General features: G+C 43.5%; 1 long non-coding RNA gene across 1 annotated transcript; it reads left to right on the forward strand.

Moving 5' to 3' along the window:
• Positions 1-140,392: 140,392 nt before the first annotated feature.
• Positions 140,393-143,510, forward strand: LOC143773691 (uncharacterized). Its single transcript, XR_013215308.1, has 3 exons — positions 140,393-140,830; positions 141,156-141,344; positions 143,039-143,510. It is a non-coding gene; the product is annotated as an uncharacterized LOC143773691 (long non-coding RNA).
• Positions 143,511-144,179: the final 669 nt, after the last annotated feature.

A 144,179-nucleotide genomic window follows, 5' to 3' on the forward strand; every position in this document is an offset into this window, starting at 1 on the left:
TCAATATCTGAACCATAGGAGAGTGAAACTCAGAACCCCATCAAATTGCTGTTCCCAGCCACGGTAGCAGCCTGATGTACAGTACAGCTTTATCAACTGTATGGTGTCCACTGCTGGGTAATGCAGATCCTCTCTCTATTCAAATCAATAGGGGGCAAATTCCCAGCCATGGACAGAAGGCAGTTGTTGGAGCTGTGCAGCTTCACAACTGAGCACTTCCAGCCGTCACCGGCACAACAAACAGCTGATCGCCGGGTAGTGGTGCCAGGTCTCACATCCCCACTGATAAAATGTTGGTGACATATCCTAGAGATAAACCATCAATGTAAGAGCCCCAGACAACCCATTTAATCAATGCAAAAATAAAAGTAATTCCCAGGTAATTCTTAATTTTCCTATGCTTCCTTCCATCAGAAATAGCTAGTTTATTTTGACTAAAATTAAACAAATGGAAAAGGTTATTATCAGTAAATAAAATACATCATTTTGAAATTCAACAATGTTTTCAAGGCAGATACATTCATTGTATCTAAAACCCCATCTAGACTGTCTACATGGTGCGTATTAGCTCATAAATGTGACATACTGTATTTATGTCTGTTACCATACCATAGACCAAATGCCCTTGACATTTTCATGCCTGGTTGTTGGGTAATCAGCACAATAGCAGAACTGGTAAAGGGTCTTCTGATCTTTAGGGGCTGCATGGTACAAACATTGCTTTGAAGTTTAAATGGTGTTATAGTAGTTGCAGTAATTATGTACCTACTCCTCTTCTTCTTTTGGTCATATTTGAACTCTAATGGTTGCCTACCCCAGTAATATACAGTGTAAATATAGCAAGCATTTCTTTTTGTTACAGTCAGTTCATTATTATTAAAAGTGTTTATGCTGTGGGATAAAACTACATCCAGGGATTGCTTGACATTTTATATTTAGACCATAGCTTCAAAAAGAGAAAATCTTTGTACTTTGCTGTGCACGCTCAGGCTGTTTCCTCTACAAAGTCTGTTATTTCAGATAAGACTTTCATTCTGTGCTTATTTCACAGATAGAAGACAGGGCAACAATGAAAGACAGGATAAGGAGAACATGGCAGCTATAGAACATTCCATCACACTTTAACCCATACAGTATTTCTCTGAACACAACAATACAGTGCCTTAAACCCAAATGTACAATTATTTGTGTGCGTTCTAATACAGAGATGCAGAAATAGTATACTTGATACTTTTTTCTACTGGAAATTGAAAGTTCTGTAGAAAAAAACAAGCATAGAGGAAACCGATGTATGATTCCAGTACGGTATTTATAACAGCAGATATATTTTTAAATTTGTCAAATATAGGATTTTGATAGTGACAGAAATATTTGCTATTAATCATTAATGAGACCTGTAAGTAGAGATGAGCCCATTTATTCAAGTGGAGCTGACTTTTCCTTGAATTATAACAGTTAGTTTTCTCCAGAATCAGGATATTTTTGTAATTCCCTCTGCCCAAATTTAGCGAAATTGTGGGCAGCTGCAGCAACCATTGTGCTAAACCATAGAGAGCAGATTAACATAGGAAAATCCCTTTACAAATATTTAATAGGGAAATATAAAATAGTCTACATATAGAAAAAACCCACTAACAAAATGCTTGTGCAAAATTATGATTTTGCACAAGCACTTTATTGTGTTTTTTTTTTATATATATGGACTATTTTAAATTTATCTTATGCAAATCATTTTTCATGGCCTAGCCATGAGTCAGGATAGTCAAGAAGTCCAAAGTCACAAGCCAGGAGGGTACGTCATAAACAGAATGAAGAGATAAAAGCGTAGTCAGGTAAAGTTCATAGGTTAAAATACCAGGAGGATAGTAGATCAGAGCTGAAGGGGTTAAACAGATGAATGGTCAGAACGAGGTCCAAGATCAGGCAACGAAAGATCAGCATAAAGAACTTGAAGCACAGAGGAAACACTAGCTGAATGTACGTCTGGCAGAGGTATGGAAGAAACAGTTCAGTTAAGTAGCATGACAATCACCTGGAATAATGAACACTTGGAGACCACCGGTGCCTCCCAGTCTCAGATTGGATAGTCAAGCTGTCAATCAACACACTGACAGCTCAGTACGCTCCTGTACAAGATTGGATGGCTGAGCAGTCAATCAAAGTACTGACAGCTTCAGCCTGCACCAGATTGAATGGTCGAGCTGACAGTAACTGCATCCCAGACACACTGAGGGGTGGAACCGTGACAGTACGCCCTTTTCTAGGGGGCCACCTGACCCCACAGACTTCCCTGAAAATTTTAGATGGAAGGCCCTGACTAACCGATCGGCCTTCACATCTCGAACAGGGACCCAGTTCTCTCCTCTGTGAATGAGATATTGGAGGGAAATACAGACAAGAAGCCACAACCCTCTGAACCTCATACTCCAGGCCACTATCTACTGAAAGAGGAGGAGGCGGGATGAGGGAGACAATGCAGAAAGGAAAAACCCTTTCAAATGGCAATTTATCATTAGGAAAACAGAAAACAACTGTAAGAAATACATATAAATAAAATGTTTTGGTAGAATGAGATAAAATAATTATAATCTTATGTTCTCCAGGAATTTGGTTAATAACCAAGTGATCATGTTATGTTACGTGTAAAAAAAAGTAGTTAAATTAAAACTGTTTTGTTAATCACCATGCAAGCAAAATAATATAAAATTAGCAACAATACAATTTAAAAAGCAAATTTGCCTAGTTGCTCCACATTTTTAGAATAATGTCTGCCTAGAATAGCTGCTGTTTTCCTAAAAGCATTATTCTCTTGATATAATTGGAAGAAGTTACTCATATAAGTGATCACAATGGTTCACTGATTACTATCAATTCTGGTTCTACTTTAAATAGAAGATGATATTTCTAATATATATTCAATGCCATTCCATTATCTGTGATATTTGGCTCTAAAAGGACCTTAGGATGAGTTGAATTGTATGCATTTCCAAAGATTTCTTTCCAGGAAAATTAGAATACAATTTTCCAAATCTTAGGACATTTAGAAATTATTGTATATCATAATTTCTTAGTTTTATAAGAGAACCAAAATGCAACCAAATCAGAAATGTAAAGTGTTCTTTTTGACAGAAATATAAATTCCACATTGATGTCACTGTTAATAGGGACTTTGTCAGCACAAAATAAGCGTCCTAACAAAGCACAATACCTTCTACATGACATACTATAGCCCTTTCTTTAGTGTTTAACCTATTTGCTCAAAATCCTTCTTTATTCAAGCATGTTAATTAGATGCCCTATGCCCTATGCTATACCCTATTAGATCAGTGCACTGTCCCATTGACTTATTATACATGTAACCCAACGCCCGCCCCTTTTTTGATCAATAGCCATGGCTGTTGTAAGGTATATGGCATAGCAAGTTAGTAGGAATTTACACTGAACTATTTGGCAGGATAAGGGTGCACTGAGCACCTAATTTCCATATTTAAAGAAAGAAAGATATTGGTCAAGTGAAGGAGAAGGATTAGAATAGTAAAGGTGACATTTCTATTAGGGCTATGACTCCTATATGTAGCCATGCTTGGTTTTGTGCTAACAGGCTCCCTTCATATCTATCAGTTCTCACTACTTGTATTACGTAAAGGTTTAATAGTTTCGTAAACTAAAGCGCCTCTATTTTTACAATTATGAGTATTCGTTCATTTAAAGAATGGTCATTTGAAGCATGCAGCGTGGCATGTATACAGAATGTAACAGTTCAATACTAAGCCTAAACCTATATTGCATTCCATGGGGCCCACATTGCCTCTTCCACCCTCCCCGTGTATTATTATTATTATTATTTATTTATATAGCACCATTAATTCCATGGTGCTGTACATGAGAAAGGGGTTACGTACAGGGTTATAGATATCGTTTACAGTAAACAGGTTTACAGTGATGGACTGGTACAAAGGGGAGAGGACCCTGTCCTTGCGGACTTACATTCTATGGATCTATGTGTCACAGTATTCACCCCTAAAAGTAACTCTTGTAAAGGACAATGTCCTAACATGCCCTGACTCCTGACACATCATTTTCTACTTTACTTTTAACCTAGCTTACATAATTTTCATTTTTTTACCTCACTTAAAGGAGATATAAAAAGCATAGATTCTATCAAACCTGATATTGTTATCAAGCTGGTCAAAAATAGACTGAAGTTTAATCTATCTCTCCACAGTAAACTTTGTAACTTGATAGATGATTTAAGCAATAATTAACCCTCAATGGTGTATGTATATGTACAAGCTGTACGACCTTACATGAGAAGAGGAATCTGTGAAAGTTTTAATAAGTCCTAAAAAGAGTTGAATAATTTTGCTTGTACTAAAAAAAGGTCAGAAAATCAAATGTGTCACGTGATGACTATTTATCTTTGAATGTACATGAAAAAAAAACACTTTACAGTGATATCATCTGGCAAGTAGAACTGTATACAGCTGTATACTATGACCACATTTTACCATTTACCGTAACTATTTCATTTTGCTTGTAAATATGAATATTATCTCTTTCTTGTCTTTTCTTTATCCTGTTGTACATGTACATCATGCTAAGGCATTACTTACCACGCCATAGCCTACATGGACAGCACCTAGAGCAGGTTCACAGCAATGTGCATCCCGGCCGTTTAACTCTTTGCATGCTGCAGTCTCTGCTGACCATGTATGTAAGGAATTTGACAAAGGGAAAGTGCTCCCTCTGTTAGCCCATCAGCACCTTGGCAGAGCTGGCCTCCAAGTTTACCATATACCTCAACCTATCAAATCTTGCCAGAAGCTGGAGCCGATAGGCTGCCTGTCAGTCAAACATAAACAGGTTAAATAACTAAATAATCCAATAATTTTTTCACCATAAACAAAGCCATAAAATAGCCCTTTCTACAGAAAACTAAAATGTTTTGGATCTTAAAATATTGTGACTAACAAGAAAAAAATTGATTTGTTTTTCTGTGCAAAAGACTTAAAACATAATATCATTATACACCTCTGGTATCATCATAATTGTTTTGACCTACATACAGAATAAAGATTACGTGTCAATTTTTCGAAATGGTAAATGGTGTTTAAAAAATGTATATATGTAAATCCAAGCTTGATGTTTGTTTGTTCATCTGCCATTTTTAACAATGTTGCTGAAGCCACTGAGAGGATCATTTCACAAACAGACATTTGACTCCTTGAACACATGAGTATGTGTGAACTGGTTTTAATATATTCCATCAACTGACATCTTGCATTGAACTGGGGGTTGGACCAGATGACCCTGGAGGTCCCTTTCAACTCTACCATGCTGTGATTCTATGACACACACATTGGTCACTGGATTTGGTTGGCTACGCTTGTTAATCTGTAAAAAAATATTAATTATATTAAATACATTACTAAATGGTATGGTATTATTTTTTTATTTTTTTATTGAATGTTATATGTTTATGGAATTCAGTGTCTGTTTGTAAAATGATCAATGAATCCTTCCCATTGTCAGGTCTCTTAGCAGCTTCAGGACCATTGTTCAAATGGTGTATATTTGTGCATATTTCTTATGTTTGTCTTTTGATCTGAAGAAGTTTTTTTCCCCAAAGTGCGCTATATTTTAGACTTAATAAACCTTAAACCTTAAATTAACCTCAAGCCAGAGTTGCGAACCGCCATTTTTTGCCCTTTTTGTAGAAAAAAATGTAAGGTGCACTTGATTTTTTTGGAAGATGAAGAAATTATACAGATTATTTTGACTGTAATTATTATCATTTTATAGTTTACAGTTAATGAAGCTCATGTCTTCATATCAAAATTATAGGCAATAAACATGTATCACCTACAGTCATAATAATTTATTATAGTTTTCCAGAATGTCTGTAAATAATATAACTTATCCATGATTTTTTTAAAAGCTGTCCATAAAAGATAAAAAGTCAAGTTAGCAGCCTTGCCCTAAGAGCAGACATGGAAGGTTGTTTTTTGGTAATTTCCATTAACTTTCTTTACATATCAATTGAACAAAGAAAAAATGCAAAAATATATTAAAAGCATTGAATGTTCCTAAAGATACAATTGCAAGAATAGTTAACAACGCCACAATTAAAGGAACACTGGCTAGTGGCTACACTATCTGGATGGACCAAAAAGAGGAAGGTATCACTATCTGCCACCAGATTCACCAAGAGGCATGTGTTCTGAAACCTTACGAGTTAGTGCAAAACACCTTGCAGCTATAAGGTGCATACTAAATGCTAAAAGTCTCCATGCCCAAACTCCAAATATGCATATTTACAGATCCAAAAGCACAAGAAATATACTCAGAACCATACAAATAAACCACAAAAGTTTAGTGATTCTATTCTGTGCATTAATGAAGCAGAACTAGAACTTTTGGGGCCTACAGATCAGCAGTATGCCTAAAAAAAGGAACAATAAAGCATACACTGAATATAACAAATTACCCACAGTAAAGCATGGTGATGACTTGATAATGATCTTGTTCTGCATTGCTGTGGCAGGTTTGGAACTGGAAATCTACAGAATGTGGAGGGCAAGATGGATTCCATCAAGTGTCAGGAAATCATGGAAGAAAACAACATGATTTCTGTGAGAATTGTGATGCATGAATGTCATTGGACTTTACAACAAAGCAATGATCACAAGTAGTTATGGGCAAACCCGAACAGTAAAGTTCAAGGTCCATACCTTACATTTTTAGTGTCTGTGCATGGACTCCGAACACAGATTTCTCACAGAAGTCTGTGTTACTGTTTGGGTTTGGCAGCACAAACAAAGTTTGTTGAAAAGCTGCAGCACAGCCAATCAACAAACTTTTCCGGTGCAGGCAATTGATATAACTGTGATTGGTTGATGCAGCATGTAAGAAATATAAATAAAAAGAGAAGTGGGGTATTTAAATAAATAATTTTGAAAAATGGTGTGTGGTCACCCAATTTTTGATAACCAGCCATGGCAAAGCAGACATCTGGGGGTTGATATTCTCAGGCTGGGAAGTTCTATGGATATTTAGCATGCCCCAGCCTTAAAATAGTGACTCCCCCACACTAGTCCTCGTTCACCCATTTGATAAGTCACCACAGTACTAAGCATCTGGACAAATACAGGCTAAGTATGACATCAATCAGCAATGGGCATGATTACAGCCAGAACAGCTGCTTTTGCTCAATGTTGAACCTTTGTCATATGCCTAGAATGGAGTGACATGGTGGGGATATTGCATTATTTTATTCCTTCTACTCTTTCTGGAAAGCCTGGTATGTTATGCTTATATCCTAGTGCTACAGGTCCTGGTTAAGTGCACCTTTATAGCTATGACTGTAACCAGGCCATGTGTACACTCATCAGTCAGCTGGGGAAGCTGAGCAGAGTAGGTTGTGTTGAAGTTGGAGAGAGACAAGCCAGAATCTCTTTGAGAAGAGACTGCACAGGCCATGTGCACCAAACAGCAAGTATCAATGGTTGCTATGAATGATAGCTGTTTTGTGTGACCTGAGACTAGCTCAGCTGTGCCTGAGTAGCTAGGTTCTGTATTGTTTAGTTAGAGCCTGGACAGGGCTAGTGATTTTATATTTATGGCTTTATGTTTAGTACTGTGCAACCAGTGGAAATAAACATTATTCTTTTTTTGAGGTAAAAATCCTTTTGCTCCCTTTTCTAGTTGGCTACCCGATAGGGTGAATCCCTACAATCGGTAGCATCACACACTGTACTGCCTGAGAATGAGTGTAAAATCTGCATTGACAGGTTCCCTTTGAAGTTGAATTAATTTATCCAATTAAAATATGCTGACTGTATCTAACTGACATACACTACCATTCAAAAGTTTAGGGTCACCCAGACAATTTTGTGTTTTCCATGAAAACCCATACTTTTATTAATCAAATGAGTTGCCAAATTAATAGAAAATCAAATCCAGACATTGACAAGGTTCGAAAAAAAGATCCCCTTGGACAGGGGCTGACTGCCCAGGTGGCAAAGAGGCAAATGCCCCCCGGGCCGCTCCCCCAGCAGCTGTTCAGGGCCGGCTGCCTGGTGGTGGCTACAGCCACACAGCAAATTGTGCGCAGCCATGTCTGCTGTACTGTGACGCAGCTGGCAGCAGACACAGCCGCATCACAGTTAGCACACACTTCTGCGCTGGGGCCAGGAGCTATGCTTGGCTGTCACCTTGATGGCTGCGCAGCTACTGCTCCCTTCATGTTCTCTATACTTCCAGGTTAGGTGTTGGGCATGCGCGATGGCGTCCTCACGCACACGCCGACATGACCCGGATGCTAGAAGCAGAGAGGCACTGCAGGGGAGCGACTGGTGAGGTAAGTATGAAGAACTTTTTTGTTTTCTTTATAAAATAAATTTTATGGTGGGTAACTGCAAGTTATGAAGTGGGGGGTGTAAGGAGGCTGCACATGATGGAATTTGGGGGTTAAAGGAGACTGCACATGATGGAGTGAGGGGGTAAGTGGGGCTGCACATGATGAAGGTTGAGTGGGGCTGTACATGATGGAGTGGGGCTGCACATGATGAAGGGGGAGTGGGGCTGCACATGATAGTTTAGTGGATAAAGGAGACTGCACATGATGAAGTGTGGAGAGTGGGGCTGTACATGATGGAATGGGGCAGCACATGATGATGTGGGGGTAAGGGGGATTGCGCATGATGAAGGGGCAGTGGGGCTACACATGAAGTGGGGGTAAGGGGGACTGCACATGATGAAGGGGGGGTAAGGGGGACTGCACATGATGAATTGGGGTTAAAGGGGACTGCACATGATGAAGTGGGGGTAAGGTGATTTGCACATGAAGTGGGGGGTAATGGGGACTGCACATGATAAAGTGGAGTGTAAGATGGACTGCACATGAAGTGGGGGGTAACGGTGTCTGCACATGATGAAGTGGGGGGTAAGGGGACTGCACATGATGAAGTGGGGGGTAAGGGGACTGCACATGATGAAGTGGGAGAAGGGGACTGCAGGACTGCACATGATGAAGTGTGTCTGATGTGGGACTGCTCATAATGAAATGGAAGGGAGATAGGGGGCTGCAAATGATGAAGGGGCACTGCAGATGAAGTGAGGGGGTGATAGGGGACTGCAATGAATGAAGTAAGGGGACTTCAAATTAAAGTGGGGGGACTGCAAAATGATAAATTCAGTGTGAGGGACAGGGGACAGCAATTTAATTGAAGGTGGGGGTGGGGAGAGCAAATGATCAATTGAAGAGGGGGTGGGGAGAGCAAATGATGATCTAGGGGAAGAACAAATAATGAATTTGAAGGGTGGAGGAGTAAATGATGTATTGAATGTGGGGTAGAGCAGTTGATAATGAATAGGGCATGTAACTATAATGAATCGGGGTTAGGGTTAGAGTGGTAGGTACATAGTGGGAGGTGTTGAGGATGAAGTGACTAGTAATGAATTGGGGGAAAGAGTACAGGTGCTAATTAATTTATATATTAAATGGGGAAAGTGGCTATTTATAGTTAGTGGGTGCACAGTGGTGGATTATAATTTATATTTGGAATGGTCGGTTAATAATAATAATTATGATAAATTTATTTCTATAGTGCCAACACTTTACATTTTAGAGGGGACTTGTACAGACAATGGACATTAAGCATAACAATAAACACATAGATCAACAGATACCAAAAGGAATGAGGGTCCTGCTCGCAAGCTTACAATCTATGAGGTTGCATAATAACCAATTATATATTGTTTGTGGGTGCACCTCTGTATTCAGATGTCTAGTGTACACCATGTTCCAAATTATTAAGCAAATTGGATTTAAGTGTCATAAAGATTTAATTGTTTTGTTTTTCAAATAAACTCGTGGATGGTATTGTGTCTCAGGGCTCAATGGATCACTGAAATCAATCTTAAACACATGTGATCATTAGTTTTCCAGGTGATTCTAATTAAATAAAAATTACTTAAAAAATGATGTTCCACATTATAAAGCAGACCACAGGTTTCAAGCAATATGGAAAATAAAAAGGATCTCTCTGCTGCTGAAAAGCTTTAAATAGTGCAATGCCTTGGTCAAAGTATGAAAACATTAGATATTTCATGAAAACTTAAGAGTGATCATCATACTGTGAAGAGATTTGTGACTGAAACAGAGCACAGACAGAGTTCATGCAGATAAAGGCATAATGAGGAAGGTTTCTGCCAGACAAATTCATTGGATAAAGAGAGCAGCTGCCAAAATACCATTACAAAGCAGCAAACAGTTATTTGAAGCTGCTGGTGCCTCTGGAGTCCTTCGAAGGTGTAGGATCCTTCAAAGGCTTGCTGTGGTGCATAAACCTACTATTCGGCCACCCCTAAACAGTGCTCACAAGCAGAAACGGTTGTAGTGGGCCCAGACACACATGAAGATTGATTTCCAAACAGTCTTGTTTACTGATGAGTGTAGAGCAACCCTGGGTGGTCCAGATGGATGGAGTAGTGGATGGTTGGTGGATGGCCACCATGTCCCAACAAGGCTGCAACGTCAGCAAGGAGATGGAGGAGTAATGTTTTGGGCTGGAATCATGGGGAAACAGCTGGAAGGGCCCTTTAAGGTACCTGAAGGTGTGAAAATGACCTTGGCAAAGTATATAGAGTTTCTGACTGACAACTTTCTTCCATGGTATAAAAATCAGAATTGTGCCTTCAGGAGCAAAATCATCTTCATGCTGACAATGCCCCATCTCATGCTGCAAAGAATACCTCTGAGTCATTGGCAGCTATGGGGATAAAAGGAGATAAGCTCATGGTGTGGCCACCATCTTCCCCTGACCTCAACCCTATAGAGAACCTTTGGAGTATCATCAAGCAAAAGATCTATGAGGGTGGGAGGCAGTTCACATCAAACCAGCAGCTCTGGGAGGCTATTCTGACTTCATGCAAAGAAATACAAGCAGAAACTCTCCAAATACTCACAAGTTCAATGGAGGCGAGAATTGTGAAGGTGATAACAAAGAAGGGTTCCTATGGTAAAATGTGACTTGGCCTGTTAGGATGTTTTGGAGTTAAAGAAGTTGTCCACTACTATAAAGTTGTTTTTTTTTTTCATAAATCTTGCTATTATGTGCCAATGAAAACATCTACTGTGTTTATTTTAACAATATTACCTGTTATCATGCTGTAGCAGCACATCTTCAGTGCTGGATTCAGCTCTCATGGGGTTAATCGACTACTTCCTTATTGTGCCCTAATACTACAAGTTCCATGATGCTTTGCACTGTCCTCTAAGCCCGAACTTAGCACACCCACTCCAAAACACACCCAAACCCCTCCCTCCTCTCCCTCCTCTCTCTTCAGGCTGATGAGGAGAGGTCACATCTTGGTCACAAGCTGTAAAGCAGCACCAAGAACTGCACAACCATGGTGATCAAGCTTTTAGCTTTTTTTCTTTCTCATCTATTTCATAGTATATATAGTTTAGTATACATATGATATACTGTAAAGAGATCCTACTGCGTATATGTCTTAGAACATGTGTGGTTATATGTGTCCATCTACATACGCTTGTGTGCATGTATATATTATGTGTGTTCTTATTTTACACTATTTGTGCTCATATACAGGAGAGGCCCCAGTTTCAGAAACAATATATGGGCCATTTGCAGAAATAACAGCTCATCCTAAGTCATAATTCCACCTGCTTTCGAGGTAGAAATGGCCCCCATTGCATTTTAGCTGCACAGATTGCACCAATATGCGATCACACCTTTTATATACACACCAATATATACTTCTATGTGTATGTATGGAATAAATTATTTATTCATATACATACACTTTAATATTTTGTTGCAGTGATATATACATACATATAGAACTTTGAAGGGTTTGTCCACTATTCTAACAACCCCCTCTCAGTCTGTATGTTTACTAGATTCCAGTGCCTGCACGTTCCAATAGTGTCGGCGCGGTGTCTCGCAGCGATTGTACCTGTGGTCAATCAGTGGCCGCATCACTCTCACCACCTTCTAAGCAAACTCATATCTGTAGGAAGTGAGTGTTGCTGCATTTTTTTTAAGAATTACCAAATGTAAGCCACTTCTTCCTAAGGCGAAGACAGTGAAGCAGCCACTGATTGTCCACAGGGTTCACATAATGACACTGACACAAATTCTCCGTGAGAGAAACCGTGGTGACAACATTGGGAGTATTCAAATCACATCCTTGTATTCACTCTCTGAGTGTAATATGAGTAACCAAAAATCTGCATTCACACTGAGAAATTACAGATTTGTAGACTGTAGTCTACACTGTGCATTTTATAGATTCAAAACAGTTTTAGTATCATATATTAAAGGGATTGTTCAGTACTTGTTCATTACTTTATATTTATGGTCTTTACTTTGGTTATGTCATCACTGGGATTGCGATAACCATATCTTCCACCCTCACCGATGATGCGTTTTTATAGAAAAAAAACTGAAAAAACACCCACCACCATCACGGTGATAAAGGGATCCAAACCCTACCCCTAACCTCACCCCTAACCGTTTAATGAACATTTTCTGACATAGTGCCACGATATTTCAGTGCCACGTATTTCAGTGCCACGTATTTCAGTGCCACGTATATAAGTGCCACGTATGTAAGTGCCACGTGCCACGTATGTAAGTGCCACGTATGTAAGTGCCACGTATGTAAGTGCCACGGATTTAAGTGCCACGTATGTAAGTGCCACGTATGTAAGTGCCACGTGCCACGTATGTAAGTGCCACGTATGTAAGTGCCACGGATTTAAGCGCCACGTATGTAAGTGCCACGTATGTAAGTGCCACGTATGTAAGTGCCACGTATGTAAGTGCCACGTATGTAAGTGCCACGGATTTAAGTGCCACGGATTTAAGTGCCACGGATTTAAGTGCCACGTGCCACGTATGTAAGTGCCACGTATGTAAGTGCCACGTATGTAAGTGCCACGTATGTAAGTGCCACGTATGTAAGTGCCACGTATGTAAGTGCCACGTATGTAAGTGCCACGTATGTAAGTGCCACGTATGTGCCACGTGACACGTATTTCAGTGCCACGGATTTAAGTGCCACCTATTTCAGTGCCACGTATATAAGTGCCACGTGCCACGTATATAAGTGCCACGTATGTAAGTGCCACGTGCCACGTATTTAAGTGCCATGTATGCAAGTGCGATGTATGTAAGTGCCACGGATTTAAGTGCCACGGATTTAAATGCCACCTATGTAAGTGCCACGTATTTCAGTGCCACGTGCCACATATTTCAGTGCCACGTATTAAAGTGCCATGTATTTCAGTCCCACTCCTGTGTAGCGGTGGGATATGGGGTAATAAGGGGTTAATGTCACCTTGCTATTGTAAGGTGACATTAAGCCGGGTTAATAACGGAGAGGCGTCAATAAGACGCCTATCCATTATTAATCCAATACTAAAAAAGGGTTAATGAAACACACACACATTAGGAAAAAGTATTTTAATATTCTTCATTTAACCATACTTACCATACTCCAGCACCTGCAAAAAAGTAAAATAATAAACCGTATACTACCTGTCCGCTGTAGTCCAATTAATAACGAGTGTCCCACGACGATCTCCCCTATAGAACAGTGACATTGGGTGGTGTCACTGCTCTATAGGACCCTCAGTGACACACTGACAGAAGACAATGGCTCCTGTAGTGCATCACTGAGGTTACTAAAGTTCACTGGTCTCACTTTATGGCAAAAAGCTGCGTGGGAACTTTCTCATACAGCATGCCATAAAGTGAGACTAGGGACTATTTTCTCACAGGGGTGTAGGAATACATTGTGGGGAATACATTGTGGAAGGATACCTTCCTCCCCTCATTGTGTTCCTGGAGCCCCTGGAGAGTGGTTGCATCAGCAGAGGCTCCTGCTCTCCACGGGAGATCGTCGAGGGACACTTGTTTTAATTGGATTTCTGCGGATCAGGGAGTATATTGGTTGTTTATTATTTTAATATTTTTTACAGATGACAATGGCTTCGGGGATCAAAGTGACAAGTGATGGTGAGTATGTAATCTATGTTATATGTACTGTATGTCTGTTGTATGTACGTACTGTATGTGGCATGTTTCATGTCGCATGTCACATGTTGCATGTTGTCGCATGGTGCATGTCGCATGTTGTCGCATGGTGCATGTTGACGCATGGTGCATGTCGACGCATGGTGCATGTCGACGCATGGTGCATGTCGTCGCATGGTGCGTGTTGCATGTCGTCGCATGGTGCATGTCTCATGTTGACGCATGGTGCATGTTGACGCATGGCGCATGTCGACGCATGGTGCATGTCGCATGTTGACGCATGTGCATGTCGTCGCATGGTGCATGTCGTCGCATGGTGCATGTCGTCGCATGGTGCATGTTGTTGCATGTCGTCGCATGGTGCATGTTGTCGCATGGTGCATGTTGTCGCATGGTGCATGTCGTCGCATGGCGCATGTCATCACATGGTGCAGGTCGCCGCATGGTGCATGTCGCATGTCGTCGCATGGTGCATGTCGTCGCATGGTGCATGTCGTTGCATGCCGCATGTCATTGCATGGTGCATGTCGTCACATGGTCATGTCGCATGTCGTCGCATGGTGCATGTCACATGGTGCATGTCGTCGCATGGTGCATGTCGTCGCATGGTGCATGTGGTCGCATGGTGCATGTGGTCGCATGGTGCATGTCGTCGAATGGTGCATGTCGCCGCATGGTGCATGTGTTGCATGGTGCATGTGGTCGCATGGTGCATGTGGTCGCATGGTGCATGTGGTCGCATGGTGCATGTCGTCGAATGGTGCATGTCGCCGCATGGTGCATGTGTCGCATGTCGTCGCATGGTGCATGTGTCGCATGGTGTCGCATGGTGCATGTGTCGCATGGTGCATGTCGTCGCATGGTGCATGTTGTCGCATGTCGTCGCATGGTGCATGTCGTCGCATGGTGTTGTATGTATGTATGTACTGTGTTTTTTTTTTTTTTTTACATTCAACACATTAGCCGGATGATGGGACTACTACTGTCCCATCATTGGCTAATGTGTCACTCACTGTCAGTGTAGCAGGCAGAGCCCGATGGGACTTGTAGTCCCATCGGACGATGCCTGCACACACACGCACAGCGCCGGCACACACACACACACGCACAGCGTCGGCACACGCACACACAGCGCCGGCACACACACACACACAGCGCCGGCGGGCAGAAGCACCGGCGGTCACAAGCACCGGCGCCGGCGGGCACATGCACCGGCGGGCAGAAACACCGGCAGACCCCCGGCGACCGAAGCACAGCCCAGCCACACATCATGATCCCAGCACTGAGCAGTGAGCACACACAGCCCCGCCCGCCCCCAGCACAGCCCTGCAGCACCGCCCACAGCCCAGTCACTCTTGCTGAGTGACTGCTGACTGTGGGGGCTGGTCACGCCTGCTGCTGACGTCACGTCAATTTTCAGAGCCTGGAAATTGACGTGACGTCGGCGGAAATGAGCGGCGGCTGCAGTCTGGGGGTCATGTGACCCGGACTCAGCAGGAGGAATAGCGCCGCTCACAGGCGAAAACGTCAACAGAAGGTAATGGCACAATTCATTAGGGGCCCCGGGGGGATACATTGGGGGGTTAATTGAAAGTAGTGGACAACCCCTTTAAATAGCTTTTTTGTTCAATGAATGTGACCTCCTAATGCTGCAAATTCCACAAATGAGCATTTTCAGTTCTTTAAAACAGATCAAATATTTAGAAATTCAATATACAATGGCACTTAGTGTTGTGCTTTTTTAAAATTAATGATTAGTATTGTAGTATACTAGTAGTAAAAGTTGTACACTCCCTGACAGAAGAAATGTCGCTTATCCATGTTATGTAAATAAAAGCTTATAACCTGATGTTAAATTCATCCATTGGTTGTATAAATTATTCTTTTGAAAGCTGAAACCTTCCAAAATGTGGTTTAGGTTAAGAAAATAAATTGACATTAATGCAGAAATATTGATCAGTTAATGGACACAGAATGGTCAGATCTTAGCAAGACAAAAGTTTTGTCGCCTGGTCATATAATGCACCCAATCCTAGTTTACATCCTCACCTGTGCTCAGTAGATGATCAGTTATTTAGTGTGTGTGTATAAAAAGAAACCCAGCACCCCAGACCTTCACTTGAACTGCAACTTGAGCTCTTGACAACATGCCAAAAATCCACCCTGCGACCAAAGCCTGGATTATCAAGAGGCTGAAGACCAGATCCACTGCAGAGGTGGCGGGCACCTTTAATGTGTCTCAGCGTCAAGTACAAAGAATTAAAACAAAGATTTGAAGAGACTGGAGATGTGTTTGACTAGCCCAGGTCCGGCAGACCCCGCAAGACAACTGCTCAGGAGGAATGTTTGTTGGTTAGAAAATCCAAAGCAAGCCCCTCTTCCACAGCAGCAGAGCTCCAACAGATCTGGTCACCTCATGTCCCTGTGTCAACTAGTAAAAGTTAAATTTACCGCATGTGACACGCCGATCGTTAGCAAGGCGCGGGAGCGCCGCTTGTCATAACAGACACTGTAGGTCCACACAACTGGACAGGATCTTCCTTAGGCGGACATTTAGATTACAATAGAGCTTACATTGCACCGCTGAGACTTTCCGCCTTCTCTGTATATCACTATCTTAGCTGGAACAAGCGATTACGTGACAAAGGCTCTGGTTGAGCCGAAACGTTGTATATAAAAAATCACAGTTGCTGTAATATTCTGTTACGCTCCCAGCTTATGTATAATAAATTTATACCAAACTTTGCATAAGAAACCTAGAGAGAGTGCAGTGAGTTTAACTTTTACTGTTATTCTGGGCCATTGGTCCGTTACACCAGCACCTCGCCATATTAAGTGTTGTGAATTAGACTTCTTGGCTCCCTCTGGTGGTTATTAGTGATATGACTCTGGGATTTTCTTTCCTCAGTTTGCACCCACCTGGGTCGTTAGTCCAGGGGTGTTGCTATATAAACCTCCTGGATCCTTAGTCCAGTGCCTGGCATCGTTGTAATCAGATCCTTTTTGTTTGCTCCTATCTGCTGGTCCTGGTTCGTGCAAAATTAAGCTAAGTCCTGCTTCTTTGTTTTTTGGGTTATTTGCTTGCTCTCATTTTTGTCCAGCTTGTACTAAATGTGATTCCTTACCTTGCTGGAAGCTCTAGGGGGCTGGTGTTCTCCCCCCGGGCCGTTAGACGGTTCGGGGGTTCTTGAATATCCAGCGTGGATATTTTTGATAGGGTTTTTGCTGACCATATAAGTTATCTTACTATATTCTGCTATTAGCTAGTGGGCCTTTCTTTGCTAAATACCTAGCTCATCCTTACTTTTGTCTTTTCCTCTTACCTCACCGTTATTATTTGTTGGGGGCTTGTATCCAACTTTTGGGGTCTTTTCTCTGTAGGCAAGAAAGGTCTTTCTTTTCCCTTCTAGGGTTAGTTAGTTCTCCGGCTGGCGCGAGACGTCTAGAATCAATGTAGGCACGTTCCCCGGCTGCTGTTATTTGTGGTGCTAGGATTAGATATATGGTCAGATCAGTTACCACTGCCCTATGAGCTGGTTTTTGTGTTTGCAGACTTAGAAACTATTTCTGAGACCCTCTGCCATTGGTGTCATAACAGTATGCCAGGACAACATTGAATGTTTATTGCATTGCAGAAGTGGGATAATAAGAAAGGAAATTCTGAGTTTTTTTTTTTTTTTTCCTCTCTTCCTCCCCTTTACCTTTGAGTGGTTTGTGCTTGCTACAGACATGAATGTCCAGACCTTGATTACAAGTGTAGACCAGCTTGCTGCTCGTGTGCAGGGCATACAAGATTTTGTTACCAGTAGTCCAATGTCTGAACCTAAAATACCTATTCCTGAACTGTTTTCTGGAGACCGATTTAGGTTTAGGAATTTCAGGAACAATTGTAAATTGTTTCTTTCTCTGAGACCCCGTTCATCTGGAGATCCAGCTCAGCAAGTGAAAATTGTTATCTCTTTTTTACGGGGCGACCCTCAGGATTGGGCTTTTTCGCTAGCGCCAGGAGATCCGGCATTGGCAAATATTGATGCGTTTTTTCTGGCACTCGGATTGCTTTACGAGGAACCCAATCTTGAAGTTCAGGCAGAAAAAGCCTTGCTGGCTATTTCTCAGGGCCAGGATGAAGCTGAAGTGTATTGCCAAAAATTTCGGAAATGGTCCGTGCTTACTCAGTGGAATGAGTGTGCTCTGGCCGCAAATTTCAGAAATGGCCTTTCTGAAGCCATTAAGAATGTGATGGTGGGTTTCCCCATTCCTACAAGTCTGAATGATTCTATGGCGCTGGCTATTCAAATTGACCGGCGTTTGCGGGAGCGCAAAACCGCTAATCCTCTGGTGGTGTTGTCTGAACAAACATCTGATTTAATGCAATGTGATAGAATTCAGACTAGAAATGAGCGGAAAAATCATAGACGTCAGAATGGGTTATGTTTTTACTGTGGTGATTCTACACATGTTATATCAGCATGCTCTAAACGCCTAACAAGGGTTGTCAGTCCTGTCGCCATTGGTAATTTGCAACCTAAATTTATTTTGTCTGTGACTTTAATTTGCTCATTGTCTTCTTACCCTGTTATGGCGTTTGTGGATTCAGGTGCTGCCCTGAGTCTTATGGATCTGTCATTTGCCAAGCGCTGTGGTTTTGTTCTTGAACCGTTGGTAAATCCTACTCCTCTTAGAGGTATTGATGCTACGCCATTGGCGGAAAATAAACCGCAGTTTTGGACGCAGGTAACCATGTGCATGACTCCTGAACATCGGGAGGTGATTCGTTTTCTTGTTCTGCATAAAATGCATGATTTGGTCGTTTTGGGTCTGCCATGGTTACAGACCCACAATCCAGTCTTGGATTGGAAGGCAATGTCTGTGTCAAGTTGGGGCTGTCAGGGAATTCATGCTGATTCCCCGCCGGTGTCTATTGCTTCCTCTACTCCTTCGGAAGTTCCTGAGTATTTGTCTGATTATCAGGATGTATTCAGTGAGTCCAGATCCAGTGCTCTGCCTCCTCATAGGGACTGTGACTGCGCCATAGATTTGATTCCAGGTAGTAAATTTCCTAAGGGAAGATTATTTAATCTGTCTGTACCTGAGCATGCCGCAATGCGTTCGTATATCAAGGAGTCTCTGGAGAAGGGGCATATCCATCCATCCTCTTCCCCTCTTGGTGCGGGATTCTTTTTTGTGGCCAAGAAGGACGGATCTTTGTGACCTTGTATTGACTATCGGCTACTGAATAAAATCACTGTTAAATTTCAGTATCCTTTGCCTCTGTTGTCGGACTTGTTTGCCCGGATTAAAGGTGCCAAGTGGTTCACCAAGATAGATCTTCGTGGTGCGTACAACCTTGTGCGCATTAAGCAAGGAGATGAATGGAAGACTGCATTTAATACGCCCGAAGGTCATTTTGAGTACTTGGTGATGCCTTTTGGGCTCTCTAATGCGCCCTCAGTGTTTCAGTCCTTTATGCATGATATTTTCTGGAAGTATCTGGATAAATTTATGATTGTTTAACTGGATGATATTCTGGTTTTCTCTGAAGATTGGGACTCACATGTGGAGCAGGTCAGGATGGTGTTTCAGGTTTTGCGTGAGAATGCTTTGTTTTTAAGGGCTCAAAGTGTCTCTTTGGAGTACAGAAGGTTCCCTTTTTGGGGTTTATTTTTTCCCCTTCTGCTGTGGAGATGGACCCAGTCAAGGTCCGAGCTATTCATGATTGGACTCAACCCATGTCAGTTAAGAGACTTCAGAAGTTCTTGGGTTTTGCTAACTTCTACCGTCGTTTTATCGCTAATTTTTCTAGCGTTGTTAAACCTTTGACGGGTATGACCAAGAAAGGTTCTGATGTTGCTAACTGGGCTCCTGCAGCCGTGGAGGCGTTCCAAGAGTTGAAGCGCCGGTTTACTTCAGCGCCTGTTTTGTGCCAGCCTGATGTCTCACTTCCCTTTCAGGTCGAAGTGGATGCTTCTGAGATTGGGGCAGGGGCCGTTTTGTCACAGAGAGGCCCTGGTTGCTCGGTAATGAGACCATGTGCTTTCTTCTCTAGGAAGTTTTCGCCTGCTGAGCGGAATTATGATGTCGGCAATCGGGAGTTGCTGGCCATGAAGTGGGCATTTGAGGAGTGGCGTCATTGGCTCAAGGGTGCTAAGCATCGTGTGGTGGTCTTGACTGATCACAAAAAATCTGATGTATCTCGAGTCTGCTAAACGCCTGAATCCTAGACAGGCCCGCTGGTCATTGTTTTTCTCCCGTTTTGACTTTGTGGTCTCGTATTTACCAGGTTCAAAGAATGTGAAGGCTGATGCTCTTTCAAGGAGCTTTGTGCCTGACTCTCCTGGAGTCGCAGTACCAGTTGGTATTCTTAAAGAGGGAGTTATCTTGTCAGCCATTTCTCCTGATTTGAGTTGCGTGTTGCAGAGATTTCAGGCTGGTAGACCTGACTCTTGTCCACCTGACAGACTGTTTGTTCCTGATAGGTGGACCAGCAGAGTCATTTCCGAGGTTCATTCCTCGGTGTTGGCAGGTCATCCAGGAATTTTTGGCACCAGAGATCTGGTGGCTAGCTCCTTTTGGTGGCCTTCCTTGTCACGAGATGTGCGGTCATTTGTGCAGTCCTGTGGGACTTGTGCTCGAGCTAAGCCTTGCTGTTCTCGTGCCAGCGGGTTGCTCTTGCCCTTGCCTGTCCCGAAGAGGCCTTGGACACACATTTCCATGGATTTCATTTCTGATCTCCCGGTGTCTCAGGGCATGTCTGTCATCTGCGTGGTATGTGATCGCTTTTCAAAAATGGTCCATTTGGTGCCTTTGCCTAAGCTGCCCTCCTCTTCCGATCTGGTTCCTGTGTTCTTTCAGAATGTGGTTCGTTTACACGGCATTCCTGAGAATATTGTGTCTGACAGAGGATCCCAGTTTGTTTCCAGGTTCTGGCGATCCTTTTGTGCTAGGATGGGCATTGAGTTGTCGTTTTCGTCTGCCTTTCATCATCAGACTAATGGACAAACGGAGCGAACTAATCAGACTCTGGAGGCTTATTTGAGGTGTTTTGTTTCGGCAGATCAGGATGATTGGGTGACCTTCTTGCCGTTGGCTGAGTTTGCCCTTAATAACCGGGCTAGTTCCGCTACTTTGGTTTCGCCATTTTTCTGCAACTCTGGTTTCCATCCTCGTTTTTCCTCGGGACATGTGGAGCCTTCTGACTGTCCTGGGGTAGATTCTGTGGTGGATAGGTTGCAGCAGATCTGGAATCATGTGGTGGACAACTTAAAGTTGTCACAGGAGAAGGCTCAGCGTTTTGCCAACCGCCGCCGCGGTGTGGGTCCCCGACTTCGTGTTGGGGATTTGGTGTGGCTGTCTTCTCGATTTGTTCCTATGAAGGTCTCCTCTCCTAAATTTAAGCCTCGCTTCATCGGTCCTTACAAGATTTTGGAAATCCTTAATCCTGTGTCCTTTCTCTTGGATCTTCCGGTGTCGTTTGCCATTCACAACGTGTTCCATAGGTCCTTGTTGCGGCGGTACGTTGTACCTGTGGTTCCTTCTGTTGAGCCTCCTGCTCCGGTGTTGGTTGGGGGCGAGTTGGAGTACGTGGTGGAGAAGATCTTGGATTCTCGTCTCTCCAGACGGAGGCTTCAGTATCTGGTCAAGTGGAAGGGTGTTATGACCCCAATGGCAGAGGGTCTCAGGAATAATGCTAAGTCAGTAAATACAGAAAACCAGCTCCTAGGGCAGTGGTAACTGGGCTGACCATATAACTAATCCTAGCACCACAAATACCAGCAGCCGGGGAACGTTCCTACGTTGATCCTAGACGTCTCGCGCCAGCCAGAGAGCTAACTACCCCTAGAAGGGAAAAGAAAGACCTTTCTTGCCTCCAGAGGAAATACCCCAAAAAGTTGGAAAGAAGCCCCCCACAAATAATAACGGTGAGGTAAGAGCAAAAGACAAACATAAGAATGAGCTAGGAATTTAGCAAAGAGAGGCCCACTAGCTAATAGCAGAATATAGAAAGATAACTTATATGGTCAGCAAAAAATCCTATCAAAAATATCCACACTGGAAATTCAAGAACCCCCAAACCGTCTAACGGCCCGGGGGGAGAACACCAGCCCCCTAGAGCTTCCAGCAAGGTCAGGAATCACATATAGTACAAGCTGGACAAAAATGATAGCAAACAAATAACCCAAAAAACAAAGAAGCAAGACTTAGCTTAATTTAGCACGAACCAGGACCAGCAAACAGGAGCAAACAGAATGTGTCTGATAACACCGATGCCAGGCACTGGACTAAGGTTCCAGGAGGATTATATAGCAACACCCCTGAAGTAACGACCCAGCTGGGAGCAAACAGAGGGAAGGAAATCCCAGAGTCATATCACTAGTAACCACTAGAGGGAGCCAAAAAGGTCTAATTCACAACAGTACCCCCCCCTTAAGGAGGGGTCACCGAACCCTCACCAAGACCACCAGGGCGATCAGGATGAGCAGCGTGAAAGGCACGAACCAAATCGGCCGCATGCACATCAGAGGCAACCACCCAGGAATTATCCTCCTGACCATAACCCTTCCACTTGACCAAATACTGAAGCCTCCGCCTGGAGAGATGAGAATCCAAGATCTTCTCCACCACGTACTCCAACTCGCCCTCAACCAACACCGGAGCAGGAGGCTCAGCAGAAGGAACCACAGGCACAACGTAGCGTCGTAACAAAGACCTATGGAACACGTTGTGAATGGCAAACGAAACCGGAAGATCCAAGCGAAAGGACACAGGATTAAGGATTTCCAATATCTTGTAAGGACCGATGAAGCGAGGCTTAAATTTAGGAGAGGAGACCTTCATAGGAACAAATCGAGAAGACAGCCACACCAAATCCCCAACACGAAGTCGGGGACCCACACCGCGGCGGCGGTTGGCAAAACGCTGAGCCTTCTCCTGTGACAACTTCAAGTTGTCCACCACATGATTCCAGATCTGCTGCAACCTATCCACCACAGAATCCACTCCAGGACAGTCAGAAGGCTCCACATGTCCCGAGGAAAAACGAGGATGGAAACCAGAGTTGCAGAAAAATGGCGAAACCAAAGTAGCGGAACTAGCCCGATTATTTAGGGCAAACTCAGCCAATGGCAAGAAGGTCACCCAATCATCCTGATCTGCCGAAACAAAACACCTCAAGTAAGCTTCCAGAGTCTGATTAGTTCGCTCAGTTTGTCCATTAGTCTGAGGATGAAAGGCAGACGAGAACGATAAATCAATGCCCATCCTAGCACAAAAGGATCGCCAGAACCTGGAAACAAACTGGGATCCTCTGTCAGACACAATATTCTCAGGAATGCCGTGTAAACGAACCACATTCTGAAGGAACACAGGAACCAGATCGGAAGAGGAAGGCAGCTTAGGCAAAGGCACCAAATGGACCATTTTTGAAAAGCGATCACATACCACCCAGATGACAGACATACCCTGAGACACCGGGAGATCAGAAATGAAATCAATGGAAATATGTGTCCAAGGCCTCTTCGGGACAGGCAAGGGCAAGAGCAACCCGCTGGCACGGGAACAGTAAGGCTTAGCTCGAGCACAAGTCCCACAGGACTGCACAAATGACCGTACATCCCATGACAAGGAAGGCCACCAAAATGACCTAGCCACCAGATCTCTGGTGCCAAAAATTCCCGGATGACCTGCCAACACCGAGGAATGAACCTCGGAAATGACTGCTGGTCCACTTATCAGGAACAAACAGTCTGTCAGGTGGACAAGAGTCAGGTCTACCAGCTTGAAATCTCTGCAACACACGTCGCAAATCAGGAGAAATGGCTGACCAAATAACTCCTTCTTTAAGAATACCAACAGGTTCTGTGACTCCAGGAGAGTCAGGCACAAAGCTCCTTGAAAGAGCACCAGCTTTCACATTCTTTGAACCTGGTAAATACGAGACCACAAAGTCAAAACGGGAGAAAAACAATGACCAGCGGACCTGTCTAGGATTCAAGCGTTTAGCAGACTCGAGATACATTCAATTTTTGTGATCAGTCAAGACCACCACACGATGCTTAGCACCCTCGAGCCAATGACGCCACTCCTCAAATGCCCACTTCATGGCCAGTAATTCCCGATTGCCCACATCATAATTCCACTCAGCAGGCGAAAACTTCCTAGAGAAGAAAGCACATGGTCTCATTACCGAGCAACCAGGGCCTCTCTGTGACAAAACGGCCCCTGCCCCAATCTCAGAAGCATCCACCTCGACCTGAAAGGGAAGTGAGACATCAGGCTGGCACAAAACAGGCGCCGAAGTAAACCGGCGCTTCAACTCCAGGAATGCCTCCACGGCTGCAGGAGCCCAGTTAGCAACATCAGAACCTTTCATGGTCATATCCGTCAAAGGTTTAACAACGCTAGAAAAATTAGCGATAAAACGACGGTAGAAGTTAGCAAAACCCAAGAACTTCTGAAGACTCTTAACTGACGTGGGTTGAGTCCACTCATGAATAGCTCGGACCTTGACTGGGTCCATCTCCACAGCAGAAGGGGAAAAAATAAACCCCAAAAAGGGAACTTTCTGTACTCCAAAGAGACACTTTGAGCCTTTAACAAACAAGGCATTCTCACGCAAAACCTGAAACACCATCCTGACCTGCTCCACATGTGAGTCCCAATCTTCAGAGAAAACCAGAATATCGTCCAGATAAACAATCATAAATTTATCCAGATACTTCCGGAAAATATCATGCATAAAGGACTGAAATACTGAGGGAGCATTAGAAAGCCCAAAAGGCATCACCAAGTACTCAAAATGACCTTCGGGCGTATTAAATGCAATCTTCCATTCATCACCTTGCTTAATGCGCACAAGGTTGTATGCACCACGAAGATCTATCTTGGTGAACCACTTGGCACCCTTAATCCGGGCAAACAAGTCCGACAAGAGAGGCAAAGGATACTGAAATTTTACAGTGATTTTATTCAGTAGCCGATAGTCAATACAAGGTCTCAAAGATCCGTCCTTCTTAGCCACAAAAAAGAATCCCGCACTAAGAGGGGAAGAGGATGGACGGATATGCCCCTTCTCCAGAGACTCCTTGATATATGAACGCATTGCGGCATGCTCAGGTACTGACAGATTAAATAATCTTCCCTTAGGAAATTTACTACCTGGAATCAAATCTATGGCGCAGTCACAGTCCCTATGAGGAGGCAGAGCACTGGATCTGGACTCACTGAATACATCCTGATAATCAGACAAATACTCAGGAACTTCCGAAGGAGTAGAGGAAGCAATAGACACCGGCGGGGAATCAGCATGAATTCCCTGACAGCCCCAACTTGACACAGACATTGCCTTCCAATGCAGGACTGGATTGTGGGTCTGTAACCATGGCAGACCCAAAACGACCAAATCATGCATTTTATGCAGAACAAGAAAACAAATCACCTCCCGATGTTCAGGAGTCATGCACATGGTCACCTGCGTCCAAAACTGCGGTTTATTTTCCGCCAATGGCGTAGCATCAATACCTCTAAGGCCGGCGTCACACTCGGCGTAAGACAATACGGTCCGTATTTTACGGCCGTAATATGGCCGAAATACGGTGAAATGTTCCCAAAATAGTGATCCGTAGTCAGGGTGTGTCAGCGTATTTTGCGCATGGCATCCTCCGTATGTAATCCGTATGGCATCCGTACTGCGAGATTTTCGCGCAGGCTTGCAAAACCGACATCTAATGGATTTATGTGCTCAAATGTTCGGGAAAACATATATACAGTATATATATATATATATGTCATTGAGACACATATATATATATTCTGTATTTAGATTTCATTCAGCGCGATATGTGTTAAAAGCCGGTAATTCAATTGCCGGCTTCTCATTTCTCCTGCACAAACCCGACAGGATATGAGACATGGTTTACATACAGTAAACCATCTCATATCCCCATTTTTTTTGCATATTCCACACTACTAATGTTAGTAGTGTGTATGTGCAAAATTTCAGCGCTGTAGCTGCTGAAATAAAGGGTTAAATGGCGGAAAAAATTGGCGTGGGCTCCCGCGCAATTTTCTCCGCCAGAATGGTAAAGCCAGTGACTGAGGGCAGATATTAATAGCCAGGAGAGGGTCCATGGTTATTGGCCCCCCCCGTGGCTAAAAACATCTGCCCCCAGCCACCCCAGAAAAGGCACATCTGGAAGATGCGCCAATTCTGGCACTTGGCCACTCTCTTCCCACTCCCTGTAGCGGTGGGATATGGGGTAATGAAGGGTTAATGCCACCTTGCTATTGGAAGGTGACATTAAGCCAGATTAATAATGGAGAGGCGTCAATTATGACACCTATCCATTATTAATCCAATTGTAGGAAAGGGTTAAAAAACACACACACACATGATTTAAAAGTATTTTAATGAAAAAAACACAGCGGTTGTTGTAATAATTTATTGTACTCTCAGTCCATCAGGAACACCCTCGCTTGGAAAAATAATAAACGCACAAGATACATACCTTCTGCTGTCAGATCAGGTCCCACGAAGTAATCCATCTGAAGGGGTTAACTAATATTACAGGCAGAGCTGCGATAAACCGCTCGCTCGTACCTGTAATCCCCGGGTGCTGAAAGGAAAGCAGTGATCTATACTTACATTCAGTTGCGGTGATGCGCCCCTGCTGGATGTTCTCATGAACTGCAGCCTGGGAACTTTTTCCCACTCTACAGGTCATATGAGGACATCCACCAGGGGGCGCATCACCGCGACTGAAGGAAATGTAGGTCATTGACCTACATTTCATTCATTCGCGGTGATGCGCCCCCTGGTGGATGTCCTCATATGACCTGTAGCGTGGGAAAAAGTTCCCAGGCTGCAGTTCATGAGAACATCCAGCAGGGGCGCCTCACCGCAACTGAATGTAAGTATAGATCACTGCTTTCCTTTCAGCACCCGGGGATTACAGGCAGAGCGAGTGGATTATCGCAGCTCTGCCTGTAATATTAGTTAACCCCTTCAGATGGATTACTTCGTGGGACCTGATCTGACAGCAGAAGGTATGTATCTTGTGCGTTTATTATTTTTCCAAGCGAGGGTGTTCCTGATGGACTGAGAGTACAATAAATTATTACAACAACCGCTGTGTTTTTTTCATTAAAATACTTTTAAATCATGTGTGTGTGTGTTTTTTAACCCTTTCCTACAATTGGATTAATAATGGATAGGTGTCATAATTGACGCCTCTCCATTATTAATCTGGCTTAATGTCACCTTCCAATAGCAAGGTGGCATTAACCCTTCATTACCCCATATCCCACCGCTACAGGGAGTGGGAAGAGAGTGGCCAAGTGCCAGAATTGGCGCATCTTCCAGATGTGCCTTTTCTGGGGTGGCTGGGGGCAGATGTTTTTAGCCACGGGGGGGGCCAATAACCATGGACCCTCTCCTGGCTATTAATATCTGCCCTCAGTCACTGGCTTTACCATTCTGGCGGAGAAAATTGCGCGGGAGCCCACGCCAATTTTTTCCGCCATTTAACCCTTTATTTCAGCAGCTACAGCGCTGAAATTTTGCACATACACACTACTAACATTAGTAATGTGGAATATGCAAAAAAAAAGGGGATATGAGATGGTTTACTGTATGTAAACCATGTCTCATATCCTGTCGGGTTTGTGCAGGAGAAATTAAAAGCCGGCAATTGAATTACCGACTTTTCACTAACACCGCTGCGTATTTCTCGCAAGTCACACTGCTGGTCAGTGTGGAATCCGTATTTTTCACGCCCCCATAGACTTTCATTGGCGATTTTTTTGCGCAGTACGCTGACAAACGCAGCATGCTGCGATTTTGTACGGCCGTAGAAAGCCGTATAATACTGAACCGTAATATACGGCTAATAGGAGCAGCCCCATTGAGAATAATTGTGCCGTATGTTATGCGAGTTTTACGGACGTAGTTTCTGCGCTCTTACGTCCGTAAAACTCGCCAGTGTGACGCCGGCCTTAGAGGAATAGGATTTACTAATGGTTCAAGAACAAAACCACAGCGCTTGGCAAATGACAGATCCATAAGACTCAGGGCGGCACCTGAATCCACAAACGCCATAACAGGGTAAGAAGACAATGAGCAAATTAAAGTCACAGACAAAATAAATTTAGGTTGCAAATTACCAATGGCGACAGGACTAACAACCCTTGTTAGGCGTTTAGAGCATGCTGATATAACATGTGTAGAATCACCACAGTAAAAACACAACCCATTCTGACGTCTATGATTTTTCCGTTCATTTCTAGTCTGAATTCTATCACATTGCATTAAATCAGGTGTTTGTTCAGACAACACCACCAGAGGATTAGCGGTTTTGCGCTCCCGCAAACGCCGGTCAATTTGAATAGCAAGCACCATAGAATCATTCAGACTTGTAGGAATGGGGAAACCCACCATCACATTCTTAATGGCTTCAGAAAGGCCATTTCTGAAATTTGCGGCCAGAGCACACTCATTCCACTGAGTAAGCACGGACCATTTCCGAAATTTTTGGCAATACACTTCAGCTTCATCCTGACCCTGAGAAATAGCCAGCAAGGCTTTTTCTGCCTGAATTTCAAGATTGGGTTCCTCGTAAAGAAATCCGAGCGCCAGAAAAAACGCATCAATATTCGCCAATGCCGGATCTCCTGGCGCTAGCGAGAAAGCCCAATCCTCAGGGTTGCCCCGCAAAAAAGAAATAACAATTTTAACTTGCTGAGCAGAATCTCCAGATGAACGGGGTCTCAGAGAAAGAAACAATTTACAATTATTCTTGAAATTCCTAAACCTAAATCGATCTCCAGAAAACAATTCCGGAATAGGTATTTTAGGTTCAGACATAGGACTACTGGTAACAAAATCTTGTATACCCTGCACACGAGCTGCCAGCTGGTCAACACTTGTAATCAAGGTCTGCACATTCATGTCTGCAGCAAGCACACACCACTCAAAGGTAAAGGGGAGGAAGAGAAGGAAGGAAAAAAAAAACAAACTCAGAATTTCCTTTCTTATTATCCCACTTCTGCAATGCTTTAAACATTCAATATTGGCCTGGCATACTGTTATGACCCCAATGGCAGAGGGTCTCAGGAATAATGCTAAGTCAGTAAATACAGAAAACCAGCTCATAGGGCAGTGGTAACTGGGCTGACCATATAACTAATCCTAGCACCACAAATACCAGCAGCCGGGGAACGTTCCTATGTTGATCCTAGACGTCTCGCGCCAGCCGGAGAGCTAACTACCCCTAGAAGGGAAAAGAAAGACCTTTCTTGCCTCCAGAGGAAATACCCCAAAAAGTTGGAAAGAAGCCCCCCACAAATAATAACGGTGAGGTAAGAGGAAAAGACAAACATAAGAATGAGCTAGGAATTTAGCAAAGAGAGGCCCACTAGCTAATAGCAGAATATAGAAAGATAACTTATATGGTCAGCAAAAAATCCTATCAAAAATATCCACACTGGAAATTCAAGAACCCCCGAACCGTCTAACGGCCCGGGGGGAGAACACCAGCCCCCTAGAGCTTCCAGCAAGGTCAGGAATCACATATAGTACAAGCTGGACAAAAATGATAGCAAACAAATAACCCAAAAAACAAAGAAGCAAGACTTAGCTTAATTTAGCACGAACCAGGACCAGCAAACAGGAGCAAACAGAATGTGTCTGATAACACCGATGCCAGGCACTAGACTAAGGTTCCAGGAGGTTTATATAGCAACACCCCTGAAGTAACGACCCAGCTGGGTGCAAACAGAGGGAAGGAAATCCCAGAGTCATATCACTAGTAACCACTAGAGGGAGCCAAAAAGGTCTAATTCACAACAGAAGGGCTATGGTCAGGAGGATAGTTCCTGGGTGGTTGCCTCTGATGTGCATGCGGCCGATTTAGTTCGTGCCTTTCACGCTGCTCATCCTGATCGCCCTGGTGGTCTTGGTGAGGGTTCGGTGACCCCTCCTTAAGGGGGGGTACTGTTGTGAATTAGACTTCTTGGCTCCCTCTGGTGGTTATTAGTGATATGACTCTGGGATTTTCTTTCCTCAGTTTGCACCCACCTGGGTCGTTAGTCCAGGGGTCTTGCTATATAAACCTCCTGGATCCTTAGTCCAGTGCCTGGCATCATTGTATTCAGATCCTTTTTGTTTGCTCCTATCTGCTGGTCCTGGTTCGTGCTTCTTTGTTTTTTGGGTTATTTGCTTGCTCTCATTTTTGTCCAGCTTGTACTAAATGTGATTCCTTACCTTGCTGGAAGCTCTAGGGGGCTGGTGTTCTCCCCCCGGGCCGTTAGACGGTTCGGGGGTTCTTGAATATCCAGCGTGGATATTTTTTATAGGGTTTTTGCTGACCATATAAGTTATCTTACTATATTCTGCTATTAGCTAGTGGGCCTTTCTTTGCTAAATACCTAGCTCATCCTTACGTTTGTCTTTTCCTCTTACCTCACCGTTATTATTTGTTGGGGGCTTGTATCCAACTTTTGGGGTCTTTTCTCTGGAGGCAAGAAAGGTCTTTCTTTTCCCCTCTAGGGTTAGTTAGTTCTCCGGCTGGCGCGAGACGTCTAGAATCAACGTAGGCACGTTCCCCGGCTGCTGTTATTTGTGGTGGTAGGATTAGATATATGGTCAGATCAGTTACCACTGCCCTATGAGCTGGTTTTTGTGTTTGCAGACTTAGAAACTATTTCTGAGACCCTCTGCCATTGGGGTCATAACAATTAAGGCTGAGTGCACACCTAAACCTTTACCTGTGTCAACTAGAACAGTTTGTAGGATTCTGTCTCAAAATGGCCTCCATGGTCGAATCAGTGCCCAGAAGCCAGCACTAAACAAAAGGCAAATAAAAAACCATGTGTCATTTGCAAACTCCCACAGCCTGCTAAATAGATGGACACGTGAAAAGTGGCAGAAGATGGATTTCTCTTCAGTAGAATTACACCACAGCTGCCACAAACACTGCAGGAGACTTACTGGAGCCAGTATGGATCCAAAATACACGCAGAAGACAGTTACATTTGGTAGTTGAAAGATCATGGTCTGGGGTTACATTCAGTATGGGGGTGTGCGAAACATTTGCAAGGTGGAAGGCAATATCAGTAGCCTAAAATATCAAGAAGTATTAGCTACCGCTTATATTCCAAATCATAAAAGAGGTCAAATTCTGCAGCAGGATGGTGCTCCATCTCATACATCCATCTCTACAACAAAGTTCCTCCAGGCAAAAAAAGATCAAGGTGCTCAAGGACTGGCCAGCCCAGTCACCAGACATGAACATCATTGAGCATGTTTGGGGAAGCTTGGAAGACAAAACCAAAGAATCTAGATGAGCACCACAACTTCATTCACCAATGTTATTCAACATATATTTGTATTTTAAGTTAATTATTTGTCTGTGGGCAACAAAAATTTTGTCTTGCCAAAATCTGACCATTCTGTGTCCATTAACTGATCAATATTTCTGCTTTGATAACAATTTATTTTCTTAACCTAAATCACATTTTGGAGGGTTCCAGCTTTCAAAAGAATAACTTATGCAACCAATGGATGAATTTAGCATCAGGTTATAAGCTTTTATTTACATAACATGGATAAGCGACATAACTTCTGTCAGGGAGTGTATGGTGACATCATTGGTCTTTGTATAGAATGTAGTTTCATGTAGAGGTAATGGTGATATTATAATATTATGTATTCTCTGTGTTGTGGTGATAGTACTAGGCACTGTGTAGCTGTATTGTTGTGTGTATGTTTGTAAGTAAGCTCCGTTATGACACCATATCTAAGCAGTAAGCTTGGTTCTGGTACTCTATCAATGTAGTAATCTAGATTATGGTACTGTATGTATGTCATAATCTCAGTTCTGCTCCAGTTTCTATGTAGCAGACTTGGTTCCATGTAGTAGACTTATTAAGCTCGGTTCTGCTCCCTTATCTCTGTAGTAAGCTCGGTTCTGCTCCCATATCTCTGCAGTAAGCTCGGTTCTGCTCCCATATCTCTGTAGTAAGCTCGGTTCTGCTCCCTTATCTCTCTAGTAAGCTCAGTTCTGCTCCCTTATCTCTGTAGTATGCTAGGTTCTGCTCCCATATCTCTGTAGTAAGTTTGGTTCTGCTCCCATATCTCTGTAGTAAGGTCGATTCTGTTCCCATATCTCTGCAGTAAGCTCGGTTCTGCTCCCATTTCTCTGCACTAAGCTCGGTTCTGCTCCCATATCTCTGTAGTAAGCTTGGTTCTGCTCCCATATCTCTGCAGTAAGCTCGGTTCTGCTCCCATTTCTCTGCACTAAGCTCGGTTCTGCTCCCATATCTCTGCAGTAAGCTCGGTTCTGCTCCCATATCTCTGTAGTAAGCTCGGTTCTGCTCCCTTATCTCTCTAGTAAGCTCAGTTCTGCTCCCTTATCTCTGTAGTATGCTAGGTTCTGCTCCCATATCTCTGTAGTAAGTTTGGTTCTGCTCCCATATCTCTGTAGTAAGGTCGATTCTGTTCCCATATCTCTGCAGTAAGCTCGGTTCTGCTCCCATTTCTCTGCACTAAGCTCGGTTCTGCTCCCATATCTCTGTAGTAAGCTCGGTTCTGCTCCCTTATCTCTCTAGTAAGCTCAGTTCTGCTCCCTTATCTCTGTAGTATGCTAGGTTCTGCTCCCATATCTCTGTAGTAAGTTTGGTTCTGCTCCCATATCTCTGTAGTAAGGTCGATTCTGTTCCCATATCTCTGCAGTAAGCTCGGTTCTGCTCCCATTTCTCTGCACTAAGCTCGGTTCTGCTCCCGTATCTCTGTAGTAAGCTCGGTTCTGCTCCCATATCTCTGTAGTAAGCTCGGTTCTGCGTCCATATCTCTGTAGTAAGCTCGATTCTGTTCCCATATCTCTGTAGTAAGCTCATTTCTGCTTCCTTATCTCTGTAGTAAGCTCGTTTCTGCTCCCATATCTCTGTAGTAAGCTCGGTTCTGTTCCCCTATCTCTGTAGTAAGCTTGGTTCTGCTCCCTTATCTCTGTAGTAAGCTCATTTCTGCTGCCATATCTCTGTAGTAAGCCCCGTTCTGCTCCCATATCTCTGCAGTAAGCTTGGTTCTGCTCCCATATCCTTGCTGTTAGCTCGGTTCTGCTCCCATATCTCTGTAGTAAGCTCGGTTCTGCTCCCATATCTTTGCAGTAAGCTCGGTTCGGCTCCCATATCTCTGAATCTAGTAAGTTCGGTTCTGCTCCCATATCTCTATAATAAGCTCTGTTTTGCTCCCATATCTCTGTAGTAAGCTCTGTTCTGCTCCCATATCTCTGTAGTAAGCTCTGTTCTGCTCCCATATCTCTGTAGTAAGCTGTGTTCTGCTCACATATCTCTGTAGTAAGCTCCATTCTGTTCCCATATCTCTGGAGTAAGCTTGATTCTGCTCCTATATCTAGGCAGCAAGCTCCGTTCAGTTCCCATATCTGTGTACCAGCCTGTTTTTAAAGCCTGTTATCTCTGCTACTTTAATGCAGTGGCCAGATATAAGCAGGGAAAAGGAGGGCCACTGCAACTCGAGGGCCACTGCCTTGTGATTGCCCCCCAGGCTGAAAATTGCCAGCCAGCCCCTGCCCTTGGAGCAATTACAGCATTACAGACCTTTGGCATTCTAGCAGTTAATTTGCTGCAGTAATCTGGAGAAATTTCACCCCATGCTTCCAGAAGCCCCTCCCACAAAGTTGATTTGGCTTGATGGGCACTTTTTGCATACCATATGGTCAAGCGGCTCCCACAACAGCTCAATGGGGTTGAGATCTGGTGACTGTGCTGGCCACTGCATTCCAGATAGAATACCAGCTGCCCACTTCTTCACTAAATAGTTCTTGCATAATTTGGAGGTGTGCTTTGGTTCATTGTCCTGTTGTAGGATGAAATTGGCTCCAATCAAGCGCTGTCCACAGGGTATGGCATGGCATTGCAAAATGGAGTAATAGCCTTCCTTATTCAAAATCCCTTTTACCTTGTACAAATCTCACACTTTACCAGCACCAAAGCAACCCAAGACCATCACATTACCTCCACCATGCTTGACAGATGGCGTCAGGCACTCTTCCAGCATCTTTTCAGTTGTTCTGAATCTCACAAATGTTCTTCTGTGTGATCCAAACACCTCAAACTTGGATTCATCTGTCCGTAACACTTTTTTTTCAATCTTCCTCTGTCCAATGTCTGTGTTCTTTTGCCCATATTAATCTTTTCCTTTAATTAGCCAGTCTCAGTTATGGTTTTTTCTTTGCCACTCTGCCCTGAAGGCCAGCATCCCGGAGTCACCTCTTCACTGTAGATGTTGACACTGGTGTTTTGCATGTACCATTTAATGAAGCTGCCAGTTGAGGACCTGTGAGGCATCAATTTCTCAAACTACAGACTCTAATGTACTTGTCTTGTTGCTCAGTTGTGCAGCAGGGCCTCCCACTTCTCTTTCTACTCTGGTTAGAGCCTGGTTGTTCTCTCCTCTGAAGGAAGTAGTACACACAGATGTAGGAAATCTTCAGTTTCTTGGCAATTTCTCTCATGGACTAGCCTTCATTTCTAAGAACAAGAATAGACTGCCGAGTTTCACATGAAAGCTCTTTTTTTCTGGCCATTTTGAGAGTTTAATGGAACCAACAAATGTAATGCTCCAGATTCTCAACTAGCTCAACTGAAGGTCAGGTTTATAGGTTCTCTAATCAGCCAAACTGTTTTCAGCTGTGCTAACATACTTGCACAAGTGTTTTCAAGGGTATTCTAACCATCCATTAGCCTTCTTACACAATTAGCAAACACAAAGTACCATAAGAACACTGGAGTGATGGTTGTTGGAAATGAGCCTCTATACACCTATGAAGATATTGCATTACAAACTAGACGTTTGCAGCTAGAATAGTCATTTACCACATTAACAATGTATAGAGTGTATTTCTAAATCATTTAATGTTAGCTTCATTGGATAAAACTGTGCTTTTCTTTCAAAAATAAGGAAATTTCTAAGTGACCCTAAACTTTTGAACGGTAGTGTAGGTCCTAAAAACTAGCATGAATACAATAATTTTTGGCCTTAGACATACACATATTAACTGTATTGCAGTATTTTTTAGACATTGCATAGCTTTGTTATTGAAATATTTATGAGGCTGTTATTTGACTATCGTATGCTTGTGTTGTTACAGTATTTACTTATGCACAGTGTGGCACTGTTATTTGGATGGGATATCGATAAATATGTGATATTGCATAGCATATCATTTGCTGATGATAGTGACATTGTATAACCATATAGAGAGAATATCAACAGGAGGTCCTTCAATCATGATGACATGCACCTCAGTTGAACAACATCATGACAACTTTGTAGCCACTGGACAAAAACAAAAATAATTTTTTAGTGATTTAAGATTTTGAAAATGGGGAGGACCTGAAACAATGTAGTTTAGAAGATGTTACAATGATTATTTATTTTTATAAGACTAGAACAATTTATTGTCATCACAATTAATCTCTTCTTATAGTATCATTACTCTTGTAATTAGAGATGAGCGATTAGGCCAATATTTGAATTCACCTGTTCACACAGATTTTCCCGTGAAAATTTTTCTCCTCTAGTTTAATGTCACTTATGATGCTATGGCGTTGCTCTAGACCTCAGAGCATAATAAACATGAGATGTATAATATAAAATGTGTAGAACCATCTCAGGCCTCATCAGAGCCATAAAACCAGTCTTAGACATGGAAAATTCAGCACTTACGCAGTGATAAGAAGATGTGACAATGACCTTTCAGGTGACAGCGAAAAGTAGAGGGCCAGGAGAGGTGAGAAGTCAGGTGAGTGTAAACTATTTTTGTTTTTTTACCTGTTGATAATGCTTATGGTTCAGCAAAATGCCAAGCGAAAGCAAATTGTCAAAAATCTGCATTTAGTGAATGCAGATTTTTGTAAAATTTTCAATTCCACTCGAAAATATTCTATCATCTCTACAAATAATATCTACAATATCTATGTCTTTACTAACACAAGATTATTTTCATCACACTCCCTTCTTGCTACAGTAAAAAAGGAGAAAAAAACAGTGAACAAGTTGTGTCAACTAGAACATGATGACTGCTAACAGACACTGTTTAACCGCTTCGTGACCAGCAGCGGTAGATAAATGTTGACGCTAGCAGGGCTTTGTGCAGCACCGATGTTTCTCTACAGTTGGTGGTCACGCAGCGCTCAGGACCCCCAGGGTCCTGCAAGCGCTGCGATTCCTGCATAGAGCCATGGCTCTGACAGGTGACATCATCGGGACCTGATTATATCAGGTCCCATTAATATTAACTCTTTGCTATCTTCTAGATGCCACAATTGCATCATTTAGAAGATAGCAGAGGGAGACTCCTGCTATACACACCTCTCCAACGCCCCCCGTGATGAGATCTGATCACATCACGGGGAATCCACGTTGTCCCGGCAGCAGGATGTGATGACTTCCAGCAACGGTGGCTTGTTAGGCTCAGCCTGCAGCTGAGTCTAATAAGCGATCTGGCTGTGTTACACTGACAGGTCTCTTTCAATGCAATACAATTGTAAGAGACCTGTGATCAGATAAATAAAAATTGATGTCTCATATAAGGACTAAGTAAAAAAGTTAAAAAAAGAAAAAAAAAAGTTTTAAAACTATTTAAAAAAATCACAAAATAAATTAAAAAAAAAGAAAAAATATTAACCCCTTAACGACCGCCGATACGCCTTTTAACGGCGGCCGCTAAGGGTACTTAAACCACAGCGCCGTTAATTAACAGTGCTGTGGAAAAAGTGAATAGCGCCCCCCAGAGTCGGATTTTCTCTGGGGTCTCGGTTGCCGAGGGTAGCCGAGACCCCAGAGAACATGATTCGGGGGGGTTTTACCGACCCCCGAGTTGCGATCGCCGGTAATTAACCGTTTACCGGCGGTCGCAACAAAAAAAAACAAAACGCAATTTGCCATTTAATTTCTCTGTCCTCCGATGTGATCGCACATCGGAGGACAGAGAAATAGTGTCCCCGATGGCCCCCAATAGCCCCCCAATACTCACCTATCTTCCCCGGTGCTCCTCGTGGCTCCCGATGGGCGCTGCCATCTTTTTTCCGGGAAAAAATGGCGGGCGCATGCGCAGTGCGCCCGCCGCCCGGCACCCAGAAGATCTTTGGGGTCTCGGCTGCCGGGGGTAGCCGAGACCCCAAAGAACATGATCGGGGTCGGTTTTTACCGACCCCCTGTTTTGCGATCGCCGGTAATTAACTGTTTACCGGCGACCGCAAAAAAAAAAAAGAAAAAAAAAAAAAAAAGCGATCTGTAATTCTCTGTCCCCTGATGTGATCGCACATCAGAGGACAGAGAAATAGGGGGATTTGGGGACCCTATCATACTCACCCGGTGTCCCCGGGTCCTCCTGCGTCTCCTCTTGCCAGCCGGCTTCTTCCTCTGCAAAGAAAATGGCGGGCGCATGCGCAGTACACCCGCCATCTGCTGCCATCTGCCGGCCGGCAGGAGAGATGAGTTGGGGCTAAAATTAGGGTTAGGGTTAGGGCTAGGGTTAGGGTTAGGGTTAGGGCTAAGGTCAGGGCTAGGGTTAGGGTTAGGGCTAGGGTTAGGGTTAGGGTTAGAGCTAGGGTTAGGGTTAGGGCTAGGGTTAGGGTTAGGGCTAGGGTTAGGGCTAGGGTTGGGGCTAAATTTAAGGTTAGGGCTAGGGTTAGGGTTAGGCTACTTTCACACTAGCGTTTTTTTGCTTCCGTCGCAATGCGTCGTTGGAGAAAAAACTCATCCTGCAAAAGTGCTTGCAGGATGCATTTTTTTCTCCATTGACTTGCATTAGCGACACAATGCGACGGATTGCCACACGTCGCATCCGTCGTGTGACGGATGCGTTGTGCTTTGTCGGACCGTCGGCACAAAAAAACGCTACATGTAACTTTTTTTGTGCGACGTGTCCGACATTTCCGACCGCGCATGCGCGGCCGGAACTCCGCCCCAGCCTCCCCGCACCTCACAATGGGGCAGCGGATGCGTTGAAAAAACAGCATCCTCTGCACCTGTTGTGCGGCGCTTACAACGCTAGCGTCGGTACGTCGGCCCGACACACTGCGATGGGCTGAGTACGACGCTAGTGTGAAAGTAGCCTTAGGCTTCTTTCACACTTGCGTCGGTACGGGGCGGTCGCAATGCGTCAGCCCGACGTACCGACGCACGTTGTGAAAATTGTGCACAACGTGGGCAGTGGATGCAGTTTTTCAACGCATCCGCTGCCCAGTCTATGTCTTGGGGAGGAGGGGGCAGAGTTACGGCCACGCATGCGTGGAAATGGCGGACGCGACGTACAAAAAAAAGGTTACATTGAACTTTTTTTGTGACAACGGCCTGCCAAAACACAACGGATCCAGTGCACAATGGACGCGACGTGTGGCCATCCGTCGGTAATACAAGTCTATGGGCAAAAAAGGCATCCTGTGGGCACATTTGCGGAATCCGTTTTTTGTCCAAAACGACGGATTGTGACGGATGCCACACGACGCAAGTTTGAAAGTAGCCTTAGGGTTAGGGTTGGGGCTAAAGTTAGGGCTAGGGTTAGGGTTAAATTTAGGGTTAGGATTGGGGCTAAAGTTAGGGTTAGGGCTAGGGTTGGGGCTAAAATTAGGGTTAGAGTTAGGGTTGGGGCTAAAGTTAGGGATAGAGTTGGGATTAGGGTTAGGGTTTGGATTAGGGTTGGTATTGGGGTTACGGTTGGGATTAGGGTTACGTTTGGGATTTGGGTTGGGATTAGGGTTAGGGTTGGGATTAGGGTTAAGGTTAGTGTTGGGATTAGGGTTAGGGGTGTAATGGGATTAGGGTTAGGTTTGAGGTTAGGGTTGAGATTAGGGTTAGGGGTGTGTTGGATTTAGGGTTTTGATTAGGGTTATGGTTAGAGTTGAGATTAGGGCTGTTTTGGGGTTAGGGTTGTGATTATCGTTAGGGTTGTGATTAGGATTATGGATCGGGTTGAGATTAGGGTTAGGGGTGTGTTGGAGTTAGGGTTGGAGTTAGAATTGGGGGGTTTCCACTGTTTAGGTACATCAGGGGGTCTCCAAACACGACAGACACTTTTGCGCTAAAAAAGTCAAATGGTGCTCCCTCCCTTCTGAGCTCTGCCGTGCGCCCAAACAGTGGTTTACCCCCACATATGGGGCATCAGCGTACTCGGGATAAATTGGACAACAATGTTTGGGGTCCAATTTCTCCTGTTACCCTTGTGAAAATAAAAACTTGGGGGCTAAAAATCTTTTTTGTGGGAAAAAAAATATTTTTTTATTTTCACTACTCTGCATTATAAACTTCTGTGAAGCACTTGAGCATTCAAAGTTCTCACCACATATCTAGATAAGTTCTTTAGGGGGTCTAGTTTCCAAAATTTGGTCACTTGTGGGGGATTTCTACTGTTTAGGTACATCAGGGGCTCTGCAAACGCAACATAACACCCACAGACAATTCTATCAAAGTCTGAATTCCAAAATGGCGCTCATTCTCTTCCGAGCTCTGCCGTGTGCCCAAACAGTGGTTTACCCCCACATATGGGGTACCAGCATACTCATGACAAATTGGAGAACAAATATTGGTGTCCAATTTCTCTTGTTACCCTTGTGAAAATAAAAACTTGGGGGCTAAAAAATCTTTTTTGTGGAAAAAAAATATTTTCTATTTTCACTACTCTGCATTATAAACTTCTGTGAAGCACTTGGGCACTCAAAGTTCTCACCACATATCTAGATAAGTTCCTTGGGGGGTCTAGTTTCCAAAGTGGGGTCACTTGTGGGGGGTTTCTACTGTTTAGGTACATCAGTGACTCTGCAAACGCAACATAACGCCCGCAGACCATTCTATCAAAGCCTGCATTCCAAAATGGCACTCCTTCCCTTCCGAGCTCTGCCGTGCGCCCAAACAGTGGTTTACCCCCACATATTGGGTACCAGCATACTCAGGATAAATTGGACAACAACTTTTGTGGTCCAATTTCTCTTGTTACCCTTGTGAAAAAAAAATGTGGGGGCTAAAAAATCTTTTTTGTGGGAAAAAAATATATTTTTTATTTTCACTACTCTGCATTATAAACTTCTGTGAAGCACTTGGGCATTCAAAGTTCTCACCACATATCTAGATAAGTTCCTTGGGGGGTCTATTTTCCAAAATGGGGTCACTTGTTGGGGATTTCTACTGTTTAGGTACATTAGGGGTCTGCAAATGCAACATAATGCCAGCAGACAATTCTATCAAAGTCTGCATTCCAAAATGGGGCTCCTTCCCTTCCGAGCTCAGCCATGCGCCCAAACAGTGGTTTACCCCCACATATGGGGTACCAGCATACTCAGGACAAATTGGACAACAACATTTGGGGTCCAGTTTCTCTTGATACCCTTGTGAAAATAAAAACTTGGGGGCTAAAATATCTTTTTTGTTAAAAAAAAAATATTTTTTATTTTCACGACTCTGCATTATAAACTTCTGTGATGCACTTGGGCATTCAAAGTTCTCACTACACATCTAGATAAGTTCCATGGGGGGTCTAGTTTCCAAAATGGGGTCACTTTTATGGGGTTTCTACTGTTTAGGCACATCAGGGGCTCTCCAAACGCGACATGGCGTCCGATCTCAATTCCAGTAAATTTTGCATTGAAAAGTCAAATGGCGCTCCTTTGCTTCCGAGCTCAGCCATGCGCCCAAACAGTGGTTTACCCCCACATATGGGGTGTTGGCGTACTGAGGACAAATTGTACAACAACTTCTGGGGTCCATTTTCTCCTGTTACCCTTGGTAAAATAAAACTTTTGGGGCAAAAAGATCATTTTTGTAGAAAAAATGCGATTTTTTATTTTCGCGGCTCTACGTTATAAACTTCTGTGAAGCACTTGGGGGTTCAAAGTGCTCACCACACATCTAGATAAGTTCCTTAAGGGGTCTAGTTTCCAAAATGGTATCACTTGTGGGGGGTTTCTACTGTTTAGGCACATCAGGGGCTCTCCAAACGCGACATGGCATCCGATCTCAATTCCAGCCAATTCTGCATTGAAAAAGTCAAACGGTGCTCCTTCACTTCCAAGCTCTGCGGTGCGCCCAAACAGTGGTTTACCCCCACATATGGGGTATCGACATACTCAGGAGAAATTGCACAACAACTTTTGTGGTCTAATTTCTCCTGTTACCCTTGTGAAAATAAGAATTTGTGGGCGAAAAAATCATTTTTGTGAAAACAAATGCGATTTTTTATTTTCACGGCTCTACGTTATAAACTTCTGTGAATCACTTGGGGGTTCAAAGTGCTCACCACACATCTATATAAGTTCCTTAAGGGGTCTAGTTTCCAAAATGGTGTCACTTGTGGGGGGTTTCCACTGTTTAGGCACATTAGGGGCTCTCCAAACGCAACATGGCGTCCGATCTCAATTCCACCCAATTCTGCATTGAAACAGTCAAACGGCGCTCCTTCACTTCCAAGCTCTGCGGTGCACCCAAACAGTGATTTACCTCCACATATGGGGTATCGGCGTACTCAGGAGAAATTGCTCAACAAAATTTGTGGTTAAATTTCTGTTTTTACATTTGTGAAAATTAAAAAAAATGGTTCTGAAGTAAAATGTTTGCAAAAAAAAGTTAAATGTTCATTTTTTTCTTCCACATTGTTTCAGTTCCTGTGAAGTACGTAAAGGGTTAATAAACTTCTTGAGCAGCTTGAGGGGTGCAGTTTTTAGAATGGTGTCACACTTGGTTATTTTCTATCATATAGACCCCTCAAAATGACTTCAAAGGTGATGTGGTCCCTAAAAAAAACATGGTGTTGTAAAAATGAGAAATTGCTGGTCAAATTTTAACCCTTATAACTCCCTAGCAAAAAAAATTTTGTTTCCAAAATTGTGCTGATGTAAAGTGGAAATGTGGGAAATGTTATTTATTAACTATTTTTTGTGACATATCTCTCTGATTTAAGGGCATAAAAATACAAAGTTTGAAAATTGCAAAATTTAAAATTTTTTTGCCATATTTCCATTTTTTTCATAAATAATCGCAAGTAATATCGAAGAAATGTTACCACTAACTTGAAGTACAATATGTCACGAAAAAACAGTCTCAGAATCAGCGGGATCCGATAAAGCGTTCCAGAGTTATAACCTCATAAAGTGACAGTGGTCAGAATTGTAAAAATTGGCTCGGTCATTAAGTACCAAATTGGCTCTGTCACTAAGGGGTTAAACCAATAAATAAATAAATATATATATATATATATATATATATATATATATGTATGTATATATATATATATATATATATATATATATATATATATATATATATATATATATATATATAGAAACAAAAAAAAGTAAACATATTTGGTATCGCTGCATCCAGAATGAGCCAACCTATAAAATGGTCACACTTGTTCACTCCTTCAGTGCACATCGTACAAAGAGGAGCAAAAACGTTTGCTTTTTCATCATACCGCCAAATAAAAAGTAGAATAAAATGCGATCCAAAAGTCATATCAAAATAAAAATGGTACCGCTGAAAATGTCATTTTGTCTCACAAAAACTAGCCGCCATACAGCTCCAAGAGCGCAAATATAAAAAAGTTATAGCTTTTCGAATAAAGTGATGCAAAAACAATTATTTTTTCTATAAAATAGTTTTTATTGTGAAAAAGTGGCAAAACGTAAAAAATATATAAATGTGGTGTCGCTGCAATCGTACTGACCCAAAGAATAAAGCTACCTTATTAATTTTACTACACACAGAACGTCATTAAAAAAAAAAATAATTCCTGAATTTCTGGTGTTTGATCATTCTGTCTCCCAAAAATCAGAATAGAAAGCTATCAAAAAATGTCATATGACCAAAAATAGTACCAATAAAAACGTCAGCTCATCCTGCAAAAAACAAGCCATCACATGACTCTGTTGGCAGAAATATGAAAAATGTATAACTCTCAAAATATGGTGATGCAAAAACTTGTTTTTGCAATAAGAAGCGTCTTTAGTGTGTGACAGCTGCAAAACATAAAAAACCTGATATACAGTTGGTATCGCTGTAATCGCACCGACCCAAAGAAAGAAGTCGCCTAATCACTTATACCGCACGGCAAATGTCGTAAAAAATAAATAAAACCAATTCTTCACATGCTGTTGATTTTTTCAATCTTTCTCCCAAAGATCGCAGTAAGGCTCAGTGCATATTTATCCCGCGCACTGCGCTGAGCGCTTGCACCGGAGTTTCCGTGTAAATAGGTAATTCAGACGGAACCCTCGTGGAAGATTCTCCATAATGAGGCAGATGGAGGCACTGAGGACACCATAAGACCTGTGATCCGGTGGTGTCCGTCTTTTTAGTCATACATAAAAGCGCAGTCAGCCTATTTTGTGCATCTGTGAAAAGAACGACACCGCAGAACAGAGGCCAGACGGAGTCCAGAGTAACTCTGCTGCCTCATCATAGTGAATGGATTGGGGTTTCATCTGTCATGTCACTCAGAGATTTAGATAGAAACTCCAAAGTAAGTGGTCAGCATAGAGCGTCAGATAAATGTGATCCCAAACGTTATGTAAAATGTTCCCAATAAAAGCTTCCACTCAATCCATAAAAAGCAGGTCCATCATCTGTTAACAGAAATATAGGTGGCTTCCATGTTACTGCTAGTACAAAGGCTCTGGAAAAGTGTTATGGCTGCTCACCCCCCTAAAATAAATTCTGCACTCCCAAATTTAAATGCCCCCCCTCTCTTTTGAGCCCCACAGTGTACCTAAATCACATATATCCTCCACGTTTGGTATTTCTGTAGTGTTGAGAGCCCACCTAAATTATGGGTGCATGTATCCAGAAGTACAGGCTGGGCATAACGTACTGATCACTACAGTGTACTGGTCACTACAACGTACTGGTCACTACAACGGCAGTGTGCATTTTTCACTCAGCAACATCCACTGCTGCCTGTTTCTGGAAAACACTTATGGAGTTAAAATCATCACTACGCTTATAGATAAATTCCTAAAGGGGTGTAATTTCCAAACTGGGGTCACTTGAGGGGGATTCTGCTTTTATGGCTTTTAGGGGCTCTTTAGGTAGAGTCTGGAAACTATTCTATAATAATTTGTTTTCCAAGAGTCAAATATGCTCCGTCCCTCCAGCATCTTGCTGTGTGGCTAAGCAGTACTGTATGGCCACATATGGGATATTGCCATGTTCAGAAGAAATTGTGTAACACATTTTTTCACCATTTTTACCCATTTCCCAGTGTTAAAATGTAAAATCTGGGTCTAAAACTATTTTTTTGCTGTAAAAATGTAATTATTTACTGCACAATGGTATCAAATTCTATGTGTGACACTTGTGGTGTCAATATGATCACTGCAACACTAGATTAACTCATTGAGAGGTGTAGTTTGTAAAATGGGGTCACTTACCGGGGTTTCTGCTATTCTGGCACCTCAGGGGCTCTGCCAATGTGACATGGCCCCCTCAAACCAATGCAGCAAAACCTGCACTGTAATATGGCACTCCTTCCCTTTCATGCCCTGTCGTGCTCCCAGACAGTAGATTTCCCCCACATATGGGGTATTGGCATACTCAGGAGAAATGGCACAACAAACTTTGGGGTCCATTTTTTCTTGCTACCCTTGTGAAAATAAAAAAGTGGGGGCAGGGCCGGTTTTAGACAAAATGGGGCCCTGGGCAAAATTCAAAGTGGGGCCCTCATGTCCTTATAAAACACGTATGTGTTACACCGATACACCGATATCGGTGTCACCAGTGTTTTCAATCAGTGTGTCGTCCATGTGCCATCTGTGTTTTTCATTATGGATACTAGAAATGAAATTACAAAGCCTCTCACATACTTTCCATGTTAAACACGGATGGCACATATACGGCACATGGACAGAACACGAACGGCATGTTTACATGGACCCATAGAATTGTATTGGCCCTTGTCATCTGTGCTGCTGGGAAAACACGGACATGAGTGCAGCACCGTAGGTTAAATAGGCATCCATGAAAAACATGATACACAGTTCTGTGACGGGGGCTGTACAGTCACATAATAGAAAACTGCAAAATTGCTGTCTTTTTCTACATCCTACCTCACAAACAACAGAATAAAAAGCAATGAAAAAATGTCACCCCAACCTACTCTGCTAAATCCCCTCTGGCTCTGAGGCTAATGACTCGGGGTCCCTGATGGTTACTATTCACTTTGCCGCTATAATATAAGGTGCAGCTACAGGACCCCTGCAGCCCAGTGCTCTGACTGGCAGAGACCCTCGGAGCCACAAGACCACTGCAGCCAAGTGCTGAGACTGGTGGAGACCCCCGAAGCCACAAGACCACTGCAACCCAGTGCTGAGACTGGCGGAGACCCCCGAGTCACAAGACCACTGCAGCCCAGTGCTGAGACTGGGGGACACCCCCATATCCACAAGACCACTACAGCCATGTGCTCAGACTAGCGGAGACCCCCAGAGCCACAAGACCCCTGCAGCCCAGTGGTGAGACTGGCAGAGACTTCCTTAGCCACAAGACCACTGCAGCCCAGTGATAAGACTGGCGGAGACCCCCGGAACATCAGTGCTGGAGCCGCAGGGCATTTATCATTTCATGCTAATTATTTTTACATTCTCAGAAACCCCCTGCAGTGTCTGTTCACAACCACTATTTTTGCTGCGGATTGACCTACAGTGTTGGCAGGAAATATTCTGCATTTTCGCAGCCTTTTCACTTGCATTTTTGTGTCCTGTTTATTTTAATAGGGAAAAAACGCTTCAGAAATGCTGAAAGATGACAGCAACAGATTTCTAAAAAAAGCATCTCCTGGCCGCTGTCTGTGTCTGGCCAGCGTCCGTGTCTGGCTGGCATCCATGCCTGACTGCTGTCCGTGTCTGGCCATTGTCCGTGTCTGGCCAGCATGTGTGTCTGGCCGCTGTCCGTGTCTGGCCGCTGTCCGTGTCTGGCTGGCGTCTGTGTCTGGCCGGCATCCGTGTCTGGCCACTGTACTGGGACAGCGCGGAATAGTATAGTAGACTGCACTATTCCACACAATAGGATATTAAGCCCTGCTCACATTGAGCTTCTGCAGTGCGTCCGGGGGCTCTGCCTGAATCCCCCTAAAATAGCATTCACATAAATCTCCTATGGGGCCACAGACTGCACCAACACAAGCAGAGGTCAAATTAATTTGTTTGCTTTTCTGAAATTGACTGATTTATTTTCTTCAGGTATTTGCACACGGTCAGGAATTGGCAGTGCTTTGGATGCAGCACATGTCTGCTGCCGGCTATTGAACGCAGGTGACCACATGTGACCACTGAGCTGTGAGGATTCACTGCGTCACATACATTTTACGGGTGACATTTATCGCGTCTCTGCAAGAGAAATAGACATGCTGATGTCTGGAAAGACGCGCCTCATGTCCGTCTCTGCAGGTGAGCCACGGGCATCTATGGATGCATAGTGGACATGGGATTTATTGCGATCCCATCCACTATGCTGTGACATTTGGACGCTGCACAAGTACGCAGCTTCCAACCAGCAGCGATTACTGATCATATGCACCTATCCTCAGAGTCTGTTTCTGTTTTTTCGTCTAAAAGTGTCCACTTTTCTGTGGCTGTTGGAACACACGGACACGTTCAGAAAAAAAACCATCACATGTGGAATTCATATGAACTCCATTCCTGTCATTGCAATCTTTGGTTCTATAGGGAATTCAGGCAGAACCCCCCCCCCCTCCACCCCGGGTGAAGTAAAGACAGTGTGAACTGGTCCTAATGTGAGACACAGGCATTAGATATAAACTGCTGATCCCTATTATGGCGACAATAGAATTACAGAACTATATATGTAGCACATATACACAGATACAAACTATACATGTACATACATTATATATACAGTAGTTCATACATATAGAGACACAAGGACAAATATAAAGCACTAGCTGTACTACCCGGCTTCGCCTGGGTTAATAACTGCTGTTAACAAAATAGAATGTGTTAACAAAAATTTATTCTGCACACAAAAACCACAAAACAAATAGACAGAAATTTAATTATTAAAAGGCAAAAACTAAGCTAATAGAAGCATTTCACAACATATATTTCAACACCAGAGATATTCCACACATATTTAACTAAATTGGCCAAGTAATGTGAAGTAATCTTCTACTACTTATTTGAGAGCCTTTTGATTAACGACATTCTTAGTTTTTCCTTCAGGTGCAAAGACGAACAGATTTTTGTCTGTTCCAACTCTTGAACAGGCCACATAAAGTAGAGCATGAGAAAAGCATGGAGATTGTAAATCGATTCCAACTACTTTCAAGGACTGTCCCTGAGCCTTGTTGATGGACATAGCAAATGCCAGTCGAACAGGAAACTGGAGGCGTTTAAAATCAAAAGGCAAATCAGATGGAATGAGAGGAATTGTTGGAATGAAAACATCTTCTCCTGTGGCACATCCTGTCAAAATGGTTGCCTCAATTACATGTGGAAACAGGTTCTTAATCAAGAGTCTTGTTCCATTACACAGCTTTGGTGGATCCAAATTTCTCAATAGCAGAATAGGTGCTCCAGGTTTTAGAAAGAGGTTGTGAGGAGGAAGTCCTTGTGGCTCCAAGGAGTTGAGGAACTCAGTTGGATACGGCACTTGAGGAAGCAGCTGCTGTTCTCATGTGTGTCAGCCTTGTTTCTCGGTCTTCACATATTTCATTGGCCCGTAATGCAGCTTTTCTTTTCGCATCAGCTGACATTTGTGCCATGGAATTCCTTTTCTTATGAGGGATTATTGTGGTAAAAATAGTCTGTAACTGGCAGTTTCTATATCCTCTCACATAGAGGTAATGTGACTGACATCAGCCTTTCCACCAACACACCCTGACATGCTGTTACCTCACACAAGCTTTGTTATACTGAGAATGTCCTTTGTTTTCTATATTAACCAATCAGAGCTCAGATTAATTAACTGTAGCAAAATAGAAGCTGAGCTGTGATTGGTTGCTATTGGCAGCCTGATAAATTTCCAGCCAACAGGAAGCCCTCCCCCCTGGCAGTATATATTTGCTCAAACATACACATAATAGACAGGTCATGTGACTGACAGCTGCCGTATTTCCTATATGGTACATTTGTTGCTCTTGTAGTTTGTCTGCTTATTAATCAGATTTTTTATTTTTGAAGGATAATACCAGACTTGTGTGTGTTTTAGGGCGAGTTTCATGCGTCAAGTTGTGTGTCTTGAGTTGCGTGTGGCAACATGCATGTAGCGACGTTTGTGAGATGAGTTTTGTGTGGTGACATGCGTGTAGCAACTTTTTGTGTGTCGAGTTGCATGTGACAGGTTAGTGTAGCAAGTTGTGTGTAGCAAATTGTGTGCAGCAAGTTTTGCACATGGCGAGTTTTGCGAGTGGCGAGTTTTATGTGTGGTATATTTTGAGTATGTGCAAGTTTTGTGTGAGGCAACTTTTGCATGAGTTGCAACTTTTGTGCATGTGGCAATTTTTCCGCGTGTTTAATTTTGCATGTGGCGAGTTTTCCATGAGGTGAGTTTTGCACGTGTGGCGAGTTTTGCGCCTGCCTAGTTTTGCATGTGGCGAGTTTTGCATGTGGCGAATTTTGCGCTTATCAAGTTTTGAGTGTCGACTTTTGGCGAGGTTGGTGTATGTGTGGTGAAATGTGTGCTGAGGGTGATATATGTGTTCAAGCACGTGGTAGTGTGTGGCGCATTTTGTGCGTGTGTTCATATCCCCATGTGTGGTGAGTATCCCATGTCGGGGCCCCACCTTAGCAACTGTACGGTATATACTTTTTGGCGCCATCACTCTCATTCTTTAAGTCCCCCTTGTTCACATCTGGCAGCTGTCAATTTGCCTCCAACACTTTTCCTTTCACTTTTTCCCCATTATGTAGATAGGGGCAAAATTGTTTTGCGAATTGGAACGCGCGGGGTTAAAAATGTCGTCTCACAACATAGCCTAAGACGCTCTCGGGGTCCAGACGTGTGACTGTGCAAAATTTTGTGGCTGTAGCTGCGACGGTGCAGACACCAATCCCGGACATACACACACACATTCAGCTTTATATATTAGATATACACACAGAAACAGTTTACATATAGTACAGTATATACAGCATGCTCACATACATATACACATATCTTTACACAATATAATGCACACATGCAGTATACATATATAATATACACAGACACACATACTGTATACTGTATGTACATGCATAAACAGTATACAGTTAGGTCCATATATATTTGGACAGAGACAACATTTTTCCAGTTTTGGTTATAGACATTACCACAATGAATTTTAAACAAAACAATTCAGATGTAGTTGAAGCTCAGACTTTCAGCTTTCATTTGAGGGTATCCACATTAAAATTGGATGAAGGGTTTAGGAATTCCAGCTCCTTAACATGTGCCACCCTGTTTTTAAAGGGACCATAAGTAATTGGACAATTGACTCCAAGGCTATTTCATGGACAGGTGTGGGCAATCCCTTCATTATGCCATTCTAAATTAAGCAGATTAAAGGCCTGGAGTTGATTTGAGGTGTGGTGCTTGCATTTGGAAGGTTTTGTTATGAAGTAAACATGCGGTCACAGGAGCTCTCCGTGCAGGTGAAACAAGTCATCCTTAAGCTGCGAAAACAGAAAAAACCCATCCGAGAAATTGCTACAATATTAGGAGTGGCAAAATCTACAGTTTGGTACATCCTGAGAAAGAAAGAAAGCACTGGTGAACTCATCAATGCAAAAAGACCTGGGCGCCCACAGAAGACAACAGTGGTGGATAGGGTTGAGCGAAACGGGTCGTTCATTTTCAAAAGTCGCCGACTTTTGGCTAAGTCGGCGTCTCATGAAACCCGATCCGACCCCTGTGCTTGTCGGCCATGCGGTACGCGACTTTCGCGCCAAAGTCGCGTTTCAATGACGCGAAAAGCGCCATTTCTCAGCCAATGAAGGTGAACGCAGAGTGTGGGCAGCGTGATGACATAGGTCCTGGTCCCCACCATCTTAGAGAAGGGCATTGCAGTGATTGGCTTGCTGTCTGCGGCGTCACAGGGGCTATAAAAGGGCGTTCCCGCCGACCGCCATCTCACTGCTGCTGATCTGAGCTTAGGGAGAACTTGCTGCCGCTTCGTCAGAAGCAGGGATAGCGTTAGGCAGGGTCCACTAACCACCAAACCGCTTGTGCTGTAGCGATTTCCACTGTCCAACACCACCTTCGGTGTGCAGGGACAGTGGAAGCTACATTTTTTTTTTTTCTCTCTCAGCGCTGTAGCTCATTGGGCTGCCCTAGAAGGCTCCGTGATAGCTGTATTGCTGTGTGTACGCCACTGTGGAAACCAACTGCTTTTTTCAAAGCACATATCCTCTTGTTCCTTCCTTTCTGCACAGCTATCTTTTTTGTTTGTCCACACTTTTTATTTAATTTGTGCATCAGTCCACTCATGTTGCTGCCTGCCATACCTGGCTGAGATTACTGAGGAACAACGGGCACCTCATACCTCCGCAACAACGACCGATGGAACACATTATGAACAGCAAACGATGCTGGGAGATCCAAACGAAAAGATACAGGGCTAAGAATCTCCGAGATCCTATAAGGACCGATGAACCGAGGCTTGAACTTAGGAGAAGAGACCTTCATAGGGACAAAACGAGAAGACAACCACACCAAATCCCCAACAAGAAGTCGGGGACCCACGCGGCGACGGCGATTAGCAAACTGCTGAGTCTTCTCCTGAGATAACTTCAAATTGTCCACCACCTGGTTCCAAATCTGATGCAGCCTGTCCACCACCACGTCCACTCCAGGACAATCCGAAGACTCCACCTGACCAGAGGAAAAACGAGGATGAAACCCCGAATTACAAAAAAAAGGAGAGACCAACGTGGCCGAACTAGCCCGATTATTAAGAGCAAATTCGGCCAGTGGCAAAAAAGCAACCCAGTCATCTTGATCAGCAGAAACAAAACACCTCAAATAAGTTTCCAAGGTCTGATTAGTTCGCTCCGTCTGGCCATTCGTCTGAGGATGGAATGCAGACGAGAAAGACAAATCAATGCCCATCTTGGCACAAAACGTCCGCCAAAATCTAGACACAAACTGGGATCCCCTGTCAGAAACGATATTCTCCGGAATCCCATGCAAACGAACCACGTTCTGAAAAAATAAAGGGACCAACTCAGAGGAGGAAGGCAACTTAGGCAAGGGCACCAAATGAACCATCTTAGAAAAGCGGTCACACACAACCCAGATAACGGACATTTTCTGTGAAACCGGGAGATCAGAAATAAAATCCATGGAAATGTGCGTCCAAGGCCTCTTCGGGATGGGCAAGGATAACAACAACCCACTGGCCCGAGAACAGCAAGGCTTAGCTCGAGCACACACTTCACAAGACTGCACAAAGGTACGCACATCCCTAGACAAGGAAGGCCACCAAAAAGACCTGGCCACCAAGTCTCTAGTACCAAATATTCCAGGATGACCAGCCAACACAGAAGAATGGACCTCGGAGATGACTCTACTGGTCCAATCATCCGGAACAAACAGTCTTTCTGGTGGACAACGATCCGGTTTATCCACCTGAAACTCCTGCAATGCACGTCGCAAGTCTGGGGATACGGCGGACAATATTACCCCATCCCTAAGGATACCAGTAGGCCCAGAGTCTCCAGGAGAGTCAGGCACAAAACTCCTGGAAAGAACATCTGCCTTCACATTCTTTGAACCTGGCAGGTATGAAACCACGAAATTGAAACGAGAAAAAAACAACGACCAACGAGCCTGTCTAGGATTCAAACGCCTGGCAGACTCAAGGTAAATGAGATTCTTGTGATCAGTCAAGACCACCACACGATGTTTAGCACCCTCAAGCCAATGACGCCACTCCTCAAATGCCCACTTCATGGCCAAAAGCTCCCGATTACCCACATCATAATTGCGCTCGGCGGGCGAGAATTTTCTAGAGAAGAATGCACATGGCTTCATCACCGAGCCATTAGAACTTCTCTGTGACAAAACCGCCCCCGCTCCAATCTCGGAAGCATCAACCTCAACCTGAAAAGGAAGTGAAACATCTGGTTGACACAACACAGGAGCAGAAGAAAACCGGCGCTTAAGTTCCTGAAAGGCCTCCATGGCCGCAGGAGACCAATCAGCAACATCAGCACCCTTTTTAGTCAAATCAGTCAAAGGTTTAACAATACTGGAAAAATTAGCAATGAACCGACGATAAAAATTAGCAAACCCCAAGAACTTCTGAAGGCTCTTAACAGATGTAGGTTGTGTCCAGTCACAAATCGCCTGAACCTTGACGGGATCCATCTCAATAGTAGAAGGAGAAAAAATGTACCCCAAAAAAGAAATCTTCTGGACTCCGAAGAGACACTTTGAGCCCTTCACAAACAGAGAATTGGCCCGCAGAGCCTGAAACATCTTCCTGACCTGTAGAACATGAGACTCCCAGTCATCAGAAAACACCAAAATATCATCCAAATACACAATCATAAACTTATCCAGATATTCACGGAAAATATTGTGCATAAAGGACTGAAAGACTGACGGAGCATTGGAGAGTCCAAAAGGCATTACCAAATACTCAAAATGGCCCTCAGGCGTATTAAAAGCGGTTTTCCACTCATCACCCTGTTTTATCCACACCAGATTATACGCACCGCGAAGATCTATCTTAGGGAACCACCTAGCCCCCTTAATGCGAGCAAACAAATCAGTCAATAATGGCAATGGATACTGATATTTGACTGTAATCTTATTCAGAAGGCGATAATCTATACAAGGCCTCAGGGAACCATCTTTTTTTGCCACGAAAAAAAAACCTGCTCCCAGAGGGGACGAAGATGGACGAATATGTCCCTTTTCCAAGGACTCCTTAATATAATTCCGCATAGCAGTATGCTCTGGCAGTGACAGATTAAATAAACGACCCTTAGGGAACTTACTGCCAGGAATCAATTCTATAGCACAGTCACAATCTCTATGCGGAGGGAGCGAATTGAGCTTAGGCTCCTCAAAAACATCCCTATAGTCAGACAAAAACGCAGGGATCTCAGAAGGAGTAGATGAAGCGATTGAAATCGGAGGTGCATAATCATGAACCCCCTGACATCCCCAGCTTAACACAGACATTGTTTTCCAGTCCAGGACAGGATTATGAGTTTGTAACCATGGCAGACCAAGCACTAGAACATCATGTAAATTATACAGTACAAGGAAGCGAATCACCTCCTCATGAACGGGAGTCATGTGCATGGTCACTTGTGTCCAATACTGCGGTTTATTCATAGCCAATGGTGTAGAGTCAATTCCCTTCAGAGGAATAGGAACTTCCAGAGGTTCCAGACTAAAACCGCAGCGTTTAGCAAATGACCAATCCATAAGACTCAGGGCAGCGCCCGAATCCACATAGGCATCGACGGAAATGGAAGACAGTGAAAAAATCAGAGTCACAGACAAAATGAACTTAGGCTGCAGAGTACCAATGGCAAAAGATTTATCAACCCTTTTTGTGCGTTTAGAGCATGCTGATATAACATGAGCTGAATCACCACAATAAAAACACAATCCATTTTTCCGCCTATAATTTTGCCGTTCACTTCTGGACTGAATTCTATCACATTGCATAGTCTCAGGTGCCTGTTCAAAAGACACCGCCAACTGGTGCACGGGTTTGCGCTCCCGTAAACGCCGATCAATCTGAATGGCCATAGCCATCGACTCATTCAGACCTGTAGGCGTAGGGAACCCCACCATAATATCCTTAATGGCCTCGGAAAGACCATTTCTGAAGTTTGCAGCCAGGGCGCACTCATTCCACTGAGTAAGCACCGACCATTTCCGAAATTTTTGACAATATATTTCCGCTTCATCATACCCCTGAGAGAGGGCTAATAAAGCCTTTTCAGCCTGAATCTCCAGGTTGGGTTCCTCATAGAGCAATCCCAATGCCAGAAAAAACGCATCCACATTGAGCAATGCAGGATCCCCTGGTGCCAATGCAAATGCCCAATTCTGAGGGTCGCCTCGCAGGAAAGATATTACAATCTTGACCTGTTGAGCAGGGTCTCCAGAGGAGCGAGATTTTAAAGAAAGAAACAATTTACAATTGTTCCTGAAATTCAGGAAGGTAGATCTATCTCCAGAAAAGAACTCTGGAATAGGAATTCTAGGTTCAGACATGGGAGTGTGAACAACAAAATCCTGTATGTTTTGAACTTTTGCCGCGAGATTACTCAGGCTGGAAGCCAAACTCTGGACATCCATGTTAAACAGCTAATATCAGAGCCATTCAAGGGTTAAGAGGAGGTAAGAAGCAGCTAGACAGCAATTAAGGGCTAGGCAGCAAAACTCTAAAGGAAAAAAAAAAAAAAATTTCCCTTAAACACTTCTTTTTCTCCTGCTTCAGCCAAAACAATTAACACTTTGTGGGCCGGCTATACTGTCATGAATCCCAATGGCTAGGGATAGCAAGGGACAAGCAAAGTAATACAAAATATCGGACGAGCTCTAGGGTGATGGAACCTGGGCTGACTGCTGCCCTACGCCTGACAAACGCAACTAGAGATAGCCAGGGAGCGTGCCTACGTTGGTTCTAGACGCCACGCACCAGCCTAAGAGCTAACTAGTACTGCAGAGAAAATAAAGACCTCACTTGCCTCCAGAGGAATGAACCCCAAAAGGTATAGTTGCCCCCCACATGTATTGACGGTGAAATGAGAGGAAGGCACACACATAGAGATGATATATATAGGTTCAGCAAATTGAGGCCCGCTGTAAACTAGAAAGCAGAACGATACAAAAGGGGTCTGAGCGGTCAGGAAAAAACCCTAATCAAAAAACCATCCTGAGATTACAAGAACCCATGTGCCAACTCATGGCACATGGGGAGAACCTCAGTCCACTAGAGCTACCAGCTAGCATAGAGACATAATAAGCAAGCTGGACAAAAAAACAAACAACTGAAAATCAGCACTTAGCTTATCCTGAAAGATCTGGGAGCAGGTAGGCAGGAACCAAACAGAGCACATCTGAATACATTGATAGCCGGCAAGGGAATGACAGAAAGGCCAGGTAAAATAGGAAACACCCAGCCTCTGATGGACAGGTGGAAACCAAAGGCCGCAAACCACCAAAGTCACCCAGTACCAGCAGTAACCACCAGAGGGAGCCCACAAACAGAATCCACAACAGTGGGCCATAGAAAGCCTATTTATTTTTTTCCTTGATTTGGGTTCGAAAATCTACCTTAAAAAAAAACACTACATCAATCAGTGGGAGAAAAATATTGGCCTCAGTCAGGGCTTGTGTGCCACTCCTGTGTGTGCCATCTCTCACTTAGTGGGCCATAGAAAGCCTATTTATTTTTTTCCTTGATTTGGGTTCGAAAATCTACCTTAAAAAAAAAACACTACATCAATCAGTGGGAGAAAAATATTGGCCTCAGTCAGGGCTTGTGTGCCACTCCTGTGTGTGCCATCTCTCATTCAGTGGGCCATAGAAAGCCTTTTTTTTTTATTATTATTTGGTTTCTAAAGTCTCCCTTAAAAAAAAAAATAAATAAAAAAACAGTGGGAGAGTAATATTGCCCTTTCAGCTTGTGTGCCAGTCTTGACTCCTGGGTGTGCCACCTCTCTCTCTCAAATTGTGGGCCATAGAAAGCCTATTTATTTTTTTGCTTGATTTGGGTTCTAAAATCTACCTCAACAAAAAAACACTACATCAATCAGTGGGAGAAAAATATTGGCCTCAGTCAGGGCTTGTGTGCCACTCCTGTGTGTGCCATCTCTCATTCAGTGGGCCATAGAAAGCCTTTTTTTTTATTATTATTTGGTTTCTAAAGTCTCCCTTAAAAAAAAAAATAAATAAAAAAACAGTGGGAGAGTAATATTGCCCTTTCAGCTTGTGTGCCAGTCTTGACTCCTGGGTGTGCCACCTCTCTCTCTCAAATTGTGGGCCATAGAAAGCCTATTTATTTTTTTGCTTGATTTGGGTTCTAAAATCTACCTCAACAAAAAAACACTACATCAATCAGTGGGAGAAAAATATTGGCCTCAGTCAGGGCTTGTGTGCCACTCCTGTGTGTGCCATCTCTCATTCAGTGGGCCATAGAAAGCCTTTTTTTTTTATTATTATTTGGTTTCTAAAGTCTCCCTTAAAAAAAAAAAATAAATAAAAAAACAGTGGGAGAGTAATATTGCCCTTTCAGCTTGTGTGCCAGTCTTGACTCCTGGGTGTGCCACCTCTCTCTCTCAAATTGTGGGCCATAGAAAGCCTATTTATTTTTTTGCTTGATTTGGGTTCTAAAATCTACCTCAACAAAAAAACACTACATCAATCAGTGGGAGAAAAATATTGGCCTCAGTCAGGGCTTGTGTGCCACTCCTGTGTGTGCCATCTCTCATTCAGTGGGCCATAGAAAGCCTTTTTTTTTTATTATTATTTGGTTTCTAAAGTCTCCCTTTAAAAAAAAAAAAATTAAATAAAAAAACAGTGGGAGATTAATATTGCCCTTTCAGCTTGTGTGCCAGTCTTGACTCCTGGGTGTGCCACCTCTCTCTCTCAAATTGTGGGCCATAGAAAGCCTATTTATTTTTTTCCTTGATTTGGGTTCGAAAATCTACCTTAAAAAAAAACACTACATCAATCAGTGGGAGAAAAATATTGGCCTCAGTCAGGGCTTGTGTGCCACTCCTGTGTGTGCCATCTCTCACTTAGTGGGCCATAGAAAGCCTATTTATTTTTTTCCTTGATTTGGGTTCGAAAATCTACCTTAAAAAAAACACTACATCAATCAGTGTGAGAAAAATATTGGCCTCAGTCAGGGCTTGTGTGCCACTCCTGTGTGTGCCATCTCTCACTCAGTGGGCAATAGAAAGCCTATTTATTTTTTTCCTTGATTTGGGTTCGAAAATCTACCTTAAAAAAAACACTACATCAATCAGTGGGAGAAAAATATTGGCCTCAGTCAGGGCTTGTGTGCCACTCCTGTGTGTGCCATCTCTCATTCAGTGGGCCATAGAAAGCCTTTTTTTTTTTTTATTATTATTTGGTTTCTAAAGTCTCCCTTTAAAAAAAAAAAAATTAAATAAAAAAACAGTGGGAGATTAATATTGCCCTTTCAGCTTGTGTGCCAGTCTTGACTCCTGGGTGTGCCACCTCTCTCTCTCAAATTGTGGGCCATAGAAATCCTATTTATTTTTTTCCTTGATTTGGGTTCGAAAATCTACCTTAAAAAAAACACTACATCAATCAGTGGGAGAAAAATATTGGCCTCAGTCAGGGCTTGTGTGCCACTCCTGTGTGTGCCATCTCTCATTCAGTGGGCCATAGAAAGCCTTTTTTTTTTTTTTTTTTTTTTTAATTATTTGGTTTCTAAAGTCTCCCTTTAAAAAAAAAAAATTAAATAAAAAAACAGTGGGAGATTAATATTGCCCTTTCAGCTTGTGTGCCAGTCTTGACTCCTGGGTGTGCCACCTCTCTCTCTCAAATTGTGGGCCATAGAAAGCCTATTTATTTTTTTCCTTGATTTGGGTTCGAAAATCTACCTTAAAAAAAAACACTACATCAATCAGTGGGAGAAAAATATTGGCCTCAGTCAGGGCTTGTGTGCCACTCCTGTGTGTGCCATCTCTCACTTAGTGGGCCATAGAAAGCCTATTTATTTTTTTCCTTGATTTGGGTTCGAAAATCTACCTTAAAAAAAAACACTACATCAATCAGTGGGAGAAAAATATTGGCCTCAGTCAGGGCTTGTGTGCCACTCCTGTGTGTGCCATCTCTCACTTAGTGGGCCATAGAAAGCCTATTTATTTTTTTCCTTGATTTGGGTTCTAAAATCTACCTCAACAAAAAAACACTACATCAATCAGTGGGAGAAAAATATTGGCCTCAGTCAGGGCTTGTGTGCCACTCCTGTGTGTGCCATCTCTCACTTAGTGGGCCATAGAAAGCCTATTTATTTTTTTCCTTGATTTGGGTTCGAAAATCTACCTTAAAAAAAAACACTACATCAATCAGTGGGAGAAAAATATTGGGCTCAGTCAGGGCTTGTGTGCCACTCCTGTGTGTGCCATCTCTCACTCAGTGGGCCATAGAAAGCCTATTTATTGTTTTCCTTGATTTGGGATCTAAAATCTACCTCACCAAAAAAACACTACATCAATCAGTGGGAGAAAAATATTGGCCTCAGTCAGGGCTTGTGTGCCACTCCTGTGTGTGCCATCTCTCATTCAGTGGGCCATAGAAAGCCTTTTTTTTTTCTTTTTTTTTATTATTTGGTTTCTAAAGTCTCCCTTAAAAAAAAAAAAAAAAAAAAAACAGTGGGAGAGTAATATTGCCCTTTCAGCTTGTGTGCCAGTCTTGACTCCTGAGGGTGTGCCACCTCTCTCTCTCAAATTGTGGGCCATAGAAAGCCTATTTATTTTTTTGCTTGATTTGGGTTCTAAAATCTACCTCAACAAAAAAACACTGCATCAATCAGTGGGAGAAAAATATTGGCCTCAGTCAGGGCTTGTGTGCCACTCCTGTGTGTGCCATCTCTCATTCAGTGGGCCATAGAAAGCCTTTTTTTTTTTTTTTTTAAATTATTTGGTTTCTAAAGTCTCCCTTAAAAAAAAAAATTAAATAAAAAAACAGTGGGAGATTAATATTGCCCTTTCAGCTTGTGTGCCAGTCTTGACTCCTGGGTGTGCCACCTCTCTCTCTCAAATTGTGGGCCATAGAAAGCCTATTTATTTTTTTTATTTTTTTTATTATTTGGTTTCTAAATTGTCCCTGAAAAAAACATTTTATCTTATTTGGTTTCTAAAGTCTCCCTGAGAAAACAAAAAAAAAAAAAAATAGGTGGGAGATTAATATTGACATTTGTGCTTGAGTGACAGTCCTGCGTGTGTGTCATCTCTGTGATTTGGTGCCACAGAAAACAGAGTGTTTAACATTGTGCCTGATTTTCCTTGTGGTCTCACCAACCTGTTAAGGGATATAGAAATCATACTGAAGTTATAGCTCACCGTGTAAGTTGTTTGACAGCAACAAATAAAGTTACTTTGGTTAAGTTTTTAAAACAATGAGGAAGTCTGGTGCAAGAGGTCGTGGCCGTGGGCGTTCATTGTCAGCTGGTAATGATGGTAGTGGTAGTGGAGCATCAGGTGGTCATGGGGATCAAAATATTCCACCTAAGTCTGGAGCTGTGGAGCCAGTTTCGTCGTCTGGCTACACAAGGCCTCGAAAGCTTTCTTTTCTGGGAGTAGGAAAACCGCTTTTAAAGCCGGAGCAGCAACAGCAAGTTTTGGCTTACATTGCAGACTCAGCCTCTAGCTCTTTTGCCTCCTCTTCTGAAACTGGTAAATGTAAAAGCAGCGCGTCGCTTGTGGATGTTCACGGTCAGGGACAAGTCGCTTCCTTGTCCTTTTCAGCAAAAACTACAACAAGAGAGAAGGATGCAGCAGGCGACACAACGGGTTACTCCATGGAGCTCTTTACACATACCATCCCTGGCTTAGAGAGTGAAACACTTAACAGGCCATGCCCATTACAAGTAGATTCTGACATGGAGTGCACTGATGCACAGCCACAGCCAGAGTACTATGCTGCTCCTTTGACTCAGACCACCACATTGCCCTCTCAGGGTACTGATCCACAATCAGACCCTGATGAGACTATGTTGCCCCGCCACGAACGCTATACCACCGACCGACACAGTGACACAGACGAAGTTGCACACGAGCTCGAAGAGGAGGTAATAGATGACCCGGTTGTTGACCCCGATTGGCAGCCATTGGGGGAACAGGGTGCAGGCGGCAGTAGTTCAGAAGCGGAGGTGGAGGAGGGGCCGCAGCAGGCATCAACATCGCAACAGGTTCCATCTGCCGGGCCCCTATCTGGTACAAAACGCGTGTCAAAGCCAAAACCTGTTGGAGGACAGCGTGGCCATCCGGTTAAAGCTCAGTCTGCAATCCCTGAAAAGGGATCCGATGCTAGGAAGAGTGCAGTCTGGCATTTTTTTAAACAACATCCAATTGATCAGCGCAAAGTCATCTGTCAAAAATGTTCAACTAGCTTAAGCAGAGGTCAGAATCTGAAAAGTCTCAATACTAGTTGCATGCATAGACACTTAACCACCATGCATTATCAAGCCTGGACTAACTACCAAACGTCCCTTAAGGTTGTAGCACCCTCGGCCAATGAAGCTAGTCAGCAACGCAACATCCCTTCCGTCACTGTAAGGCCACCATTTTCCGCACCACCGGCAGTATCTGTGCAGGTTTCTTTGACAGCCAAAAGCAGTCAGGGTCAGGGAATCACCAGTTTTGTAGGAGGAAATATTGCATCTAGGGCACCGGCGGAAACAATTCCGTCTCAAACCGTCTCTCAGTCTGCCATGTCCACCGGCACACCCGCAAGTTCCACGATCTCCATCTCTCCAGTTCAGCTCACACTACATGAGACTCTGGTTAGAAAAAGGAAGTACTTATCCTCGCATCCGCGTACACAGGGTTTTAACGCCCACATAGCTAGACTAATCTCGTTAGAGATGATGCCCTACCGGTTAGTTGAAAGCGAAGCTTTCAAAGCCCTGATGGAGTACGCTGAACCACGATACGAGCTACCCAGTCGACACTTTTTTTCAAGAAGAGCCATCCCAGCCCTGCACCAGCATGTTAAACAGCGCATCGTCCATGCACTCAGGCAATCTGTGAGTACAAAGGTGCACCTGACTACAGATGCATGGACCAGTAGGCATGGCCAGGGACGTTATGTGTCCATCACGGCACACTGGGTGAATGTGGTGGATGCAGGGTCCACAGGGGACATCAATTTCGGGACAGTTTTGCCTAGCCCACGGTCTAGGAAACAGTTGGCTGTAGGCGTTCGCACCCCCTCCTCCTCCTCGTCCTCCTGCAGAAGCTACAGCTCTTCCACAGACCGCAGTCGGCCAACCACTCCATCGGCAGATGACACTGTTGCACACCAGTTGTCCCATTATGGGCCAGCTACTGCCAAGCGTCAGCAGGCTGTATTGGCTATGAAGTGTTTGGGCGACAACAGACACACCGCGGAAGTTCTGTCCGAGTTCTTGCAACAAGAAACGCAGTCGTGGCTGGGCACAGTAGATCTTGAGGCAGGCAAGGTAGTGAGTGATAACGGAAGGAATTTCATGGCTGCCATCTCCCTTTCCCAACTGAAACACATTCCTTGCCTGGCTCACACCTTAAACCTGGTGGTGCAGTGCTTATTGAAAACTTATCCTGGGTTCTCCGACCTGCTCCTCAAAGTGCGTGGACTTTGCTCACATATCCGACGTTCGCCTGTACACGCCAGCCGTATGCAGACCTATCAGCGGTCTTTGAACCTTCCCCAGCATCGCCTAATCATAGACGTTGCAACAAGGTGGAACTCAACACTGCACATGCTTCAGAGACTGTGCCAACAGAGGCGGGCTGTTATGTTTTTGTGGGAGGATACACATACACGGGCAGGCAGTAGGATGGCAGACATGGAGTTGTCAGGTGTGCAGTGGTCCAAGATACAAGACATATGTCAAGTCCTTCAGTGTTTTGAGGAATGCACACAGCTGGTTAGTGCAGACAACGCCGTAATAAGCATGAGCATCCCCCTAATGCGTCTGCTGATGCAAAGTTTGACGCACATAAAGGAGCAGGCGTCTGCACCAGAGGAAGAGGAAAGCCTTGATGACAGTCAGCCATTGTCTGGTCAGGGCAGTGTACAGGACGAGGTAGCGGGCGAAGAGGAGGTGGAGGACGAGGAGGATGATGGGGATGAGTATATTTTTAATGCGGAAGCTTTCCCGGGGGCACTGGAAATTGTTTGCGTGGCAAGGCCGGGTTCTGGTTTTTTGAGGGACACAAGTGACGTAGATTTGCCTGAAACTGCCCCTCAACCAATCACAACCGGAGATTTGACAACTGGAACTTTGGCCCACATGGCGGATTATGCCTTACGTATCCTAAAAAGGGACACACGCATTACGAAAATGATGAACGATGATGATTACTGGTTGGCCTGCCTCCTTGATCCACGCTATAAAGGCAAATTGCAAAATATTATGCCACATGAGAACTTGGAACTAATATTAGCAACCAAACAATCAAGTCTTGTTGACCGTTTGCTTCAGGCATTCCCAGCACACAGCGCACGTGATCGTTCTCACACGAGCTCCAGGGGGCAGCAGACTAGGAGTGTTAGGGGTGCACACATCAGAAGTGGCGTTGGACAGAGGGGTTTTCTGACCAGGTTGTGGAGTGATTTTGCTATGACCGCAGACAGGACAGGTACTGCTGCATCAATTGAAAGTGACAGGAGACAACATTTGTCCAGTATGGTTACTAACTATTTTTCATCCCTTATCGATTTTCTCCCTCAACCGTCATTCCCATTTGATTACTGGGCATCAAAATTAGACACCTGGCCAGAATTGGCAGAATATGCATTGCAGGAGCTTGCTTGCCCGGCAGCAAGTGTCCTATCAGAAAGAGTATTCAGTGCTGCAGGTTCAATATTAACCGAAAAAAGGACTTGTCTGGCTACCCAAAATGTTGACGATCTAACATTCATTAAAATGAACCACAACTGGATTTCGAAATCTTTTGCCCCACCTTGCCCGGCCGACAACTAGCTTTCCTATGAAAAGCTGTTACCTGTGGACTACTGTGAATTACTTTTCTAATGTCTAATTTTCTGCAGCTGATTGTCCAGCCTACGACATGTTTACACCTCACTAAATGGCCAAACTCCCCACACGGGGCCTTGGTATCGCGACTTGGCGCAAGCACCCGTGAGACTGCTGTTTGACTGAAGAGGTGGGTGTGCTCGCTTTTGTTCGACGGCATTGCTACTGGGTCCCTCATAGTACAATAAAGTGTCTCTGGCGGTGGTGGTGCGCACCCAACGTCAGACACACTGTTGTAACATGAGGGGCCCTGGGCCTGTACCGCCAGCCACAAGAGAGTTCACCCACCCCCAGGTCAAACATTGCTCTACCACTTCCACAGTTATCTCTCACACTTCCACCAATGTTTAGTCTATGCTCTGACATCCTTCCATACCTGCCACTGACAATACCATTGTGTTAACATGTATGATGGTACTTAACATAGTCAGGGGCAGTGTCCTCTATTTACCACAGTAAATACTTTGCGCTAAATTATTAGGTCTGAAACAACGCAGAGGATCTCACCCCTGAACCTAATGATTGCACCCTTTAGTGTTTTTGTTTTGTTTTAATGCGAGACATTCACATTTATTTGTTGTTTTGGACTACTAACTGGCAGACACTCATTACAATCGGCCTCCACTAACCAGACCATTGCTGCCCGTGTACCCCTGGAACCAATTATAAAGTGCCTACAGCCAGCCCATTTTATTATGTTAGGCCTTCGAAGCCTGTCTGTGGTCCCTCCTTCCACTAGGCCTCCACTGACCAGACCACTGCTGCCCGTGTACCCCTGGAACCAATTATAAAGTGCCTACAGCCAGCCCATTTTATTATGTTAGGCCTTCGAAGCCTGTCTGCGGTCCCTCCTTCCACTAGGCCTCCACTGACCAGACCACTGCTGCCCGTGTACCCCTGGAACCAATTATAAAGTGCCTACAGCCAGCCCATTTTATTATGTTAGGCCTTCGAAGCCTGTCTGCGGTCCCTCCTTCCACTAGGCCTCCACTGACCAGACCACTGCTGCCCGTGTACCCCTGGAACCAATTATAAAGTGCCTACAGCCAGCCCATTTTATTATGTTAGGCCTTCGAAGCCTGTCTGCGGTCCCTCCTTCCACTAGGCCTCCACTGACCAGACCACTGCTGCCCGTGTACCCCTGGAACCAATTATAAAGTGCCTACAGCCAGCCCATTTTATTATGTTAGGCCTTCGAAGCCTGTCTGCGGTCCCTCCTTCCACTAGGCCTCCACTGACCAGACCACTGCTGCCCGTGTACCCCTGGAACCAATTATAAAGTGCCTACAGCCAGCCCATTTTATTATGTTAGGCCTTCGAAGCCTGTCTGCGGTCCCTCCTTCCACTAGGCCTCCACTGACCAGACCACTGCTGCCCGTGTACCCCTGGAACCAATTATAAAGTGCCTACAGCCAGCCCATTTTATTATGTTAGGCCTTCGAAGCCTGTCTGCGGTCCCTCCTTCCACTAGGCCTCCACTGACCAGACCACTGCTGCCCGTGTACCCCTGGAACCAATTATAAAGTGCCTACAGCCAGCCCATTTTATTATGTTAGGCCTTCGAAGCCTGTCTGCGGTCCCTCCTTCCACTAGGCCTCCACTGACCAGACCACTGCTGCCCGTGTACCCCTGGAACCAATTATAAAGTGCCTACAGCCAGCCCATTTTATTATGTTCGGCCTTCGAAGCCTGTCTGCGGTCCCTCCTTCCACTAGGCCTCCACTGACCAGACCACTGCTGCCCGTGTACCCCTGGAACCAATTATAAAGTGCCTACAGCCAGCCCATTTTATTATGTTAGGCCTTCGAAGCCTGTCTGCGGTCCCTCCTTCCACTAGGCCTCCACTGACCAGACCACTGCTGCCCGTGTACCCCTGGAACCAATTATAAAGTGCCTACAGCCAGCCCATTTTATTATGTTAGGCCTTCGAAGCCTGTCTGCGGTCCCTCCTTCCACTAGGCCTCCACTGACCAGACCACTGCTGCCCGTGTACCCCTGGAACCAATTATAAAGTGCCTACAGCCAGCCCATTTTATTATGTTAGGCCTTCGAAGCCTGTCTGCGGTCCCTCCTTCCACTAGGCCTCCACTGACCAGACCACTGCTGCCCGTGTACCCCTGGAACCAATTATAAAGTGCCTACAGCCAGCCCATTTTATTATGTTAGGCCTTCGAAGCCTGTCTGCGGTCCCTCCTTCCACTAGGCCTCCACTGACCAGACCACTGCTGCCCGTGTACCCCTGGAACCAATTATAAAGTGCCTACAGCCAGCCCATTTTATTATGTTAGGCCTTCGAAGCCTGTCTGCGGTCCCTCCTTCCACTAGGCCTCCACTGACCAGACCACTGCTGCCCGTGTACCCCTGGAACCAATTATAAAGTGCCTACAGCCAGCCCATTTTATTATGTTAGGCCTTCGAAGCCTGTCTGCGGTCCCTCCTTCCACTAGGCCTCCACTGACCAGACCACTGCTGCCCGTGTACCCCTGGAACCAATTATAAAGTGCCTACAGCCAGCCCATTTTATTATGTTAGGCCTTCGAAGCCTGTCTGCGGTCCCTCCTTCCACTAGGCCTCCACTGACCAGACCACTGCTGCCCGTGTACCCCTGGAACCAATTATAAAGTGCCTACAGCCAGCCCATTTTATTATGTTAGGCCTTCGAAGCCTGTCTGCGGTCCCTCCTTCCACTAGGCCTCCACTGACCAGACCACTGCTGCCCGTGTACCCCTGGAACCAATTATAAAGTGCCTACAGCCAGCCCATTTTATTATGTTCGGCCTTCGAAGCCTGTCTGCGGTCCCTCCTTCCACTAGGCCTCCACTGACCAGACCACTGCTGCCCGTGTACCCCTGGAACCAATTATAAAGTGCCTACAGCCAGCCCATTTTATTATGTTAAGCCTTCGAAGCCTGTCTGCGGTCCCTCCTTCCACTAGGCCTCCACTGACCAGACCACTGCTGCCCGTGTACCCCTGGAACCAATTATAAAGTGCCTACAGCCAGCCCATTTTATTATGTTAGGCCTTCGAAGCCTGTCTGCGGTCCCTCCTTCCACTAGGCCTCCACTGACCAGACTACTGCTGCCCGTGTACCCCTGGAAGCTATTTTACAGTGCATAGAGCCTATTTTTTTTTTTTTATATTAATGAAGCCAGGATGGACTACGATGTACCACGCTATGAGTTACCCAGTTGACAATTCTTTTGCGAGAAAAGCCATCCCACCCCTCCACCAGCATGTTAAAGACCGCATTGTCCTTGCATTCTGTCAATCTGTGAGTCCAAAGGTACACCTGACAACAGACACATGGACCTGTAGGCATGGCCACGGAAGGTTACGTGTCCTTTGTGGCTCAATGGGTTAATGTATTGGATGCATGGTCCACACAGGGGACAGCCTGCTAAGTCTGTCTGCAGTCCCTAATTCATGTTGTCCTCAACTGAATAAAGCTGAGCTTCTACCTTCTGCCTCTTATTAACTGCTTTTTTAAAAAAAAAATTGGCCACCAGCTACAAAAACTTTCTCCTGCAAGTAGTTAACTGAAAGGTTTTTTCCATTGAAAACACAGATATGGCATCCACCGAGTGTTGTCCTGTCGCGTCTTCTTTATATTATTGCCAAGAAGCTGCAACTGAATAAAGCTGAGCTTCTACCTTCTGCCTCTTATTAACTGCTTTTTTTAAAAAAAATTGGCTGTTCCAGCCTACTAAAGGTGTCTGCCCCTGCCTGGTGTTGTCCTCAACTGAATAAAGCTGAGCTTCTACCTTCTGCCTCTTATTAACTGCTTTTTTTAAAAAAAATTGGCCACCAGCTACAAAAACTTTCTCCTGCAAGTAGTTAACTGAAAGGTTTTTTTCCATTGAAAACACAGATATGGCATCCACCGAGTGTTGTCCTGTCGCGTCTTCTTTATATTATTGCCAAGAAGCTGCAACTGAATAAAGCTGAGCTTCTATCTTCTACCTCTTATTAACTGCTTTTTTTAAAAAAAATTGGCTGTTCCGGCCTACTAAAGGTGTCTGCCCCTGCCTGGTGTTGTCCTCAACTGAATAAAGCTGAGCTTCTACCTTCTGCCTCTTATTAACTGCTGTTTTTTTAAAAAATTGGCTGTTCCGGCCTACTAAAGGTGTCTGCCCCTGCCTGGTGTTGTCCTCAACTGAATAAAGCTGAGCTTCTACCTTCTGCCTCTTATTGACTGCTGTTTTTTTTTTAAATTGGCTGTTCCGGCCTACTAAAGGTGTCTGCCCCTGCCTGGTGTTGTCCTCAACTGAATAAAGCTGTGCTTCAACCTTCTGTTCCAAATTACGATTTTTAAAAATGAAATTGGCTGTTCCGGCCTACTAAAGGTGTCTGCCCCTGCCTGGTGTTGTCCTCAACTGAATAAAGCTGTGCTTCAACCTTCTGTTCCAAATTACGATTTTTAAAAATGAAATTGGCTGTTCCGGCCTACTAAAGGTGTCTGCCCCTGCCTGGTGTTGTCCTCAACTGAATAAAGCTGTGCTTCAACCTTCTGTTCCAAATTACGATTTTTAAAAATGAAATTGGCTGTTCCGGCCTACTAAAGGTGTCTGCCCCTGCCTGGTGTTGTCCTCAACTGAATAAAGCTGTGCTTCAACCTTCTGTTCCAAATTACGATTTTTAAAAATGAAATTGGCTGTTCCGGCCTACTAAAGGTGTCTGCCCCTGCCTGGTGTTGTCCTCAACTGAATAAAGCTGTGCTTCAACCTTCTGTTCCAAATTACGATTTTTAAAAATGAAATTGGCTGTTCCGGCCTACTAAAGGTGTCTGCCCCTGCCTGGTGTTGTCCTCAACTGAATAAAGCTGTGCTTCAACCTTCTGTTCCAAATTACGATATTTAAAAATGAAATTGGCTGTTCCGGCCTACTAAAGGTGTCTGCCCCTGCCTGGTGTTGTCCTCAACTGAATAAAGCTGTGCTTCAACCTTCTGTTCCAAATTACGATTTTTAAAAATGAAATTGGCTGTTCCGGCCTACTAAAGGTGTCTGCCCCTGCCTGGTGTTGTCCTCAACTGAATAAAGCTGTGCTTCAACCTTCTGTTCCAAACATACAACCAAAAAATGGTACAGTACAAAAATTGGCCACCAGCTACAAAAACTTTCTCCTGCAAGTAGTTAACTGAAAGGTTTTTTTCCATTGAAAACACAGATATGGCATCCACCGAGTGTTGTCCTGTCGCGTCTTCTTTATATTATTGCCAAGAAGCTGCAACTGAATAAAGCTGTGCTTCAACCTTCTGTTCCAAATTACGATTTTTAAAAATGAAATTGGCTGTTCCGGCCTACTAAAGGTGTCTGCCCCTGCCTGGTGTTGTCCTCAACTGAATAAAGCTGAGCTTCTACCTTCTGGCTCTTATTAACTGCTGTTTTTTAAAAAATTGTCTGTTCCGGCCTACTAACGGTGTCTGCCCCTCCCTGGTGTTGTCCTCAACTGAACAAAGCTGAGCTTCCACATTCTGGCTTTCGGCCTATACTATCAGATATTAAACTGCATTTGGCCTACTAGTGTGGTTAGGCCCTTGAAACAGTGTCTGCTGCTCTTGGGTTTGCTACTCCACTGAACAAAGCAATGCCGCCTGTTTAGTCCTGTTACCAATTTTGAACTGCATTTAGCCTACTTTATTCTTTGGCCCTATATCTGTTTCCTCCTCATCCTGCCCATTGCCCAGCCACTGCTAGATGAGTCTGCTGGTACATTGACCTAGACCACTACATTCCCCTTGTACTCTACACAGCCAGAATCTGACCCTGCTGAAAGTAAGGTTCCCCTTCCCGCATGTTATACCACCTTACACAGGGACAAAGAGGAAGGTGCAGATGAAAGTGCAGGTTCTTTCATCAGGTGGGGGGGCATACTCGTTGGCGACGTCACTGGCACAGGGCCCCTCAGAGTACGCAAAAGTGTCGCTGCTGGTGGGAGGCGCCCCCGCCATGCAAACACACCGCCGTACTTTGAGGGGCCCTGTGCCAGTGCCAATGCGAACGAGTGGGCCCCCCCTGCTTGCTCAGGATCACAGCACTTGCAACGTTGAAATACTTACCTCTCCCTGCAACACCGCCGTGACGTAGTCCGCATTTCCTGGGCCAACGAAAAACTAAAGCCAGCCCTACTCCCCCCCACAACTTTTGCCAAATGACCCCCAATTTCCTATGCCCAACTATTATTATAAAGTTAATTAAGATTGACAAGCTTCAGAAACAAGAATGGATGTTTTTGGCATTAAAATGGGCACTGTAGGTGTTTTCCTGGCCTCCACTCACTGCCGACTATGCTTCCCCATTGACTTGCATTGGGTTTCGTGTTTCGTTCGATCCCCGACTTTTAGCGATAATCGGCCGACTGCACTCGACTCGACTCTGGACAAAGTCGGGTTTCACAAAACCCAACTCGATCTTAAAAAAATGAAAGTCGCTCAACCCTAGTGGTGGATGATCGCAGAATAATCTGCATGGTGAAGAGAAACCCCTTCACATCAGCCAACCAAGTGAACAACTCTCTCCAGGAGGTAGGTGTATCAATATCCAAATCTACCATAAAGAGAAGACTGCATGAAAGTAAATACAGAGGGTTCACTGCAGGGTGCAAGCCACTCATAAGCATCAAGAATAAAAAGGCTAGACTGGACTTAGCTAAAAAAAACATCTAAAAAAGCCAGCACAGTTCTGGAAGAACATTCTTTGGACAGATGAAACCAAGATCAACCTCTACCAGAATGATGGAAAGAGAAAAGTATGGCGAAGGCGTGGTGCAGCTCAAGATCAAAAGCATGCCACATCATCTGTAAAACACGGCGGAGGCAGTGTGATGGCTTGGCCATGCATGGCTGCCAGTGGCACTGGGTCACTAGTGTTTATTGATGATGTGACACAGGACAGAAGCAGCCGAATGAATTCTGAGGTATTCAGAGACATACTGTGTGCTCAGATCCAGCCAAATGCAGCCAAACTGATTGGTCGTCGTTTCATACTACAGATGGACAATGACTAGTGTTGAGCATTCCGATACTGCAAGTATCGGGTATCGGCTGATACTTGCTGTATCGGAATTCCGATACCGAGGTCCGATATTTTTGTGATATCGGGTATCGGTATCGAAACAACATTAATGTAAAAATGTGTAAAAGAGAGAATTAAAATAAAAAATATTGCTATACTCACCTCTCCGACGCAGCCTGCACCTTACCGAGGGAAGCGGCAGCGTTCTTTGTTTAAAATTTGCGCTTTTCTTTCCTTTACATGAGTCCCGGCTTGTGATTGGTTGCGTGCCGCCCATGTGACCGGGACGCAACCAATCACAGCAAGCCGTGACGTAATTTCAGGTCCTTCAGGATTTTAAAATTACGTTCCGGCGTTGTGATTGGTTGCGTCGCAGTCACATGGGAGACGCAACCAATCACAGCAAGCCGTGACGTAATTTCAGGTCCTTAAGGATTTTAAAATTACGTCCCGGCTTTGTGATTGGTTGCGTCGCAGTCACATGGGAGACGCAACCAATCACAAGCCGGGACGTCACGGGAGGCTGGACACGCGCGCATTTTAAAATGGGCGCGTGTCCAGCCTCCCGTGACGTCCCGGCTTGTGATTGGTTGCGCCGCGATCAACCAATCACAAGCCGGGAGGCTGGACACGCGCCCATTTTAAAATTTTAAAATGCGCGCGTGTCCAGCCTCCCGGCTTGTGATTGGTTGACCGCGGCACAACCAATCACAAGCCGGGACGTCACGGGAGGCTGGACACGCGCCCATTTTAAAAAGCGCGCGTGTCCAGCCTCCCGTGATGTCCCGGCTTGTGATTGGTTAATGGCGGCCATGTTGCCGGGACGCGGACCAATCACAGCAAGCCGTGACGTAATTTCGTCACGGCTTGCTGTGATTGGTCCGCGTCCCGGCAACATGGCGCTGTGACCAATCATAAGCCGGGACGTCACTGGAGGCTGGACACGCGCGCTATTTAAAATGGGCGCGTGTCCAGCCTCCCGTGACGTCCCGGCTTGTGATTGGTTAATGGCGGCCATGTTGCCGGGACACGGACCAATCACAGCAAGCCGTGACGTAATTTCGTCACGGCTTGCTGTGATTGGTCCGCGTCCCGGCAACATGGCCGCCCTGACCAATCACAAGCCGGGACTTCACGTAACCAAGTAAAAGCGCGAATTTTAAACAAACAACGCTGCCGGTTCCCTCGCTGAGGTCCAGGCTGCGTCGGACAGGTGAGTATAGCGATATTTTTTATTTTAATTCTTTCTTTTACACATTTATATGGATCCCAGGGCCTGAAGGAGAGTTTCCTCTCCTTCAGACCCTGGGAACCATCAGGAATACCGTCCGATACTTGAGTCCCATTGACTTGTATTGGTATCGGGTATCGGTATCGGATTGGATCCGATACTTTGCCGGTATCGGCCGATACTTTCCGATACCGATACTTTCAAGTATCGGACGGTATCGCTCAACACTAACAATGACCCAAAACATAAAGCCAAAGCAGCCCAGGAGTTTATTAAAGCAAAGAAGTGGAATATTCTGGAATAGCCAAGTCAGTCACCTGATCTCAACCCAATTGAGCATGCATTTCACTTGTTAAAGACTAAACTTCAGACAGAAAGGCCCACAAACAAACAGCAACTGAAAACCACCACAGTGAAGGCCTGGCAGAGCATCAAAAAGGAGGAGACACAGCGTCTGGTGATGTCCATGAGTTCAAGACTTCAGGCAGTCATTGCCAACAAAGGGTTTTCAACCAAGTACTAAAAATGAGCATTTTATGTAAAATTATTGAATCTGTCCAATAACTTTTGGTCCCTTTAAAAACAGGGTGGCACATGTTAAGGAGCTGAAACTCCTAAACCCTTCATCCAATTTTAATGTGGGTACCCTCAAATGAAAGCTAAAAGTCTGAACTTCAACTGCATCTGAATTGTTTTGTCTAAAATTCATTGTGGTAATGTCTATAACCAAAATTGGAAAAATTTTGTCTCTGTCCAAATATATATGGACCTAACTGTATATATATATATATATATATATATATATATATATATACACACAAATGTACCACAGATATGCACAATCATGTTATATACTATATACATTTACACACATACTATATACACATATAGACACACACACTGTATACTACCCATGTACACACAGATACACATATATATTTATACTTACCAGGTCCTGAGGACAGTGATGTTGGAGCAGTCATGATGAGGAAGAGATGACACACACACAGGGCTGCAGACATTGTCCTGCCCCTGGTCTGACCTCTGCTGCACTGTGATCACGCCCTCTCTCACTCTCAACTTCTAACCTGACACTGAGGGTGAGAGGGAGCGGGGATTGGAGGGGGTTTGGGATCAAGGACTACTGAGGATGCACAGCGTTATTCATTGTAAGTAATGCTGTAAACCCTCTGGGCACTTCATAAAGGGGCTTCAGACACAGGGGGCCCCCTTTGTGGGTGGGGGCCCCAGGCGGCTGCCTTGTCTGCCTGCCCCAAACGCCGGCCCTGAGTGGGGGCTAAAATAGCATTTTTGTGGTAAAAATGTTTAGTTTTTTTTTGACAGCCCAATATTATAAATTTCTGTGAAGCCCCTGGAGGTTCAGGGTGCTCACCAGACATCTAGACAAATTCTTTGAGGGGTCTAGTTTCCAAAATGGGGTCACTTGTCGGGGGTTTCCACTGTTTAGATACGTCAGGGGCTCTCCAAATGCAACATGGCGTCTGCTATCGATTCCAGTCAATTTTGCATTCCAAAAGTCAATGGCATTCCTTCCCTTCTGAGCCCTGCCGTATGCCCAAACAGTAGTATTCCCCCACATATCGGGTATCAGCATTCTCAGGAGAAATTGCACAACAAACTGTATGGCACAATTTCTCCTGTTACCGTCATGAAAATGCAAGATATGGAGCTAAAAAGATTTATTTGGGAAAAATGTTATTTTTTTATTTCCATGGCTCTACCTTATAAACTTTTGTGAAGCACCTGTGGGTTCAAGGTGCTCAATACACATCAAGATAAGTTCCCTAAGGGGTCTAGTTTCCAAAATGGTGTCCCTTGTTGGGGGTTTCCACTGTTTAGACACATCAGGGACTCTCCAGGAGTAATTGCAAAACAAAATGTATTTCTCCATTTTCTCGAAAATGAAATGTTTATTTTTTCCTTCCACATTCTATTCATTCCTGTGAAGCACCTGAATGGTTAATAAACTTCTTGAATGTAGTTTTGCGCACCGTGAGGGGTGGAGTTTTTAGAATGGTGTTATTTGGGGGTATTTTCTTTCATATAGACCCCTCAAAGTGACTTCAAATGTGAGGTGCTCCCTAAAAAAATAGTTTTGTAAAATTTGTTGAAAAAATGAAAAATCGCTGGTCAACTTTTAACCTTTATAGTGTCCTAACAAAAAAAAGTTGTTCCAAAATTGTGCTAATGTAAAGTAGACATGTGATTAATGTTATTTATTAAATATTTTGCGCCATATGACTCTCTGATTTAAGGGCATAAAAATGAAAATTTGAAAATTGTGAAATTTTCAAGATTTTCACTAAATTTCCATATTTTTCACCTATAAACGCAAGTCATATCAAAGAAATTTTACCGCTGTCATAAAGTACAATATGTCACAAGAAAAACGTCTCAGAATCACCAGGTTCCGTTGAAGCGTTCCAGAGTTATGACCTTATAAAGTGACAGTGTTCAGAATTGTAAAAATTGGCTCAGTCACGAAGTCAAAAACAGGCCCGGGCACAAAAGGGTTAACCTATTATAATACAGAAGCATTGGCCAGAAATGCCCAATATCTATAGTTCCATTTCAACTATTTACTATTCATTGCATCTTCAGGTCACAGAGGTGGGTAATGGAGGAAGACTCACATGATCAGGGTAATGTATCTCATGATTTACAACCAGTCCATTAACAGGTAACATTTCCATCAACAATTCCAAGAATGCATGCATTATCTTTTCGTTTAAATGATTTATAAAGCGTTGTATTTGGAAGAACTGATTCTAAGGCATGTAGATAAGTATACCGTTTGCAATTATCACAAAGGATATCTGACATTGTAGTTAGGTAATCACAAACACATAAGGTCAAAACACAAATATATTACCAGCAGAGCACTTAGCCTTTGGGTGAACAAAAATTATGTCCACTATTAACGGAATAACAAAAGCAACCGTTAGCACTAATGTAGTAGGCGTAATGCAGGAGCAAATTGAGCAATCATAATAAATAACCAGTAGATTGCTTTTACCTTGACGGACATAATTCATATTTTCTCTAAAGTTCATACTCATTTCCTGGTCTTTGACGATAATGGGAGCATTTTCCCATTGATTAATACATTGATACACTTTATTTTTCAGATTCTGGGTTTGAACATGAATGTAATAATATTTGTAAAGGCAATTGTCAGATAACATATCATGTTATCTGGCTGAACCAATAGATAATGCAACTTTTTATTGTTTAAATTAAATATTTTATTGCAAATATAGTGCATAAATAACCACTGAGGATGTAATATGCTTTACAAGGATATTATTTTAAAAATGTGACATGGGCACTCCTCAAATTGTACCATGAGATATTACAGGTATTCTCCACTATTCAACAAAGCCCTTCTGCATTTGTTAATTGTCCTATGTAAAATATTAACATTTCTTAAATGGCCTCACACTGGAAAGTGACTATATATCTTTTATGTTATATGAGGCACTTAAGAAATTAAGAAAGGATTGTCCACTAGAAGAGCGTGTCCAGTAGTGAAGAACCATTTTAATGGAATACTTTGAAGACCCACTCCATCTGTTTTAATTTTATTTCAGTGCTGAAGTGGTATGAGTAATGTAAGTTCCCTGCCCCTAGTGTTATAGCCACGGACACTGTCTTCAACTCTTCCCAGTACCACTCTGGTCCCATGCCACCGTCTTATGACCATAACTTCTGACTGACCAGAAGTGAGAGGTAACGGTCACAAGTAGAGATGATCGAATATTTCAATGTTTGGTTCGAATTACAATCGCCGAATTTGAAATATTCGCTGAACATAACCGAACGCCATTCAATGGGAGGCAAAAACAAAAGGCATGCACAATACCTTCAAATGGCCCCAAAAGCTGCCAAAACAAATCAAATTAGGTGCAGATATCAGGAAAGTGGCCTTAATTCACCCACAGTACAAATTGTAGCATGGCACGGCACCAATCAGCCATGCATGAGGTGTCGGGTCTGGGCCAACATTTACAGCTTTCATTTAAACATCAAAGTAAGATGAGGTGGGTGATGTATCAGTGTAGGCCTGCTGTGCTGGGAGCTCTGATAACTCATGCAACAGCTCAACCTTCTTTCATGCCCAGCCACACTCAGGTGGCACAAATATCAGTTTCGTAGACTATTATTGTCAGAAAAATATAAGGATAGTAGAAACAGGTAATTGACTCAAAGGTAATGGAGGCCTGACAGTCTCAGAGGCCTACTGCTACAGTTAGCATGCATGAAGGAGACCCAACCAGGAGTCTACACATTTACCAAAATTAATGGCAGACACAAGTGAAGTGGCATAAATTTCATCAGAGTACAAATAATATAATGGAGGACGATATCTCTTTCACTACAGCCAACCCAGCAGATAGAGATACACAATCAGGACTCTCCATATTTCTAAAAATTATTTGCAGAAACTATCCAAAGTGGCATCAATTTCAACACAGTATAAATAATAAAATAGGGACTGACAGGTCTTCCACTACACCCAACCCAGCAGATGGACACCCAATCAGGAGCATTCACATTTAGAATAATTAGTGGCATATTCCACCAAAGTGGCATCAATTTCACCACAGTAGAAATAGTGTAATAGGGACCAACAGGTCTTCCACTTCAGCCAACCCATCACATGGAGGCGCAACCAGGAGTGTTCACATTTACCAAAATTAATGGCAGACAACACTGAAGTGGCATAAATTTCACCAGAGTACAAATAGTATAATGGAGAACAATATCTCTTTTACTACAGGCATCCTAGCAGATGGAGATACACAATCTGGACTCTCCACATTTCTAAAAATGATTGGCAGAAACCACCAAAGTGGCATCAATTTCAACACAGTATACATGATATAATAGGGACCGACAAGTCTTCCACTACACCCAACCCAGCAGATGGACACCCAACCAGGAGAGTTCACATTTAGAAAAATTAGTGGCATATTCCACCACAGTGGCATCAATTTCACCACAGTAGAAATAGTACAATAGGGACCAACTGGTCTTTCACTACAGTCAACCCATCACATGGTCACCTAACCAGGAGTGTTCACACTTCAAAAAATTAGAGCAGGACATCACTGAAGTGGCATTAATTTAACCAGAGTACAAATAGTATAATGGAGAAAATATCTCTTTCACTAGATCCAACCCAGCAGAGAGAGATATAATCAGTACTCTCCACATTTCCAAAGATTATTGGCAGTCACCACCAAAGTGGCATCAATTTTATCACAGCAAAAATAGTATAATAGGGACAGCAGCAACAACAGCAGGCACAGAAGACACACTGAAGATATCACAGTGTGCAGTCACACCAGATTAATGCAGCACACTAAAAAATGCAATATCGTCTAGTCTGTAGAGTCTGCAATTGGGGTGCAAAAGTCCTTGGAGATCCATGACTTGTTCATCTTGAAGAAAGTTAGGTGGTCTACACTTTCAGGGGAAAACCAGCTGGCTTATCCATCAGGACACCACCAGGAGCGCTGAAGACATGTTCTGAGAGAAAGCTGGCTGCGAGGCATGATAAAACCTACAACGTGTGAGAGGCGAGCTCGGGCCACTCATCCATTTTTAAAGACCAAAATGTGAAAGGGTCCAAACCCTCCCTGATGGTACTGGTATTCAGTTCTAGATATTCCTGCACCTACTCTCCATTCGTTCACCACATGTAAGACTTGGTGTCATGATAGGACTGGTGAGTAAACTGGGACCAGGGGCACCTTTCTTGGCCTAAGCACTAGGGGGCACCCTAACTCGCCCTGTTCCCCGGGATATCTCAGATGGTGAGGATGCCTAGGCCTCCGCCCTTGCCCTGTCTCCTAACTGCAGCCCTGAATCTGTCCCCTTCCCCACCCAGGGAAGAGAGGCACTACCATTTACCGCAGTACACCAACCTGACAGGGGAACAAAGACAAGGGTAAAAGAAAATTCCACTCACACAAAATATACTCTCACAAATAACAGAGGTATTCACCAGACTGTGAAGGACGGACGAAAATAAGGCAGGTAAGGATGAGGAATTTCCAAGCATACAAACCAAGCAACAGTCGCACAATAAACTCCTCCAGCTCTCCAGAGAGCTGCTCTTCACTCTCCAGGTCTATTTAGCAAGTGCTATCTCAGACAAGGATCTGTCCTGAAGGCCTAGCTTTTATAGGAGAGAGGAGTGGCTAACCAAGCATAGCTGAATTCAGGGATTACCAGATGACGGACTAACCCCTGTCCTGCTGAAAGAAAACAAACACATTTAATACACCAGAGAAGTGCTTCTTCTCAGCGGCGACGCAGGAGCCATCAGACGCTGCGGTCTTCTTGTACTGCTCTGTCACAGTAACTCCGTGACACTTGAACTCTGTTGTGCTGGTTTCAAAAGACTCACAGAAATTGCTTCTTCCACTTACACTGCTGCAGCTGCTGCTGCTAATGTTTTGGCATTGATGAATTGATGTGCCAGAGGTTGGAAATCTAGAGCTGCGATGACAACCCACTAGTCAGCACTATTTAGAATTATAAATATATGGGGATCATGTTGCAGGCACTCATATGTCGGGCTCTTCCATGAGGTCCCAGCCCATGCTGTGTTGGTGGCTAGGTAACATGGATGCTTGTTTCTTCCGTCCGCTCCCACCAATCATGAACAACAGAAATAGGATGATTATTCTCTTCCTCTCTTGACAGTTGCTCACCTATCACCTCTTCCTCCTCCATTTGTTCCTTGGCTCTTGCACCTTTACTAACAGTTTGTTATCACCAGCCCCACCAGGTCACAGTAATCCACCATCCCTTGACACTCGCCTGTGCAATGAAAGTCTGGAACTTTGAGATAATGTTAAACCTTACGCATCTTCCTCTGCTTCCTCCTCTGCTTCTGGGACCACCACCTTCTCCAGCAGAGTATACAAAGTCTGAGCCGGCATACAGATGACTGGAATTGTGATGGTGATGACTGTGTATTCAGCGCTAACCATCTTAGTAGCCATTTCAAAACTGTGCAGAAGGGTACAGAGTTCCTTAATCTGTGCCCACTCCGTAAATCTGATATGCGCCATTTCCGTACTGCGTTGATCCAGGCTATACAACATGACATACTGAGTCAGGGCCCGTTGCTGCTGCCACAGTCGCTGCAACATGTGCAGAGTGGAATTCCACCGTGTCAGCACATCGCATATCAACCTGTTAATTGGCATGAACAAAGACCTCTGTATAGATGCAACTCAATGACCTGAGGGGTGAAAACCACGGAAATGAGGCCAGGCCAGGATAAGGGTGGAGAAAATGCTGTACCACCGGGTTTAGGACATGAATCATGCAAGGCACGTGTGTGAGCTTGCCTCGGTGTAGAGCCGCCACCAGGTTTGCACCGTTATTGGACACGGCCTTCCCTGGATGCAGGCTCAGTGGAGACAGCCATTGCTCAAACTCAGCCTGGAGAGCTGTCCACAACTCTTCAGCTCTATGACTGCGAACTCATAGGTATATCAATTTTAACACTGCCTGATTGAGTTGAGCCCTAGCTGTGCAGTACAGAGGTGTTGGAGATTTGCTCTGCAGTGTTGGAACGTGTGTCTCATTAAGTCAGAGGTTGAGGGCACAGATGGAGGCCCTAGAGGAGATAGAAGAGCAGGCAGAAGCAGTGAAGGAAGTGGGAAATTTAGAGGTTTATCCTGCAATCATTGGGGATTCCTAGAGAGCCACCATAGTCACCTAGTGCCCAGTCAGTGAGATGTAACACCCTTGGCCATGCTTACTCGTCCAAGTGTCTGTGGTGAAATGCACCCTGGCAGACATCAAATTAGTCAAGGAAAGGGTGGTGTCTATGACATGATGGTGTAGTCCAGGCACAGCTTTCTTAGAAAAGTAATGATGACTGGGCAACTGGTACTGGGGGACTGAGACGGCCGTCAGCTTTCGGAAACCGTCTGTATCTACCAGGCTTTTTCATGCATAGGAGGAAAGAATCTTTTACGTGACCACAACTGCGGAACTGTGGGCTGGCTGCAGTGCTGAGAGAGGGTGGAGTACGGTGAACCAGACAAACTGTTGGACCGTGATGGAGGTACAGGTGGAGATGTTACGGTGGATTGAGAAAGTTGTGGTGTGCTTGGCTTGTTCTCTGAGATAGGTCAAAAACAGCAGGCATGTCCACTTCTATTACAACTGACAGCAGGCTCTCAGTCAGCATGACTTTAAAAGGTAAAGAACCCAAGGTTCTGCAGTCGGAGACCGGCGTCACAATATTTGGCACAGTAACAAAAAAGGAGGAAGAAGCAGCAGATGCATTTGGTGGGGAGGTTCATGGTTGTTGAAGTTTGCTGGTCCGCATTTTGGCGTAGCGGGACTCCCAGAGTAACGCATGTTAATTGCGCATGTGAAGGTACATACATGTAGTAGTCAAATTATTGTACTTTTTCCCTCTACTTAGTTTTTTTTTGCAAAGTTGGCAGATTACATGAGTTTGCTCATCCTTTGTGGTGTCCAAAAAGGCCCAGGCTAGGCAACCCTTGCCACCCCTGTGAGACATCCAGTCCTCCAGACGCAGCTGGTCACAGCCGCAATGTAACCTCCTTGTCTTCCTCCTCAGATGACCTACTCAGCTATGTGCCTCTGTGTTCATGCCAACTGGGATCTATCACCTCGTCATCATCATCATCCTTTGCGTTATCACATTTCTCACCATTTGAGTCGCCCTCCTCCTCTTCCTGCCCTGACAGCACAGCACAATCTGTGCGAGCCTCAGATATCTGAGTCTCATCAGGATCACCCCCCCAGGGGGGGGTAATGTCTGGTCACGGGGGTCAGAATGATGCTCAGACCCTACTACGTACTGCCTCAATTCCAAGTTAAAAATATTTCGGACATCGGTGCAGATTTCCTCCTCTTGACTCTGTGAAGCTTTTGAGTATACTTCTGATGCTCTTGGCATAGAATGTGTGAACAGCTCTTCAGACTCACCCATCTGTGGTTCCCTACAGTCAGTTATATGGTTGGAGAGTTGTGATGTGTTGGGAAGCAAAGGTAATTTGGGTGCCACCTCTGTGGATTGTACTGAGTGTGATGTTGAAGTGGAGGAAGAGGAGGAGAAGCCACTTGAAGCTGAACTTGCCATCCACTCGAGCACATGCTCTTTCTGTGCCTCATCAACAAGGCGTACCACTGTGCGTCTGCCAAAGAAAGGTAGTGGAGTAGCCTGTCCAGTAACAGAAGTTGTCAGTTGTCTATGTTGGATCACTAGTGCTTTCAGAAATATTACCACTAACCCCACGTATATCTTGAACTCGAGGCCTAATCCCCCTTCCACCACAACCTCGCTTTTTACCAATCATGTTTGGTAGGAGCACAGTATTAGCAACAAAAAAAATAGATTTTAAACTCTGCACCAGCTCTGAAACAGCTCTGAACAGCTGAATTTGAGCAGCACTAAGTGACAAGATGAAATATAGCGTGCTGAATCGCATTAGTCACAGAATAAAGAATTGTTTGAGTGTGAATGAGGCCTGTATGACAAACAAGATATGTTCAAAGCAATTTTAAAATTAGCCTCCCCTACTGTAAGATATGCTAGTAACACAAGATTTTTTGAGGGGGGCTGTGGATGAGGCCTCTATAACATAGAGTAGATGCTACAAACAATTTGAAAGTGAGATGTCCCGTACTGTATGACATTAGTAACAGAAGAATTTCTTTTGGGCCTGTGGATGAGTCCTCGATAACATAGAGTAGATGCTACAAACAATTTGAAAGTGAGATGTCCCCTACTGTATGACGTTAGTAGCAGAGGAATGTTTTTGTTACTGTGGGTGATGCCTGTATAAACTAGAAGATATGCTCCAAACAATTTCAAAATTGTATTTACACTGTTGTGTCATGTTTGTATACCCCCCAAAAGTATTTTTATGTGTATCAGTAGGGTTGAGCGACTTTTATTTTTATAGGATTGGGTCGGGTTTCACGAAACCCGACTTTCTCAAAAGTCGGGTCGAGTGAAATCGGCTGATCCTATAAAAAAGTCGGGGTTGGGGTCGGCCGCAACGCGAAACCCAATGCAGTGCAATGGGATACTATGGTTCCCAGGGTCTGAAGGAGAGGAAACTCTCCTTCAGGCCCTGGGATCCATATTTAAGTGTAAAATAAAGAATTAAAATAAAAAATATTGATATACTCACCTCTCCGACGCAGCCTGGACATCGCCGCTGGTAACCGGCATCTTCCGTTCCTAAGAATGGCGCTTGAAAGACCTTTCGATGACGTCACGGCTTGTGATTGGTCGCGGCGGCCCACGTGACCGCTCAGCGACCAATCACAAGCCGTGACGTAATTCTCTCAGTTCCTAAATTCCTCATTCTAGGAATTTAGTACATGAGAATTACATCACGGCTTGTGATTGGTCGCTGAGCGGTCACGTGGGCCGCCGCGACCAATCACAAGCCGTGACGTTATCGAAAGGTCCTTCACGCGCTAATTCTTAAGAAGGAAGGCTGCCGGAAAGAAGTAGGGCGCTTCCGAGGGTGAGTATATACCTAATAGGAATATACTCACCCTCGGCTTCTTTCCGGCAGCCTTCCTTCTTAAGAATGAGCGCGTGAAGGACCTTTCGATAACGTCACGGCTTGTGATTGGTCGCGGCGGCCCACGTGACCGCTCAGTGACCAATCACAAGCCGTGATGTAATTCTCATGTACTAAATTCCTAGAATGAGGAATTTAGGAACTGAGAGAATTACGTCACGGCTTGTGATTGGTCGCTGAGCGGTCACGTGGGCCGCCGCGACCAATCACAAGCCGTAACGTCATCAAAAGGTCTTTCAAGCGCCATTCTTAGGAACGGAAGATGCCGGTTACCAGCGGCGATGTCCAGGCTGCGTCGGAGAGGTGAGTATATCAATATTTTTTATTTTACTTCTTTATTTTACACTTAAATGTGGATTCCGATACCGATTTCCGATATTGCAAACATATCGGAACTTGGTATCGGAATTCCGATACCAGATTCAGAAGATCGCCGACCTCATGGCCAACCCCACACAGGGGTCGGGTCGGGTTTCATGAAACCCGACTTTGCCAAAAGTCGGCGACTTCTGAAAATGGTCGACCCATTTCGCTCAACCCTATGTATCAGCTCTGTGCACAGAACAATTTTACCACCACAAATTACAATGAAGAATATGGCGGGCTGAATCACGTTTAGCAACAGAAAAAATGTGTATATATTTTTTATTTGCGTGAGATCTGCAGACAGCACAATTTCAATCAACACCAAAAAATTAGAATATGGGATACGGCAAGCTGTATCACGTTTACCAACAGAAACAAATTATATAATTTTTTAATGTGCGTGAGGGCTGCATACCGCTTTATATCACCGCCATAAAATTACAACTTGTGATACGGCGGCCTGTATTACATTATCAACAGAATTTTTTTTTTTTAAATATGCATCAACTATGCACACTGTGGAATTTCAACGCCACTAAATAACAAGGTGATATATGGCATAGTGAATCACGGTAGCAACTGCCACAAAAAGACATTTCTTCATGCACATTTCTTCACAGATCAATGTTACTACAGACCTGAATGGCAAAGTGTGACATGGTATGCTGTTTCACATTTAGCTAGTGAAAAAATAAGATTTAGAACAGTGTACTCATGCATGGAGCACAATAGAAGCAGTGCACAACACACTTGTACGACATGTGCCCTGCTGTCTTTATCTGTCTACCTCAGTAATGGCAAAAAACAAAAAAAAAGAATCGCTGGAAGGTCGGTTTTACAGCCACACAGGACACTACCTAGCTAAACTATCTGATTAAGAAACAACCGCCTAGCTAACTACGTAAAATCTAGCTGCTAGCAGTGCCAGCATCAGGAGCAGCCTCTCTGTGCTGTTACAGTGTCAAAATGGAGCTAAAACAAGATGTCTGCTCTTTATATGGAGAGGGACATGTGATTGCAGCAGACAATGACGCAAGCCATTGTGTCGGGACATTGTGGATGTTTCCTGTGCCCTGATTGGCTAGCTGCAATGTGCATACATAAAGTCAGGAAAACAAATTGTTTTCAAGTATGCTGCGCCTCTGAGCTCTGCAAAGCCCCTGACATACGTGCCCCACGCTTATGATACACCACCATTATCGTAGCCAAAGTGCTGAAAATACTTTAGTGGCAACGCAAATATTTTCCCGCACTTTTACTGAATGTTACCGATGTTTTCTGATTTTATAAAATTTTGCACGTGTTTCCAATCACGAATCCGAATGTGCCATATTCATGCCGAATTTATGTTTGCCAATAGTTTTTCTAACAAATTCGCTCATCACTAGTAACAAGCTCTCAATTTAAATCTACGACAGCCTCGTTATGGCTCTCAAATACAGGGTGGGCCATTTATATGGGTACACCTAAATAAAATAGGAATGGTTGTGATATTAGCTTCCTGTTTGTGGAACATTAGTATATGGAAGGGGGAAAACTTTTCATGACGGGTGGTTACCATGGCGGCCATTTTGGATCCAGCATTATTTTTTCAATGGGAAGAGGGTCATGTAACACATCAAACTTATTGAGAATTTCATAAGAAAAACAATAATGTGCTTGGTTTTAACGTACCTTTATTCTTTCATGAGTTATTTGCAAGTTTATGACCACTAATAAAATGTGTTTAAAGTTCGGCCCATTGTGTTGGATTGTCACTGCAACCCTCTTCTCCCACTCTTGACACACTTATAGCAACACCACAGAAGAAATGCTAGCACAGGCTTCCAGTATCCCTTGTTTCAGATGCTGCACATCTTGTATCTTCAAAGCATAGACAATTGCCTTCAGATGACCCCAAAGATAAAAGTCTAAGGGGGTCAGATCGGGAGAACTTGGTGGCCATTCAACTGGCCCACGATGACCAATCCACTTTCCAGGAAATGGTTCATGTAGGAATGCTCGGACCTTACACCCATAATATGGTGGTGTACCATCTTGGGTGTCAGGTCCCAGCAACACTGATAAAAGACGAAGACGACTGCTGGTAAGTAGAAGACTTGGGCAGGAAACTTAGATTAAATATGCAACCCAACTCTGAGAAATCATACAGCTAAAAAAAAATCATAATAAAAGTATCGCAATATTCATAGTCTGTGAACTTTCCCTGTAATATGTTTTATAGAATTTTCTGTTTAGCAGTAAAGGAAAATCTCTATATGCTGTATGATCTGTAAACATCAGTCCATATATATTTATTATTTATATCATATTATATTATGTAAATTTGTATTTCTGGGGCATGGAATATTAACAGGAGTGATCTGATGTTGTAATGGGCAACACTAATATTTTTAAGTGCACTTTTATTCATGAGGCCTACTGTACAAATTCAACCAGAAGGTAAAGATCTTGTGCTGTATGCAGGGTTATACACAGCTAACACTTAGTCATGTTATCCTCAGGATTTAAATATACTGCAAAGTACAAGGCTCAATTTACCCCAAAAACTTGTTGTACTTGCCACGCATTACACTTATTATACATGTTATACCATTTTTTGGCTGGTTTGACAAAGAGCGTAACCTATCATAAAGGGAATTTTACTTGCAATGAAAGAGCGTGGCTAGGAATGTAACAACATGTGTAAAAATTCCACACAAAATGCTGAAGCAAAGTAAGCTTAAAGGTACCGTCACACTCAGCAACTTTGCAAAGAGAATGACAACAATCCGTGACGTTGCAGCGTCCTGGATAGCGATCTCGTTGTGTTTGACACGCAGCAGCGATCTGGATCCCGCTGTGCCATCGCTGGTCGGAGCTAGAAGTCCAGAACTTTATTTCATCGCCAGGTCGGTGTGTATCGTCATGTTTGACATCAAAAGCAACGACGCTAACAATGGATGTAATGGAGCTAACAACCAGCGAGAACGAGAAGTGAGTCGCCGTTACGTCACTGGATCGCTCCTGCATCGTTCTGGAGCTGCTGTGTTTGACGTCTCTACAGCGACCTAAACAGCGAAGCTCCAGCGATCTAGTTTAGGTCAGATCGTTGTCTATATCGCCGCAGCGTCGCTGAGTGTGACGGTACCTTAAGTTAGGCAAAAGTGATTCACTACGAACCTTTATGATACATCTTGCACATTTTGAGACTGTTTAGTCTTACAATTTTTGAAAATTATCAAGCTGTAGTAAATCATTTAAACTCTTAATTACGGTAATAACTTATTTTTCGTTATTTTTTTTCTCGCATTCCCAGGGCCAGAACTTTTTTTATTTTTTCATTCTCCTTTTTAATTCCCCTAATCTTTTTGTTGTAGAACAAATTTTAGTTAAAGGGAATCTGAAGGTCTTTGCTACCTCATCTGAGAGCAGTGCAATGTCGGCAAAGAGAAGCTGAATCTAAGATGTATCACTTAGATTACTGGGTACAGCCATTCTGACACAATTAGCCCTTTTAGATTTACAATGAAGCAGAGCTGAGGAAGCTAACCCTGCCCACATGAGACTCACTATGTACAAAATCCATAGACAGTGAGGGGAAGGGGTTGCCAGACTAGTGTAGTCTGTCAATGTTAATCTCTTAGTGTTATGAACTGGTGGTTTAGGAGCAACATGGGACGTGCTCTGGAGGAGGTGGTACCTGTACTGACCGCAGTTCCTGAGTTTATCGCAACACTAGAAGTAGCCGTGGGATGTTCCTGTCACTCCCTAGACACCTCGTCACAGCCGGAGGACTAACTACCCCTAAAGATAGAAACAGGAAAGCTATCTTGCCTCAGAGAAAATTCCCAAAGGACAGACAGCCCCCCACAAATATTGACTGTGAGTGGAGAGGGAAATGACATACACAGAATGAAACTAGGATGTAGCAAAGGAGGCCAATCTAGCTAGATAGATAGAACAGGACAGAATACTGTGCGGTCAGTATTAAAAACTAGAAAAATCCACCACAGAGTTTACAAAAATCTCCACACCTGACTAAAGGTGTGGAGGGTAAATCTGCTTCCCAGAGCTTCCAGCTTAACTGAATACATCCATACTGACAAGCTGGACTAGAAAAAGCATAGAATGTGCTGAACGATTAAGTCCACAAAAAGTGGAAAGCAAAAGAACAAAGCAAGGACTTATCTTTGCTGAACTGGTCAGAATATCAGGGAAATCCAAGAGAGATGTGAATCCAAGCAGGAACCATTGACAACTGGCACTGGCTGAGGGATAGAGCCAGGATAAATAGCCGAGCCAGAATAGACGATCAGTGGAAGCAGCTGCTGACTGCTAAATCCAAGGAGCAGCAGTTCCACTTAAATCCACCGGAGGGAGCCCAAGAGCAGAACTCACAAAAGTGCCACTTACAACCACCGGAGGGAGCCCTAGAGCGTAATTCACAACACTTAGTGATAAATCCTTCACAGTTCGTAAACAACAGAATCCACTTTGACAAGTGACACATCCCTGAATTTTCAGCCTCTATCTCCTGTTGTCTTCAGATTGCATAGCAAAAACCTGCTGACAGATTCCTTTAACTCCTAACCATGCAAGGATCATTATCTGTGCACTTTGAAAGATTCAGAAAATGTAAGAAATCCATGCCATACCTTTTTTGTAACTATTTTTCACCAGGTACATTTTAGAAAGATTTCAGTTTTTTATGTTTTGCTCAAATTTGTTATTTCTGTTGTGCTATGCACTTTTGTAGCTTTATAGCAATGTAACAAATTGCATGCTTTACTTTATGATTTGATGCTTTATATTGTATCTGCTTTGTAATTGCTATTTACTATATTGTGAAGTGTTTTCAGAGTTTTAGTTAAGATTATTTATTAACCAATGTACATTTTTTGCTATGTTTCAATTATTGGCATTCTAATGATTGCAATGTGTATTGAACTTATACTCTATGCTGGTGGTTTAGGGAGGGATAAGCAGCTATTTTACCATGTAGGGTATAGGGATTAATCCACTCAGGTAGGCATTAGAAAGCATTCACACAGGCACTGGATTCTTGTGTCAAAACAATGTGCATTTATTTTTACATGTACGCAAATTGCCTCTTCAGAGAGGAAAAGGACTTGAGCTCTAGTGCCATTTGGAAGTAGCAATTTACTTTTACCCTAAGTCATATGACAAGGGTCAATAGTGACTTTTAGGATTGCTACTTTCAATTGGTAGCAGTAGAGTTCTAGTCCTCTTCCTCTCTGAAGAGGCAATTTGCATATTTAGGAGAAAGTTTATAGAGTAGCGGTGCTCGTGAGGTGGACAAGAATAGCTGCGGGTAAAACCCTGATGAAGGAAACCGTAGAATTTCCGAAACGCGTAGGTTTGTGGCTCCCACAGCATTCAGTAGCACCAGGGGCACCACGTGATTGACGATCACGTGACCCGAACGTCATCGCAGGTCCTGCACAGCATCGCACTAGAATCACCAAGTACAGGCCGCGCGAGCGTCCATCACCAGCCGGGACGGCACTTGCACAAGCTGCCTGGAAGCCGACAAAGACAGCGCCTATTAAGCTAAGTAACGTGCTTTACTTGTTTTACTGCTACAGCCCAGGATTTAAGGACAGCTTTTAACATAAGAATATTCTTTCCCTCGCAAGCATCGGTACTACAGGTACTGGACTATACTAAATGTGCATTTAAGTCTAAGAATCAACCAGAGAAGCACAAATCCTTTATCTTGGGGAATCCATTTATGGAGTAATAGTTTTAAGCACTTTTTAAGCAACACACTATTACATATATTTTATTAATAATGTTATTGTTCCAATCACTTTTAAGTGGGATTACCATATTTATATGCAAAAAATAAGTGGCAAACAAGTTATTTAGTCATTGTGATTTTATTTTATTTTATTATTATTCTTTCCATTATTTTCCCATTCCAGTCCCTTCATACTGCCAATCCCTGATCCATATGACCAATAGGTAAATTTGAGCACTTCTCCCATCAAACAGGTAATTACCCACCATGGTAGTTTGACTATTGTATTGTATAGTTTAGCACAGGTAAAAATATTGTACAATATTTAAAATTTGCATATTTAATTTCCCAGAGGAGCATGCATGGAATATAAGTCTCCTCACTCTGAGCTTTTTACTCTCCACAAGGAGAAATGTTACCCCTTAAACCCCACAGGTTGCACAGCACCAAAAAACAAAACCATAAACCCAAAATCCTTAGCTTTGTCCAGGTGCTAACTTGACAAAATACTGGCCACTAGGGTTGAGCGAAACGGGTCGACCATTTTCAGAAGTCGCCGACTTTTGGCAAAGTCGGGTTTCATGAAACCCGACCCGACCCCTGTGTGGGGTCGGCCATGAGGTCGGCGATCTTCTGAATCTGGTATCGGGATTCCAATACCGAGTTCCGATATGTTTGCGATATCGGAAATCGGTATCAGAATCCACATTTAAGTGTAAAATAAAGAATTAAAGTAAAAAATATTGATATACTCACCTCTCCGACGCAGCCTGGACATCGCCGCTGGTAACCGGCATCTTCCGTTCCTAAAAATGGCGCTTGAAAGACCTTTCGAATGCTTCACTGCTTGTGATTGGTTGCGGCGGCCCACGTGACCGCTGAGCGACCAATCACAAGCCGGTGACGTAATTCTCAGGTCCTGTTCTGGTTCTCAGGTACATGAGAATTACGTCACGGCTTGTGATTGGTCGCTGAGCGGTCACGTGGGCCGCCGCGACCAATCACAAAGCCGTGACGTCATCGGAAGGTCCTTCACGCGTTCATTCTTAAGAAGGAAGGCTGCCGGAAAGAAGCCGAGGGTGAGTATATTCCTATTAGGTATATACTCACCCTCGTACGCGCCCTGCTTCTTTCCGGCAGCCTTCCTTCTTAAGAATGAACGCGTGAAGGACCTTCCGATGACGTCACGGCTTTGTGATTGGTCGCGGCGGCCCACGTGACCGCTCAGCGACCAATCACAAGCCGTGACGTAATTCTCATGTACCTGAGAACCAGAACAGGACCTGAGAATTACGTCACCGGCTTGTGATTGGTCGCTCAGCGGTCACGTGGGCCGCTGCGACCAATCACAAGCCGTGAAGCATTCGAAAAGTCTTTCAAGCGCCATTTTTAGGAACGGAAGATGCCGGAGAGGGTGAGTATATCAATTTTTTTTATTTTAATTCTTTATTTTACACGTAAATATGGATCCCAGGGCCTGAAGGAGAGTTTCCTCTCCTTCAGACCCTGGGAACCATAGTATCCCATTGCACTGCATTGGGTTTCGCGTTTCGGCCGACCCCGACTCCGACTTTTTTATAGGATCGGCCGATTTCACTCGACCCGACTTTTGAGAAAGTCGGGTTTCGTGAAACCCGACCCGATCCTATAAAAATAAAAGTCGCTCAACCCTACTGGCCACTTCAGATACAGCTGAGCTAGTCCCAGTTTGGTTAAACAAAACATCTATTGTCCATTACAACCAGTTATACTTAAGTTTGGTGCACATAGCCTGTGTAGTCTTTTCTCAGAAAGAAACTCTGTTTTTTCTCTATCTTCAGCTTCAATACAATTCAGTCTGCTCAGTTTCGCCCCAGAAGACTGACTACAGTAAACAATAAACCTGATTATATGCAGAGCCAGCCAGGTGCATCTAATCAGAACCTGTAGAGCTAGAATTTAACCCTAGCCACTATCAGAATATCTAAACAGGATATTAAGCAACTGCCAATCATTTAACATATAATTAGTCATAGGTGGTTTATTAGCCACACGTTATGCAATGTATTTCAAATATATTTATTGATTTTTAACATAACTGTAACACCCCAGGTAGCCGGTTGTTACAGTGGCATTGCTTTCCTCTCAGGGAGGGTGATGCCATGCTTCGAAGCAAGGAAGGATCCCTTTAACAGGTAACCAGCACATACAACACTGTTCTGACTCCAGGCCAGAAGGGGGAGCTCTGAACCTGGTTTCAGGGTAGCTTCCCTAGAGATATATATATACTAGATTGTGGCCCGATTCTAACGCATCGGGTATTCTAGAATATGCATGTCCCCGTAGTATATGGACAATGATGATTCCAGAATTCGTGGCAGACTGTGCCCGTCGCTGATTGGTCGAGGCAACCTTTATGACATCATCGTCGCCATGGCAACCATTATGACATCTATGTCGATACTGTGCCCGTCGCTGATTGGTCGAGGCCGCCAATCAGAGACGCGGGATTTCCATTATGACATCATCGTCGCCATGCTGTGCCCGTCGCTGATTGGTTGAGGCCTGGCGGCCTCGACCAATCAGAGACGCGGTTTTTCCAGGACAGACAGACAGACAGACAGAAAGACAGACAGACAGACAGACGGAAAAATTCTTAGACAATTATATATATAGATTCTGGCCTGGGGGAGGAGTTAGTCAGCCAGTGAGAGGAGTCTGTGAGGAGAGCAGTCTGTCAGAGGGACAGAGGAGAGAGGAAACAGAGAGAGTCTGAGAAAGGAAAGCTGGGGCTGTTCAGACCCGTGGATCTGCAGCTCCTAGAAGGAGAAAGAAGACAGCAATCTTTAGGAGACTGAAAGGGAAAGAGAAACACAGGAGAAGTAAAGAGCTGGAGGGAAGCTGCGACTGAGCTTCCTTCACGCTGAAGTGCAGAATTCAGGTAGCTGGAAGACCGAGGTTGTGGGGGTAACTGTATGCCCCACGGCAGAAACCGGCAGACAGGAGATTGCAGGTCCCTGTTCACCATTAACACCCGAAGGTACAGTAACAGATAGAGCCTGGAGTCATCTGAGAGCTGCCTGTAAAAAGGCTCGAGTTACCTACCATGCGAGCAGTGTCCTACCAATAAGGGGGACAGAGAGAACGTGAGGACCTTGTGTGAGGCCTAAGGCAGCAAGGGACTACAACACAGCACAGAGAGGAAGGCTTCCAACCCCACCTGGCTGGGGGGATTCCTGAGTTGCTTCCCAGCTGGCCAGACTGTACCAGTACCTGTGATACCGTACCCTGGACTGTGGCTGCCTTACACCAGTAAATAGGTAAAGAGACTTCAACCTTGTGCCCTCTGTTTCTTACTACACCATCTTTATCTACTACACTGGGAACTCTGGGGACCCAGCTTCACCTGTCATACCATCCCTGCTGCGGTAACATTACCCCAGTGGACCCCTTTAAGCAGCGTCGGTCATCCCTGACCGAATATCACAGGTGGTGCCATGAACATTCTTATTTCTAATAACCCCTTTAAAGACCTTTCCTTTTACTTGGACACACAGGGCCATGGACCGGGTCACTGCCACCGTGATCACCCCTTTAAGGACGACCGGAGCCGGTAACGAGTACCCTAAGGCCCTGGCGGGCACTCCGTAACAGGATAAGAGTATAAAGGGGAGGGATAACAAGGGTTATCGGGAAAGTAAAGGTAAGGGAGATTAAAATTTTGAAAAGGAAATATAACCGGGAAAGAAAAGGAACAGGGAAGGGAAGTAACAGCTAATAAAAACAAACCCTACAAAAATAGGGAAATGACAAGTATACATACAATTCAAAAAGATATAAATCAAATATAACTGTTGCTTAACCCCTTAACGACTTCCGATATGCCTTTTAACGGCGGCCACTAAGGGTACTTAAACCACGGCGCTGTGGAAAAAGTGAATAGAGCCCCCCCAGAGTCGGATTTTCTCTGGGGTCTCGGTTGCCGAGGGTAGCCGAGACCCCAGGGAACATGATTCAGGGGGTTTTTACTGACCCCCGAGTTGCGATCGCCGGTAATTAACCGTTTACCGGCGGTCGCAACAAAAAAAAACAACGCGATTTGCCATTTAATTTCTCTGTCCTCCGATGTGATCGCACATCGGAGGACAGAGAAATAGGGTCCCCGATAGCCCCCCCAATACTCACCTATCTCCCCCGGTGCTCCTCGTGGCTCCCGATGGGCGCCGCCATCTTTTTACGGGGAAAAAATGGCGGGCGCATACGCAGTGCGCCCGCCGCCCGGCACCCAGGAGATCTTTGGGGTCTCGGCTGCTGGGGGTAGCTGAGACCCCAAAGAACATGATCGGGTCGGTTTTTACCGACCCCTGTTTTGCGATCGCCGGTAATTAACTGTTTACCGGCGACCGAAAAAAAAAAAGCGATGTGTAATTCTCTGTCCTCTGATGTGATCGCACATCAGAGGACAGAGAAATAGGGGGATTCGGGGACCCTATCATACTTACCGGTGTCCCTGGGTCCTCCTGCGTCTCCTCCTGCCGGCCGGCTTCTTCCTCGGGAAAGAAAATGGCAGGCACATGCGCAGTGCGCCCGCCATCTGCTGCCATCTGCCGGCCTGCAGGAGAGACGAGTTGGGGCTAAAATTAGGGTTAGGGTTAGGGCTAGGGTTAGGGTTAGTGTTAGGGTTAGGGTTGGGGCTAAATTTAGGGTTAGGGTTGGGGCTAAATTTAGGGTTAGGGCTAGGGTTAGGGCTAGGGTTAGGCTACTTTCACACTAGCGTTTTTTGGCTTCCGTCACAATGCGTCATTTTGGAGAAAAAACTCATCCTGCAAAAGTCCTTGCAGGATGCGTTTTTTCTCCATTGACTTGCATTAGCGACGCATTGCGACAGATTACCACACGCCGCATCCATCGTGCGACGGATGCGTCATGCTTTGGCGGACCGTCGGCACAAAAAAACGCTACATGTAACGTTTTTTGTGCGTTGAAAAACAGCATCCGCTGCACCAGTTGTGCGGTGCTTACAACGCTAGCGTCGGTACGTCGGCCCGACACACTGCGACGGGCCGAGTATGACGCTATTGTGAAAGTAGCCTTAGGCTTCTTTCACACTTGCTTCGGTACGGGGCGGTCGCAATGCGTCGGCCCGACGTACCGACGCACGTTGTGAAAATTGTGCACAACGTGGGCAGCGGATGCAGTTTTTCAATGCATCCGCTGCCCAGTCTATGTCCTGGGGAGGAGGGGGCAGAGTTACGGCCACGCATGCGCGGAAATGGCGGACGCGACGTACAAAAAAAAGGTTACATTGAACTTTTTGGGGGACGACGGTCCGCCAAAACACAATGGATCCAGTGCACGATGGACGCGACGTGTGGCCATCCGTCGGCAATAAAAGTCTATGGGCAAAAAAGGCATCCTGTGGGCACATTTGCAGGATCCGTTTTTTGTCCAAAACGACGGATTGCGACGGATGCCACACGACGCAAGTGTGAAATTAGCCTTAGGGCTAGGGTTAGGGTTGGGGCTAAAGTTAGGGCTAGGGTTAGGGTTAAATTAAGGGTTAGGGTTGGGGCTAAATTTAGGGTTAGGGTTAGGGCTAAAGTTAGGGTTAGGGCTAGGGTTGGGGCTAAAATTAGGGTTAGGGTTGGGGCTAAAGTTAGGGTTAGGGTTGGGGCTAAAGTTAGGGTTAGAGTTGGGATTAGGGTTAGGGTTTGGATTAGGGTTGGTATTAGGGTTACGTTTGGGATTAGGGTTGGGATTAGGGTTAGGGTTGGGATTAGGGTTAAGGTTAGGGTTGGGATTAGGGTTAGGGCTGTATTGGGATTAGGGTTAGGTTTGAGGTTAGGGTTGAGATTAGGATTATGGGTGTGTTGGATTTAGGGTTTTGATTAGGGTTATGGTTAAGGTTGAGATTAGGGCTGTTTTGGGGTTAGGGTTGTGATTATCCTTAGGGTTGTGATTAGGATTATGGATCGGGTTGAGATTAGGGTTAGGGGTGTGTTTGGGTTAGGGTTGGAGTTAGAATTGGGGGGTTTCCACTGTTTAGGTACATTAGGGGGTCTCCAAACACGACAGACAATTTTGCGCTAAAAAAGTCAAATGGTGCTCCCTCCCTTCTGAGCTCTGCCGTGCGCCCAAACAGTGGTTTACCCCCACATATGGGGCATCAGCGTACTCGGGATAAATTGGACAACAACTTTTGGGGTCCAATTTCTCCTGTTACCCTTGTGAAAAAAAAACTTGGGGGCTAAAAATCTTTTTTGTGGAAAAAATATTTTTTATTTTCACTACTCTGCATCATAAACTTCTGTGAAGTACTTGGGCATTCAAAGTTCTCACCACATATCTAAATAAGTTCCTTGGGGGTCTATTTTCCAAAATGGGGTCACTTGTGGGGGGTTTCTATTGTGTAAGTACATTAGGGGTCTGCAAACGCAACATAATGCCCGCAGACAATTCTATCAAAGTCTGCATTCCAAAACGGCGCTCCTTCCCTTCCGAGCTCAGCCATGCACCCAAACAGTGGTTTACCCCCACATGTGGGGTACCAGCATACTCAAGACAAATTGGACAACAACATTTGGGGTCCAATTTCTCTTGTTACCCTTGTGAAAATAAAAACTTGGGGGCTAAAAAATCTTTTTTGTTAAAAAAAAATATTTTTTATTTTCACGACTCTGCATTATAAACTTCTGTGAAGCACTTGGGCATTAAAAGTTCTCACCACACATCTAGATAAGTTCCATGGGGGGTCTAGTTTCCAAAATGGGGTCACTTGTGGGGGTTTCTACTGTTTAGGCACATCAGGGGCTCTCCAAACGCGACATGGCGTCCGATCTCAATTCCAGTCAATTTTGCATTGAAAAGTCAAATGGCGCTCCTTTGCTTCCGAGCTCAGCCATGCGCCCAAACAGTGGTTTAACCTCACATATGGGGTGTCGGCGTACTCAGGACAAATTGTACAACAACTTCTGGGGTCCAATTTCTCCTGTAACCCTTGGTAAAATAAAAATTTGGAGGCAAAAAATCATTTTTGTAGAAAAAATGCGATTTTTTTATTTTCACGGCTCTACGCTATAAACTTCGACACTCCTTCTATTCCAAGCTCTGCGGTGCGCCCAAACAGTAGTTTACCCCCACATATGGGGTATCGATGTACTCAGGAGAAATTGCACAACAACTTTTGTGGTCTAATTTCTCCTTTTACCGTTGTGAAAATAAGAGTTTGTGGGCGAAAATATCATTTTTGTGTAAACAAATACGATTTTTTATTTTCACGGCTCTACGTTATAAACTTCTGTGAAGCACTTGGGGGTTTAAAGTGCTCACCACACATCTATATAAGTTCCTTAAGGGGTCTAGTTTCCAAAATGGTGTCACTTGTGGGGGGTTTCCACTGTTTAGGCACATCAGGGGCTCTCCAAACGCGACATGGCATCCGATCTCAATTCCAGCCAATTCTGCATTGAAAAAGTCAAACAGTGCTCCTTCACTTCCAAGCTCTGCGGTGCACCCAAACAGTGGTTTACCTCCACATATGGGGTATCGGCGTACTCAGGAGAAATTGCACAACAAAATTTCTGGTTAAATTTCTGTTTTTACACTTGTGAAAATTAAAAAAAATGGTTCTGAATTAAAATGTTTGCAAAAAAAAGTTAAATGTTCATTTTTTTCTTCCACATCGTTTCAGTTCCTGTGAAGCACGTAAAGGGTTAATGAACTTCTTGAATGTGGTTTTGAGCAGCTTGAGGGGTGCAGTTTTTAGAATGGTGTCACACTTGGTTATTTTCTATCATATAGACCCCTCAAAATTACTTCAAAGGTGATGTGGTCCCTAAAAAAAACATGGTGTTGTAAAAATGAGAAATTGCTGGTCAACTTTTAACCCTTATAACTCCCTAACAAAAAACAATTTTGTTTCCAAAATTGCGCTGATGTAAAGTAGACATATGGGAAATGTTATTTATTAACTATTTTTCATGACATATCTCTCTGATTTAAGGGCATAAAAATACAAAGTTTGAAAATTGCAAAATTTTAAAAATGTTCGCCATATTTCAATTTTTTTCATAAATAATCGCAAGTAATATCGAACAAATGTTACCACTATCTTGAAGTACAATATGTCTAGAAAAAACAAACTCAGAATCAGCGGGATCCGATAAAGCGTTCCAGAGTTATAACCTCTTGAATTGACAGTGGTCAGAATTGTAAAAATTGGCTCGGTCATTAAGTACCAAATTGGCTCTGTCACTAAGGGGTTAAATCTCTATACTTGTAAAAACAAAACATGTTATTAAATACCCAAATGATGTACAAAAATGTTCCAACATATGTAAAAGTATAATTGTTTAAAGTGCATGCATACTTGTCTGGTCTGGGTATACCCTCGAGTAACCCTAAGACTTGATGGAGGTAAAGTTCGGTTTTGATGTAACTGTAACAAGTAGATTTTGATTTAAGCCAATCTCTTAACAATCAAGATCTATTCAAATATCAAAGTTGCGAGTATGTTAATAAATTGAAAGAACAGTAACATAGTATCATAGTTATTAAGGTTGAAGGAAGACTTTAAGTCTATCTAGTTCAACCCATAGCCTAACCTAACATGCCCTAACATGTTGATCCAGAGGAAGGCAAAAAACCCATCTGGCAAACAGTAAGCTTCACATTGGGGAAAAAATTCCTTCCTGACTCCACATACGGCAATGAGATTAGTTCCATGGATCAACGCAATATCAAGGAAACTAGAGTATATAACCTGTAACATTATACTTTTCAAGAAAGGCATCCAGTCTCCTCTTAAATTTTAGTAGGGAATCACTCATTACAACATCATACGGCAGAGAGTTCCATAGTTTCACTGCTCTTACAGTAAAGAATCTGCATCTATGATTATGCTTAAACCTTCTTTCCTCCAGACATAGAGAATGCCCCTTTGTCCCTATTTCAGGTCTATGAGTAAAATGGTAATTAGAGAGGTCTTTGTACTGTCCCCTCATTTATTTATACATTAAAATAAGATCACCCCTTAGTCTTCGTTTTTCCAAACTAAATAGCCCCAAGTGTAATAACCTATCTTGGTATTGCAGACCCCCCAGTCCTCTAATAACCTTGGTCGCTCTTCTCTGCACCCGCTCTAGTTCAGCTATGTCTGTCTTATACACCGGAGAACAGAACTGTACACAGTAGTCTAAGTGTGGCCGAACTAGTGACTTTTATAGAGGTACAACTATGTTCTCCTCATGAGCATCTATGCCTCTTTTAATGCATCCCATTATTTTATTTGCCTTTGTAGCAGCTGCCTGACACTGGCCACTAAATATGAATTTGTCGTCCACCCATACACCCAGGTATTTTTCATTGACGGTTTTGTTCTACAATTAAGCACATAATTATACATCTTATTTATTCTGCCCGAGTGCATGACCTTACATTTATCCTCATTAAAGCTCATTTGCCATTTATCAGCCCAAGCTTCTAGTTTACATAAATCCTGCTGTAATATCAAATTGTCCTCCTCTGTATTGATTACCCTGCAGAGTTTAGTGTCATCTGCAAAATATTGAAATACTACTCTGTATGCCCCCTACAAGGTCATTAATAAATATGTTAAAAAAGCAGGCCCAATACTGACCCCTGTGGTACCCCACTACTAACCGCGACCCAGTCCGAGTGTGCTCCATTAATATCCACCCTTTGTTTCCTATCCCTGAGCCAGGTCTTAACCCACTTACACATATTTTCCCCTATCCCCATTGTTCTCATTTTGTGTATCAACCTTTTGTGTGGCACCGTATCAAAAGCTTTTGAAAAGTCCATACACACTACATCCACTGCATTCCCTTGGTCCAGTCTGGAACTTACCTTTTCATAGAAACTGATCAGATTAGTCTGACAGGAACAGTCACTTGTAAACCCATGTTGATACTGGGTCATGAGGTTCTTCTTATTCAGATACTCCAGTATAGCATCTCTTAGAAAACCTTCCAGGATTTTATCCACAGTAGAGGTTAAGTTTACTGGCCTATAATTAGATATTGATAAACTTGCAAACTTAGTTAGAAGCCCATTGTTGAAAAGAACAAAGAATAAAAGGCTGAAAAAAGTAATCCGTTAAGTGGAAGAAAAGTTGGGAGGAGTGGAAGATCTCATACCTATTTGGCTCGGAAAGTCAATGCTCTCTTCCGGGGAAGAGATAATGATTGGTTTGGGAGCATATTTTAATCGTAAGGTAGAAATTTGGGTCCACCTATAAAGTATTCCAGCACAAAGGAGTTCCCGTGTAACATAGTGAAAAGATTTCCTTGACTGCATCATTACTTTAGACAGGTCTTTGAACAAAGAAATACCATTATAAAGGGACTAGATGGTGGCCCGATTCTAACACATCGGGTATTCTAGAATATGCATGTCCATGTAGTATATTGCCCAGGGACGTAGTATATTGCCCAGTGACGTAGTATATTGCCCAGTGATGTAGTATATTGCACAGCCACTTTGTATATTGCCCAGTGACGTAGTATATTGCCCAGTTACGTAGTATATTGCCCAGTGACGTAGTATATTGCCCATTGACGTAGTATATTGCACAGCCACGTAGTATATTGCCCAGTTACGTAGTATATTGCACAGACACGTAGTATGTTGCCCAGTGACATAGTATATTGCCCAGTGATGTAGTATATTGCCCAGTGACATAGTATATTGCCCAGTGACATAGTATATTGCACAGCCACATAGTATATTGCCCAGTGACGTAGTATATTGCCCAGTTACGTAGTATATTGCCCAGTTACGTAGTATATTGCACAGCCACGTAGTATATTGCCCAGTTACATAGTATATTGCCCAGTGACGTAGTATATTGCCCAGTTACGTAGTATACAGCACAGAGCCACGTAGTATATTGCCCAGTTACTTAGTATACAGCACAGAGCCACATAGTATATTGCACAGCGACGTAGTATACAGCACAGAGCCACGTAGTATATTGCTCAGTTACGTAGTATATTGCCCAGTTGCGTAGTATATTGCCCAGTTACATAGTATATTGCCCAGTGACGTAGTATATTGCCCAGTAATGTAGTATACAGCACAGAGCCATGTAGTATATTGCCCAGTTACGTAGTATATTGCCCAGTTGCGTAGTAAATTGCCCAGTTACGTAGTATATTGCCCAGTGACGTAGTATATTGCCCAGCCACGTAGTATATTGCCCAGTTACATAGTATACAGCACAGAGCCACATAGTATATTGCCCAGTTACGTAATATATTGCCCAGTTGCGTAGTATATTGCCCAGTGACATAGTATATTGACCAGCCACGTAGTATATTGCCCAGTTACGTAGTATACAGCACAGAGCCACATAGTATATTGCACAGTGACGTAGTATACAGCACAGAGCCACGTAGTATATTGCCCAGTTACGTAGTATATTGCCCAGTTACGTAGTATATTGCCCAATGACGTAGTATATTACCCAGCCACGTAGTATATTGCCCAGTTACATAGTACATTGCCCAGTGACATAGTATATTGCCCAGTAATGTAGTATACAGCACAGAGCCATGTAGTATATTGCCCAGCCACGTAGTATATTGCCCAGTGACATAGTATACAGCACAGAGCCACGTAGTATATTGCACAGCAACATAGTATACAGCACAGAGCCACGTAGTATATTGCCCAGCCACGTAGTATATTGCTCAGCCACGTATGTGACAGGTTAAAAAATAAAAAATAAACATATACTGACCTTCCAAGGGGCCCCTTGTAGTTCTGTCGCCTGTGTTCGGTTCAGGCGGCAGCTTCCGGTCCAAGGGTGTGACGATGTCGCAGTCACATGACCGTGACATCACGGCAGGTCCTTCTCGCGCAGGCGCGCAGGGCCTGCGATGACGTCGCGGTCACATGACTGTGACATCATGGCAGGTCTTTCTCGCGCAGGTGCGCAGGGCCTGTGATGATGTCATGGTCACATGACCATGACGTCATGGCAGGTCCTTGTCGCACACCAACCTTAGCACCGGAACCTGCCACTTGCATGGACCGGTCACCGGAGCATCGGAAAGGCGGCGGAAGGTGAGTATATAATGATTTGTTATTTTTTTATTATTATTTTTAACATTAGATGTTTTTACTATTGAGGCTGCATAGGCAGCCTCAATAGTAAAAACTTGGTCACACAGGGTTAATAGCGGCGGTAACGGAGTGAGTTACCCACGGCATAACGCGGTCTGTTACCGCTGGCATTAACCCTCTGTGAGCCGTGACTGCGGGGAGTATGGAGTGGGCACAGGGCACTGACTGCAGGGGAGTAGGGAGGGACTAATCGGACTGTGCCCATTGCTGATTGGTGGCGGCAGCCATGACAGGCAGCTGGCGAGACCAATCAGCGAATGAATATCCATGACGGAAGTTGCCGACAGAAAGACAGAAGTACCCCTTAGACAATTATATATATAGATGAAAGTTTTTTGAGTCTCTTGTCAACTCGAGAAAGCCATTTCTAATCCAAGTCAAGTGAAAAGACATGATTACGTCTTTAGCTGCCGTATTTTTCGGACTATAAGACGCACTTTTTTTCCTCCAAATTTGGGAGGAAAGTGTGGGTGCGTCTTATAGCACGGATATAGCATGTGGGGAGGAGGGCAGCAGCGAGTGGAATCGCACTGTTATCCCACTTCAGGATTGTTCCCACTGCCTGGAATCAGCTGCTGTGGAAACCACGTGGCCCCGCTGATTAAGTGCAGTGAATATTTATTAGCTGCTCCCCGCCCACCGACCAGCTGAGCAGTGAGCCGGGAGCAGCAAATGAATACTGCACTTAAGCAGCGACACACAGTTTCCCCAGCACTGATTCCGGGAAGAATCTGTGTGTCCGGGGGAGGAGGAGGCAGCAGCAGCAGCAGGGGCCAGGAGATCGCTGCATACCTGCCTGTGCTGGACGCTGAGCTGTCTGTGCTGCACAAGGAGGACCTGTGTGATGTCAGAAGTGGGCGGGCTGGAGCATCACATGGCAGCTCAGAGCCCTCCCTCTTCTGACATCATCATAGGTCCTTCAGACTCCCACCTAGAATCTGCAGCTTCCTCTTATGTCCTGCGCTGTGGAAAGGCAACAACAACAGGGAGGGCTCTGTGTGTGCAGCCATGGGATGCTCCAGCTTTTACCTCACCACAGTGGCTGGCTGCCGCAATTAAGAGGTCAGTCTTTACAAAACACAATAAAGCACTCTGCCACTCCTTTGGTGAACTATAACTCCCAGCATGTCATAGGATCTGCAGGACATGCTGGGAGTTCTCCCATGGGATTTTAAAGCAGCACTCCAGTGTTATTTTGCAGTGCTGGAGTGGTGCTTTCACTATAAGCCCTGTGCACCCATTCTTAGGGCTCATTTCCACATGCGAGGCACACGTCCGTATCTCGCATGTGGAAACCAAGCTGTGGTGCCGGCACTTCAGAGCAGAGCGTGCGGCTGCATAGGAACACATGAAGCTGCACAGCTCCGCTCCAAAGTGCCAGCGCCAGAGCTTGGTTTCCACATGCGAGATACGGACGTGTGCCTCGCATGTGAAAATGAGCCCTTATACTCACCCTCCAGCGTCTTCATATCGTACTTCACAGACACCACACTGGTCCCGCAGCTTCCAACATAATAACATACTATTATATATATAGTAACACCACATATAATAGTATGTTATTTATGTTATTAAATATTTTACCACATTTTTTTTGCTTCAAATATTTTTTTCCCTATTTTCCACCTCTAAAACCTGGGTGCGCCTTATAGTCCGGTGCGTCCTATAGTCCGAAAAATACGGTATATTAGCTGGGAGAAAGCTTGGTTTATAGATTCTGTATGCTTTCTCTATCAGATTTTTCTCCTTTATCTTTGGTAATAGATGAGAGATCATTTTAGAAATGTAATTTCCCAATTGAAAAGACTGGACTGACACAGGAATCAATCTAATTTTAAGGTTATTTTTCCTTTTAATGTCTTCATAATTTGCCAGACGATTTTTAAAAGAAGCAATGTCCCTTTGAATCTGTTCAGAGAATCTGAAAATTAGATAGATTTTGAAAATTATTGGGTATCGGGGTGTAAAGATTCTTTAAGATACTGTCCAATTTTTTAAATGAGTGTAGGAAAGAAACCAGAGCATTTTAAAATATTTGAATAGGTGAATTTGGATATAAGAGATAGAGTATCTTGAAAAAGATTTTTTTATAAAAATCTTGGAAGCCTTGACCTCATTTGTTTGGGGGGGAATCAGACATCATCAGGTTAATCTCTAGATGATCCTCCGTGTTCCTTTCATTCCGGATATAATTTCCTGGTGTGTCAATTGAAGCTAGAAATGCTTTACAACTATATACTATAAAGCTTTCAGAAAGAGAGCCCAGTGAAGCGGGTATGTTGTTAATCTTAGAGAATTTATCCCCTTCGTGCCATGCGCCGTACTAGTACGGCGCTGCCGGCACTGCATTAGTGCCAGCCGCAGTACTAGTACGGCGCATCGATCACCGCGGTCTCGCGCTGAGCGCCGCGGTGATCGGGTGCGGGTGTCAGCTGTATATGACAGCTGACACCCCGCAGCAATGCCCACGATCGGCGCTGTCGCCGATCGCGGGCATTTAACCCCTCTGATGCCGCTGTCAATAGTGACAGCGGCATAGAGGGGGATCGCGCAGGGACGGGGGCTCCCTGCGCTCTCCCAACGGAGCAGCGCGATGAGATCGCGCTGCTCCGGTGACCTGGAAGGAGTCCCCGGATCCAAGATGGCCGCGGGACTCCTTCTGGGTCATAAGATGACCCTGCTTGCCGGCGTCTGCTGAGAATCCTCATAGCAGGCGCCGGCAAGCCTGTGGAACGTGCCTGTCACATCGGTGATCAGACCGAGTGCTATGCACACGGTCTGATCACCGATCTGTGATGTCCCCTCCTGGGACAAAGTAAAAAAGTAAAAAAAAAAATTTTCCACATGTGTAAAAAAAAAAAAAAAAAATTCCTAAATAAAGAAAAAAAAAATAAATATATTCCCATAAATACATTTTTTTATCTAAATAAAAAAAACACCACACAATAAAAGTACACATATTTGGTATCGCCGCGTCCGTAACAACCCCACCTATAAAACTATATCACTAGTTAACCCCTTCAGTGAACACCGTAAAAAAAAAAAAAAAAAACGAGGCAAAAAACAACGCTTTATTCTCATACCGCCAAACAAAAAGTGGAATAACACGCGATCAAAAAGACGGATATAAATAACCATGGTACCGCTGAAAACGTCATCTTGTCCCGCAAAAAAAAAGCCACCATACAGCATCATCAGCAGAAAAATAAAAAAGTTATAGCTCTCAGAATAAAGCGATGCAAAAACAATTATTTTTTATATAAAATAGTTTTTATTGTGTAAAAGCGCCAAAACATAAAAAAATTATATAAATGAGTTATCGCTGTAATCGTACTGACCCGAAGAATAAAACTGCTTTATCCTTTTTACCAAATGCGGAACGGTATAAACGCACCCCCTAAAAGAATTTCAGGAATTGCTGGTTTTTGTTCATTCCGCCTCCCAAAAATCGGAATAAAAAGCGATCAAAAAATGTCATGTACCCGAAAATGGTACCAGCAAAAACGTCAACTCGTCCCACAAAAAACAAGATCTCACATGACTCTGTGGACCAAAATATGGAAAAATTATAGCTCTCAAAATGTGGTGATGCAAAAACTATTGTTTGCAATAAAAAGCGTCTTTTAGTGTGTGACGGCTGCCAACCATAAAAATCCGCCCAAAAAACGCTATATAAGTAAATCAAATCCCCCTTCATCACCCCCTTAGTTAGGAAAAATAATAAAATTTTAAAAAATATATTTATTTCCATTTTCCCGTTAGGCTACTTTCACACTAGCGTCGGTACGGGGCCGTCGCGCTGCGTCGGCCCGACATACCGACGCATACTGTGCAAGCGCCGCACAACGGGGGCAGCGGATGCTGTTTTTCCACGCATCCGCTGCCCCATTGTGAGGTGCGGGGAGGTGGGGGCGGAGTTCCAGCCGCGCATGCGCGGTCGGAAATGGTGGACCGTCAGCACAAAAAAAGTTACATGTAACGTTTTTTGCTGCCGGCGGTCCGCCACAACACGACGCAACCGTCGCACGACGCTTGCGACGTGTGTCAATACGTCGCTAATGTTAGTCTATGGGGAAAAAACGCATCCTGCAGATGACTTTGCAGGATGCGTTTTTTCGCCAAAACGACGCATTGCGACGTATGCAAAAAAACGCTTGTGTGAAAGTAGCGCTAGGGTTAGGACTAGGGTTAGGGTTGGGGTTAGGGTTTCAGTTAGAATTGGGGAGTTTTCACTGTTTAGGCACATCAGGGGCTCTCCAAACGCGACATGGCATCCGATCTCAACGCGTTTGTTTGCGTTAAAAACGCATTCGTTTTTATAGAAAAAAAACAGAACACACACTGAAAAGTCACCCACCACCATCAAGGTGATAAAGGGATCCAAACCCTAACCCTAACCCTACCCCTAAACTCATCCCTAACCGTTTAATGAACATTTTCTGACAGTCATAGTGCCACGTATTTCAGTGCCACGTATTTCAGTGCCACGTATTTCAGTGCCACGTATTTCAGTGCCACGTTATTTCAGTGCCACGATATTTCAGTGCCACGTATTTAAGTGCCACGGTATTTCAGTGAAATACGTGGCACTGAAATATCGTGGCATTTACGTGAAATACGTGGCACTTAAATACGTGGCACTTAAATACGTGGCACTTAAATACGTGGCACTTAAATACGTGGCACTTAAATACGTGGCACTTAAATATCGTGGCATGTACATGAAATACGTGGCACTTATATACGTGGCACTTATATACGTGGCACTTATATACGTGGCACTTATATACGTGGCACTTATATACGTGGCAACTGAAATATCGTGGCACTTATATACGTATATACGTATATACGTATATAAACGTATTTCAGTGCCACGTATTTCAGTGCCACGTGTTTCAGGTTAGGGGTAGGGTTAGGGGTAGGGTTAGGGTTTTTTGGTTTTTACTTGTTTTCTTGTGTTTTTCTATAAACGCATGCGTCTAAAAAAACGCATGCGTTTTACCGCGATTACATGCGTTTTTTCACACTTGCGTTTTTAAAAAAAACGCAAGTGTGAAACCAGCCTTACCCTTGGGAAAATAAAAACATGGGGGCTAAAATATAATTTTCGTGGAAAAAAATATATTTTTTATTTTCACGGCTCTGCGTTATAAACTGTAGTGAAGCACTTGGGGGTTCAAAGTTCTCACAACACATCTAGATAAGTTCCGTGGGGGGTCTAGTTTCCAATATGGGGTCACTTGTGGGGGGTTTCTACTGTTTAGGTACATCAGGGGCTCTGCAAATGCAACATGACACCTGCAGACCAATCCATCTAAGTCTGCATTTCAAACGGCGCTCCTTCCCTTCCGAGCTCTGCCGTGCGCCCAAACAGTGGTTCCCCCCCATATATGGGGTATCAGCGTACTCAGGACAAATTGCACAACACCTTTTGTTGTCCAATTTCTCCTGTTACCCTTGGGAAAATAAAAATGTGGGGGCTAAAATATAATTTTTGTGGAAAAAAAAATATTTTTTATTTTCACGGCTCTGCGTGATAAACTGTAGTGAAACACTTGTTGGTTCAAAGTTCTCACAACACATCTAGATAAGTTCCGTGGGGGGTCTAGTTTCCAATATGGGGTCACTTGTGGGGGGTTTCTACTGTTTAGGTACATCAGGGGCTCTGCAAATGCAACATGACACCTGCAGACCAATCCATCTAAGTCTGCATTTCAAACGGCGCTCCTTCCCTTCCGAGCTCTGCCGTGCGCCCAAACAGTGGTTCCCCCCAATGTATGGGGTATCAGCGTACTCAGGACAAATTGGACAATAACTTTTGTGGTCCAATTTCTCCTGTTACCCTTGGGGGAAAAAAAATTGCGGGCTAAAACATCATTTTGTGGAAAGAAAAAATGATTTTTTGATTTTCACAGCGCTACATTCTAAACTTTAGTGAAACAACTGGGGGTTAAAAGTGCTCACCACACATCTAGATAAGTTCCTTAGGGGGTCTTCTTTCCAAAATGGTGTCACTTGTGGGGGTTTCCACTGTTTAGGCACGTCAGGGGCTCTCCAAACACGACATGGGTTCCGATCTCAATTCCAGCCAATTTTGCATTGAAAAGTCAAATGGCGCTCCTTCCCTTCCGAGCTCTGCCATGCGCCCAAACAGTGGTTTATCCCCATATATGAAGTATCAGCGTACTCAGGACAAATTGCACAACAACTTTTGGGGTCCAATTTATCCTGCTACCCTTGGGAAAATAAAAAATTTGGGGCAAAAAGATCATTTTTTGTGAAAATTAATATTAATTTTTTTTACGGCTCCACATTATAAACTTCTGTGAAGCACTTGGAGGTTCAAAGTGCTCACCACACATCTAGATCAGTTCCTTAGAGGGTCTACTTTCCAAAATGGTGTCACTTGTGGGGGTTTCCACTGTTTAGGCACGTCAGGGGCTCTCCAAACACGACATGGGTTCCGATCTCAATTCCAGCCAATTTTGCATTGAAAAGTCAAATGGCGCTCCTTCCCTTCCGAGCTCTGCCATGCGCCCAAACAGTGGTTTATCCCCATATATGAAGTATCAGCGTACTCAGGACAAATTGCACAACAACTTTTGGGGTCCAATTTATCCTGCTACCCTTGGGAAAATAAAAAATTTGGGGCAAAAAGATCATTTTTTGTGAAAATTAATATTAATTTTTTTTACGGCTCCACATTATAAACTTCTGTGAAGCACTTGGAGGTTCAAAGTGCTCACCACACATCTAGATTAGTTCCTTAGAGGGTCTACTTTCCAAAATGGTGTCACTTGTGGGGGTTTCCACTGTTTAGGCACGTCAGGGGCTCTCCAAACACGACATGGGTTCCGATCTCAATTCCAGCCAATTTTGCATTGAAAAGTCAAATGGCGCTCCTTCCCTTCCGAGCTCTGCCATGTGCCCAATCAATGGTTTACCCCAACATGTGGGGTATCGGCGTACTCAGGACAAATTGTACAACAACTTTTTTGGTCCAATTTCTCCTGTTACCCTTGGTAAAATAAAACAAATTGGATCTGAAGTAAAAATTTTGTGAAAAAAAAGTTAAATGTTCAATTTTTTTTAAACATTCCAAAAATTCCTGTGAAGCACCTGAAGGGTTAATAAACTTTTTGAATGTGGTTTAGAGTACCTTGAGGGGTGCAGTTTTTAGAATGGTGTCACTTTTGGACATTTTCTGTCATATAGACCCCTCAAAGTCACTTCAAGTGTGAGGTGGTCCGTAAAAAAAATGGTTTTGCAAATTTTGTTGCAAAAATGAGAAATCGCTGGTCAACTTTTAACCCTTATAACTCCCTAACAAAAAAAAATTATGTTTCCAAAATTGTGCTGATGTAAAGCAGACATGTGGGAAATGTTGTTTATTAACTATATTATGTGATATAACTCTCTAATTTAAGGGCATAAAAACGAAAAATTTGAAAATTGCTAAATTTTCATAATTTGACAAATTTCTGTTTTTTTCACAAATAAATGCAAGTCATATCGAAGAAGTTTTACCACTATCATAAAGTACAATATGTCACGAGAAAACAATCTCAGAATCACCAGGATCCGTTGAAGCGTTTCAGAGTTATGACCTCATAAAGTGACAGTGGTCAGAATTGTAAAAATTGGCCGTGTCACTTAGGTGAAAACAGGCTTTGGGGTGAAGGGGTTAAAGGGGTGATGGCTAGTCTCAGTTTAGAGTTGCTCCTGGTTAAAGCTTTCATTATATGACTGATTTGAGTGTTTGCCTGAATATTCCAAATTCTCGGAGTCAATAGATCCCTCTGAGTGAGACTGTAAAAAGGAAATTTTTTTTCTGAGTCAGTATAATTGGGAGTTTCCTCACAATAAGAGTCCGTTCTATCAATAAAATCTTCGGAATAAAAGCTTTCCAATCCCCCATGTGAATTGAAGGAACAATCCGTATCAGAGTTTCCCATTTTTAATATTACTGTTAATTTTATCCTTAGGTAGATATTCAGTAGAGTTTGGACTGGTAGGAATCTGAAAAGAAAGCTCATTAAACCTCTTATCAATGATAGATCCAATTCTATCCAGTGACGTATCTACCGCCACCGCTGCAATGTCCCGGCGTCCATTCATTTCCCCGGCAGCCAAATCACCAATGACGAAAGGGATCTCACCTCCCGGCTTGCAGTGCTCCGGCATGGTTTCTGATAGCTTTTCCTGCTGCAGCATGGAGGGGGAGTTCCTGGCAGAGTTGCGTAGCGGTGCCACGCTTACCTCCGACTCTGATGCTGTCCCAGCATCAGTCACCCGATGACTCCTCTTCTGTCCAGCGGTACTTGCAGAGAGCACAGCTTGTCTGAGGGTCCCTTTTCCCTGCACTCGGTGAGCTGAGGCACCATTAGGCATTGCAGCCCTCTGAGATAGGGGGAGAACTGCAACAGAACCAGCTGTACCCAGCTGTGAAAGTGTCAGCTGAGCTTTGCGTCCAGATATGTTTTGATTTTCTGCATCTCCGGACCCCAGAGCCCCTGTCTTCTTTGATTTGGATGTGTAATGCCCTCTGTGGGGTTTTCATTTCAAAGCTTCTTGGGTGGCCATATTGTCTGTCAGTTTCACAGCAGACAAAGAAGTTGCAGTACCAGCTCTCACCCAGTTCCTTTTTTGTTCAAGTAAGGGTTTCTTTTACAATAAATCCACTTCTTTTTTCCTTTGAATGGTTGCTGACATGATCCGAGAGGTATTCCAGAATTATTACTCCATATTAATCCACTTTAGGTATGATAAAAGTAGCTTTTTATAGGGGAATCCCAGGAGCTCAGTAAGAATATGTCTGCTCCTGTCCCCTACAAACCACCCACAGGTTATGCATTGTAAACAGACATCTATGGTGTCTGGATACTACCAATTTGTTGCTCCTTTGTTAGGGCTAGCGGAACGCACCGAGTAAATATAGATGTTTATTTTTGGTGCGTTCGCAGCCCGGGTTCCACCGTGCAGGAGGAACCTGCTGCTAGTGAATGGTGGCACTATTTGGCGGTATAAGCTAGCTCTGTTACTTCACAGAGTCGCCATGAAAGGAAAGCACTGCGCCCTGTTAGACTCACAGGAGCACAAGCTAACTGCTGAGCTGATAGCAGTCAGTGGTCATGCAAACACACAATCTCAGAGGTGCCGGTATTCTAGGGGCTTATTTCAGCCAGGTCCCTGAATACATATACACATAACCACACTGGAGCAAAGCACATAACTTAGATTGATACTAGCGCATGGCCGTGCGGTCATGCGAACCTTTTATAGCTGCAGCAACTACAGGACCTTCCCAGAAGGACCAATGGGAGGTTGCCACAGAACTTGAGCAACTTCAGGACCTTCCTAGAGGACCAATTGGAATTGCTGCAGTAGCTCAGCATATGGCCCTTGATCTCCAATGAGAGATCTTACCCTGGGCATGCTCAGAAGCGGAAAAGCAGGACTTAGTCCCAAAGACGTCTGCTCGCCGCTGACCAGTACTGGCTACAATGGCAGGAAAGGCAACAGTAACCCTTTGCACAGTGTCAGACTGAGCAAGAGGCTGGGACTGATGCCTCCGCTGAGCAGACTCCACTACGGCTGAAAAAGAATGGGAGACCACAGCGGAGATGGCTTGAGATTCCCCCTGTGCAGTGGCGGGAATTCGACCCCTAACATTTTTTACTTTAAATTATGATTTGCCTCTTAAGATGAAAATTTGTTTTTGCAATGAACAACTGACCCTTATTGGCCATTTCTCCTATTTCAAATTCATTGGCCTCTTTGGGAAAATTGTTCATTTTCATTCTCAAATAGGGAGCCTTCAATATTTGGTCATTTATTCATTTATTATATTTATTTGTCCAGCTACACCCGAATAAACTTTTTTTTTTCATTTTACACAAAGAGATCTTGTAAATAACCATTATATTGAATATAACAAGGTCAAAAGTAGACAATGGGTAATTACAACATTTTATTATAGGAGCCTAATAATCTCCTTCCCCTTTTGTAGCAATTATTTTCTCACTTCTTTTATTTTGTTATTACCGTATATACTCGAGTATAAGCCGACCCGAGTATAAGCCGACCCCCCTAATTTTGCCACAAAAAACTGGGAAAACTTATTGACTCGAGTATAAGCCTAGGGTGGAAAATGCAGCAGCTACCGGTGAATTTCAAAAATAAAAATAGATGCTCCATACCATTCATTATTGCCCCATAGATGCTCCATTTAAAGCTGTGCCATATATAATGCTCCATACCATTGATTATTGCCCCATATATTATCCATATATAGCTGTGCCATATAGAATGCTCTGCACCGTTCATTATTGCCCCATAGATGCTCTTTATAAAGCTGTGCCATATATGCTCTGCACCGTTCATTATTGCCCCATAGATGCTCCTTATAAATCTGTGCCCTATATGCTCTGCACCGTTCAGTTTGGCCCCATAGATGCTCCTTATATAGCTGTGCCAAATATGCTCTGCACTGTTCATTATTGCCCCATAGATGCTCATTATAAAGCTGTGCCATATATGCTCTGCACTGTTCATTATGGTCCCATAGATGCTCATTATAAATCTGTGCCTTATATGCTCTGCACTGTTCAGTTTGGCCCCATAGATGCTCATTATAAATCTGTGCCTTATATGCTCTGCACCGTTCAGTTTGGCCCCATAGATGCTCCTTATATAGCTGTGCCCTATATGCTCTGCAGCGTTCAGTTTGGCCCCATAGATGCTCCACATAAATCTGTGCCATATATAACGCTGCTGCTGCAATTAAAAAAAAAAAACACATACTCACCTTTCTTGCTTGCAGCTCCCCAGCGTCCGGTCCCGGTGTCTCTCCGCACTGACTGATCAGGCAGAGGGCGGCGCGCACACTATATGCGTCATCGCACCCTCTGACCTGCACAGTCAGAGCGGAGAGACGCCGGGAAGATGGAGCGGCGTGTGGATCATGGACAGGTGAATATGCGATACTTACCTGCTCCTGGCGTCCCGCTCCTTCCCCCGGACAGCTGGTCTCCGGTGCCGCAGCTCTTCCTCTGTCAGCGGTCACCGGCACCGCTGATTAGAGAAATGAATAGGCGGCTCCGCCCCTATGGGAGTGGAGTCCATATTCATTTCTCTAATGAGCGGTCCCACGTGACCGCTGTACAGGGGAAGAGCTGCGGCACCCGAAGACAGTGTGACGGGCAGGGGGAGCGTCAGGATCGCCGGGACTAGGTAAGTATGCCTCAGCGCCCTCTCCCCCTCACCCGCCAACCCTGCCACAGACCGTGACTCGAGTGTAAGCCGAGAGAGGCACTTTCAGCCCAAAAATTTGGGCTGAAAATCTCAGCTTATACTCGAGTATATACGGTATTTACTATTTTAGGATTGCTCCTGGAGGTAGCTAGTAATTATTTTACATGTTAATCCTTCATGTATCTCTTCAAAGTTGACAGTTTTGTATTCTGCTTGTTTGTTTAATTTTCTAGTAAAAAAAGAATATTAATAAGAAAAATGCAGTAGAAAATTTGCAAATTGTTAAGATGAGGTAGTATGGTTTAGGGAGTCCCTGAAGTGAAATTAATGAAACCATATAATCTATATTACCATAGTCTAGTACAGTGATGGCGAACCTATGACACGCGTGTCAGTGCTGACACGCGTAGTCATTTTCAGTGGCACGCGGCCGCCGGCCGCGGCCCCATAGAAATTAAGCATCCTTTAAATAGCATGGCAAGCCGTTCGGATTTTTTATCGGATCGGATGCCATGCAGGAGGTCTGTAGGCCCAAACAACAGAGCTCCGGCGCAGAGCGTCTAGGCCTGGGACTTCCGGTAGGCCTGAACTTCCGGCTGGCGCAGCAGGGAGCAGCGCAATGCCGCCCAAACAACAGAGCTCCGGCGCAGAGTATCTAGCCTGGGACTTCCGGTAGGCCCGAACTTCTGGCTGGCGCAGCAAGGAGCAGCGCAATGCCGCGGGGGAACCACTTCTGAGGCCTAAGGTGATCGCTGTTTGGAGGCCCTGTGATTGCTGTCTGCAGGCCCTGTGATTACTACAGCAACCATCATCCAGTGAACTGTGGGGTGTCATTGGCCATTACTGAGATAAGTGAGGGAGAGGCTGGAAGAGGCCTGTGCTATGGGTGCCGTTTCCCGCCAATAATTTACATAAGGAATGCCATCTTGCAGCATAGTACAGACTCCATTTCACCACCATTACTGTTGTGCATCCTTATTAACCCCTATTTCTGCTTATTAACTCTGCCCTTTCCTAAAATACAGTTACATGTGCCATCATATGGTCAGTTAGGTTAGTTAACCCCTAATTGCCTGCAGGGCTAACTATAAATCTTCTCTCACTGCCCCTCTCATGGAGAAGCCACAAAATAAAAAAACAAAGTTAAGTAAAGGGAGTGGTAGTAGCAGTAGCCGACCCTTTCAAGAGACATGGACTGAGATGTATGGCATTATAGAAAAAAATGGCAGATCATTTTGCGTTCTATGTAGTGAAACGGTAGTAAGCAGAACGTGGAATGTAAATAGACATTTTGAAACTAATCATTCCCAGCTCTTGAAAAAAAGTGAGGATGAAAGGAAGGAATACAATTCCAGGCAGCTACACCTTCGTAAGAGCCAATCTAATTCCACCCTTAAATTTGTAAAAAGCTCTACAAATTTAACATCTGCAAGTCTGAGCATTGCTCACTCCATAGCTCAGCATGGAAAAGCACTCAGTGAGGGAGAATTTATTAACCCCTTCCCGACATGCGCCGTACTAGTACTGCGCTGCCGGCACTGCATTACTGACAGCCGCAGTACTAGTACGGCGCCCCGATCACCGCGGTCTCGCGCTGAGCGCCGCGGTGATCGGGTGCGGGTGTCAGCTGTATATGACAGCTGACACCCCGCAGCAATGCCCACGATCGGCGCTGTCGCCGATCGCGGGCATTTAACCCCTCTGATGCCGCTGTCAATAGTGACAGCGGCATAGAGGGGGATCGCGCAGGGACGGGGGCTCCCTGCGCTCTCCCACCGGAGCAGCGCGATGAGATCGCGCTGCTCCGGTGACCTGGAAGGAGTCCCCGGATCCAAGATGGCCGCAGGACTCCTTCCGGGTCATAAGATGACCCTGCTTGCCGGCGTCTGCTGAGAATCCTCATAGCAGGCGCCGGCAAGCCTCTGCAATGTGCCTGTCACATCGGTGATCAGACCGAGTGCTATGCACACGGTCTGATCACCGATCTGTGATGTCCCCCCCTGGGACAAAGTAAAAAAGTTTTAAAAAAAATTTTCCACATGTGTAAAAAAAAAAAAAAATAATTCCTAAATAAAGAAAAAAATATATATATATTCCCATAAATACATTTCTTTATCTAAATAAAAAAAACACCACACAATAAAAGTACACATATTTAGTATCGCCGCGTCCGTAACGACCCCACCTATAAAACTATATCTCTAGTTAACCCCTTCAGTGAACACCGTAAAAAAAAAAAAAAAAAAAACGAGGCAAAAAACAACGCTTTATTCTCATACCGCCAAACAAAAAGTGGAATAACACGCGATCAAAAAGACGGATATAAATAACCATGGTACCGCTGAAAACGTCATCTTGTCCCGCAAAAAAAGCCGCCACACAGCATGATCAGCAGAAAAATAAAAAAGTTATAGCTCTCAGAATAAAGCGATGCAAAAACAATTATTTTTTTATATAAAATAGTTTTTATTGTGTAAAAGCGCCAAAACATAAAAAAATTACATAAATGAGGTATCGCTGTAATCGTACTGACCCGAAGAATAAAACTGCTTTATCCTTTTTACCAAACGCGGAACGGTATAAACGCACCCCCTAAAAGAATTTCAGGAATTGCTGGTTTTTGTTCATTCCACCTCCCAAAAATCGGAATAAAAAGCGATCAAAAAATGTCATGTACCCGAAAATGGTACCAATAAAAACGTCAACTCGTCCCGCAAAAAACAAGACCTCACATGACTCTGTGGACCAAAATATGGAAAAATTATAGCTCTCAAAATGTGGTAACGCAAAAACTATTTTTTGCAATAAAAAGCGTCTTTTAGTGTGTGACGGCTGCCAACCATAAAAATCCGCCCAAAAAACGCTATAAAAGTAAATCAAATCCCCCTTCATCACCCCCTTAGTTAGGGAAAAATAATAAAATTTTAAAAAATATATTTATTTCCATTTTCCCGTTAGGCTACTTTCACACTAGCGTCGGTACGGGGCCGTCGCGCTGCGTCGGCCCGACATACCGACGCATACTGTGCAAGCGCCGCACAACGGGGGCAGCGGATGCTGTTTTTCCACGCATCCGCTGCCCCATTATGAGGTGCGGGGAGGTGGGGGCGGAGTTCCAGCCGCGTATGCGCGGTCGGAAATGGTGGACCGTCAGCACAAAAAAAAGTTACATGTAACATTTTTTGCTGCCGGCGGTCCGCCACAACACGACGCAACCGTCGCACGACGCTTGCGACGTGTGTCAATACGTCGCTAATGTTAGTCTATGGGGAAAAAATGCATCCTGCAGATGACTTTGCAGGATGCGTTTTTTCGCCAAAACGACGCATTGCGACGTATGCAAAAAAACGCTAGTGTGAAAGTAGCGCTAGGGTTAGGACTAGGGTTAGGGTTGGGGTTAGGGTTTCAGTTAGAATTGGGGAGTTTTCACTGTTTAGGCACATCAGGGGCTCTCCAAACGCGACATGGCGTCCTATCTCAACGCGTTTGTTTGCGTTAAAAACGCATGCGTTTTTATAGAAAAAAAACAGAACACACACTGAAAAGTCACCCACCACCATCAAGGTGATAAAGGGATCCAAACCCTAACCCTAAACTCATCCCTAACCGTTTAATGAACATTTTCTGACAGTCATAGTGCCACGTATTTCAGTGCCACGTATTTCAGTGCCACGTATTTCAGTGCCACGTATTTCAGTGCCACGTATTTCAGTGCCACGATATTTAAGTGCCACGATATTTCAGTGCCACGTATTTAAGTGCCACGATATTTCAGTGAAATACGTGGCACTGAAATATCGTGGCATTTACGTGAAATACGTGGCACTTAAATACGTGGCACTTAAATACGTGGCACTTAAATACGTGGCACTTAAATACGTGGCACTTAAATACGTGGCACTTAAATATCTTGGCATGTACATGAAATACGTGGCACTTATATACGTGGCACTTATATACGTGGCACTTATATACGTGGCCACTGAAATATCGTGGCACTTATATACGTATATACGTATATAAACGTATTTCAGTGCCACGTATTTCAGTGCCACGTATTTCAAGTTAGGGGTAGGGGTAGGGTTAGGGTTAGGGTTTTTTGTTTTTTTCTTGTTTTCTTGTGTTTTTCTATAAAAACGCATGCGTCTAAAAAAACGCATGCGTTTTACCGCGATTACATGCGTTTTTTCACACATGCGTTTTTTTAAAAAACGCATGCAGATAAAAACGCAAGTGTGAAACCAGCCTTACCCTTGGGAAAATAAAAACATGGGGGCTAAAATATAATTTTTGTGGAAAAAAAAATATTTTTTATTTTCGCGGCTCTGCGTGATAAACTGTAGTGAAACACTTGGTTCAAAGTTCTCACAACACATCTAGATAAGTTCCGTGGGGGGGTCTAGTTTCCAATATGGGGTCACTTGTGGGGGGTTTCTACTGTTTAGGTACATCAGGGGCTCTGCAAATGCAACATGACACCTGCAGACCAATCCATCTAAGTCTGCATTTCAAACGGCGCTCCTTCCCTTCCGAGCTCTGCCGTGCGCCCAAACAGTGGTTCCCCCCCATATATGGGGTATCAGCGTACTCAGGACAAATTGGACAACAACTTTTGTTGTCCAATTTCTCCTGTTACCCTTGGGAAAATAAAAATGTGGGGGCTAAAATATAATTTTCGTGGAAAAAAAAATATTTTTTATTTTCACGGCTCTGCGTGATAAACTGTAGTGAAACACTTGTTGGTTCAAAGTTCTCACAACACATCTAGATAAGTTCCGTGGGGGGTCTAGTTTCCAATATGGGGTCACTTGTGGGGGGTTTCTACTGTTTTGGTACATTAGGGGCTCTGCAAATGCAACATGATGCCTGCAGACCAATCCATCTAAGTCTGCATTTCAAACGGTGCTCCTTCCTTTCCGAGCTCTGCCGTGCGCCCAAACAGTGGTTCCCCCCAATGTATGGGGTATCAGCGTACTCAGGACAAATTGGACAATAACTTTTGTGGTCCAATTTCTCCTGTTACCCTTGGGGGAAAATAATTGCGGGCTAAAACATCATTTTGTGGAAAGAAAAAATGATTTTTTGATTTTCACAGCGCTACATTCTAAACTTTAGTGAAACAACTGGGGGTTAAAAGTGCTCACCACACATCTAAATAAGTTCCTTAGGGGGTCTTCTTTCCAAAATGGTGTCACTTGTGGGGGTTTCCACTGTTTAGGCACGTCAGGGGCTCTCCAAACACGACATGGGTTCCGATCTCAATTCCAGCCAATTTTGCATTGAAAAGTCAAATGGCGCTCCTTCCCTTCCGAGCTCTGCCATGCGCCCAAACAGTGGTTTATCCCCATATATGAAGTATCAGCGTACTCAGGACAAATTGCACAACAACTTTTGGGGTCCAATTTATCCTGCTACCCTTGGGAAAATAAAAAATTTGGGGCAAAAAGATCATTTTTTGTGAAAATTAATATTAATTTTTTTTTACGGCTCCACATTATAAACTTCTGTGAAGCACTTGGAGGTTCAAAGTGCTCACCACACATCTAGATTAGTTCCTTAGAGGGTCTACTTTCCAAAATGGTGTCACTTGTGGGGGTTTCCACTGTTTAGGCACGTCAGGGGCTCTCCAAACACGACATGGGTTCCGATCTCAATTCCAGCCAATTTTGCATTGAAAAGTCAAATGGCGCTCCTTCCCTTCCGAGCTCTGCCATGCGCCCAAACAGTGGTTTATCCCCATATATGAAGTATCAGCGTACTCAGGACAAATTGCACAACAACTTTTGGGGTCCAATTTATCCTGCTACCCTTGGGAAAATAAAAAATTTGGGGCAAAAAGATAATTTTTTGTGAAAATTAATATTAATTTTTTTTTACGGCACCACATTATAAACTTCTGTGAAGCACTTGGAGGTTCAAAGTGCTCACCACACATCTAGATTAGTTCCTTAGAGGGTCTACTTTCCAAAATGGTGTCACTTGTGGGGGTTTCCACTGTTTAGGCACGTCAGGGGCTCTCCAAACACGACATGGGTTCCGATCTCAATTCCAGCCAATTTTGCATTGAAAAGTCAAATGGCGCTCCTTCCCTTCCGAGCTCTGCCATGCGCCCAAACAGTGGTTTATCCCCATATATGAAGTATCAGCGTACTCAGGACAAATTGCACAACAACTTTTGGGGTCCAATTTATCCTGCTACCCTTGGGAAAATAAAAAATTTGGGGCAAAAAGATCATTTTTTGTGAAAATTAATATTAATTTTTTTTTACGGCTCCACATTATAAACTTCTGTGAAGCACTTGGAGGTTCAAAGTGCTCACCACACATCTAGATTAGTTCCTTAGAGGGTCTACTTTCCAAAATGGTGTCACTTGTGGGGGTTTCCACTGTTTAGGCACGTCAGGGGCTCTCCAAACACGACATGGGTTCCGATCTCAATTCCAGCCAATTTTGCATTGAAAAGTCAAATGGCGCTCCTTCCCTTCCGAGCTCCGCCATGCGCCCAAACAGTGGTTTATTTCCATATATGAAGTATCAGCGTACTCAGGACAAATTGCACAACAACTTTTGGGGTCCAATTTATCCTGCTACCCTTGGGAAAATAAAAAATTTGGGGCAAAAAGATAATTTTTTGTGAAAATTAATATTAATTTTTTTTACGGCTCTACATTATAAACTTATGTGAAGCACTTGGAGGTTCAAAGTGCTCACCACACATCTAGATTAGTTCCTTAGAGGGTCTACTTTCCAAAATGGTGTCACTTGTGGGGGTTTCCACTGTTTAGGCACGTCAGGGGCTCTCCAAACACGACATGGGTTCCGATCTCAATTCCAGCCAATTTTGCATTGAAAAGTCAAATGGCGCTCCTTCCCTTCCGAGCTCTGCCATGTGCCAAATCAATGGTTTACCCCAACATGTGGGGTATCGGCGTACTCAGGACAAATTGTACAACAACTTTTTTGGTCCAATTTCTCCTGTTACCCTTGGTAAAATAAAACAAATTGGATCTGAAGTAAAAATTTTGTGAAAAAAAAGTTAAATGTTCAATTTTTTTTAAACATTCCAAAAATTCCTGTGAAGCACCTGAAGGGTTAATAAACTTTTTGAATGTGGTTTAGAGTACCTTGAGGGGTGCAGTTTTTAGAATGGTGTCACTTTTGGACATTTTCTGTCATGTAGACCCCTCAAAGTCACTTCAAGTGTGAGGTGGTCCGTAAAAAAAATGGTTTTGCAAATTTTGTTGCAAAAATGAGAAATCGCTGGTCAACTTTTAACCCTTATAACTCCCTAACAAAAAAAAATTATGTTTCCAAAATTGTGCTGATGTAAAGCAGACATGTGGGAAATGTTGTTTATTAACTATATTATGTGATATAACTCTCTAATTTAAGGGCATAAAAACGAAAAATTTGAAAATTGCTAAATTTTCATAATTTTCGACAAATTTCTGTTTTTTTCACAAATAAATGCAAGTCATATCGAAGAAGTTTTACCACTATCATAAAGTACAATATGTCACGAGAAAACAATCTCAGAATCACCAGGATCCGTTGAAGCGTTTCAGAGTTATGACCTCATAAAGTGACAGTGGTCAGAATTGTAAAAATTGGCCGTGTCACTTAGGTGAAAACAGGCTTTGGGGTGAAGGGGTTAAAGAAACTCTCTTAAGATGTGCACCAGTTCTATTTCATGATATGCAGAATAAAGATGCAATTATTAACAGAATATCTGAGTTACCACTCAGTAGAAATATCATAAAAGACCGAATAATGAGACTGAACACAAACGTGCAAAATCAATTAAAGAGAGACATAAGTAATTGTAAATATTTTTCAATCTCTCTTGATGAAACTACTGATGTCACATCACTTGCTCAGTTGGCCATTATTGGTCGATATTCTGATGGTCTCACAATGAGAGAAGAGTTGATAAAGTTAGTATCAGTGCCAACAAGTACATCAGAAAGTGAAATATGTAAGGTTGTTATGCAAACATTCTGTGACCTAAGCATTGATATCTCTAAAGTTGTGTCAGTGACGACAGATGGGGCACCAAACATGGTGGGGAAAAAAGTCGTATTTGTTAAATTGTTTACGGAAGGTATTGGACATCCGATTGTGCCTTTTCATTGTATTATCCATCAGGAGGCTTTATGTGCCAAAGCAGGATTCACTGACTTAAACGACTTAATGTCAATTGTTACAAAAATAGTTAATCTAATATCTGCTCGCCCCCTTCACAAGTGAGAATTTTCTGCACTTTTACTGAGGTTGATTCCACCTACAGTGGACTGCTGATGTCCAATAATGTAAGATGGCTGAGCCGAGGCAAAGTTCTTGAGCGCTTTGTGGAGTGCTTTGAAGAAATTAAGGTATTTCTTGAGGATAAGGATCTGGGAAACTTTCCTCAGCTCTATGATTCTAAGTGGGTCAACAACCTGATGTTTTTTACAGATCTCTGTTCATATTAATGAACTGAACTTAAAGCTACAAGGTTTTGGCAAAAGTATTGACGTTATGTTTGGATACATAAAAGCTTTTGAAAGTAAACTTAAAATTTTCAAGCGAGATGTAGAAACTAAACTTATAAGTATTTTCCTCGAGTAACAAAGTATTTTGAGAAGGCCAGTGCAGCTGTACAAAATGAAATGGAACCCTTGCAGATAAAGTACCAGCATGTTTTAGACTCATTACTTGACCAGTTCAGTGATAGATTTAGGCCATGTGCACACGTTCAGTATTTTTCGCGTTTTTTTTGCGTTTTTTCGCTATAAAAACGTGATAAAAACGCGAAAAAAATGCTAACATATGCCTCCCATTATTTTCAGTGTATTCCGCATTTTTTGTGCAAATGTAGCCTTTTTTTCCGCGAAAAAATCGCATCGCGGAAAAAAAAGCAACATGTTCATTAAAATGCGGAATTGCAGGGGATTCCGCACACCTAGGAGTGCATTGATCTGTTTACTTCCCGCACGGGGCTGTGCCCACCATGCGGGAAGTAAGCAGATTATGTGCGGTTGGTACCCAGGGTGGAGGAGAGGAGACTCTCCTCCACGGACTGGGCACCATATAATTGGTCAAAAAAAAAGAATTAAAATAAAAAATAGTCATATACTCACCTTCGATGTCTTCCCGCCTCTCCGCTGCATGCTGCCACTTCGGTTTCTATAGCTGGTGTGCGGTGAAGGACCTGCGATGACGTCGCGGTCTTGTGATTGGTCGAGACCGGTCATGTGACCGCTCACGTGACCGCGACGTCATGCAAGGTCCTGAACCACACCGTCATCTATAGGAACGGACGCCTGCAGGTGAGTATAACCATTTTTTTTATTTTTTTTATTATTTTTAAACATTCTATCTTTTACTATAGATGCTGCATAAGCAGCATCTATAGTAAAAAGATGGTCACACTTGTCAAACGCTATGTTTGACAAGTGTGACCAACCTGTCAGTCAGTTTTCCAAGCAATGCTACAGATCGCTTGGAAAACTTTAGCATTCTGCAAGCTAATTACGCTTGCAGAATGCTAAAAAAAAGTGAAAAAAACGGGGAAAAAAAAAACGAAAAAAAAATGCGGATTTCTTGCAGAAAATTTCCGGTTTTCTTCAGGAAATTTCTGCAAGAAATCCGGACGTGTGCACATACCCTAAATCAATTTAGAATCCTAGAACAGACCATGAAAATAATTAAGTATCCTGATGTAGTAGTCTACAGTAGTTTGGAATTAAATGGTTTCCAGTGGATACAAATTGATGATTTGGAGATGCAACTTGCAGAATTTCAGGACAGCATCTGGGCTCAGGTGTTTGTTGACTTGAGGTCAAAGCTTGAGAATCTAGAAAGGTGCCGCTTGGAGAATCAAGAGGAGTGCCACTATGAACAGGAAATTTGGAGTGCCTGGAATAGGTTACCAGACACTTTTAGCACCCTGAAAAATATAGCAATGGCTTTACTCACTATTTTTCCCTCTACCTACTTTTGTGAGACCTTATTCTCAGCATTAAATAATATCAAAACCAACAAAAGAAACAGATTGACAGATGAACTTAGTAGTGCTTGCTTGGGCTTGAAGTGTACAAAATACCAACCTTCAATTGAACATTTAGCCAATGAAATTCAGCAACAAAAAAGTCACTAAAAATAATATTCAGTGATGGCGAACCTGTGACAGTCCAGCTGTTGCAAAACTACAATTCCCATGATGCCTGGCCATTCAAAGCAAAAGCTTTGGCTGTGAAGACATGATGGGAATTGTAGTTTTGCAACAGCTGGAGTGCCACAGGTTCGCCATCACTGGAAGAATTCCCCCTCCCCCTCACTTATCTTAGTTCACGGCACCCCACACAAGTTAAATAATAGCAAGACCAACAAAAGAAACCAACTGACAGATGAACAAAGAAGTCACTAAGCAGGTAAGTTAAATAATTATACATATTTGTTATTTAAACTATACATGTTGCAAAATTATGGTTTTTTCTCAAGGTGACACTCCACCCAAGTTATGTTCATTTTTTTGGCGAATTTTGACACACCAAGCTCAAAAGGTTGCCCATCACTGGTCTAGTACTTGTATTCCTGCATAAGTTATGGATCTGCCATAAATATCGTTACTCACGTGGTTGTGTAACCACTGTGCCATGATCCAGGGAGAGCCTGGAAGGGAGTAGCAAAGAAAATAACTGACTCTTCGCTAGAGCTCCTGATGGTGGGATTATACTTGGCTCCAGGTGAATGCCAAGTGCTACTCTAGAATGGACCCACGGAGTCATGGCAAATGACCCCTAAAGGCAACAGGGAAGCAGAACTGATCAGGAACTGGTTAGCAGAATGGTACAGCTGGAAGACCGGTGTTAGTTCAGGCACAAGCAGGACTTGTATAGGAACACAAGACGGCCACAGTTAAGGTATCACAGATGCAGGTTCACAGGTGCAAGTTCAGACTGGGCAGGTGAGGTTAGCGGCATAGGTGAGGGTCAGATGGTCCAGGATCAGGACTAGACATAGGCAGGGTGGATTCAGATATGAGTTCAGCAGGACAGACAGGAAGAGGTGTAGACAGGGCGAACAGGGTGGACAGGATCAGAAAGCACGGGTATGGGGACCTAACAATTAGCTAGCAGGATATACACTGAATAACTAAAGTTGCTAAAGCACCTCCAAATAGGGGAGGTTGCCTTATATACCAAATTTCTCTTAGCTATTGCATGGAGACATTTTTAGCAACACGCACTGGCCCTTAAAGAGGCCAAGAGTGTGTGCACCCTAAGTACACTTCCAGGAGTCCTGCATACCATGCGCAGGTCCTGGGAGGGAGCAGATGCTGAGGGACCATGAATATTTGAATGCACATGGTGGCATCCCTGTTGGGGGGGAGAAAGAGGACACGTGCAGGGGCGGCAGCGCCTCTGTAACAAATATTTGAGATGGGAACACTCAATTTAAGATTTTATTTTTAGAAGGCTGAGGAAAACTAACTCAGTTATCTTGATATATCTCTATAGTTTTTATTCCTTACCATTTAAATGTTTTCAAGGGTATCTATTTTTTAGCTAAATAATATTCAAAGTCTTACTATTTAACTTACAAAATATCACAATGAAAGTAATTTATAATAAATGCAAAATAAAGTGATTAATGTCTGCAATGCTCAAACATCAAATTCTCAAGAGGGACATAAAGAAAATCATCCTTGCTCAGATGTAATCCATTTCTTCAAACCATTTTGTTTGCTTTTTGAACTTTTGAACTTTGATTATTTTTTTCTTTGTACAAGGCATATATACTAAGATAAGTCACCTGATTAACAAAGCATTTTGTCTTTCTTATGGAGCAATTTGTAAATGAACTAGTTTTATATATCAGATGAAATATAAGATGTGCAAGAGCAGGGTAAGGTTACATCTGAATGAAAACGCAAGTCAGTATCTTAAAGCATGTCAAGAAGTATCTGTTGACCTTTTCAATAAAAAAATGCTGATCATTTAGGATAAAGTAAAAAGTATATTTTAGAGAGCATACTATCAATCTGAATAACCCTTAAATCAAGTGGTGGCTACAGTACAATTTTCTAACAATCTTTTTATAGCGAAAAGTATCTGAAAACTGAAAAATGTAAAAAGAATTTTAACAATATTATGCAAATGAATATGTTTATGAAGAGGTTTTCAGTTTTTGTGAAAGGAATGCATGCTTCACAACTGTGTATACATACAGTTATATTTTTAAATTCTGTCCCTCGCAATTGAAGTGTATCTACGATAAAAATTACAGACCTCTCCATTCTTTGTAAGTGGTAAAACTTGCAAAATTGGCGGTGTACCTGTCATGATCCGTTCCAGGGTTTATTAGTGTCTGCCCTTTTTTCTGGACGGATCATGTCAAGGGTTAACTTTGCTCTACTTCATTCTGGGTTCAGGTTTGCTATTTAGCTCCCATGAATCTTGTTGGCAGTGTCAGTTATAGTTCTGCCTTCGGTGTGTTAACCTGACCCTGCTGGTAGCTCTTGATTTGCCCTGCTGTTAACCCTGACTTGTCCTGTGTCTGTTAACTCCCTCTGTCTGCCCCTTCCCCCGTATTTCTCTGTCTGTTTGTCTGCTTGATTCTCCGGTTCTGATCTTCTGGCTTGGTTATTTACTTAGTTGCTGTTTGTCCCTTTTGTACCGTATTTGCCCGTTCTAGTTTACTGATCTCTGGCTATGTTCTGACTATCCATCTGTCTAATCCTATTATACTGTCATGCTATCTAGTGTTTTTTGAGTCGGCTTGTCTGACCACTCTCTCGCCACTTGGTGGTGTCTGTTCTGCTGTCCTGTGAGTGCAGTCTTACTTTCCTCCCAAGCCCCCTCTGGTGGAGGTTGCGCTGTACTGCACTGCAGCAGCCTGACAGTACCAAATACTTATTTTACTCACTGTGTTTATATATATGTATATACAATGTTTGTTGTACATGTGTCAATTTCCTTTGTGTGTATTATAACAACACAACAAAAACAGAGATGAAAATGGTTCTGACAAAATTTTTGGCACCTTTCTAAAATTATGGGTAAAACACTTTATTTCAAGCATGTGATTCTCATTCAAACTCACCTGTAGTAAATAGCAAGTATGGTCAATGTGAAAATTACACTTGAAAGCAAATAAAAAGGGGAAAAAGTCAAGCTGTCCTACAGGCTTCTGTGTGCTTCACTGTCAGTGTGAACTCTCTGTCAACATTTGAATGAAAAGGAAATGCTTTGAAAGAAGGCTCAGAAGGATCCCACTGCTGACACAGAAACTATAAAAAGCTAGACTGCAGTTTGCCAAAATGTATGTGAGTATGCCAAAATCCTTCTGGAAAAGTGTATTGTGGACAGATAGGACTAACATAGAGCTTTTTGGTAAAGCACATCATTCTACTGTTTACCAACAACAAAATCAGGCCTACAAAGAAAAGAACACAGTATCTACAGTCAAATATGGTGGACGTTCAAAGATATTTAGGGGTTGTTTTGCTGCCTCAGGTTTTGTGTGAAATTATGTCCAATTTGCCTTTTTTCTGTTTTTTTTTTGTTATTCCAATACAAAACAAAATAAATAAATGTGTGTACCAAAACGCGTAATTGCAATAAATTTCTGAGAACAATACTTTATTTTCTAGAACAATTTCATGGATGCCAACATGTTTGGCCATGACTGTATACATATATATATATATATATATATATATATATATATATATATATATATATATATATATATATACGGTTGTGTGAAAAAGTTTTTGCCCCTTCTGGATTTCCTGTGTTTTTGAATGCTTTTCACATTTAAATGTTTCAGATGACCAAACTAATTTAACCCCTTAACCCCCAAGGGTGGTTTGCATGTTAATGACCAGGCCAATTTTTACAATTCTGACCACTGTCACTTTATGAGGTTATAACTCTGGAACGCTTGCATGGATCCTGGTGATTCTGACAAAGTTTTCTCGTGACTTATTATACTTCATGATAGTGGTGAAATTTCCTCAACATTACTTGGGTTTATTTGTGAAAAAAAAAGGAAATTAGGCAAAAACTTTGAAAATATCACAATTTTCCAACTTAGAATTTTCATACCGTTAAATCACAGAGATATATCACACCAAATACTTAATATGTAACATTTCTCACATGTCTACTTTACATCAGCTCAATTCTGGAATGTAAATTTTTTTGGTTAGGAAGTTGTAAGGGTTAAAAGTTGACGAGAAATTTCTCATTTTTACAACACCATTTTCATTAGGGACCACATCACATTTCAAGTCACTTTGAGGGGTCTATATCATAGAAAATACCCAAGTGTGACACCATTCTAAAAACTGCAGTCCTCAGGTGCTCAAAACCACATTCAACAAGATTATTAACTCTTCAGGTGTTTCACAGGAATTTTTGGAATGTTTAAAAAAATGAACATTTAACTTTTTTTCACAAAAAAATGTACTTCAGATCCAATTTGTTTTATTTTACCAAGGGTAATAAGAGAAATTGGACCCCAAAAGTTGTCGTACAATTTGTCCTGCTTACGAAGATACCCCATATGTGGGGGGTAACCACTGTTTGGGCACATGACAGAGCTTGGAAATGAAGGAGCGTAGTTTGACTTTTCAATGCAAAATTGACAGGAATTGAGATAGGACCCCATGTCGCGTTCGGAGAGCCCCTGATGTGCCTAAACAGTGAAACCCACCCACAAGAGACACCATTTTGCAAAAGTAGACTCCCTAAGGAACTTATCTAGATGTGTGGTGAGCACTTTGACCCACCGAGTGCTTTACAGAAGTTTATAATGTAGAGGCGTAAAACTAAAAAACATTTTTTCACAAAAATTATCTATTCGCCTCCCAATTTCTTATTTTACGCTGATACCCAATATGTGGGGGTAAACCACTGTTTGGGTGCATGGCAGAGCTCGAAAGGGAAGGAGCGGCGTTAGACTTTACAATGCAAAATTGACTGGAATTGAGATGAGACGCCTTGTCGCGCTTGGAGAGCCCCTGACAGTGAAACCCCCAACAAGTGACACCATTTTGGAAAGTAAACTACCTAAGGAACTTATCAAGATGTGACATGAGAACTTTGAACCCGAAAATGTTTCTCTACAGTTTTTAACGCACAGCCGTGAAAATAAAACATCTTTTTTTTCCACAAAAATTATATTTTAGCCGCCAGTTTTGTATTTTCCCACAGGTAACAGGAGAAATTGGACCCCAAAACTTGTTGTCAAATTTGTCCTGAGGAAGATTATGCCCTATGTGTGAGGGGAACCACCGTTTGTGTGCATGGCAGAGCTCGGAATGGAAGGAGCGCCGTTTGGAATGCAGACTTAGATGGAATGGTCTGCGGATGTCACGTTGCGTTTGCAGAGCCCCTGATGTACCTAAACAGTAGAAACCCCCAACAAGTGACCCCATATTGGAAACTAGACCCCCCAAGGAACTTATCTAGATTTGTTGTGAGAAATTTGAACCCCCAAGTGTTTCATTACAGTTTATAATGCAGAGCTGTGGAAAAAAAATCTTTTTTTCAAAAAAAATTCTATTTTAGCCACCAGTTTTGTATTTTCCCAAGGGTAACAAAAGAAATTGGACCCCAAAAGTTGTTTTCCAATTTGTCCTGAGTATGCTGATACCCAATATGTGGGGGAAAACCACCATTTGGACTCATGGCAAAGCTCGGAAGGGAAGGAGCGCAGTTTGGAATGCAGATGGAATGGTCTGGGGCATCGCGTTGCATTTGCAGAGACCCTCATGTACCTACACAGTAGAAACCCCCAACAAGTAATCCCATATTGGAAACTAGACCCCCCAAGGAACTTATCTAGGTGTTTTGTAAGAACTTTGAACACCCAAGTGTTTTAATACAGTTTATAACTGTAAATTTTTATTTTCCCAAGGGTAACAAGATAAATTGGACCCCAAAAGCTGTTGTCCAATTTTTCCTGAGTACGCTGATATACCATATGTTGGGGTAAACCCCTGTTTGGGCATCTGGGAGAGCTCGGAATGGAAGGAGCACTGTTTTACTTTTTCAACGCAGAATTGGCAGGAATTGAGATCGGATGTAATGTAGGGTTTGGATAGCCCTTGATTTGCCTAAACAGTGGAAACCCCCCCAATTCTAACTCCAACCCTAACCTGAACACACCCCTAACCCTAATCTCAACCTTAACCATAACCCTAACCACACCCCTAACTCGATCATGCCCCTAACCCTAATCCCAACCCTAACCACACCCCTAACCCCAACACACCCTTAACCCCAACACACCCCTAACCCTAATCCCAACCCTAACCTCACTCCTAACTCCAACACACCCCTAACCCTAATCCCAACCATAACCCTAACCACACCCCTAACCCTTACACACCCCTAACCCTAATCCCAACCCTAATCCCAACCACAAATGTAATCCAAACTCTAACCCTAACTTTAGTCCCAACCCTAACCCTAATTTTAGCCACAACACTAACTGTAGCCCCAACCCTTTCTTTAGCCCTAACCCTAATGGGAAAATAGAAATAAATAATTTTTTTTAAATGTATTATTTTTCCCTAACTAAGGCTGTGATAAAGGCGGTTTGATTAACTATTTATAGCGGGCTTTTATAGCGAGTTTTTATATTTGGCAGCTGTCACACACTAAAAGATGCTTTTATTGCAAAAAATAGTTTTTGCGTCACAACATTTTGAGAGCTATAATTTTTCCATATTTTGGTCCATAGAGTCATGTGAGGTCTTATTTTCTGCGGGACGAGTTGACGTTTTTAATGGTACCATTTTCGGGCACGTGACTTTTTTTATCCCTTTTTATTCAGATTTTTGTGAGGCACAATGAACAAAAAACAGCAATTCCTGAATTTCTTTTGGGGGGGCATTTATACCATTCCTCATTTGGTTAAATTGATAAAGCAGTTTTAGTCTTCGGGTCAGTACGATTACAGCGATATCTCATTTATATCTTTTTTATGTTTTGGCGCTTTTATACAATAAAAACTATTTAATATTGAAATAATTATTTTTGCATCAATTTATTCTGAGGGGTATAACTTTTTTATTTTTTCGCTGATGAAGCTGTATGGCAGCTCATGTTTTGCGGGTCAAGACGACGTTTTCAGTGGTACCATGTTTATTTATATCCGTCTTTTTGATCGCGTCTTATTCCATTCTTTTTCTATTCTGTTTGTTCAGTGGTATGATGATAAAGCCTAGTTTTTTGCCTCGGTTTTTTGTTTGTTTTTTTACGGTGTTTACTGAAGGGGTTAACTAGTGGGACAGTATTATAGGTCGGGTCGTTACAGACGCGGCAATGCTAAATATGTGTACTTTTATTGTTTTTTTATTTACATAAATAAATGTATTTATTGGAACAAAATATATATTTTTTTCTTTATTTGAGTTTTTTATATATTTTTGCACAGTGGGATTTTATTTTTTACTTTCTTACTTTGTCCTAGTGTGGAACATCACTGTATAGTGTCAGATCACTGATCTGACACTTTGCAGAGCACTGTGTAAGATCAGCAATCTGACAGGCAGTCCAGGAGGCTTGCTGGCGCCTGCTCTCAGCAGGACTAGGAAGGACCACCACGGCCATCTTGGATCCGGAGCCTGCAGGAAGGAGAACAGAGGAGACCCTCGGAACAACCTGATCATATTGCATTGTTCTGAGGGTCTCAGGAAAGAATGCAGGGATCCCCCTCCCTGTGCGATGCTTTCCTATTTCCCCGGAAAGATGCAATCATGCTTGATCGCAGTGTTCCGGGGAATAATGTGCCGGGAGCAGTCCGTGACCACTCCTGGCAAATAGTGCTGGATGTCAGCTGTAATAATCACCTGACACCTGGCTGCGATCGGCCGCACTCCCCCCGTGAGCGCAGCTGATCTCCTATGACATACTATCCCGTCCATGGGAATTAAGTCCCAGGTCACATGGACGGGATAGTACGTCCAATGGCAGAAAGGGGTTAAATATTAAACAAGGAAAATACAAGTAAACACAAAATGCAGTTTTTTAAATAAGGTCTTTATTATTAAAGGAAAACGAAATCCAAACCTACAGGGTCCTGTGTGAAAAAAGTGATTGCCCACTAAACATAACAACTGGTTGTGTCACCCTTAGTAGCAACAAATGCAATCAAGCATTTGCAGTGACTGACAACGAGACTTTTGCAACCCTCTGGAGTAATTTTGATCAACTTATCTTTGCAGAATGTTTGTAATTCAGCCACATTGGAGGGTTTCTGAGCATCTTAAGGTCATGCCACAGCATCTCAATCGTTTTAAAATCAGGACTTTGACTAGGCCACTCCAAATCTTAATTTTGTTTTTATTAAGACATTCAAAGGTGGACTTGCCAATGTGTTTTGGATCATTGTCCTGCTGCATAACTTAATTGCACTTCAGCTTGAGGTCATAAACAGATGGCCCGACATTATCCTTGAGGATTTTTTCATAGACAACAGTACTCATCGTTCCATTTACCAGAAGCAAGTCTTCCATTTCCTGAAGCAGCAAAACAGCTCCAGACCATCACGCTACCACCACTATATTTAGTATGATATTCCTTTTCTGAAATGCTGTGTAACTTCTATGCTAGATGTAATGGGACATACATCTTTCAAAAAGTTCAACTTTTGTCTTGTCAGTGCAAAGAGTCTTGGAACTCTGCCATGCAGGCCATTTTTACCCAGTCTCTTTCTTATGGTGGAGTCGTGAACACTCTCCTTAACTGAGGCAAGTGAGGCCTGCATTACTATGAATGTTGTGGTAGGGTCTTCTATGAACTTTTGGATGAGTCATCACTGCACTTTTAGGTTAATTTTTAGTCAGCCGGCCACTCCTGGGAATGTTCACCACTGTTCCATGTTTTTTGCTATTTATGGATAATGCCTCTCACTGTAGCTCACTGGAGTCCCAAAGCTTTAGAAATGACTTTATAATCTTTTCCAGACTGATAGATCTCAATTATTTTGCTTGTCATTTTTTCCAGAATTTCTTTGGATAGAGGCATGATGTCTAGCTTTTGAGGCTCTTTTGTATTACTTCACTTTGTCAGGCAGTTCCTCTTTAAGTGATTTCTTGAGTGAGAACAGGTGTGGAAGTAATCAGGCATGTGTGTGGCTAGGGAATGTGAACTCAGCTTTCCAAAGATGTGACAAACCACAGATAATTTAATTTTTAAAGAGTGGAGGGGGACAATCACTTTTCAGACAGGGCCCTGAAGATTTTGATTTCTTTTTCCCTTAATAAAGACCTTAATTTAAAAACTGCATTGTGTGCTTTCTTGTGTTAATATTTAAATTTGTTTGATGATCTGAAATATTTAAGTGTGACAAGCATGCAAATTAATAAGAAATCAGGAAGGGGGCTATGTTTTTTAAACCTCATTTTTCAATATGATTGGGTAAGGCTGTTATAAAGCACCCTTAGAATCAAGGGTGTTAGTTTGTTAATAGAGATGAGGAAATATGTTCGGTGATACTCGGATATTACTCAAGTTTGTGGATGCTTGGATGTGCTCATTTCTCAGCGAGCATTGCTTGGTGCTTGACATTTTTATTAATATTATTATTATACATTTTTATAGTGCCATTTATTCCATGGCGCTTTACATGTGAACGGGGCAAATATAGACAAGTACAATAAACATGAGTAAAACAAGGCACACACAAGTACAGGAGGAGAGAGGACCCTGCCGGTGAGGGCTCACAGTCTGCAGGGGATGGGTGAGGATACACTTGGAGAGGGTAGAACTGGTCATGCGGCTGGTCACGTGACTTAAAACTCGAATTCCCACCCCAAATGTTTGACACCTGTTACATAGCCAAAAAGCATGCAAGGATTGCCTGTGCATCACTATATGCTGTAGCAACAGGGCCAGGCACACTGACACCATTGTACAGCTCTACGACAGTTCATATTGGAGGGAAAGAGTGCTTTCCAAGCTTATGTGTGCACAGTATAACAAATCAGAGTCCTGCAGTGTTAATACTGGTACTGAAGCTGAAACATAATACTAAGAGCCATGGGCAGACATACCGCCAGTTGAACTGCTGCGGCTGAACCGTCGCCTGGAGGCTCTGGGGGCCCCTTCAGGGTGGCTAATAATGAGGGTAATCTGGACATTTTATCCGGCTCTGAGGCTCTGGGAGGGCCCTGGCCAGATTGCCCTCATGTGCCCTGGCCAGCTTATTCCCTGCAGCTCCACTGCCTGCAAGAGAAAATGGCAGAGGGGCAAAGCTGCAGGGATCAATCCTGCTTCCTGCCCGCACTTCCTGTCTCATACAGCAGCAGCTGAATTACATTATTGAGCGCCGCTGCTGTGCGAGACAGGAAGCTGCTGGCGATGGTGCAGCTTCAGGATACCATGCGCAAAGGTGAGGTGTGTGTGTGCAGAGAGGTGAATGGTGCTTTGTGTCTGTGAGTGTGTAGGTGGAGGAGAGGGGAATGATGGGGTGATGGGGCAGAAGGCAAATAATTTCTGAGCTTTTTGATAGGCTATGGGGAGCAAGGGTATTTACCAAATTAGATCTGCGGGGTGCTTATACCCTGATTCGCATCTGTGAGGGGGACGAATGGAAGATGGCGTTTAACACCAGAGATGGGCACTATGAATATCTGGTGCTGCCCTTTGGGCTCTGTAATGCTCCAGCCATTTTCCAAGACTTTGTGAGCGACATCTTCCGGGATATGCTCTCCACCTCGGTTGTAGTCTATCTGGATGATATTCTCATCTTTTCTCCAGATATTGACTCCCACCGGAGAGATGTTGGCAGAGTCTTCGACCTCTTACAGGCAAATTCTCTTTATGCAAAGTTGGAGAAGTGTATGTTTGAACAGGAGTCTTTACCTTTCCTGGGCTATATCATCTCAGCCCAGGGATTGGCTATGGATCCTGCCAAACTACAGGCTGTGATGGACTGGCAAGAACCCCATTCTCTTAAAGCGGTGCAGCGCTTTATGGGGTTCATTAATTATTACCGCCAGTTCATTCCCCACTTCTCAACTTTGGTAGCTCCCTTGGTAGCCCTCACCAAGAAGGGAGCAAATCCCAAATTGTGGTCAGAAGAGGTCTCCAGGGCCTTCTCTTCTATTAAGTCTCATTTTGCTAGCACTCCCATTCTACATCGTCCCGATGTAGATAAGCCGTTTATCATGGAGGTGGATGCCTCATCCGTTGGTGCAGGAGCAGCCCTCTTGAAAAAGGATGCTCAAGGTCGGAAGCATCCTTGCTTCTTCTTCTCCAAGACCTTCACACCAGCGGAGAGGAATTATTCCATCGGGGACAGGGAGTTGCTAGCGATGAAGTTGGCTTTCTCTGAGTGGAGACATCTCTTGTAGGGGGCTCGTTTTCCCTTTCAAGTCTTCACGGACCACAAAAATGTATTATATTTGCAATAAGCTCAGCGGCTAAATTCTCACCAGGCCAGATGGTCCTTGTTCTTCTCCCAGTTTCATTTCACCCTCCATTATCTCGCTAGGGAGAAGAACATTCGTGCTGACGCCCTTTCTCGCTCTGTTGTGTCATCTGAGGAGGAGGAAGGAGAGCCTCAGCTTATTGTCCCTTCCGAGAGTCTGAGAACCGTAGCTCCGGTTTTGCTAGAGTCTGTGCCTCCGGGCAAGACTTTTGTACCCATTAATTTGCGACCGGAGGTTCTCTCTTGGGCTCATTAGTCCAGGGTGGGTGGACACTTTGGGACAAAGAGGACGTCTGAGTTGTTGGCGAGGACGTACTGGTGGCCACATATGGTCCGTGATGTCAGAGATTATATTCAGGTGTGTGTCTCCTGCGCCAAAAATAAGTCTCCTCGACAATGGCCAGCTGGGTTGCTCTATCCCTTGTCGGTGGCAGACAGGCCCTGTGAAATGGTCGGGATGGACTTTGTGGTGGGTTTGCCCAAGTCTCGTGGCTGTACCATCATTTGGGTTATCACTGATCATTTTTCCAAAATGGTGCATTTGGTGCCGCTTCCATGGTTACCTTCTGCATGGGCCTTGGCAGCGTTGTTAATAAAACACATCTTCTGCCTACACGGTATGCCAGACAAAATTGTCAGTGACCTGGGTCCCCAGTTTGCGTCTCGGTTCTGGAGAGAGCTTTGTCGTCTTCTCAGCATTGAGTTAAGTCTCTCTTCCGCATATCATCCCGAGACGAATGGGTTGGTAGAGAGGGCCAACCAGACCTTGGTCACATATCTGTGACATTTTTCAGCCAGGCAGGATGACTGGGCATTAGTGTTGAGCATTCCGATACTGCAAGTATCGGGTATCGGCCGATACTTGCTGTATCGGAATTTCCGATACCGAGATCCGATACTTTTGTGGTATCGGGTATCGGGTATCGCAACAACATTAATGTAATAATGTGTAAAAAAGAGAATTAAAATAAAAAATATCGCTATACTCACCTGTCCGACGCAGCCGGGACCTCAGCGAGGGAACCGGCAGCGTTGTTTGTTTAAATTTCGCGCTTTTACTTGGTTACGTGAAGTCCCGGCTTGTGATTGGTCAGGGCGGCCATGTTGCCGGGACGCGGACCAATCACAGCAAGCCGTGACGAAATTACGTCACGGCTTGCTGTGATTGGTCCGCGTCCCGGCAACATGGCCGCCATTAACCAATCACAAGCCGTGACGTCACGGGAGGCTGGACATGCGCGTATTTTGAAAAGCGCGCGTGTCCAGCCTCCAGTGACGTCCCGGCAACATGGCCGCCATTAACCAATCACAAGCCGGGATGTCACGGGAGGCTGGACATGCGCGTATTTTGAAAAGCGCGCGTGTCCAGCCTCCAGTGACGTCCCGGCAACATGGCCGCCATTAACCAATCACAAGCCGGGACGTCACGGGAGGCTGGACATGCGCGTATTTTGAAAAGCGCGCGTGTCCAGCCTCCAGTGACGTCCCGGCAACATGGCCGCCATTAACCAATCACAAGCCGGGACGTCACTGGAGGCTGGACACGCGCGCTTTTTAAAATACGCACGTGTCCAGCCTCCCGTGACGTCACGGCTTGTGATTGGTTAATGGCGGCCATGTTGCCGGGACGCGGACCAATCACAGCAAGCCGTGACGTAATTTCGTCACGGCTTGCTGTGATTGGTCCGCGTCCCGGCAACATGGCGCCGTGACCAATCATAAGCCGGGACGTCACTGGAGGCTGGACACGCGCGCTTTTCAAAATACGCGCATGTCCAGCCTCCCGTGACGTCACGGCTTGTGATTGGTTAATGGCGGCCATGTTGCCGGGACGCGGACCAATCACAGCAAGCCGTGACGTAATTTCGTCACGGCTTGCTGTGATTGGTCCGCGTCCCGGCAACATGGCCGCCCTGACCAATCACAAGCCGGGACTTCACGTAACCAAGTAAAAGCGCGAATTTTAAACAAACAACGCTGCCGGTTCCCTCGCTGAGGTCCCGGCTGCGTCGGACAGGTGAGTATAGCAATATTTTTTATTTTAATTCTTTATTTTACACATTAATATGGTTCCCAGGGCCTGAAGGAGAGTTTCCTCTCCTTCAGACCCTGGGAACCATCAGGAATACCGTCCGATACTTGAGTCCCATTGACTTGTATTGGTATCGGGTATCGGTATCGGATTGGATCCGATACTTTGCCGGTATCGACCGATACTTTCCGATACCGATACTTTCAAGTATCGGACGGTATCGCTCAACACTACTGGGCATCCTTGCTACTGTGGGCAGAGTTTGCGCTGAACAATGCTGTAGCCGACTCCACTGGACAAACCCCATTCCTCCTCAACTATGGTCAGCATCCGTGGGTACCTGTGCCTATGCCCGTGTCTTCTGCCGACTCCAGGGTGGCAGACTGGGCTGTGGAAGCACGGGATATTTGGGACCGCACTCAGGATGCTATTCGGGCCTCCAATGAGAGAATGAGGTCCTCCGCCGATGCACATCGGCGCTTGCTCCGACCTTTGCTCCTGGTGACTTGGTGTGGCTCTCCGCCCGTAACATCGGCCTGTGAGTTGAGTCCACTAAGTTTGCACCTCGCTACTTGGGTCCTTTCAAGGTCCTCAAACAGGTTAACCCTGTGGTCTATTGTTTAGCCCTTCCGCCACGCCTGGGTATCACCAATACCTTTCATGTGTCCCTCTTGAAACCCGTATACATGTCCCGGTTTTCCGAGTCATCTGCTGGGACATCGGGTTCGTCTACGGATGATTACGAGGTGAACGCTATTTTGGGGTGCAAGGTGGTACGTGGCAAAAAATGTTATTTGGTGGACTGGAAGGGTTATGATCCTGAGGACAGGTCTTGGGAGCCTGCTGGGCACATTCGGGCTCCCCAGCTCATTGCTGCCTTAAAGCGTAGCGAGGTCCAAGGACGGAGGGCCCTAGGAGGGGGGTAATGTTAGTGGTCAAGTTCCCGCCTCTGCACAGGGGGAATCTCGGGCCATCTCTGCTGCAGTCTCCTATTCTTCTCCTGCCGCAGTGGAGGCTGCTCAGCGGAGATGTCAGTCCCAGCGTCTCGCTCAATCTGACTCTGTGAGGAGGATTACTGCTGCTTTTCCAGCTTCTGCCATTGTAGTTAGTGCTGGGCAGCAGTGAGCAGATGCTTTTGGGACTAAGGCCTTCTTTTCTCCTTCTGAGCATGCCCAGGGTAAGATCTCTCATTGGAGATCGAGGGTCACATACTTGGATACTGCAGCAAAGCCCATTGGTCCTCCAGGAAGGTCCTGAAGGTGCTTAGGTTTTGTGGCAGCTTCTCATTGGTCCTTCTAGGAAGGTCTTGTTCTGGCTGCAGCTATAAAAGGCTTGCATGGCTGCACGGCCATGCGCTTGTATCTTTCTAAGTTATGTGCTTTGCACCAGTGTGGTCATGTAAGATTGTGTTCAGGGACCCAGCTGAAATAAGCCACTGGAATGCTGGCACCTCCGGCAAGGAGTTTTGTGTGCATGCATGACCACTGACTGCTCTCTGTTGGGCAGTTATCCTGTGCTCCTGTGAAGTCTAACAGGGTGCAGAGCTTTGCTTTCACAGCTGCTCTGTGAGTTAACAGAACTAGCCAATACCGCCATATAGTGCTGCCATTTGCAAGCAGCAGGTTCTCCTGCACGGTGGACCCCGGGCTGCGAATGCATCAATTACAATAAAAAACTATATTTTCTTGGTGCGTTCTGCTAGCCCTAACACAGTATAATCGCACACAGGTAGAATGACGCTCTACCTAGGTCTTTTTGGAATATGTACAGGTTTTCGGCGTTTCTCAAATCCACCATCATTCTATATATATGTTGCAGATCAGGTACAAACAAGGTGCTCTGATTATTGCATTACTCCATTGCGCACACATCACATATCTGCAGCAGAATTAGATCAAACGAGAGAGGGGACCTCCGTAATCCCCACAGGAAAAAAGAGCTCAGGGGCACAGCTATGGGAAGCGCATGTGCTCCATCGTATGCCAATTTGCTCCTTGGCTGGTGGGAGGAAAATGTTGTTTTTGGAGAAACCACATCTATAATTGAAGACAACATCATCTTGAGGCTAAGATATATAGACGACATGTTCGTCATATGGAGAGGAAATGAAGTCAGTTTTAGTACATTTGTGGCGAGCCTTAATTCTAACGACCTAGGCCTATCTTTTACATATGAAACAAACACCTCTAGTCTTCCATTTTTGGATGTTCTGATTGAGAGAGGGAGGGAGAATTAATAACCAGCACATACAGAAAACCCACAGCATCAAACTCCCTCCTGAGATGGGAGTTGAATCATCCGGCCCCACTCAGGAGGGGTATCCCAAAAGGCCAGTATCTTTGGATACGAAGAAATTGTTCGGATCAGAGTAGATACAAGGAACAAGCTAAAGACCTAAGGAAACGCTTTTGTGAACGTGGTTATCCAGACCCGGTCCTTAGGGAGGCCTATAAATTTGTGGCTGAGAAGGATAGGAGTGATCTACTTAATCCATGTGTACAGAAGAAGGATAGAAATGAAGAGACCATCAGGTTTATTACTAAATATGCCAATGGCGCAAAAGATTTGAGAGAAATTATACAGCGCCACTGGCCTATCCTGCAGATAGACGAGGATCTAAAAAGTGTGGTTACCCCCTCCCCCTAAATTACATTCAAAAGAGGTAGATCCATTAAGGATAGGATCGTCCACAGCCATTTTGTCCCCCCCAGTCCAGCTAACTCCACCTGGCTAGATACAAAGATTAAGGGATGTTACAGATGTGGAAGCTGTAAATACTGCAACTCCATTAGCCAGGGAAGGGACTTTGTTAGTAATGTGACGGGAAGAAGGTTTAAAACAAACCCTTTCATCAACTGTAAAATGATGGGGGTTATCTATAAAATGACATGCAAGTGTGGTATGGAATACATAGGGGAAACCACAAGAGAATTGAGAAGAAGGGTGGGTGAGCACCACAGAGACATTGTCAATCATAGAGATACCCCCGTAGTTAATCATGTCAATAACATACATAACGGAGATTTGAGGATGGTGAACTTTATGGGGATTGACCGGGTACCCAAAACACAAAGAGGAGGAAACTGGGATAGAGGCATCTTACAGAGAGAAACCAAATGGATCTTTCGCTTGCAAACTGTAAATCCGCAAGGATTAAATGAACAACTTAACTTTTCTTCCTTCTTATAAGTGCAGTTATCAATAGGGACCTGTAGCAGGGACAGCCGCCGACGAGTGGGGGCGCCGCTGCGCAGGTCTAGGGTGCCAACCTCCGCGTTAGGTAGGGCACAGAAAAGATAATGGCCCGTTGGGATTATAATATGTAGGGTCACCCTTTTCTATCTTTCCTCAAATATACCCATGGAAGATAAACCAAAAGATTTTTAGGCCTAATCAAAGGCACTTCCAATAACACTACTCCTATCAACAAAAACGGAAGCATATGCCAATTCAAATTAAAAATTTATATATTTTATTATACAGAACATGTACACAAATAACGAGGAGACATAAAATACAGAATAGCTGCTACTACAGAGCCACGTCCTCCATGCACAAATATCCATATAGCCTGTATATCTACATGAATCAAAAAATGCTATAATATATTATGGTACATATAAGGTATAAATTGCACCTAGATTAGAGTATCTACCACAAAATAATAAGGGCATAAACAGAAGTATATCACAAAAAAGGTCTATATGCCAAAGATGAACAAATTTATAAATAGCTTAATACTGCACAATATACATATAAATGTTGTTATTATTCATTGGACGCTAAATAAATACAAATACATCTCTTGTCCCATAGGGGGCGCACAAGCCCTGGATAAAAAATATATATATAAAGTGCCTAGTGACAAAAATTATATTATATTCCATCTATATCCCATGTAAGAGTGCAAAAAAATAAATAAAGAGTTTATTTGTATATAATAATAGCTTCCATATAAGACAGCGCTATCCTAGTTAGGGACAAGTAAATGCCAAGTGACCTAAAGATAATAATAGTCAATATTGGTATTAAAGTGCAGCCATAAGTAAATAAATACAAATAAGTCCTAGGAGGGATTTCAATACATGACCTGTGTATGCAGCGCAGACCCCTGCAGCGCAGACCCCGACGCGCGTTTCGCGTATAGCTTCTTCCTTGGGGGAATTCAGTACAACTGAGAGGTGTTAATTCACGTCTTAATATACCTTAAAAAATCAATGGAAGCAGCGGCATGTGAGCGGCGCTTCCGTTGCCGAAAACCGGAAGTGACGTCTTCCACGGACCGGCGTCTCACGTCACCAGTCCGCATCCCCCTCCGACGCGTCAGAGAGGGAGACGGCACAGGCAAAGATCAAGACGCGTCGCCATGGAGACTCACCAGCCGGAGACTCAGGAAGCGCACACCGCTGCTAGGAGAAGGAGGGAACCGTAATCACTCTAATATAGCCACTGAGGAAGAGATGTGCCACACATTATATATAAAATCCTATTTATAAATACCTAAAACATAATCTGCATGAAGCATAATAGAAAGTGAAATCAGTGAAGTTACAAAAAAAGAGGTATAAAACCTATTATATAGAATAGCCATTATAAAAAGATAATTGATTAAGAAAAAACCGTAAATATCCTAAAATAGCTACATGGCTACAAAGTTCATTTAACGTCCAGTGAATAAGTGCACACAAATCAAACATATATACATTACTAATACATAAAAATATAAAAGCCGCAAACAAAGTTCATTATAATGTTATACAGTCCTAACAAATAACATATTTAAAAAAGTGCAACGGACAATTGGATAATAAATGTCTAAAAAATATATATATCCTCAAAGTGCAGTGCTCTATTAATATACAATCCCGGGAGACAAATCCTCCAGATGGTTCTGGGCCATCCCACAGTGGTATCCATATATTTCTTCCAATATTGATGTCATCTGATCAATAATTCCCCAATCCACAACTCCTCATATTCAAGCAGTAAAGACGTGTATAAAACACTAAAGTAGTTAGTAGTAGCAGCTATTCTGTATTTTATGTCTCCTCGTTATTTGTGTACATGTTCTGTATAATAAAATATATAAATTTTTAATTTGAATTGGCATATGCTTCCGTTTTTGTTGATAGGAGTAGTGTTATTGGAAGTGCCTTTGATTAGGCCTAAAAATCTTTTGGTTTATCTATAAATTTTCCTGTACTTTGTTTACAGCTAGTAGTGGCCAATATGGATACTAAAGCCAGAGAATTGAATTGGTTATCTTGTATGGATACTGTTTTTAATGGAGATACTATACAGAATGTTTCAGTGGAAAGTGGTAGTAAAATGAATTTGAAAAATTCTATGAAGTATCTATTGAAGAAAAGGACACGGACATGGTGGAATAAGGCCTCATTAGAAAGGTATTTGGCTAAAGGATTAATTCCGAGAGGCTTAAGAGTGAAAATTATGCCATCTTTTGTGGTAGAGGACACTGTGTTCAGGACTAAATGGGAAGAAGCCTGTAATAATTGTTCTAAATGCCTTATAGAACTTTTAATTGGTAACAATAAGAAAAGTCTGGATAACTGTGATATTGAAATTGAGAGCACTCGTGTGAAATTATCTGAGACACTTACCAATGTAGAGATGGAGACATTCAACAAGGATATTGAGAACCAATCCCATATTTGGGAAAAAGAGGTGAAGGACTCTAAAATGAAGAAGTTCCAAAGGGATCTTCAAGACCTCAAAAGTGGAACAGTCTACAGATGGCAAACAGCTGTGACAAGGAGCCATGAGATGACAAGGACTTCATCTTTTTCATCCATATCATCCAGAGAGGAGGATAATAATGATGGTAGGACTGATAATCGTTTCTATAATCTGAGGAGGAATACTAATCAGAGAAGAGGAAACAATTATAAAAGAAAGGAGAAACGGAGAAATGATCCATCGACATCTGGGTTACAGGTAATTAATCTATCTGATTACAAACTTACGGAAGCACAGGTGGAGGTATTGAGCTTGGGTCTGAGTTTCTCACCCACTGCTTCATTTGATTTTTTCTCAGCACTGAAAGACTTAAATTTATTTGCACGTAAGCTGGTTCTAAAAAAACTTCATGAAAAACCAAATCTGGGTGAAGTATGGACAGAGAGGGAGTTAGAAGCTATTGCCATTCTTGACGAACTCAGTAATGAACAGGAACCAATAGTGAGTATAAACAAATTTGTGCCCCCCATTCCTAAAAAATTCCCTCCTATGAATCTTTACCCGAATATTGAACTCTTTGTCAAAATGGTCACTAATGAATTCCATAAGATATCACCAAGGATAAATAATGATAATCTCACTTGGTGTCAGAGGAAGGCCCTAAAAGAACTGAGAGATTTAAAGGGAATAGTGATAAAATCGGCAGACAAAGGAGGGAATGTGGTGGTTTTACCTGTTGGACTATACGAAAAAGAAGCTTTGAGACAATTGAGGGATCCAGCTCACTATAAGAGATTGACTTTTAACCCAACTTTGAAATTTGTAGGTGACCTGGAGGGGATCTTGGAAGAAGCTTTTCAGAATGGGATTATCACAAAACAAATCAGAGACAATTTGATACCTACCTACCCAAAGATGGCATGTATCTATTTCTTGCCCAAAGTTCATAAAAATTTAAATAACCCACCGGGTCGTCCAATTGTATCGGGCAACGGGAGCCTCTGCGAAACAGTTGGTAAGTACCTTGATTCTCACCTTAAACCTTTGGTCCACATGTTACCTTCCTATATTAGGGACACTGGAGATTTCCTGTCAAAAATTGAAGGCATACCAATGGAGGAAGATATGTGGTTTGTGACTCTTGACGTAGAGTCTCTTTATACCTCTATTCAACATAAAGATGGAATCCAAGCAGTTAAAACCTTTCTATCTATGACTGATTACAGTATTGAGGTTATCGATTTTTTGATTACTCTTCTGGAATTTGCACTGACCCACAACTTTTTTATTTTTAAAGAAACCATTTACTTGCAAAACCAGGGCACAGCGATGGGGGCGTCTTTCGCCCCCTCATACGCTAATTTATTTTTAGGTCTATGGGAGAGAACCATCTTCTTCACTAGACCAGTTGACTTTATTGAGAAGGTCCTGTTCTGGGTACGTTTCATTGACGATATTTTTCTGATTTGGCAGGGCTCAGAACAGGACCTCCTCCTGTTCCTGGAAATCCTTAACAACAATGGTATCAATGTGAAACTCACTTGCAAGTATAGTCAGAGCAATTTAGAATTTTTGGATGTCATGGTAAGGAAGGGTACTAATGACTTTATTGAGACAAATGTATTCCGGAAGGATACTGCTGTAAATTCCTTATTACATGCATCATCAGCACACCCTAGACCGCTGATAAATGGTATACCAACGGGTCAGTTCCTGAGGATCAAGAGGATATGTTCCAGTGAACAATCATTTCATGAAGAAGCAGATGCCTTGGCTACAAGGTTCGAGAACAGAGGCTACTCTAAACGCAGTGTGAAGAGGGGAAAGAAAAAAGCTGTCCAAGCTAAGAGAGAAGATTTACTACGAACCAAAAATAAGCCGCCATCAGATCAAGTAGTGAGATTTATATCTACATTTAGTGATAAAGGTTCGGCCATGAAACAAGCGTTGGAGAAATATTGGCCAATGCTAAAAATGGACAAAACACTTGCTAAATATCTTAATGATCAGCCTTCGATTACGTATAGAAGAGCAAAAAATTTGAAAGATATATTGGTTCATAGCTATCACTCAGGACAAACCCCGGAAAAAGCCTTTGGCTCTAAAGGCCCTAAATGGGGCTTTTTTCCTTGTAACGACTGTATAGCCTGCCCTAATATGTCTCGAGCTAGTAATTTTTTATCGAGTGATGGTACAAAGACCTATACAATTACCCAACACATTACGTGCAATAGTGTGGGTGTGGTCTACTACGCCACCTGTCCATGTATGAAAATATACGTTGGTCTAACATCCAGACCTTTAAAGATACGGGTAAGGGAACATCATAGAGATATCGTGAACTCTAAAGATATTGAGGACATATCAACATTAAAACCCATACCCAGACATTTCAGATTGAAGCATGGGTGCAATGCAAAACTTTTGAAAGTAATAGGCATTGATAAGGTTCATATTGATCAGAGAGGTGGTAATTGGCGCAAGAATTTGGCTCAGTTGGAAGCTAGGTGGATCTCTATGATTGATTGTGTACAGCCACATGGGCTTAATGAGATCCTTAGTTTTGCTCCTTTTCTTTAATAGAGTATGTTATTTACCACTTTTTGCTTTTTATTATTTTTTGTTAGGTGTTTTTTATTTTTATATGTCTGAAAATATTTTAATCTGTTTTTATATGGACTCTAATAATTTATGTTTTCATCTCTTTAGTGTTTTATACACGTCTTTACTGCTTGAATATGAGGAGTTGTGGATTGGGGAATTATTGATCAGATGACATCAATATTGGAAGAAATATATGGATACCACTGTGGGATGGCCCAGAACCATCTGGAGGATTTGTCTCCCGGGATTGTATATTAATAGAGCACTGCACTTTGAGGATATATATATTTTTTAGACATTTATTATCCAATTGTCCGTTGCACTTTTTTAAATATGTTATTTGTTAGGACTGTATAACATTATAATGAACTTTGTTTGCGGCTTTTATATTTTTATGTATTAGTAATGTATATATGTTTGATTTGTGTGCACTTATTCACTGGACGTTAAATGAACTTTGTAGCCATGTAGCTATTTTAGGATATTTACGGTTTTTTCTTAATCAATTATCTTTTTATAATGGCTATTCTATATAATAGGTTTTATACCTCTTTTTTTGTAACTTCACTGATTTCACTTTCTATTATGCTTCATGCAGATTATGTTTTAGGTATTTATAAATAGGATTTTATATATAATGTGTGGCACATCTCTTCCTCAGTGGCTATATTAGAGTGATTACGGTTCCCTCCTTCTCCTAGCAGCGGTGTGCGCTTCCTGAGTCTCCGGCTGGTGAGTCTCCATGGCGACGCGTCTTGATCTTTGCCTGTGCCGTCTCCCTCTCTGACGCGTCGGAGGGGGATGCGGACTGGTGACGTGAGACGCCGGTCCGTGGAAGACGTCACTTCCGGTTTTCGGCAACGGAAGCGCCGCTCACATGCCGCTGCTTCCATTGATTTTTTAAGGTATATTAAGACGTGAATTAACACCTCTCAGTTGTACTGAATTCCCCCAAGGAAGAAGCTATACGCGAAACGCGCGTCGGGGTCTGCGCTGCAGGGGTCTGCGCTGCATACACAGGTCATGTATTGAAATCCCTCCTAGGACTTATTTGTATTTATTTACTTATGGCTGCACTTTAATACCAATATTGACTATTATTATCTTTAGGTCACTTGGCATTTACTTGTCCCTAACTAGGATAGCGCTGTCTTATATGGAAGCTATTATTATATACAAATAAACTCTTTATTTATTTTTTTGCACTCTTACATGGGATATAGATGGAATATAATATAATTTTTGT

Source organism: Ranitomeya variabilis, chromosome 5, assembly GCF_051348905.1.
Source record: "Ranitomeya variabilis isolate aRanVar5 chromosome 5, aRanVar5.hap1, whole genome shotgun sequence".
Classification (NCBI taxonomy): Eukaryota; Metazoa; Chordata; class Amphibia; order Anura; family Dendrobatidae; genus Ranitomeya; species Ranitomeya variabilis.